This window comes from Lonchura striata, chromosome 6, assembly GCF_046129695.1.
Source record: "Lonchura striata isolate bLonStr1 chromosome 6, bLonStr1.mat, whole genome shotgun sequence".
In the NCBI taxonomy this organism is placed as follows: domain Eukaryota; kingdom Metazoa; phylum Chordata; class Aves; order Passeriformes; family Estrildidae; genus Lonchura; species Lonchura striata.
The window spans coordinates 23120902-23224324 of record NC_134608.1 but is presented as its reverse complement, the minus strand read 5'-3'; the positions used below and the strand labels follow the sequence as shown (position 1 = coordinate 23224324).

Sequence of the window (103423 nt, the reverse complement as noted above, 5' to 3'; positions counted from 1 at the left end):
TACCACTGAGTGTGTGACAAAGCTGCTGGAGCAAGGCCTGGCAAATTAGCATGGAGATCCTGCAGAGATAAGCACACAGAAATCCCAGCCCCACCACGGGGAGGGTGTGCTGCAGTTCATCACTCAGCAGCACTGCACCAACTCAGCAGCTGCCGGGGCTGCTGTGGCAGCGTTCAGTGTCTGTTCATACTTCTTGTCTTGGCTGGGCAGCAAAGAGCAGGTAACATCCTTAACGTGTTGACTGGAGCATGCCTGTAGCCTCCCTTGGCTACCCTATGGACCCTCCTGGGCCAAGGGGACCCCGTTCCCACTTCCCCAGGGTTGGTTGTGGGATGGGGTGAAGAGAGCATTTCCTCCCACCCGAGAGCAGAGGCTGCCCTGAGCAGCAGCTGCTGCCAACTCACTGGACAGACAGAATCCTGTTATTGCAAAGACCGTGACCACATGGGGCCTCATGCCTGTCCTTGCAGGAAGGTCCCTCGGGGCCACCTCTCAGACACAAGGCCAGCCTCTGGCACTAGTGCAAAGGGCTCTCCCCCAGGAGCTGTGTGGCTGGGGAGACCAGCCCTTAATTGCTGAGTGCAGTCCTGTTCCTGGTCTGAAACTATTTCCTCAGAGGCCTTGGGCAGAGTTTACATTCCTGGGATGAGCATCCACTTTCTAGGCAGTGTGGAACACAGAGAGAAGAGGAATAATATTTGGACACCGGTAACCTGTGATCAGCGATATCCTCCTGCATATGGAAGAAACATCAATCTGGCTGGGGTCACAGTTGCTTGCTTTCCCCTCTGCCATGCTCCTCCCCAGGGGGCCAAATCTGCCCTTCCCCAGCTGCAGGACAGGGCTGGAGGTCGGTGCTATAAATGCACCAGCATGTCCCTCGCGCCGCCTCCCACTCGGCTCTGGGGAGCAGAGTTACGCACTTTGGGAGCAAGGGACAGAGGAAGCTCAAGGAACCAGCCAGGGACATAAGGCAAATAGAGACATTTCCTTAAAGAGCAAATGCCTCCCCTGAAGTGAGCCCCACGCAGTGGCTGCTGCCTGAGAGCATCACCCCAGATATGCCACTGCCTGCCTGTGCCACCTCCCTGCCCTGCTCACAGAGCTGAGGAAGGAGGTGGGTGGGGAATGATGGTGTGTTCTTGCTGTGAGTGAGCCCTGGCCATCAAGTGGGGAAGGCCAGCCCTGGCATCAAGCTGCAAGCATGCCATGGCACAGCCCTGACAGGGAGCAGGGTCACCTCCATGCTTCCTGCACCTTCAGGGTGAGGGGCAAGAGCAGGGCTCTGACTGCCCATAACACTGAAAGAGCCCCAAGCAAGCAGCTGCTCTTCCCTGCAGAACCCCACCCTGTTCATTGCAGGCAAGGCTGCTCTAAAGTAATCTTTTCCATAAAACAGCCCCATTTCAGCATCAGAGCTCTCTTACGGGCATCTTATACCCTGCAAAATCCCACCTTTGGCATTTCACATGGAAAGAACCCAACCGAAACTTGTCCCTGCATCATTCTTAAACTGACTGCAGCCAGGACCTCCAGCATCACCCCCGAAGCCCTCAGAGAACACCTCTGAAATCCTCAGGGCATTATTTTTGTTCTGCTGCTATTTAGGACACAGGACTCAGTCTCACCAAAGCCATAGGCTTCTACCAAGGGAAGGGCCAGTCCATCCATGATCCAGTGCCCAGCACAGCCACCCTCTTGTGTTTGACCCCAGTAGGCAAGAACCCCACCAGCGGCTTCCTATGTCCTGCATTGTGACGGGACTCCTGAGGTCAAAGCAGAATGAGGATGTAGGTCACTGGGCTCCTCACACCTGCCTGTCATCCCAGAGCCCCCAGGTTTCCCTCTCACTGTTTCATTTGATTGCTTTCTCTGCTTCTGGGATCTCTTCTTAGAGAGTCTCCCAAGCTCCACTACCAGAGAGCCAGTCCATAGCTAGGCTAGCAGTGAGATAAACCAGGTCAGTCGCCTGCAGTTTGTATCTCCACTGTGAGAATGAGGATGGGAATGGTCAGGCTGGGGCATCCCCAGCTCCAGCCTCTTGGCACAGGTAACCCAGGCCTCTCTCTCAGGAGACTGCTGCTGACTTCTGAGAAATGCAGGGATCTCCAATGCCCTTGCAGGCAAGCAGAGCTGCACCAATGACCCCTGAACAGTTAGTGCTGCTCCTCAAGGAAACAGCTTGCAAACAACCTGTCTGGGCACTGGGCCCTGAAGGACTCCTCAGAGCTCTGCTGCAGCAGCTCCAACTCTGAGATGCCCTGGGCAGCACATCCCCTGTCCCTGGTGGCTCACTGTGGTGGCGTCAGTGCCTCTCCCAGCCCAGGTGTGCAGGGGGATGTGTTTGCTGAGGGGGAGGCTGACAATAGGGGGAAATGGGCCAGGCTGTGCACCCCAATGGTGGTGGCTCACAGCCCCGGCCACTGCTGCTCACGGCAGGCGGAAGCGTCCGGCCTTAGTCAGCCCCGGCTGCACGTGGCAGGAACTCTGCTGTTTGTTTTGGTTCCTGGGGAGGGGAGCTCAGCCTCCCTGGGGACCCACAACCGAACCTGCAGGCACCTGACAGTCCAGCCCCATGCCTGGAGACATCAGGGTCTGGTCCCCACGGGCCACGGGCACTGCAGGCTGGCCTAGGTCAGACATGAGTTTTGGAAGGGCAGGGGATGAGCACCAGGACTGCCGGAGAGCACTCCAGGCAGAGAACCCAGGCAAGGGGAATCCTTGGCAAGCCTGGATACTGCTTTCAGACATTAATCCCTCGTGGGGGCAGGGACGGTGCTACCAAGGAGGATGTCCCTGAGACTGCCAGACCCAAGCCCTGGGAAGCCGCGGCCCTCATCCAGCCAGCGTTCCAGGAGTAGATCAACATTGGCAGACCTAGTACCACTCAGCTTAGTGCTCAGTGGCCAGAGGCTGGGCAGCTCTATGCTGCAGGGACTGGTCAGGCCATGGGTGTTTGCAGAAAAGCACAGCCCTGGAGCAGGGTGAGGCACTGGAGAGCCACACCACAGCCCCGAGCATACGTGGGCACTTACAGGTAAGCATTCTGTCAGCAGCCCCGACAGCAAGCACAATTACCATGCCAAAACAGCAGCCCCATGCACACCAAGCACCTGAGAGACCAGAGCAGGCAGCAGAGACACAGTAATCACAGCACAGCTCACCCTGCTCTGTCCAAGTTCCTCTACTGAAGCCCTGGGTGGGAGCTGCAGCTTCAAGTCCCAGAAAGCCTGCAGGAATTTCTCTCCAGCAGCTGTAGAGTGCTGTGCTTGGGAAAAACAAGGCTGAGAGCAGGACAGACTGGTGCAGCAGTGTGCATGACCTTCTGCCATCGGCAGACAGAACAGCCTGGGCCCGCACAGGCTGGAGGCACAGGGCATGGAAACTGTGGGAGGGGTGAGATTCTCCCTGCAGGAGCAGAGCAGCCCTCTCCTCAGGAAAGAGACGGGTTACTTTTCCACCAGAGAACCAAGCATATTCTGCACATTTATCACGTTTCATCTACCCTGGGGAAAGGGCAGTGAGCACTGAACAGAGAAGAGGCACACAGGCACAAACCGGCTGCTGCTCTGCTGCTGCTGCCCCTGCTCTCCAGCTTTCCCAGCCCAGCCGCTCGGTGGGCAGGGGCTGCCAGGCACTTTTCTCCCCTGCCAAACTGGAACCCGATCCACACCCAGCCCAGAGCTTCTGGCTGCTTATCGTGTGGATGCAGTTCTCCTGCTTTTAGCTGTCATAATATTGACACAAAGCAAAATAATAGTGATGGCGAGACTATGCCTGGCTCTGGAAGGCAAACAGGCAAGGAGATGGGGAGTAGCAGACTCTGCTATTGTGTGGGACAGGGCAGCAGCCGGGGCTGCTTCCAAGTTCTGCTCCTCAGCATCACTCCTGCTGATAAGAGGGGGATGTGGGATGCGGGCGGAGGGGGAATACAAGCTCCACAGCACACTCTCCCTGCTGGGAGAGTGAACGTGTGTATCGGCAGGGCTTCATCCCAGAGGCTTTCCTAGAATGTGGGTGGAGGAGTGGCTCATCTCTCCCTTTCCCTGAGACCTGGCAGCCGCTGAATAGCTGCCATCACCCGCAGCAGACAATGAGCAAAGATGAGCAAAGCGAGCCCGGGGCCAGCTGCAGCGCCGGGAGCGCTTGAGCAGAGGAACTGCGGGGAGCTGGCTGGTGACCAGGAAGCAGCCCAGACTGCTGGTGTCACAGACCCCTTGGTGACCACAAAGCGTCCGGGCCGCACTTTGTCTCACTGCAAGAGCCTGGCTTCCTGCAGCCACACCAGGCTTGCTCCGGGGCTTCTCTGAAGCCGGCTGGAGGGATGAGACCCCAGCAGCACCTCCTCTGCAGCCCTGTCAGCGTCCCATGCACCCTCGAGTGGTGGCAGGGCCACAGCCAACACCTGCATGGTGCCACTGAGCTTTCTGAGCACTTGTGCCTTTGGTGGCAGCAAAAAAAGCCAATGCCTTCTCAGGGTTTGAAGGTCCAGGACACTAATAGCAATGCAGAGGACAATCGCTCCCACCCAGCTCTGCAGCATGCTCCCTCATCCCTTGCTAGAACTTGTTTTCCTACATGACATGCAGTGACTTCCCACACTTCCCTCACCTCTTCCTGACCAGCCTGGCCTTTGAACCAGCTGCCTCCAGCTGCCTGTATCACGAGGGAGACCTGGGCTACTGCCATAGATGAATGAGCCGACGAGTGAGGCTCCACATCCAGGGCAGGCATTTAGACGCCAGCTTCCCATGCCTCTCCCAGGGGCTGGGAAGAGCAAGAGGCAGCCCAGCCCAGGCTGATTCCACAACAAGCCCTAGAAAAACCTTCATGCTTCCCAGCCTTGGTCTCTATTTTTAAGGCACCTAAAAGGAGGGGGGCACAAATTACAAACTTGCTGGCAGGAGAGACGGTCCCTGGGCCTGATTCAGAACCGCCTACTCATTTTCCATAGGGATTGTGGACTCCATTGGTACCGCAAGGGTCTGGCTATGGGCTTGGCCTGCCTGTGTGTGCTGTGCTGACGTGAGGATGAGACAGCAGCCATTTTCCAGGCAGAGACAAGCGCACGTACACACAGGAGGCCAAGCCAGGAGCTGCACCAAATGCTTTGCTAACCTGAGGTACTGAATCCATCCTGTTATTCCCCTTAGCAATGCCTGCCTGTTTCCCCTTGGCCACCCAGGCAGTTATGGCAGCCAGGCTTTCCTGAGGATGACCGGTTTAGGAGACAGCTGTTACCAGAGTCATCAGCGAAGATGAGCAGAACACATGCCCTGGTACCTGCAGCGTCAGACGTGAATTTCAAGCATGCCAAAACTGCCGATGACTCAGGCAATGTGTTCGTGTGCCTGAAAAGCCACAGAGCTCAGCTGTCCAGCTATTCATGTACCTGCATTTGATCAGCAGCTGTTTGTTTGGGCTTTTTGTCTTCTTTCCCTGGAAGCTTGAGTTTTAAACATGCATTCCACACTCAATTCAGCTCATCATTTCCATCCTCTTCGCTTACTAAATGACCTACTTTCTCCCCCGTAGCACACAGAAAGCGCTGGTTTGGGCTCCCTTCAGCAGATTCATTCCTGCCTCTACATCTGTGACTGCAAAAGCTTTGTTCTTGATTGTTTTGTCTCAGGCCTTTGAGCACAGGTTTTCTAAAGAGCAACCTGTCACACCAATGATACCTTAGTCCATCCTTCCCCTTAGACTGTGCTCAGTTCTCCCCACACCCATGCACTGTGACCTCCTTAATTCAGTCACTTGTGCTCAGCAAGTGGTTTAGGCACCCAGCAGTAATGCTGCTTCTGCCATGTCACCCACCCAGGCTTCACAGCCCACACCGAGCTGACAGCCTGCTCTGCTGCTCCTGCTGGGCCCTGGCTCATCTGTCTCTCCTCTGCTGGCTCCTTTCTTTGCCTGTGCTGAGCCTGAGCAGCTCGCTTTGCTTACCCAACTCTTGCAGATGAGTCCAATTACTAGAGTTCAGCAAACTGATTCCCCTCCCTGGCATTTTATCCAGCCCACTTATCCACTGAGAGTTTCTAATCCAAACAGCCCTCCCAGCACACGATGTTCCAGTGCTCCCAGGCTCTACCCAGCCTCTGTCCTGCCTTGTCCTCCCTCACATGAGCACTTGGGGGATGACATTCAGCCCCCAGGGATGCAGAATTCCCTGGGCAGAGGGAAGCAGCGTCTCCAGCAGTCAGCCCTGATGGTACAGAGCAGGATGCCATCCTGGCTAGGCTGGCAGCTCTCCAAGGAGGTGAGACAGTTTCAGCCCCTCTGCAGGTCCATAAAACGTGCTGCCATGCTCGGCTGGCCAGCTCATTCCCTGCTCAGCTCTTCTGTGCACATAACCAGCACTGTGTGCAGCTGTGTCAACCTCCTTGCTTGCTTGTGCACCAGCTGGGAAGCTGCAGCCACCACCTCTGCCCAGGGTACAGGGGGAAAGAAGGAGGGTGGGCTGTGCAGGAGGCAGTTCCTTGTGGCTGTGGGGTGCTGATCCATAACACCCAGCAGCTGTGGACCAGCAGCTGAGACTCCTTCCAGCTGCACAGGGCTGCACCTCACCACCCCCCATCGCTTCTGCCACAGTGCCACAGCCTGCAAGGCAGTGGGAATTTAGAAGAGTGCACCAGGGCACCAACATGCATCTTCCCTTCCCCACTTGCCCTACACTCCCTGTGCTGTTTTTGCTGCCTGTCCTCGCTGCCCATCCTCCTCCTCAATGCCTTCTTTTCAGTCCTGCTGGGCAGTTCCTGTCTAACTCATTGGGTCCTGACAGCAGCAGCTGGCTACTGACGTTGGCTGTCTCGTAGGCATGGTCCCTCTGAGCAGCCTGGGGTTTGCCTCGCAGCTCTCCAGAGAGCCCCAGGTTTTGGCTCAGCTCAGCTCTGCAGAGCTAACGGCTCCCGAAATCCCCATTCAGAAGCTTTCATTCATGAAACACAGGGCACCAGACCAAGTGCAGGACTCTGTCCCTCAAGGGACACCAGACTGCCAGCTGCCTGAACTAGCTGTGGCAGCAGTGCCCGGCAGAAAGTGCTGCAGGGAAAAGAACAGAAACAGCACAAACGGGAAAAGCTCTGCTGGCTGGCCAAGCGCTGGGAAAAACCGGCCCTGCAATAGTTACTGGGACCAAAGCAGGGAATGTAAACAGCCAAGCATCCACAAGGAGGTCATAACCTCAGAGCCTGGTTTCCCTTCCTCTTCTCCATCCTGTCTAATCTCCAAGAGCTGCTCTGTTTACTAGCAAGATAAGTAAACAAACAAAGGAAAGCTACAATGCAGTGATTTTTATTTTTCTGGCCAATCCACAGGTCCCAGTTCCTGGGTGCACATATGGGAGCTGTTTCTGCACACCAAGGCAGCTGGCACATGGCACTGCAGGACCAGCAGCAGGCAGCTGATGGGCACAGGCAGCCTCCCCAGCCCTGCCTGTAAGTTTGCAGAGGGGCAAAGGGGGAATGGGGTTTCCATGCACAAATGCAGAGCTGTGCAGAACTTGCCCCACGGAGCCTCTGATTTACACACTCTGGAAGAAAACATACACCTAAATCTGGGGAGAAGGAGGAGACAAGGCAGCAGGGAACCAGGACATGCCCAGTTGGCACAGTGGGGACCAACACAATGGGGCCAATAGCTGGGCAAACCCTGTCACCTTCTACAGATTTTCTCCAGGGGCAAAGGAGGGGATAAACTCATCATGGAATGAAACTCTGACTTTTGTCCAGGGCTGCAACACCCCCCGAGCACATCCAGCCAAACTCAGATGTGTGACCTTTTGCCAGGCGTTGGAGGGATAGGGCAAGCTTCCTTCCCAGGCTGCTGGGCTCTCCGGCTTCCAGGCACACAGGGGCACTTGAGGAAGCAGGAGGAGAAGAGGCATGGAAGGACTCTCAGTCCCCTGCACGCTTTGGGTGACAAATCACCTGCATTAATCACCCCATCAGAGCCAGCACAGCAGCTGTTGGTATTTTGCTGGCGACCCAGCAGTCCCGGGACAGAGAGCTCGCTGTAGGGCGAGTCCTAAGCTAACCAGACGAACGCAAAGATGTCATGAACATCCAAGGCTCTACAGGCCTCGGCATGAAGCAATCACTGAAAGCTTCCAGCATACGCCTGTTTGCTTTTATTTCCTGATCTCAAACAACAGGACACAGACCAGAGCGATAGAGTAGCACGGCAATGAGAATTATTCCATGGCTCCTGCCTGTTCCCTGGACACACTGCTCCAGGAACTAGACACAAAGGAGCTACATTCCTGCCTTATCCAGGGCCGGCTCTGGCTCTGCCAGCAAGAACAATGGGACTGCCAGGAACTGCGCCTTTCCCAGCCCGTTTGATTTGGCTCCTCGCAGGCGGCCACGGCCGCTCCAAAGCAAACGCGGCCATGGCGCCCGGCCCCGCCCGGCCGAGGCTCCGCCCACCACCGGGCGCGCCCCCATTGGCTGAGCGCCGCCGAGGGGCGGGCGCAGCTCGGCAGGCTCCGCCAATGGGACGGCGGGGGGGCGGAAGCGGAAGCGCGGCCGCCATGCCGGGCGCGGAGCGCGGCTCGGAGCTCTCGGAGCAGATCGAGGCCTTCGCGGCGCGGCTGCGGCGCGGCGGGGAGCGGCCGCGCTCCGAGGACACGGCGCGGCAGACGCTGTCGCTGCTGCGGAAGATCGTCGGGCACGGGCGATGGAGCCGGGCCGGTGAGAGCCGGGCGGCGGCGGGCGGACGCAGCGCTTTCCCCGGGCGGGCGCAGCTCCCCCAGCGCCGGGAGCGAGGCGGCGGCGGGGCCGCGGGAGGGCAGTTCCCCCCGGTGGCGGCTGTCGGGTGCAGAGGGATCCGGCGCAGGCCCCAGGCGGGGCTGGCGGGAGCTGGGGCCTCGCTGGCAGCGACCGGCGGATTCGCAGTGCCTGTCCTGCCGCGGCGGGGCCCTTCCCTGCCTGCTGTGCTCCTCACCTGAGGAGCTCCCCTGCTCCAGCCTTCCTCTCCCCTGAGCGGCGTCAGTCCGAGCACTGACCTCTCCAGCAGCACGTGGTTTCCTCTTTCAAAGGAAAGTCCAGATGCGCTGCTGATGGGCTTCCCTTGGGTCTGTGTTGTGTCCAAGCGTTTCCGACTGCAAAACCCACCAGTGGAACCGGCTGCTTTGTGAGAGGCTCTCTGCTCGCCCCTTCCTGGTGTTTCTTGGTGCTGTGGTCCTTGTGCTGGAGCAGCTGCTGGCCCTGGGATATTGAGAGGGGTGCTGGTTTGATGCTCACGTGGACTTGCTCTGGGCAGTGGTAACCAAGGCCCTCCCCTCTTCTAGGGGAGCTCATGGATCTGATCCGGACAGAGGGCCAGAGGATGACAGCAGCCCAGCCATCAGAGACAACAGTGGGCAACATGGTGCGACGGGTGCTGAAGGTCATTCGTGAGGAATATGGCCGGTAAGGTGCCCCTCTTTTTCCCTGTATCTCTCTGAAAACCCAGAACTGCCCTTTTAAGTTGCTTCTGTAATACTCCTTTAGTTTCCTTCACCTCCTTTCCCCACCTCTTCCAGAGAGGTATTCAGGGAGTTTAACACCAAAGGAAGCCCCGTTGATTCCACTGTGGGTGATGACATTTCCTCTTTAGAAACCACTTGGTGTATGTGCTGTGAGTGCATGAGAACAGTCTGTGCCCTGGCCTTGGGTTGTTCTCTCTGTCTGTGCTTAGGGGCGTGCATCCCACTGGAGCAGTAGCCTCGAGCCTGCTCCTTGTCTATGGACAGCAGTATTTGCACGTGTCTTAAGAAGGCATTTTCTGGTAGAGATTTGGGTGTTTTTCTGCCAAGACACCTATGGAAACTTTTTGGTGTGGCATGGTGTGCCTCCTGTGGGTGGCTTTCCTTCCTGTCTCTTCACATCCAGGTGTGCCACACTGTGGGGACAGTGCTCAGCCTGGCTGCAGCCCTGTGCTCCTTCCTGAGGCTGAAGTGGCCACTTCTCTCCACAGGCTTCACGGGCGCAGTGAGGAAAGTGACCAGCAAGAATCCCTGCACAAGCTCCTGACTTCTGGAGGACTGAGTGAAGATTTCAGAACCCCTTACCCCTCCCTCAGAGCTAATGTTATTGAAGCTATTAATGAAATGCTAATTGAGCTAGGTACGGATGGGTCTGAATTGCTCCTGAGTGATGATTCTTATGGAATGGGACTGATGCTTCCCTGTTCTCTAGGTGAAATAATAAGGATCTGGGAGGCTTAATCTGAAGGAACTAAGGGACCAAAGCCCTGCTGCTCCCAGGACTTAGTTTTAAGTCTCTCTGGCTTATGGGGAGAGGGGTAGATTGTGGAAGGAGCAATATGTAGGCCTGCACTCTTGGTCTTCTGGGAAGTCTTGAGTCCTGTGAAGAAGAGTGTAAAATCCCTGTGCACATATAACCTAACTCTTGTCACAAAGATACAATTTTCTTTCTCTGCAATTCTTGTGACAAATCAGGCATCTTTCTGAGGCCAAATTTGCCCCGCTATTGAACTACAAAACTGTTGAAGTTTTGTGGGTCTTGTGATTATCTGGAGTAGTGCTGACACAATCCACTCCCCTCACAATGGAGTTTTCAGTACAGCTATTTTTATATATAGTGAGAGTATAGCTAGGGAGCATGGAGCATTCAAGGGCAAGCTTCTTGGTTCCACTCCAGTGGCAAAAAGAATGGGGAGAAAAGCTGCGCCTGCTCTTCCAGTGCTAATAACTTTGTCTTAGTGAAAAATGATCTTGTTGGAGGACAGTCCTAGCAGCACAAGTGTTGCTGTTGCTGGCTGCTTTTACACCCACATCTTCCTTCTGTTACAGAGGGCACCACTGATAACATTGCTATGCAGGCACTGGAGCACATCCACTCCAATGAGGTGATCATGACCATTGGCTACTCACGCACTGTTGAAGCCTTCCTGAAGGAAGCAGCTCGCAAGCGGAAGTTCCAGGTCATCGTGGCAGAGTGTGCACCATTCTGCCAGGTAAGGCCTAGGCTGGCTGCAGCATATTGTTCTACGCATTCTTACTGAAATCTTGTGTCTGGAATCAAGATGAACATTATGGAAATTCCTCTGCAGTTGAGAAATTGGAGATTCAAGTGCCTCACTCAATATTATCCTACCCCAGCATCCTTGAGTTGAAGGGCTGTGTTCAGGTGTCATTATTTGGTATTTTTGCAGTTCAGACAAGAATTGAGTGCTGATACCTTTACAATTACACTGCAGGAGCTATGTTACAGGGAACCAATTGGATTCTCCCTCTTTTTAGGGTCATGAAATGGCTGTCCGACTGTCTAAAGAGAATATTGAAACTACTGTCATGAGTGATGCAGCTATTTTTGCTGTCATGTCTCGAGTCAATAAGGTAAGGAGGGCTCCACTGGAGGAGGGATTTCATAGCAGACGGAGTGCTTAGGCCTCTCAAATCAGCTGCAAGTCCCAGCAGTGATGGATGTGTCTCTTCACTGAAGACTCAAAATTGTAATAGTCCCTGTTCACTTCTAGGGTGGAGATTCAGTGTGAGCTCCAAGTCAGGATGATGACTGACTGAGTGGTAACAGGTTTTTCTGGCTTTGTGGCTACAGTTACATGAGAGCCTCAAAGGATTAACCTCCATTTTCAAAGGAGATGGAACAAAAAGCAGCGTTTCTAAAGGCAAGAAACACCCCTTTGCCTGAAATAGATGATTGATGAAGGGAATCATTAAGGTTTGTCTTGTAAAACAGACCTGTTCTGTACTTTTAGAGATGAAAACTTGGCACCCTAAAGTGGGGGGAAAAAAGTACTTGTAACATATTAAAATGCAGCTGTATCAATTCTTACCTATATATTTTGAGCTGCTTTTTATTACTCCCTCAACCATAATTTTTGGTTTTTGATAATTCCCCTCAACCAAGGGAATTTTTGCAGCGAGTAGTCAAGTTACTTGTACAAAGCTTACTTTGTAGGTTTGTAGAAAAGGAACCAGAGCTCAGTTTCTGCTTGGTGTTCCCTGCAGTAGAACATACATTTGTCTTCTCAAATTCTCTGTGCTGGAATCATGCTCTTGTTAGAAGGAACATCTTAATGCAGAGCCAGTGCCAGATGAAACAGATCAGGCATTTAGCTGCCCTCTAACTCCAGCCACTGGCTGGCTGGCTGTACTGACACAGTCTTCCTCCAGCTCATCTGTCAGGGTCTGAGCCAGGAAGTGTTCCTTCCTCAGCTTGCTGTGGAACATGCTATCCAATTCTGATTTGCCCTTTTAAGGTCATCATTGGTACAAAGACAATCCTGGCCAATGGCGCCCTGATTGCTGTGAGTGGGACTCACACTCTGGCACTGGCAGCTAAACACCACTCCACTCCACTCATCGTGTGTGCCCCCATGTTCAAGCTTTCACCACAGGTAAGTACAGCAGCTCTTCAGGACTGCACCTGCAGGGCTTTTACTTGTAGGAGCTTTGGGTGAAGAGCACCATCTGTCCCAAGGTAAGATCACTAAATGAGCCATCTCCCTCATCTAGCACTGTTGCTCCAGATAGAATATCCTCACCCAAATCTGGCACACCTCAGGATCAACTTGAAGCACCTCTGCCACAGGTGCAAAGCAGTACATTGGATATCAGGATGTAGACCACTGCCTAGATTGATGAGACTGGCATTGCTATACTTACTTTTCCTCAACCATAACAGATTTCAGTTTATACCATTAGTGTTGAAAGGCAGAGAATGTAGAATGAGATTCTTTCTTACATTCAGTACTTTTTCAATATTGTCAATATGAAATTGCAGACTGAGGAAGTCATTCTTCCAGTTCATAAGGCTTTGGTAAGGGCAACCACGTCATAGAAGGCTCTGAAAGCTTAAGAACCTTTCACCTGTAAAAGTTAGAGAGGTTCTAGATGCAAGCACTATGTAATTATTGTAAACAGAGTTAATAGCACCTGGCAAGTCATCTTCCTCTGCATTAGTTCCTTCCAGAGCCAGGATCTCTTTTCACAATGATAATCGGGTAGGGCTTTTTTCCTGATCTTCCTGTCCTCTTTCTCATTTAGTTCCCTAATGAAGAAGATTCATTCCACAAGTTTGTGTCACCACAGGAAGTGCTGCCATTCACAGAAGGTACTGGTTATTCTTTATACATCTGGTCAGGTTGGTTCAGACTATATATACAATTTTTTTTGTAACTCAGAGAAAAAATTAAATATCAGACTATGTTATAACCCAAGACAGAAAATCCTTTTTTACTGTCTTTGTCAGAAGAGAGTGCTGTGAACTATCCAGTTTTATAACTATCTATTACTTAAAGTAGAGTAAAAGGATTTACTTTGAACATTGTCTTTGCAGTTTTATTTCTGCTCTGAAACAGTGTTTTATTATAGGATGGTGATAATGATGCCAGGCAGGTCACAGTTTCCTGTGGGCTGGGGCAGGTGCCCAACACCAAGGGCAGCTTCCGTTCTTTCTGTAACTTCTTGAAACTTTGTTACTTGATACAGCCATTGAAACAACAGAGTCTCTACCATGGGCTTCCCAGGCCAGCAACATCTTTAGAAAGTGCCTAAGCCCATTTTCAGTTAGTAAAGTCTCTTTCAAAGCCCCATTTCTATGACAAAGGGTTTTGAAATTAAGGCTTGGCAGTGGATTATAGTTTTGTTCTTCTAAGCATTTCTTTAAATAATAACTTTGGCAGTATCATGATTCTTGTATTTTATATTGGTAGGGTTTTTTTGGCAATTAGTCAGTCTACATCAGAGTGGATCTGGGCTTTCTACCAGCAAAAGTTACCAGAAACAGAGTTTTGCCATTCATTGAAGATTGCTGTATACCTGTAATTCATTGACATCAGTGAAGAAGTCAGAAAGTATTCAGGATGTTCACATACTGACTTCAGGGTGGTATGTGCATGGCCAGTTTGTTTAGGAACTCCGGAAGGTGTGCAAAAGACTTAACTGCTTTAAGTTGCTTTGACTGATATTGCTGCTATTCACTTCACAGGGGAGATCCTGGCAAAAATCAATGTCCACTGCCCAGTGTTTGACTACGTCCCTCCGGAGCTCATTACTCTCTTCATTTCTAACATTGGGGGCAATGCGCCTTCCTATATCTACCGCCTCATGAGCGAGCTCTACCATCCAGATGACTATGAACTCTAATACTGGGAAGCACATCATTGTTCAGACTCTTGTCTTTCTAAAGAGAAAGATACAACAGCTAATTAAAGTGTATGTTGCAAAGACAAGTTGCTGTGGGGAGCCAGTGGGGAATATGCCCAGCAATGTCTTTCCTACCCAAAAGCAAGAGAAAGTAGATCTCTTGCACAGGTTTACATCACATGCTGTGTCAGAAACCATGTGGAGCTGCTAACCCACTTTGATTTTGAAATAGCAAGGCATATGTGTAACTCTGGGGCAGCTAAGCTGTAATTCAAAGTACGTTGCAATAAAGGCTGTTTACAGTGATCTCACTGTTAAGCACATTTTCCATATGCAGTTATTTTGTTTATTTAACTAACAGGAGTTTTACCAGTGTAGTCAGTTGCCAGCACTCATTACATGATGCAGTAGCAGGCTTTACAGTGTGTTTTCACATGTAAATGTGACAGGAGTAGGAATCCATCAGCAGTTGTCTTCAAAATGGATATTTAGTTATTTCTGTAGGGCTAGGTGGGGATTTAGAAATCTCTCACTCAAGAACACAAACTGCAAGGAGCTGGAGAAAGCAGCTCTTTGTGTTATTCATTGCCAAGTGTTTCTTGATTCTAAATTGGCCTATATATACTATGAAGCTGGTCGATCCTCATTCCAACCACTGCCATGAGCCCAAGAGGTGAGTTTAGTATAAACTTTATTAAGAAATACTTGCCAAATTTCAAAGTATTGTAAAATACACTAATTAAAATTCCCCTCTCTATGATGCAGAATTATGCAGTCCTTGCAGAAAATAAGTACTTTAGTAACTGCAAATGGCTCCAACTCCTTGCACCCAACAGTCCAGCACTGACATAGGGCCCAGACTTACAGTGCAATTCCTTAATGTTGAAGATACTTCTCCAGGCTCCAAGGGTGGACTCCTCCTGCTCTGTTCTCCTAGCTGGTCTCTGCTTCTTTGGTCAGTAGTCGGAGGAGGGCTTTGGTGACTGCGCTGGCTCAGAATTTGGCTCCACACAGGGTAGTGTAGTCTAACAACAGGAGCATGGCTCATACCAATGCTTCTAGCAGTTGCAGTTTACAGTTTTAACTTTTTTTAAATAGGTTCTTTTTTTTTTCCAAATAGCTGCCATGCTCGTGCCATCTTCCTCAGTCTAGTCAAATTTGGTTTAGGCTGGAGGGAGAAAAATGAAGAAGCACAAGTCATAATTGAGTAAATAAGTTTCAGTGTTTCCATACTCTTTACCCTAATACAGTCATTCCTATGTTAATACCTAATTCAAAATCCCACCTGATTTTCAACAGAATCCAATTCAATAAAGCACAGTAATAGCAAAAGGGAGGAGTAATGATTTTGTTTTAAATTTAAATGTAACCTGATTTAATATAATTTAAATGTGACCTTGTCTAGTGGAAGGTGTTCATAGTCATGGCAACTAGATGATCTTCAAGGTCCCTTTCAACCCAAACCATTTTATCATTTTATAATAAATGCTGCTATTCCTTTGCTTTATCCCCATTTTACAGCATCTTAAACTTCGGGAAAGTAAGCATTTGTTTAATTAGCATCTTTGCCACTAGCAGAATTTTAGAATTTCCATGTTTTCCGAATTTTACACTTCAAAACTGCAAGCATTTTAACTGTATGCTTAACCTTAAGGACACTATTCAAGTCAGTGTGACTATTCAAGTAATATATGGTAAGATCTTTGCTAAAGTGTTTACAGGACAGATGGCTTTTGTCCTGAAGTTTTATTTTATTGATAACAATACATAATAAGTCAAGTAAATAAAGCCAGTGGTGATGGTTTCAAACTAGACAATCTTAGTTCTAACACGCATACACGATGCACCTCTGATAACCCAGAACATGGATTACCAGAGGTGTGGCCCACACAGTACCTGTTTTTCCTGCTGTAGATGGTCTATGTCTGCAAGAGGCAGCATTGAAGGTCTTCCATGAGCACACTGGAAGGGTAGCTTGCAAGATGACAAAGCTTCAATAAGCCTGCAGCTCTCCTCCAAAGTCAAATGCTCATTAAACTTAATAGCTCCTGAAAAAGAGAGACACATTCTTGCCCCTGCTGCCAAAGAGGACTTCACTTCCTTCTACAGCTGTGGTTTTTAGTGAAAACTTTGGGGGCATCTCCCAAAGATTAACTGAGAGGCTGCAAAGACAACCCAAAAGCTGCAGTGTGGCAGACCTGGGGCTCAGCTCAGTTAAAGAGTCTGCTGTATAAGGAGATCAGCTTTCCATGGCTTAAACTTTAACGTAGTCCAAGTCTGATGGATGGTAAGACTATTACATTTTGGCATGTCAGGTAACGTTGCAAGAGGCAAATGGGCTTTTTTGTGTGTGTGTTACAGCTGAAGTTGGAAACAGTTCACAAATCAAGAAGTATTAAACCAAGACAACAGTTAATAACAGTTTCAAAGGCTTTAGTGGCTCTCTGTGACTGCCACGGACAGGTATCACTTCTGAAACCAAGTTCTAACCCTGCCACCAAGTCCAGTCTCACAAATGACCACTTAAAGGCATCCAGAAGAAATTCAAGCAGAACATTAGGGAGTTATTCCAGAGGTGTTTGCAAACTTCAGCCTTTACAGATGCACAAGACCATCTGCAATATGCTTTCATCTTTGATCCTTTTTTAGACACAAAAACCCAAAACCTATTGACTGCCAATTGAAAATTGAGACATTGTTGAGAAAACAGATACTTCTGCTTCACATTTGCCCTTTCAGTGTGATCTTGTTGATACTGTATATGGCAAAGGAATTGCAACAAGAGGCTGGACCTACTGCAGTCAACACCAAGAAGGCCTGCTCACTGCTGGGTGCTAGAAAGCAACAGTTCCCTGAAAAGATGTAAATTTTTACCACATTCCTTCCAAAAGTACCTGATATATTGGAGGCACATTTAAACTACCACTTGGGATACTTAAAGGAAATTTAAAATTTTGAAAGAGTGCCTAAGTGTTCTTTACTGCATGCTTTCAAGCAGATTCTAGCACCTTTCCCCTTGGCCCATCACAGAGCTGTTATCTGAATGGTTTAGAGTGCACACAGATGAATACACCTGTGAACTGTATGTTTCACATGAAGGTTGGGAAGTATCTTAGGCCTATACATGACTAAATTGGGGGAGTATCGCTTATCCCTTAGTGCTGTCCATGAGCATTACCTCCTCATCCCTAAAAATAGTCTTTAACCCTACAATAGCTGCAAACACATCCAAACACTGCCCCAGGGAGGACGATGTGTAGAGAGTAAGGTTTGGGGGAAAAAAAAAAAAAAAGACAAAAGGAGAAAGAATGAAAGAAAAGTACAGTTTCCCCACCATGACAGGCCTGGGAAGCTAACACCTTCAGAAATGTCAGAGGCAGTGTCCCTCGTGCTCCTCTTCTTGTGGTCTGCAATAGCTAAAAGCAGTAAAGGGAACATCATATTACTTTCCATTTAATATGAAAAAAAAAGAACTGTAACACAAAGAAAACTAAAAATGAGGAAAAGCTAGGGGATTATTTAGTCCACTCTCTCATTTGAAGCTCAACACACTCCCTTTGATTCACGTAGTAAGCTTCGCATGTTATAGTCAACTCTAGAAGTAGACAGCAACTCACCTCAACTTGTTCTTGAATAAGCTCCTAGAAAGAGAAAAGGTAATGTCATCAGTTGCTATTTTTCCCTTCCATCCCCCTACCCTACATTTTGTTCACATCTGCATATAATTTACTGTGTGACTGCCAGAATAAGAAAAAGTGATACTGTTCATAATACAGTGACCACAGTCTGGAAGATCTAGGTGGAAGTCCTGACCTCCCACTGCAAGTATCACTTCAGAAATTTCTCCCTCAAACTACAGAACATCTGAAACAGTGGTATTTAGAAAGCCCCACTGACCATGTAGAGATTTGATGGAAGCAACTTTAATATTGCTGATAAATAAATATTATTTGTTAGGACTTATTAATTTTACTGTTCTTTCATTTAATAATTTTTTTGTTCCTTCAAGCATTTACTTTCCAATTAATAATCCATGTGCAGTAAACTATCTTTACAGTTAAAGTATCTTTGCTATATACAGTTTTTCTTAGCTTCTCCACTAGTCCAAGTCTGAAACAGTCTTCTATCATTTCAGTTAGAAGACTGAAATGATAGTGATTTCATTCAGTGATTTCAGTCTGGGTACTATTTAGCTACTAAAAGGGATGGCATTCACATTTGCCAGGGGACTTCATTGTCTCTTTCATAACCAAGATCCTGTAAATACTCTGGGCCAAGAACACAGAACAAGACCTACTATCATAACTTCACCCATTTCCACAGCTGACCTCCACAATACTTTTAGTGATAGGTTGTCTTTTCCGTCGTAATTCATTGGCTTCTCTTTCTATAAAACACATTGGCACTTTCCTCACAAGAATCAAGGAGTTGTTTGTCTCAGGAAATGACAATTCAAGACCCAAGTCCTCCAAATTTTTGTAGCAGCATCTGAGGAAAAAAAAAAACCAACAGAAATAAGACATCAACCACTGTATCTATGACTCCACAGCACATGTAAATATTTCTGTAGTCTACATATATAGTTTCCTCATACCACTTCCTCTAAGAGTTTCCCATCTCAAAATCCATGCCTCATGAGATTCCAAGTAATTTTGCCCTTTCAGCTTACATTCAGACATGTTTTTTCACTCCAATCAACCGTGCATTTTTTATGTTCCACAACTACAAGATCTAAGAGTTCCTGTACTATGTGAAGAGAGGCTTTATTTCTCAATCTAAAAATCTGCCTTTTCTGAAGATGCACAAGATATCTTGTTTAACATACAAACATTCCAAATATTGAAATTACACAGCATTAAGACTACTTGAAGTCTAATCTAAAGGAACTGTGATTTCAATTAACATATATTAACAAATACTTAAAATGGAAAAAATATTTTAAGAAATTTATGATGGTGTAATGAAATTTATATCCTGTTAAGCAAAGAGAACACAGGAAAGAACAACCTCTAGTTAATTATGACATATGTCAGCCAGTGGATGGAAAAACACACACAAAAATGAGACTTCACAGATAGATGAGAGCTTATCTTCAAAATGAAAACAACTGCAACAATATATACTTTATTAATTCAGGGAGTATTCACTTAAAACAAATGTGGTAAAGGTTAGTTCTAGAAAAGAAATTCTTTGAACAAAAAATAGAAAGAAGCAAATATAAACTTACCTAAATCAATAATGAGAATAGTACAATTATTAGTCTCCATATGAACATGGCTTGTGAAATTCTACTCAAAAAAAAAAAAAAAAGAAGACATGTATAGCCTTCAGCAGGCTATACAGAAAGAAAGACAAAAAGCCCATTGTGAATGAAATGACAAAATCCAAGCAGCTATTGAAGTCAACTGGGCTTTTCTATTTTTTTATTATTATTAAAAGAAAAAAATAAAGAAGGAAGTTCAAGAGTCAACAGAACAATGCATTACTACAATGCTTAGTAGATAAATAACAGAACCAAAGCTGCAGGTGAACCAGAGGCCCAGCTGAACAATTAAATTGCAAGCATAGCTGAAGTGAAAGGTCTTTTAGACAAGTTATTTTATTACACCAAATTTTACCACAGAATACAGTCACAGTCTGACAGTAACAATAACCATAGAATTTAGATTTTCACATAATACTTTTCATTCATAACTTTTTAGTAATGATAGTCTCACAGAGCAATTGCAAAGGGATAAACTGCTAATACAGATTTAAAAATTATTAAGTCACACAATAAAAGTACTAGCATGCCAACACCAGTAAGCTTTGCTGAAAATCACAAGTGGCATCCCTCTGTGCTGACTATTCAACCAGTGTCCTTGGAAGAAACACATGCCTTTTTGATTTACTTCCTTACTCAGTTTTGTAGAATGCTTGTGATTTACTTGATGAAAAAAGTAGCTCTCAGAATGCATTAGCTCTTTCTAAAAGCCTTTAATGCCACCACTTAGAAGTAGATAAAAAAGGAAGTGCAAAAGGTTGTCATGGCTGGAGAAGCAACATCTATTATGATCTAGAGACTACGGAAGCAAGGTATGCTGGCAACAGATGGTCAGCATTCAACATGAGTCCTGATCTGTATCCTTATGACTGTTTATTAATGATGTGGAAAAAAAGAGGCATGGACAAGCAAGCAAAATTGTAGAAAGCACAAAATTATTCTGGTCAGCTGAGACTAAGTTGAACTAAACCAGAATTTAAAACAAGTAGAAAAATGAATAATGAAATCAATAGGATGAGTGAAAAATGGGCATAAAAATTGAATTTACTCACTGATAATTTACAAATTATCAGAAGCAATTTGACATTTGGCTGGCTTCTACATAAACAACAAGAAGTCAAAAAATAACCCCACTACTCTGTTTCTTTGCCTTGACTATCCACAGACAAGCAGCTCATGCAAATAGCAGTAGCCAAAAAAGCAAACCAAATATCAGGTGTGGATATAATAAACAGAAAATATGGGCACAGCTGCAAAGCTACGGTACAAATCAATGGGATTTTCTCACTTGGTATATTGTATTCAATTTTAGCCATCCATTCTCTAAAGTAAATCTATTAGAAATGAAAGATATTCACAGATGAGTGCAAAAATAAAGCTGAACAATATTGTAACGTTAGTAACATCATTGAGAAGTGGGACCAACAGAGACATCCAAATATTACTGAAAAATGAACAACAAGTGTACCCCTGTAACGGGCAACAGTCTTAATAAGGACTAAATCAGCTGCTGTTGAGCTTGCCACAGGAACCACAAAAAGAAAAAAAAAGAACAGTAATGAGGTAATACTGACAGAACTTCATCTGAAAATTCAGAACAATGCACTGAAAAAAACTCATGAATGCATGTGGCAAGTGACAGAGATCTTGGGGAAAAGAAAGTTTCATGAGTCTTCAGTAGGTCTGCAATAGTACAACAATAAATCTGTATCTAAACTCTAAAAGTACAAAAGTTAAACATCTTAATTGTAGCTAGGTCACCATTCTGAAACATTTGGGAAACAGTGTTCATTAGTTACTCTTGGCAGTCACCTAGGAAAAAGGAATGTGTTTTTGAAGGATTCACAATAGAGACTTTCCATACCCCATCCTCCTCTTCTCAAAAAGTGCCTGTGAAGTCAGTACCTAGGTCGACAGTCTGGGCACTGCACTCCTTTGTGCACTCCCAGGTCCTGAGCCCCAGACAGGAGGAACTGTTGGAAGCTGCTTTGGCAGTCTTCTGGCCCACACATGAAGGTTTACTTTCCCAGGAAAATCAGAGCACACTGCAAAGGCACAGAAATGGCACACCCCAGGGTTTTGTCTTGAGATGTTGTAACAACAAGCCTAAGAAGCGTATCTGTTTCCCTCAGTACAGACAGAGCCAACTGGGCTCTGCTCAGGAAGGAATCAACAATTTTTCTCCTGAGTTTCATAGTAACCTGGCAATATATAGAGATCTTCCTGGTCAGCAGAGACATCCCCCAAAATTGAGTTATTTGTCACTACTAACCGTAGAAATCTTCTTTGCTCTTCAGTAACTTCAATCTCCAAAGGGGGAGAGATGGAGGAAGACAGTATTTTCTTATTTCCACATGCTGCAGCTTCCTTCTCATAGGAATCTGTGAATGAAACATTTAGAAGCATCCCTCTTAAAATATTTACGGAGGCATTACCCTTAATGACCCTCTGGTTTGGCACATAATCCCCTGCTTGGATTAAAAAAATGACCACAGAATGCCTTGTCTTGAAACTTGTGGAGGACTGGGAATGTCACAAACCAGACATCCAGTCTCTGGGGAAGGGTTGGTTAATGCCACTTTGTTTTTTCCCACCAGTTCCAAAAAAAAGTCACCCTAAATAGCAAAACAACCTACTGATATATTTGGTTCAACTCAGAGAGAACAATTTTTCCACAGAAAAGTCAGATATAAATGGAGTTAAAATACTATTCATTAAGCATTTCCCCCTTCAGTCTTCACCTTTTTTCAGTACCTGCCCAAAAGGAGCAGAGTTCCTGGAACACTCGGCAGGAACTGCACAGTGTTTGTTGATGTAAGAGAAGGTCAATGATTTTTAAGTACTTGATGGATGACTATTGTGCTTTTTAACGCTGAAACCAATGGCTAATGAGCTTACATAGGAGACTATTATCCCTTTGCAAACAGTCAGACTGTGGAAATTTTAGGCTTTAAGCACAGTATTCAGCTAAAAAGGAACCAAATGAACTAGGCTCTTTACTCGGCATCCTATGTCTTATTATTCACAGTATAACCCCACAAATGTATTGATGTTGCTTTATTTCCTCTTCATTGTTCTTCCTATCAGTCTTCCTGCTCTTTCATTATGTCAGCACTATTTTAGTTCAATAGTTCTGTGGGTAGGGAGTATATCTTTTATATTTGGAAAGGCTGTAAGAATTTTCAGCTGCCAATATTATGACTGCTACAGATACTGAATGTCTGCACTCTTCTATGAATCAGGATAAAGATGTCAAATGGATATCCTATCAGTTCTGTACATCCCAGAGAGCTCATTTGTACTTTTCTGTGCACTGATCATCTTTGTTTCTTAGACCACCTGAATCCTCACCTGCAATCAGCTGCTCCAAGCGGATCCGTTCATGAGCTGCATGTTGGTCCACCAAAATCAAGAGGTTTCCATCTAAAAATGTACCACAACAGATGAGAAATAGGCAACTTTGTACCAGACAACTGCAGGAGTCAGGAAGAACAACCACTTCCCAGAGGCCACATTTAGAAGATAAGTATCAGCTTGATTCACAGAAACAAAGTGAGGAGGAGGCTGTGTTGGCAGAACATAAAGTTACTACAGAACAGAAATTCAGTGGTCTGAAATGGTGCTTAAATTTGGTAATTAAATTGAGTCACAAACACTTGTCTATTGACATCTTCATCTAACTTCAGAATGAGAGCAGAGATCACTTATAAACTGTTCTGTTTGACACAGTCCTTTAAAATGATACAAAAACTACTGATTTTAAATGCCTTTTTTGTACAGCTTCAGAAAACTTCAACAATGAATATGTCCAGACACTGTGAACAGAGCCTGAAAGGTATTAGCAATTTGAGTACAATCTATTTTTATAAAATTAATCTGAAGGCGGTAGGAACACTCAGCAACGTCCAAAATAAAGACAAAGAAGATCCAAGAAATTTCAAGCAAAGACTAAGGTTTTCCTCTACTAACAATATCATCCCAAGGCAAGAAGAGATTACAAATAGGACAGTGCTCCCTCTGCAGTCTACTTGACAGCCACCTCAACTTCATGCTATTAACCAGTCTTACCTGCCTTTTTTTCCACTCCATTCCTAGTGTTAATTAAACAAGCAATAAATTTATTGTCCACTTGCTGAAGAACCTGTAAGATACTCATAAAACTCATTATAGAGCAGTACAATTATTTTTAAAATGAAGGCAAACAAACAAACAAACAAAAAAAAAATCAAAATGGATCAAGACCATCAAATAGCTAGTATGACGACTAGAGGACTGGAAGCCACATCTTTCCAAACCCAAAAGGCCTAGCAAAACTATACTGAGAAGCTATATAGTTATTTATCAATTGTAAATATGGGAACTAAATATGGAAAACGCAGGCATTATTTAAGGTAAAAGATAATACTGGTAGAAGGTCAAATGACTATTAAATGGTCGTGAAACAGTTTAGTCTGGATCTAAGAGAAAGTTTCAAAATTAAAAAAAAAATCTGGATAAACTTTTCTAAAGATAGTAATAAGGGCAGGAGTACTAACTGTTCTAAGGTGAATTAAATAGTCATGTAGAGACCTCCTTAAGTTGGAAATGAAAGCTGTGCACTGTGGCTCTGAGTAATTGATCTGTTGATATCACCAAAAGATAACATAAACAGCTTATTTTAACCTGCTAATCATCTGCAAAAGAAATGAAGCAATTTTTCCCTTCATTTTTTGATTTATAATTTGCCTTTATGACTTGATTTCACTTTCCCCTCAAGCATCAGAAATCAACCAGAGCAATAGACAATACTGAGATGAGGTGCACAATGCTTTCAGTATCTTATAGTTAGATTTCTAATATATAGATATGGTGTTATGGAGGAATTTCTCACAATGTCACATAGACAGCTCACCCTGAATTCTCTGTTTCACAACATGTGCATTGTTTACCTGATAGGTGAAAATTAATGGATGACTATTTCTTTGCAGGGATAAACAACTAATTTTTTTTATTCTTTTCCTATTGCATGATGAAATATTTTCTGCTTTTAATCTTTTGTAGAGAGAGTCTCAAAATTGCTATAGGGTACTGAAGGCAGTATTTAGGTTTTTCAGAGATAAGAAGTAGTAATTTCCTCTAGTTCTGCCTTCTTAAAAACATAGAAAGGAAAAGATGACACAGGTAATCACAGAAACATTCAGTGAGTTTTAAAGAACAGTTCTTATCATGAGAAAACAGATAAATGCTACTTTCCATTCTCCATCTTTCCTCTCTTGTCTTTGTGAAACATAACCTGTTCACTGAAACATAACCTGTTCACTGCAGTAACTTTTTTTTACTCCTATTACTCATGCACTCACAATGTAAGTAAGGGAATTATTTGAATCTTTGTCCACCCTGGAGATGAACATTACCATGTCTCCCACAGTCAGAACCTGCACTAAGTCAGCAACCTGACTGCATTAGAGTAGTGCCAGCTGGACCTGCAAGCCTTTTGTCAGTGGGATGCAAGAGAGGGAGAAAATCCACCCTGGCATTTCTACCCAAGCCAACCATCACACATGTAAGTTGAAGACTTATATTTACATTAGCTTTTAAGCTAACAATCAAAACATTTGAATAAAAAACCACTGAAATAGTAAAATTTGATGTTATAATGCCACTTTTAAAAATCACTTTTAATTGCAGACATAAATATTAGGGTGAAATTTCAAGTTTTTCCATTAAATCTTGGATTTGATTTGATCACTCTGCTAAGGAATTAAATTTCTAAGGTAAATAAAAAAGGAAGATACGGGACACATTTAAGAGAAATATGAAAAACGAAAATGCTAAACAACAAATATAAAAATTGTATATTGAACTATAATTTAGTTAATGTTTCTAAGCAGCAGTAACAGGGCTATCTCTTGATTTTGATGTAATCATACTAGTCAAGTAGTTTTAGAGTCACTTGAAGATAGCTGATTAACCACGAGATGATACTAAGATATGGCATGACACACATCTTCTTTATCACACATGACCTATAAATGTGTTAGTGCTCATGAAAATTAGGAATATGACCTGTTTTCCTGGATATTTCTTTCCTACCAGGTAGAAACATCAGCAAATCCCATCTGCTGAGTAGGATTTTGGGGATGAAAGCTAGTAATAGATTATATTGTACCTGCATCGAACGAACCATGTCTTTGGTGAAACGATAAGGATACAAGATATTGTGAATTTTCACAGCCAAACTGTCAGCCTGACCACTGGTCACATCAACTGCAATCTGTAAAAACAGGATTCCACATCAAGGAAAGGCTCAATGATATGGCAAAAAACCTCCAAACACACAGAGCAAATACTTTAAATGGACTAGTTTTAACAAAAACTGGAAATAACTCTGCATTTCACAAACCAAGCTTTCTACACAAGAATAACACCAATTTAAAAAATCATCTGGCAATTCCTCTGCTTCTGTCCCCATGTATCTTTCCCATCTGGCTATTACCTGGTAATTTCAATGAGTCCAGCTGATTCCAAGTACCTATCAAAAGCTGAAGTTAATTATCAGCCTAAGTGAGCTCTCAGGGGATGGCATTACAAAGAATGCATTACCCCGGAATGAGTCAGAGCACACGTCACTGCAAGGACTGAACAGAAGTGTTCCCTTCCAGAAACTCACCAGCAGGTGGTTTGCAGCTCTGTGCCTATTGTTTGCAGGTGGAAATGGTTACATACATATGTTTACACACACACAACATGAGGATTAAAGATAATGCTACCTCATGACAGCAAAGGAAGTTTTTCTAAAAGCTCCAACATTGTTTCCCTCTCACATGCTGTAATCCTGCCACGCTTTTAAAACAGTTATGGTAAAATACACTTTTAAGACCTGTTCAAACCTGGGTTATTTTATCTCTATAGATAGACACAATTTTGTCATTCAATAACTTTTAATTTTGAGATTACTACCTCTGTAGAGGGAAAGATGGTTTACAATGCTTTGGTTTTGGAATTATGTAAAATTAAAGATTAGCCTGATACCTGCCTCTCTTTGAATAAATCCACAAAAATTACTTGCATCTAAACAGCCTATAAAAACCAATCCAGGTCCATAGTGTAATACATCCTTGGATAACCTATATGCAACAATCATTATATTTGAAATTTTGGCCCCAATATTAGAAAATAACAAAAATCTAAAATTATTCCTATTTCAACATGAGATGCAAGGTAATACCTACTTACCTCTGGGCAGGGAACAAAAACAGGATTATCCCATTCCAAAAGCAATGACTGGAGAGACTCCCCTTCAGCATCTAGGAATGAAAACACAGATTATACAGGAACTACCACCATCTGTCAATAGAATGTTCACTGGGGACCTCAACCTCACACAAGTATTATTTCTTTTTTTCCTTCATAAAAAGGGGAGAGTGTAAATAATGGAACATGGCACTAGGCTTCTTTACTGTCTGCTTTAACTAGGAAGGGCAATGTGCATCTTTCTGACTTCTGAAAATGCTGCAGCACAATTCAATAGGCCTGGAAAAGGTGTGAAGAGATGGTAAGGAAAGAAAGACCTGTTTAGCTACCCACTCCCTCTGGACAAAGTTACATACCAAAAAGATTATTTCATCCTTTCCACTGCAAAAAAAAATAGTGTGAGGATTGAAATGATTTTTCACATTCCCAGGCTGGAATGAGTACAAAGAAGGGAGTAGGTAATTATTCTTTAAACTCATGACATAATTCAACAAAGAACTGGGAATTTCATCCTGTAAATAAGTATTATTTAACCTGTCTTCAACCCAAATTTTTTTTTTCCAGTTTTAGATTTGAGATGACTCACACAGTCCCATTGTTAACAGACCTTGAGTAATTCTGGGTTCCTGTTGGGACATCTGGGAGAATTCTTTGATTTGTTTTTACCACAGAACACTGTGTCCTGGAAAGCTGGCCCTACCTCTCAGATTCTGGCTTGCCTGAGTCTTCTCTTTTTGAGGTCTAGGAAGGAAGGGAAGCACAATCTCACTTCTAAAGGGATGGCATCTGAACTGAAACCCTAAACAAAAATAAATTAACTGCTGCATAATAAGAAGTATGCAAAATTACTAAAAGCTATACATTTATTATATTCTTACAAAGGAGCATGTGCTTAGCCCTGTAAAATTTTGCGTATCACACAGATTTTGCAACCTAATATTGAGAAATGACAACACATATGTAAAAAACTGAGAATTATCAGACATACATGCCTTGGGAAATGTCAAAATATTACCATGGTTTCTGCAGGACTGTATTTAAAAATTGGCTGCTGCCTTAAACTAGTAATAATTATTTCCAGAATTAGTGCAACCAGAAGTGTTTCCCCAAAGAGAAAGAACTCATATAGTAATCTATCAGAGATCAAAACATTGTTGAATTCCCTATTAAGGAGCAGCAAATCTGTTATCTATCACCATTCCTATCAATACTTAATACAGTTATCAGGAATTTGTAAAACTGAAAACTACACATCAGTGAGCCCACACAAGGCAACAAGAGTTAGTCCAACAATATGTTCCCACCCACCCAGAAATGATTTAATATTACAAACTTGTGTTGTTATCAAGAGCATTAAGAAAAGTGGCTCAGATTTCCACCACACTGGTAAACATTTCACCCTTCCTTTGGTACAATTCAGTCTTTCATTCTTTGTGAAATAATAATGAATTAATAAAGTTCCTTTCTACCAAGAAATTAAGGGTGTGCATTCAGGAAAAGAGGCAGAGTGATAATGCCAAAGAAAACCAGCTGTGTGCTGATAAGCTCAGTGTGAAAACGCTCTATGAAATCTTAGGCCAGTCCACAGACTCCTGACTGTTGGCTCCATTCTAATGAGGACCAGTGACCCTGGCGACTGAGAATCCTTTCAAGAATCCAAACTGACAGCCCAGCACTGGAGAGTAACTCAGCATTCCACTGTCACAAAACCCTGAGGAAAGGACAAAATGGCCTAATGTAGTTCCTGCTAAACTGTGGGAAATTGAAGAATGCTGCCTACTTCAGACTCTGGCAGAACTTTTATAGCTATTGTAATGAAAAGACAAAATCTCTCAAGTTCACTGAAGAATCTATCATATGTAACAATACATGTCCAGTATTTTATATATGTAATAGACAAAAAGTCACCTCCCTGTTTTTTCTTGAAGGAAAAATCCTTGTTCGAGATATATATTGTTCAGAAAGTTAGGATTTACTTGCTCCAAGGCTGGTGAGACTTCAGACTTGGCAGAGATACTAGTAATATAATTCTTCAGACAAATAACATTATCATAGGATAATAATGTGTATAATTCATGCAGGCAACCCCCATACAATTACCATACTTGAGCGTTCATTTTCACTTGCCTCAGATCATGAAGATATACCAGTGTAATGACATAACATAAAGAAAAAAATTTGCCAATATAGCTGGCATAACAAGAAGGATCAGGTTGAGCTAGGATAGTTTCCTACTACAAATGCATTGTTCTAAAAGGCATCCAATGGTGGAATTAAGTTTGATGAATTTTCCTGTAGCAATCAGTTTAATCAGGATGAAGATGCCTGGGTCTGGCCTACAAAATCTAACATCTCTTAAGCACATGGCTTGTGGCTGGAAAAGATGACAGACAGCCACTGCTGTCATGAAAAAGAGGATATGGATTATTCTTACCTACTTCCACCTATTGCTAAGCAGTGTAACTTCCCTAGAATTGTGTATGAGATGCTATTCTTAGGGACTACAAAATTCTAAGTCAATACCATGGGGTTACTGACACTACTCTAAAAAGCAAAATGAAAGCATACAAATGAGAAAATTATTCTGCTCCTGGGTATTAGCAGCAGTCCAAAACAGTGCTCAACATTAAGAGATGTGAATGCTGTGTTAGGACACAATTATGCTTATTCCTATGGCTGAAAGGAACAAACATCCTTTGCTTCAAAAACATATGAAACAACGTGTTTGTTGAACTTTGAAAGCCTAAGACCTATAAGATCTAGCCACAGTTCAAACACCTTGTGAAGATTTGGGAGGTCCAGCTCTTAATCTAAGAAAATAATAAAATCAGACATCTCCCCAAAGAACTGACAGAGTTTAGAAAGACTGGCACCACTGATAAATGGAGAGTAACACCAATGCTGAGGCTAAGAACAGTGCCATGGGATGTAAAAAGATGCAATACAATATATGTCTTCAAAACCTACTGACTCTACATCATCTGAAAGCATAAGGGTACATGAGGTATTAACTCTATAAACATGAATTCACTATCCAACATTTTGGATAGAAGGTCAAGGTCTGCATCTTAGGACTTTGGTTGGTTACTAAAGAATACTGTGGGCAACAAAACTGGCATACCACAGAAACTAAAATGCAAGTCAAGGAGTGTATATTTGCACTTGCAAGTAGTTTTGATTAATAAAAACTTGCATCAAATTTTCTGCAATGGAACAAAATAGATATTAAAAGCTTTTGACATCAATTATTATACATAAGAAGAGCTCAGCAACTGAAACAGCTACTGCACCAGTGTTTCTGTGACTGGTGACAAACAAGGAAGTAACAGACAAAACTGGAACAAACCAAATGCCCTGACAATTGATTAGACAATTATTTTACATGATAACTAGAAAGAAGTCCAAACTACTTTTTCAAAACAAATTATACAGTAGAAAATAAAGTCTACACCAAGAATGGCTGCATCTTCACTCATAAAATCTGCCTATAGACAGAATGAACAACAACAAGAACACAGATATATCCCTTGAACAGAAAATTATCGAAGACAGTACTAGGCAGACAAACTAGATTAGGAAGATACAGAAAGTCAAAACCCAATAGACAGATCAGTGAAGACTCATGAACACCATGCCCCTGAAAGAATAATACAATGCAGGGTTCTTTCACTAGTAGAGAAGTTCCACCATCAAAACAGCAACAATGCTGTACATCATCTGCTAAAAAGTGTGAAAGAATAGCCTGCCTTCTAAAACCCATGGACAGGAGACTACACATTCTCAGTGAAGTTAGATTTTTTATTCATCTTTCAAGGGTTGCTTTAAATTTTGTATGCAGTTTGAAAAAAGGTCATAAAGCTCTCTTTAACAACACATTCTTAGAAACATAACTGTTTAGGACAAAATGGTAAAAAACACAGTACTTTTCTGGTACACTTACTTTGAAGTATGTTTCTCATTTTATATGTGACAACAATTACATATAACTGTTATCACAGAGAATGTCATGATGCCGAGTGAAAAACTAGGCAGCTGTTAATTGTCATGATGCTGAAAACTTTCTTTTTACCATTTCATTTAAAATGATCTTTTAATATCTTTACTGTTAATGTTTTACTGTCTCCATAGTTCCCAACACTTTCTTGTTTTCCATGCAGCTATTACCTATAAGGTAGTGAAGAATTCAGTAAAAGGTCTCAGGTGCAGCCAGCAAGATTATTTCATGCACCTAGAACAGTTTTCCTCCCATTTTTACAACCACCACCCCTCTTACCATTCTCTGAAACAACATTCACAGCCATTGTTGTAATATCTTGAATGCAGGCAGTTTGACATCCTTCACTAGGAGGAGTGCCATAGGTGCTGAGTCCCGTTGCTTTATTGATGTATACAGTCTTACCCGACAAAGCATCAAAATCTTGCAGCCAGACAGAACACAACTCATTCCTGGGATTGTCTGTTCTTGTGTTGTCAGCAGAGAACTCCAAGTTCCTTTGAAAGGTCACATGTGGAACCTCAGTATCTTTCATATTTTGTTCTGAGGATTCACCTAACATACTTTTATCTTTACAGATGATGTTAGTACAATCATTTTTAGCAGGTAATGATAAAACTGAAGAGACTGTGTACTCTCCTTCTATACTGCTGAGAGATGATGAGCTGATAGGACTCTTCACAGACTCTGCTATCACACCATCTGATTGCGAGCACACAGCCTCCTTAGAAATGCTGGACTTACACTCCCTCATTTTTTCCACTGAGGATTTATATGTTTGACAAACATTATACAAAAAATCATTATTTGAGGATTCACAATCAAAAGAATGGTCGTCTTTTCTATTTGAGTCTGTTTGGAACGGTTCACCAAGTTGTCCTACTTCTTTGTGATCAGTTTTCATTTTGGACAGTTTGGATGATAATGATCCTGGAGATCTTTTACAACTTGTATCTTTGTTACTAACCAGAGAGTAATCAGACAATGTCAAAGGACTCTGACAAAGGGCCTGTTTGTCCTGTGACATTTTTTCACTGCAAAATAAAGTATTTTCTAAGGAACCAAAACCTTGGCTAATACTATTAGAATCTGTATCTTCTGCAGGTAGAGTTTTACAACTGCCAAAGTTATCATGATTGCCATTCCCATTCTTTGAAAAATCACAGTTAGTTTCTGAATTAAGAACTGGGAGACCACATTCATTTCGCTCTGACATGGGTGTTGGTAGCATAGCCTTAACTCTCCCATAATACCTCCTGAACTTTTCTAATGATCCCAGCTGTGTGGACAAGCTCAGTTTCTTAGAGGGCTGTGATCTTGGCACAGCTATCTGTTTTCTTGTGGTTTTGATAACAATTTTCTTACGAGGAATACCTGAAGAAGATGCCAGCGGCAATTCCGTATTGTTCAACATTTCATAAGGTCTTTTATGGGCAGCAGTAGGCACAGCTATCTCCTCCCTCCGCCGATGTGACAAAGGTTTGTTCTCATTACCATCAGTCATGCCCACCTGTCTGGTAAGAGAAGCTGTATATTCTTTATTAGTATTACTGGAAATACCCTTAGCATTTGAAGACTGAATCACAACATTCACTTTGTGGTCAAAAATATCCTTGGCACTGACAGGGCCAGGCCTACATGGTGTGTTTAATGCAGGATTTGTTTCTGTTTGTTCACAGTCATGTGGGGACTCATTTTGAATAACACTTTTTATGAGGTCTGTAAGGCACAACTTTAATGGCATTGAACTAACAGCCCCTCTTCTGGCATCATCTATCACTTCAGCTATCCCCCTGTTTCTTCTTGCATTACACAGTCTCATTAATGAACTTCCAGAGACAGTTTCAGGTGCCACTGCTGTTTCAGTGGGGTCTTCTCTCTCAAGCAGTGATTGAATAACATCCTTATTTAAGACAAGAACCTTACTGCTTTCCTGTGTTACTTGACCTTGCTGGCTGCCCACATCTTTTATACTATTCTCTGCACAATCCCCTAGGTCACCACAACCATCTATTTCTCTTATTTCTGATCTGGGCCCTCCACTGAAAGAGGAACAAAGATGTTCTGAAGGTTTCAGATGAGTATCAGATACTTTTTGGGAACTCTTAGTGTATTTTGGCTCCTGTTCGGATGTATTTGATTTAATTAAATCAGAAATTGTGTCATCTTTGCTTGGCAATGGAATCTCTGCTTTATTGTTTTTACATGGATCAGATGATTCAGCAGTGTTCTGAACTGGGGCATTTTTAGTTTCCTGTATATTTTTACTTGACTCTGTCAGATTTGAACTTTTTTTCCCAGTAATGGATTTCCTCTTGACATCTTTTGATTGCAAGCTATATATTTCATAAGAATCCACAATTTCATTACATGCTTTCTTAAAACTTTCTTGGATGCTCTTCTCATCAAGAATTGAAGGCTTCAGAACTGGAGCATTATGCAAACAAAAGTCATTACGTTCATTAAATTCTCTGATGTCCTCACTACAAGGTTCAATAAATAAATGCTCTCGCTTCAAAAATATTTTCACTCCTTCCTCTATGCAAGTTAGAAGAACATCCCAGTTCTGGAATTCAATCAGAGTCTTTGCAGGTTCCAGGCACACATCATAGTCACTGTATGCACAGGTTACATTGAGAATAAAGATCCCATACAACTCTGGCCCAGAGCGATGGTGACCAGGACTTGAACTAGCCTGTCGGTTTGCAGGGACACTCTTTGCCTTGCAAATTACACTTTCTTTTCTTAATAAAAAATCAATTAGTTTATGTAGTCTTGTCTTTAAAACAAGCCTCCTATTCACATACAAGAACTGCATATTCTTATTGTAATGTCCCTCGGTACTGATAAAACCACTTATCTCAAATCCCCCAGATTTGTGATTTATTTCTCGCAGCTTCTGAGATCTGCCCAGTCCATAAATTTGACAAAACCGAGAGTATACATCTCTTGTCTTAGGGAGCTGAAGTACCATAGAACAAGAAACATCATTTCTTAAAGAAAGGGAAACAGAAGGATGCATTAGCGAAACAGCCTCGACCTTCTGTCTCGCTCTCTCAATTTCCAGCACAGGATCCATACACTTTCTCCTCACTGGTAACTGATGGAACAGATTGCACACGGTCACCGTAGTTCCGCCACTTGGTCTGTCCAATTCAGCTTCACATACTTCCAGTGCCTGTCCATTGTGAAACAGCTTCATAAACGTTTTTGCTGTCCTGCTGGTCTTAGATGAAATTTCCACTACACTGGCCATGTTGGCTATACTTGCCAAAGCCTCTCCTCTGAAGCCATAGAAAGTCAGGTTCTCCAAGTCTCTCACTGAGCTGCACTTGCTGGTGAAGTAGCGCTTTCCAACAGCTTTTAGGTCCTCCTTCCCCATCCCAGAGCCATTGTCCACCACCTGGATCTTAAAAGCTTCCAAATCCACCCTGATAGCTACACATGTTGCTTTGGCATCGATGCTATTGAGGACAAGCTCCTCAACACAGTGTCCGAGCGAGTTGACAGTGACTTCAGAACGCAACCTGGCTCGCACATCTTCCACCAAACGTTTGATCATGTCAGAATCTAGTAGATGAGAAACACAAGAAACTGCAGGGAGCTCACTGCTCCATGTTCCTTAAAACACTGAAAGACAAGGGGAAAAAAATTAAATAAATACAAATTAAAGACCTGAAAAGACTTTGATTTGTTTTTATTTCATTCACCCTCATAAATACATTTTCCTAAGGTTTGGGTTTTTTTGGTTTTTTTTTTTTTTTGCATTCAGAGGCATTTTGCTGTGATTACTTTCATGCTCACGTTCTGACTATACATTGTCAGGGCCTTCAGGGTAGATGGCCAGAGCCTGAGCCTAAGCTCCTTACTAACAAAATGCTGTGTTCTCAAACTTAGCATATCCAAATCACACTCCTACCATATGAGGCAAAACTCAAAGGATCTGCAAGCAAAAGGCTTCTACTGCAACTTTCATCAGAATTATAAATATCACCAAGAACTGGGCAGAAAGCTGCTCTTCTCCTAATTTCACCTCTACGTCCCCACAAAAATTGACAGTCCTGGTCAAATAGCATCGGCTGCTACTTATCCAGGAAAGGAGTAAAGCAAGCTTGGCAATGGGTGTCAGGCACAAAGAGCAAGCTGTTTATACGAAAGAGAACCCACTGTTTTCAAGTCCTTGGCGCCTACTGGTTTCCTAGTGGCTTCAAGGGGCCTGCTAGCCGTGCCTGGGGATCCGGTGCCGCCGCTGCGACAGGTCTCCGGAGCTGCCCGGCCCCGGGGGCTGACGAGGGCAGCGCGGACCCGCGGCTCAGCTCGCCGCCACACGCCGTCCGTGCGCTCCCCTCACAGCCGGAGCGCCCTCCGCTCCCCCTTCCCCGCGGCCGCGTCCCGGCCCTCGGCGCGCACCGCAACGGCCGCGCCGCCGCGCGCCCCGGCAGCGCGTGCGCAGCCGCGCGAGGACGGGGCCCGGCCAAGAGCACGCCGGGAGTTGTAGTTCCCACCCGACCGGGCCCAGAGAGGCCGGGAGCACGGCTTCCCCCGGCCATTCCCGCACAGCGGCAGCTTTGGCCGTCATCCGCTTAGCCCCTCCATCCGACATCCATGCCACACAGCAGGCGAAATCCAAGCAATTTTATTCTACGTGAAATATGAAGTTCTGGGATAAAATAATTTTTTCCCGAGAAATTTAGTACACAGAAATAATGTTTTTAGCGATGTTTTCTAGTGGCATTGAGCCTGTGATTTCCTTCATATGAGTACCACACGCTAAAAATATCATATTTATCTTATGTACAACTCCCGAAACCACATACATGTGTAAGCAGAGGTTCTGGCCCTGAATAGCCCCTTTAACAGAGACAACATAGCTCTACCCACTGGAATTCTGTGAAAAGCTGAGCATCAAACAAACAAAACAATAAATTAGAAATGTAATAAAATAAAGTTCTCTAGAGCTGAACATTGGCTGACTGAATGAGCGAGGAAGAGAGGCAATGTTCCGTGAGGGCAGCTCACGCTCCCAGACTGCTTCTTCCTGGACAAAGTCACTTCAAAATCTGGAATTCCTTGTGCTCCAGTGCCTCAATCTTCTTTTCATTGCTGAACTCTGCTCGGCTGATACGGGACTGGGGACTTCCTATCTTCCTGAGCCATTCTTGCAGCTCCTGCACCCTGGCAGTTGGACCCTGGATCTGCCCTTGCACAGTGCCATGGCTGGTATTTCGGACCCAGCCAACAAGCCCCAGCCTCTTAGCCTCTCCCTGAGAAGACAATGCAGAGCAAAATGAGGTTAATCCAAACTGTAAGAGAGCAATAGAACAACATTCACATACAGGAGCCAATTTTGCTGGCAAGACACAGACCTCCAAGGAAGTTCCTGTGGCTCAGGCAACAGGAAAGCCGCGGAGGATCTACTCGACTACTCAATATATTCTTTCACGCGTAAAACTGGGGCTGAATCTCACTCTTTAGCCATGCTTACATAACCCGGCCGGGCAGCCAGCAACACCGCGATGCCGGGCTGCCCCCTGCAGCAGCAGCCGGAGCTCAGCCTCGGCCGCGGCCGGGACGCCGCCCGCCCGCCCACGGCGCCTCAAGGCGCCCGCAGCGCGCTGACAGCGGGTGCGCGGGCAGGCGGGGCAGCCGCCCGGGGACCGCGGCACGCACCTGCGTGTGCTTGCGGAAGAACACGCCTTGCACCTTGCCGTACACCTCGTAGTCCACGGACAGCAAGCCCTCGCCGTCCGCCATGGCGGCACCGACACCGCCGCCCGCCGCTCCTGCTGCGGCAGCCGCCGCGCCCCCGCTGCGCCTGCGCCACGGGGCGGCGCCGGGGCCGCGGCCGCCCTCTCGCGGCCAATGAAGGGCGTAGCGGGATCGGGCCGGTCCCTCATTGGCCGCCTCATGAATAATGAACGCGCCTCGGACCGCCTCATGAATAATGAATGCGCCTCGGACCGCCTCATGAATAATGCAGCTCGGACCGCCTCATGAATAATGAATGCAGCTCGGACCGCCTCATGAATAATGCAGCTCGGACCGCCTCATGAATAATGCAGCTCGGGCCGCCTCTCGAATAACGCGTCGGGCCGCCCGCGGCCGCCGCGCTCGTGCCGCGGTGGGACGGCCGCGCGGCCGGGAGCGATCCAGGGGCGCGCGCGGCCGGAGCGGCGCCGGTGTCCCGGCAACAGCCGGCGGCAGCGCGGGGACGCAGCCTGGCGGCGGCCGCAGCTCCGCGCCGGGGCCCGGCAGCCACGGCAGCAGGACGGGTCGGGTCTCTCGGGCCACTAGCGCCGCGTGTGGCGGCCGCAGCTCGCCGAGGAGGAAGGGCGGCGGAGCGCCGCGCGCAGCCCCGCAGGTAACCCCGCTCGCCCCGCGGCCTGAGCACCCCACACACCTCGGGGCATGGGGCGGAACCAGCCACAGGAAGATTGGGCCGAGCTTGGTCGCACTCCTGCATGTGTGACAGAGCGGTGAATCACATTGTCAGAACTGAAGGGACACGTTATGGGAAACCGTGTGGGGACTATAACAAATCCTCTGTCATTGCAGTATATTTCTGCTGCTACCATGGTAAGGCAGGGCTCAGACAGAAAGAGAAATAAAAGTGTGTCTTATTACTGGCTGCATAAACGGTTGGGACTACAAGAGGCAGCATAGAAACTCCCTAGATGGAAGGAATGTAAAGATTTATAGAAAGCAGAAAAATTACAAAACCTTTACTAATACTTATTATAACTTCTGTATGCAGTGTCCACGAATAAACCGTTAGGAGAAGATTTGTCCAGTTTTGGATAAAATTGCTTTGCTTCTAACCTCAGGCTCTTTCTCAGGCACTGAATGGATTTTTTTCCACCGTCGGCTCCTGTGGTGGCAGCTACTAAGTTTTCTCCTGGTTCCCAGCTGAAATACCAGAAGGACAACTTTCAGCATTTATTCATACTTGACAAAGAGGAAAGTTTAAAAGATCTCTATGCAGAAAAGAACCAAAGATATTCCTATTCTAAATCTGCAGAAAGCACTCAGGACAGGCCCAAGCATGCAGGCTTCTGGTCAAGTGGACTAGAGAGCAAGCATCTCATCAGCCAGGCCTGTACTCTGTCAGCTAAATCATTAGGCAGACATAAAGACGGAGTGGACCGTGCATATCCCCTGCAACCAATTTCTCACCACAAGAGTGCAAGAGCTCCACTGCTCAACGCTAGAAGTTCCACACATGTGCAGGAATCTCCAAATAGTAGATCAAGCTCAATAAGCAAAGAGATGGTTCCAGGAGGGAGATCTCAGTTAGCTGCAGAGCTCTGCCCTTGGACAGGAGAGCCTGAACCATCAGCTCCCCATCTATACAGGAGAGAGCTGGCCTACATCCTAAAGCTAGAGGCAGATAGAAGGGACCTAGAAGAGGCAATTAAAAAGAAAAAGGCTCTTCTTGGAGAGAAACTGAAGAGGACAGAGGAGACACTTAGGAGGATTCAAAGAGAGAAGGAGCTTATCAAGGTAGAGGAGAGAAAAGAAAGTGAAGTGGAGAGGACCCATGGGCAAAAGGCCACAAGGCACCCTGAAGAGAAAATTTTCCGAGTTGCAGACACACCAGGTGTTGGGATCTTCAGTGGGGCACAGTCTGCAGAAGACACTATCCCCAAGTCTGGCACCACTCTCCAACCCCAAGAGCTGGCTGTGGGGGAACTCAAGGACTGGCTGGTGGCTGCAAAATACAACAAAACAAACAACAGTGAAATACAAGACAGCAAACCCATGGAGCATTTAGCTTCTTGTTCAAAACTGGCCACAAAACAGAGCCTTTCTCTCTCTGCCCTCTCAGACCGAGATTCTGATGACCACCCATCTTCAGAGATGCTACACAGGCAGGCCACCAGTGCTGTGGAGCAAGAGGGGTTTGGACAGTGCAGCTTCTGCAAACGTAAGTTTCTCTGCACAAGGCTTGAGAAACACATGAGTATCTGTGGCAAGAACCAAGACTCTAAGAGGAAAGTGTTTGACTCTAGCAAGGCCAGAGCTAGGGGAACAGAACTGGAAAAGTATCAGCAGCAGAAGAGCTCAAGGAGTCCTCAGGTAATGTGCAGTCCCTTTGCCTCCCTGGATCCACATCTACTGTTCACATTCCTTCCACTTCAGCCTCTGACTGAGATGCAAAGTACCTTCCCATGTACATGGGGCTAAGGGATACAATACAGCTATTGCCTCTGAAAGGTTCTTGCCAAATGAATATATAGATCAATTTAAAATCTCATAGATGGAGGCAGAAGTCCTGACTCGGCTTTATAATGTGTCAAAGGTGTACTACTGGAGAAAGCTCACTTCCTTGCTGTAGTTAGGATGCAGACTGGTTCTGCTTCAGTAAAGCTCTGTGACATCAGGGGCTGCAGGGAGCTGACTGAAAATCCAAATAGCACAGTCTGTTAAAATGAAGGCAGTGGAAACACGTAGCTCTGCTCCTGCAAAGCTGATGTAGCAACCCTCTTTCGTTCCTTGGCGCTACTCCTTGCTTTTCTGGTTATCCTCAAGCTCTTTCTAAATACTAATGTTTCCATCAGTATTTCCTTTACATCCTCTTTTGTGCTGGTCTTTCTGATTCCCTTTGTGGGACTCAGCTTCTCAGGCTGGGTTTTACATTAGCAGGGAATCCCCAGGGACAGGTGACATGGGTTGGGCTCTGAGTGTAAGTTTGAGAATGGAGGTTGATGGTGGTCCCAGTTTCCCTGACTGACTTTCCCTTCCGCAGAGTAAATCGCCACCCAGAAAGAACAACTGGAAACAGAAGCACGAGGCTCTCATCCACATCATGTCACAGGCCCGGCAGGTGGAGCAAATCCTCGCTAAGGGGAGGAAGGTGTCTGGCCTGCCCCCATTGCCTCCCATCGAAAATGAAGACTATGTTGCCTGCACCTACTGTGGACGCAAGTTTGCTCCCCGAGTAGCTGAGAGGCATATTCCCAAATGCAAAAACATAAGGAATAGGCCCCCACCTCCACCACAGAGGAGGCGCTGATGAGGCAGAGCCCAACTGTATCGGCTGCTGTGATTTTGCAGATTTATCGGCTGCCTGTTTTTTGCCAGATTCCCAGGTTTTGGAAACACAGTTTCCATTTGCATTTTCTGTAGTCTCAACACTGGCTGCAAGCTTCTATGTACAGCAAGTGAACAACTCAGGATGAATAAGCTGAAAAACAGAACTCGTATCCTTTGACCTACACCCACCCTAGATTGCCCCACAAAAGATGCCCCTTTCCTCAGCACATGAAGTTGAGGATCAGAAATTCCAGGAGTTAGAAAAGCTAGCAATAGGAGGCACTTACTGTTTGAATCCTTATGTCAATTCATGTACATAGAACAAGGCAATTCTGAATCAGCCAGGCCCTTGAGGCAACAGAACAACCATCAGAATCAGATTTAATGTTTTAAAAAATGGAGTTTTCCTGCAGGCCAAGTTGCTAGGAACCTCTAAAAGCAAAGCTTTCACCCTTTCTTAAGTCATCTGCTTATTTCATCTTGGCTGCTGCAATGGGAGGGCATTATGACAAAAACATATCCCTTCTTTTGTTTTCTTCTCAATATGTTATTTTTCTAGATTCTGATTATTAAATATATTAAACTAGTTCTCTTGTGTAAAAGCTATTTTAAATGGTCACAGAGTGGTCTGTGACCACAGTAAGAATGACTACTTTGTGTGAAAAAGTTGCAACAAGCAAACAAGGAATAAAAAAGCTCCAGAAGCTCCTTTTGCAAGTCCTCCAGTAGCAATAGGAGCAGCTCATGGCAACCTAGGGAAAGATCTAGAACAACTAGATTAAGCTGGAATAGTCAGAAGCTGAATACAAATAAATACTCCAGCCTTCAATGAACGAACCTGACTCCTGAAAGAGGTTGGAGACCTTCTGTCCTATAGATACGTGAGCAGAAATCTCAGTCCCTTGGCACACCCTGGAAAAGTATTAAGGTCCCAGAAAGGATCATTGCTGCACTGTGCCAGTGGGAAAATAATTTACCGTATCCAAACTGATCAGAGAAACAAGACCAATGCTTTAGCTTCAGGGTTTTAAAAAACAGGATAGCAAGAGGTAAGAAAGGGGTAAATTGAAACCTGGAACCATGGAAGGTACAAGTGATTTGAACACACTAGTTAAAAAACTCAGTACCACTGCCTGTCTTCTAATATTAACTGTGTTTTCCTTGCACTACGTTTTATTTATTTATCCACTATATTTAGTGGACCCTAAAGGTCAGCAGTGTAAGTGGTGACACGTGGATACACATAAAAAAGCATTTGATGCTGTAAAATAAACCCATGTGCTGGGGACTTCTCATAACTGACAGGGAAATGTCTGAGATTGAAAAGATTGAAATGGTAGCTTAAGTAAAGTTACTAAAATAAAATCACCAGGCTTCATTGTTACCTGTTTTGCAGCTAAGGTAGGCAGTTCACCCCTCCTTGCTATTGTTTCAGTATCCAGGAAGTCTCTGATAACTGGTTTAAAACTTAGTAACATGTTAGTATCAGGGTCAGCACAGAGATTTAGGGTGCTGCTTTGCTATCATGGTTAGTTACCCTAATGCTACTCAAGCTGTGTTACTCACAACAGCTCAGCTTCCACTTTTGCTCTTGCAGTACAATCCCCCTCTCAGAGACATGCTGCATTTTCAGCATCCAAATCTCTAGTGGATTTTAAATCTTTAACTCTGCTCTGCCTGTCAAGATATTTCACAATTTAATACAATTTCTGATAAAAGTGACAGACTTTAAGTACAGTGTGCAGGAACAGTTGGCTGAGCAGGTGTCAGGAAGGTTCTACATTCTGTAGGCCTTAATGATCAGTGAAGATCTTCTGAGAAAAATAGGTACTTCTTCCCTTTAAGGCTCTTTTCCTGTTACTCATTTCCCCACTTGGCATTCAAACTGTGGAAATAAACACACACACACAAGCTCCTGACGTCACTAGGAGGAGATGTAGCAGTATGAGAAAAGAATGGGTGTTTTGTTTGGTTGTTGTTGGTTTCTTTTAATGAAGGGACATAGAAACTGACTTCTTTTTTAACCAGAGCAAAGAATCTAAAAGCCCTTTCACCCTCTTTCTATAAGCAAAATAAAATAATCAAAACCACAATGCCAATAAAACAGATTACTTTATGCATATTTCCCTTTCCTCTCTTGGAAAAAAAAGACAAGAAAAGGAGTTCAAACACAGGAGTATGAGTTTAAACATTTATTTAAACAGAAATTCCAAACCACTCCACCCTTTAACCTTTCAAAGAAAGACGACAAACTAGTTTTCAGCCAGAGTGTCAGAGCAGGCATACGTTGTGTTCCACTACAACAACTCAGTAGCAATACTAGCAGGAGACCAACACATATGGAGCTAGCACTGCAAAAAGGGGAGAAGTAAAAAGGGTTTGAAACTGCTCAAAGGCACTTCTGCCTGCCTGCCTTTCTGTTTTCAGCCCAAGACAAAGGTGCTACCTTTAAACTGCTTTTTTTGTTGCATAGCTGGCTGGTGTGAAATCTGTGGTCTGTAACAGGCACAACCTGGATAGCGTGAATCCTCTAAGGCACATATGAGATTGTGGAGCACAGGGCATCCTCTGTCAGGAGCCCTAATCCTCCACTAGATCCAAGGGGAATCCAGTCTGTGCACCTAGCTTCCCAACTGCAGAGCATTGAGAAATGAGGATAGCAGTGCACTGCAGGAGAGCGACTCTCATCAGCTTGGTGCTTGCTTATTGGACATGGCTCAGGCTCAACTTTTCAGTCCTCAAAGGCACTGTTGCATGTGACCAACGACCCTCAAGCTGGGACCCTGACCTGAGAACTGGCTCCAACGCACGGGGGGGAAAGGAGAGCATAGTCACAAGGGCAGACAAGCCTGGCTGTACCAGGGCACCTGATTCTCACCACCTCCCAGGAGGCCTCTCCTCCTGCCCTGCTTCTGGTAGCAATGGACAGGCACACTGGAACGATTCTTGCCCTGGACACTGCATTGGGAAGACAGCAATTGATTCAGCTCACAGATACTAGCAATAGGCACCAAAGAAGTATTTAAGGAGCATTACGTTACAAGCAAATGGTTTGGCATCCACCTCTAGAGACAAATGGGGAGTGCTGGATTCCCCGGAATAGTCTCTCAAAAGAAGTCTGTCAGAGGTGGTATGATACTCACCTCCAGTAGACCTAAGGCAATTCTAGTAATTTGTCATTGATTGGGATCATTTAAGCCTGATGAAACCACAGCCCCATTCTCACAGCAAAGGTGAGAGGAACTTAGGACTCCTTAGAGGTGCCAAGTAAGGCGCGGGAGGCTAGCTGCTCCCAGGGATCCTACCAATCCCATAGGCTTTACTTCAAAGTCAGTTTGCTAATAAATTTAAGGGGAATAATATTAACCTCATTCTCTAACAGAAAATGAATAAATCTTGAGCATCAGACCACGCCTCTTCCCATCTCCAATTTTCTTGGGAAAGCTTCTCACTTCTTGAAAGAAGATGAATTCCGGACTGAGATTTGATCATTCAAGGTCTTTGGGGAAGGCTACATCCTGAGACCACAGCAGTTGTGACCTATTCTGGGTAGGAAATGGCATTCCAGCTTCATCAGAACACTGAGTGGAAAACCATGGATTTTTCCCACACCCACACAGTGTAGGCACAGGGACTGAGCAGAAAAGAAGCCAAACAGGGAGCAGCTACAGGCTTGTGCCAAGAAACCAGAAACTCTGGCACCCAAACCAAGTTGAACAGCTGGAGTAAGAAATGCCTAACTTGGTCTGAGGCCCAATGTTTGGCATCTGGTTGGGAGACAGGTGGTCTGAAACCAAGAACTACAGATCCAATCTTAGATAGTCCCCACTACTGCTACGGGAAACACCTGATTCACTCATCTTGGTGCATTGCCTGGAAGTTGGAAGACCCTCAGCACCCAGAATAAAGCCTTCAAACTCTGTTTATACAGACCAGTGGATGCAGCCATATGGCCAGAAGCTATGCCTCGAGGCCAGGGACATGCTGTCTACTATGATCTCCCTAAGAGGAACATCTCCGCTGCCTCCAGAATGATACATTTGCTGGCCCCTCTGCGCCTGAGCAGAGGGAAGCAGCCTCACCAGCAGGGCCTCACCACATGGTAAGGAGAGGATCCTAGTCCTTCACCCCTCTGAAGTGAAGGCGGCGAGTCTTAGGGTTCAGCCAGCTTCCGTACAGAACATGTTTCCTCCTCTTGTCTAGAAATGCAGTGATGAATACTGGGGCCCCAAAGGCAGCTCCCAGGAAACAGTGAAACAATGAAAGGGCCACAAGCTGCTACTGGAGCCATCGCCATAATGGGGCCATTCTGCCTCATGTGCAGAATTGACAGATAAGGTACAAAGAGGAGCTGCTGCTGCTTCAATCACTGAGCTGGCCTACAGCTCAGGGGCCCTCCCCCTCTCAAACTCACTCCTAGTTCATATCAAACATACATGGGTGCTGCTCTGGAGCCTCCGGCCTCGCTCCTTGTCTGCGAGTGACCTGACGCCAGAAAAGCCGCTCTCTGCATTCGGTTAGTGTGCTGTGAAGTTAGATGGATCCCAGTGGGCTCAGGAGACTAGAGGTTGGAGCGGCACGAGTCCGTTCCCAGGAGACACCAGGAATCTGAATCCACATCAGGTTTCGGATCCACTTCCATCTCCTCTTTGGTTGTCTGTGTTCCTTTGGAATGAACCTGTACCTGTCAAAATACACAGCAGTGACCCAAACAGTGCTAGGACTAGCTGCAGAAAAGCTAGAAGCTGCACAAGGCCCAGTTTGTGTTCTCCACAGCCATTTGTTACTCTTTGCAACATATGACTGCCCATCCCTTCTCATCAGGAGAAATAAAGGGAAATCCTAGGGCCCTCAAAGAGTGGGCCATCCTCAGAGGAAACTCCTCTTGGCTTCATTCCTGTTTTGCTACTATCAGAGCCTGCATCAGCACCTAACACAAGAAACAGGCATCTTTCTTAGTCCACCAAATTCTGCTCTGATAAGAGATAGCTGTTAAAAGCTGCTTTTTTCTGCACAGCCTCCACAATCTGCAGGAGCATGGTGAGCCCTGAGCATATATACAATCAGGTGATGGATTCTCACCTGCTGCATTTCCTCCATCCTCCTGCAGAACCGCTGGAGCTGGGCACTCAGACGAATGGTTTCCTGCTGCAGCTTCTTCTGATCATCCAGACACTGTAAAACCAGGCCTCGGAGGTGTGTCACCTCCACTTGCAGAGCACCGCACATGCAGCCTGCACCAGGAGATGCATCCTTCCCTTCACCACATGGTAAGGCTGGACTCAGGCAAGTAGGCTGCAGAGACATGGAAGGAAGTCAGGCCAGGTTTAAGTGCAAGGCCAGGAGTTGTGTATGCCACAAGAAAAAAAAAAATCACGCCCAGAGTGTTATCCCAGCTTGTTCTCTGACTTGACAAACTTCTAGCCGTCAGGATTACAAGCTACTTCTCCTTCTGTATTCTGTACAAAGCCACTAGCTTCCTCCTTTTCCTGGGAAGGTTGTTCCTATCCTCCCAGCACCAAAATCCATACAGTTTACCCCCATTTCCCTAAGCACGAGATCCGTCCCTAAGCATGCTGTCCCTCCTTTGGGACAGCAAATTCCTAGAGTTAGGTAGTTTCACAGATTGTAATTTCTCATTAATTTTCTACATCAATTCTTCTTCCTACCTCACAAAAAATTATACTTTCTAAAGTTTTGTTTTCCTCTAGGCTTCTGAGCCCTCGGCTTCTCTTTTTTTTCCAACTGCATTATATACATTTTCCCACAGAACTGATCTCATTACTTTAAATCTGACTAAGAATCAGCTTGTTGTTCCCAAAAAATCCTTGAGAATTTTTTTCTTTGCAGCAACATCTCTACCACCAGCTCTCTCTTCCTCACCCAGATGAACTAGGCCAATCCAACAGTCTCTTCTCAGTTCTCCCAATAATTCAAACATTGCCATTTATGGTCCCCAAAAGCTTTCAGCCAAACATTCACTTTGATAACATTACCCAGGGCTCTGTTTTGGGCTTGTTTAATCCAACAGGCTCTTCAGAGGCCACTTTGAGTCCTTGAAGTTTCTGGTAAGGAAGAGTCTCCTTCTCAGGCTCTGAAGATGCCATGCTCAGAGGAAAAGGGCTATCAGGCATGGGGATGAATTCAGCATTCTCCAGCTCCTGGATACACAAAAGAAGCTCTCTCAGGCCTGCTAGCTTCCTGCAGGTCATTTCATCTTCTCAGTTGATGCACCAAAACCCTCTTGTGGTTAAACAGGCAGCAAGGCCTTAAGGGCTCTGTGCAACAGGCCTCTAAGAACCTATCAGAGTACCCCACAAAGGTGGAAGGGGCCACCCAGCTCTCCCAGCCTAGATCCTCATTTAAGGCATTTCTGAGAAACCACATTACCTTCCGCAGCCAGCCAGGGCAGGAGCTGCTGTCAGCACTGTTGCCTCCTTTAGCTTCTGTAGTGCTGATCCAGCCCCCCAACTCACGATCTGCTTCCATGGTTCCCCGAAAGCCTCCACTGGGATTGGGGGTTTCTGCTTCCTGTTCATTATCCTCTTCCTCTCCTCCCCCAGTTGTGCAGCTCTGAGGCACTAGCAAACAAAAGTGAAAACTTTATACTTTGCCCACCTCTGCTATTCCTGTTGCCAAAGCCCAGATGGAGCAGAGAAGATGCATAAATTTGTTCTGTATGGCCATAGTGACAGCACATGCTAGCATTACCTCCCTCAGCACTTTAGCTCCTAACACCCTCTACAGGCCTCTCCACAAGGGCCTGTGTGCAGCAGTCTTTTGCAGCTTCTTGGCCCCAGCCAACCCACAGGTGCAAGAAAGTGGACTCCATCTCTCCAGCAACTAGAGCCCCTTCTCATATCAGTTCCCTTCAGTGAATTCCTCTCAGCTTTTCCTTGTCAAATTGAAATTCCTCAACTACAAAGACCTTTCTGCACCCATTTTGTTTCTCCTGTTTCAGTTGTTGCTTCCTCAGATTTGGGCCATCCCTTCCTATGCACAGCACCAACTAGATTTCCTCCATTTGAGCTCTTCTGTGAGGCCTTTCAAACACAGAGAAACTGTGCTTCAGGACCAAACTTCATCCACTCAAGCTAACCACTGAGTGGACTTAAACCAGAGCTCCTCAGGGCATGTTACTTACCAGTACCAATGGACAGACCACTGCTGTTGGATCGTATAGTTTTGGAGTTCAACACCTTTTCTGCAAGGAGAGAAGCATGCTTTCAGTTAGAGTGCCACACAGAAGCAAGATAACACCTACAAAGCCAGTGTTGCAGGCCTATGGCTCAGAGAAGCTTGCCACATTTCCCCCAGAAATTTGGCCTGTTCTCAGGCAAGATTTATACTCTTCTGGCAATAGAGTATATCATCATAAACAAGATCTCAAAACTAAATCCTAAATTTACACTTACCAACAATGATGATGGTGTGCCAGCCACGGCATGACAGGTCTGGAACATGATGCAATGATCCAAATATTGGCCGAGGCCAGGAGGTACAAATATCTGAGCCATGAGTTCTCTCAGTTGATGTCATTGCCAGACGCCCGTTCCCGCCATTACCCCAAGCAAAGATATGGTTGTCTGAGGAGAGAGAAATTCAGGGGCTCAATTCCCTCCCTCCTTCTCAACCTGTAATTGCTGTAAGGATCAGTCTTTCTGCTGTAACTGCTATCCCAAAGTAGCTAATCCACCAGCTCCATTTTGACAGTCAGAGAACAAACCAGTAACACACCTAACAGGCAGCCACCAAAGTCAGTACTCGGCAGCCTTAGGGACAGCAAATACTTGGGGGTGCATGGGGGCAATTAACAGAGCAAGATAGCCCCAGTCTAGGAGGATTTACTTATGTCAGTGCTTTGCTGCAGGGCTGGTAAAAGAAACGATCAGTGGGAGCCAATTAACCACTCTGCAAATTAATTTTAAAGTAACCCGCTGCAAAGACCCACTCACCGTCAGTAGCAGCTATGGTGAATTCATCTCCACATGAAACCCTGATCACCTGCTTACCCCCCAAGGGGCCTCCCAGCAGGTTTATTCCCAGGTGCTTCTTATAGTCCCCAACACCAAGCTGTCCACACTTGTTGGAGCCGAAGGTCAGCAGGCGGCCTCGCTCTGCGGGGAGGAAGGAAGAGACAGTCACAGTGAGGGCCCAGCTCTGCAAGCAGACATGCAGACAGAGCACAGGCAGCAACAGCCCATGAACAGGAATGGCTCTGCTGAGCAGCCAGCCAGGCTAGAAGGGGACAGTGCCAACCAAAAGGAATGGGTTTAGTCTGGAGACACCGCCTCAGTTCCTTTTCCCACTGCTTCCCTTTTCTGATGCTGGGGGCTTGGGACTCTTCGCATTTCTCTGACTGATGTGGCTTAGGCAAAGCCTAAGTTGATCACAAATGATTCCTCTGCCAGCCCAGAGCACAATTCTTCCCAAAACTTTTTTTTCTCTCCTTTAAACAAACAGGAAGGCTGACATTGCAGCTTCAGCTGGCCAGGAAACAAGACTGTTGAGAAACAGGAATCCTGAGTTCCTGGAGCAGGCATGAACCTTGCTACCAAGAGCAAAACCCCCAGTGTCAAGAGCCAGGCTGAAAGGGCAAAGTTGCTGTAATGTAATTCAGCAACCAGCACTCAGTTCTTACTGCACAAGGCGCTCACCATCAATAGAAGCAGTGTGTGTCTTCCCTGGAGAAATGGTACGGATCTTGTAGAAGGACAGCTGCTTGGCCAAAGTAAGGGAAGTGGCATATGGCACCTCACAGTATGTCTGACAAAAGATACAGGTAAGCACAAAGTGAAAAAATCACACATTCATCAGCTAAGACCTACTCAAGCAAGCTCATGTCTGACCACAATATTAAACCTGAAGTTTAGGTTTAATGGACCTAAAATCTACATTTTAGGACCTAAAGATAGTCCTAAAACAAATATGGTAAAAAACTGCCAGAATCCATATCACTGGATAAGTCACCAGAGCAGCTCACTCTGTTTCACTACCTCAGATCTGACATAAGCCCACAGGGCAGACAGAAAACTGAGGAACAAATTGCCCCTTCTACCAATCCCAGTATCCATTGTCTTAACTGGAATTAAAGCACTGGCACAAAGGTAATGAATGCTTTGTCACAGGACTTCCATTTCCCCATATAATACAGATTGCTGGGAGCTGGAGCCAGGGATCCAAACACACTTACATCATGATTGATTATCCCTGATGTGCACTGATTCAGGCCCAGCTTGTTGAACTCATTGAGTCCACATGCCAAGACTTTGCCTGTCTGGGTAAGCAGGAAAGTTCCATCACAGCCACAGTGAACAGACACAATGTTTAAGGTCTTCGGAACATCCACCTAGGTGGAAGAAATACATCCTAAGAAAATAAAAATCCCAACACCTATTACATGGAAGCTGTCACATGAAAAACATATGAGGGTAGAGCAGTGGCACAGCTAGTCTGGACATTATCAATAGCCAACACAGTAATTTTGAATGAAGGTGTAAGAATACTATAAAGTCTGTAGCATATGAAAACTCTGGTCACAATGGAGATATTCAAGGCAGACACCAGTGACCAGCACAGGAACCTGAAATACGATGCATAGGCAACCTGGCCAGATGGGCTCTACAAACACCAAACCCAGACAGGTGAGTAGGACTGGGTTTGTGTCTGTGCCGTGTGGGTGTGAAACTGTGTGATCACAGATCTTCGGATTCCAGGCACATCCTTATTTGTTTCTAACTCCCAGTGGGTTGTAATACTCCAGTTACCTCAGCACTGTATTTCGAGAAGGTTTTTTACTTTCAATTAATCTTTAACTCATTACATTACATTCAAAGACTCGCAGTAGTTGCACTGCTGTGAGTTTCCTCTACAGGAAAGGTAAGCCATTTGGTATTTCTCACTTTTATTTCTACGACATTAAGCTGGCATTTCCAATTCCATCATGGAAATCAGAACAATGAAGCTCTAAGCTATGATGCTGTCTGGTTTGTGAGTGGTATGACTCTGCCATGATCACTAGGAGAGAAATGAAGCAAAATGAAGTGAGGAAACAAAGTTAAAATCCTTGAAAATTCTATAATGTCTCAGAAAAAAAACCTGATCCTCAGAGAGATAGTATTTCCAAACAGCAACTAATTTGAATTTATGCCCTTGCAGATTTTGAGAAGTAGTCACAGCCCTACCTTCTGAGGGGTGTAGTGATCTTCTTCTGAATCCAAGCCCAAGCGTCCTGTATCAATGAAAATACTGAAGTTAAAATGGCCTCACAAGGTGCCCATATCTAAGAACTCATATTGTCTCTCCATAGTCCCAGAATAATCTCCCTACAGAACTAGAATCTCCCTGCTCATCATCCATCATAACCTGCCAACTCTCAAGGGAATCCAACCCCACTCACAGAACCATTGGGAAGCCAAGTAGCACCCTAGAGCTTTCCAGAGTAAAGTCCTAAGACTTCAGTCTCCAGTTCCCCATTTTTACAAGAAAAGAAAGTCCCAGAGAAACAGTATTCTTTTGCCTCCAGGTTATATATACCAGGCAGTCCTCACCCAGGCCCTGCATTAAACACCTGCATGAAGCCACTTTCCAGCAGGCATGTCCCAGTGCCTTTAGGGTTCAGGGAGACTCTACCTACCATACTCTCCACAGCCCCATGTGTAGACTTCTCTGTTCCTGGTCAGCACTGCCACATGGTTATCTCCACATGAGACCTGCTCCACAGCATTGGTAAGAAAGAAATCCAGCTGCAGGGGCTCAAGCACTTCAGAGCCATAAGCCTTGTCAACGCCAATGCATCCATAATAGTCTGAGCCAAAGGCATACACCTGGCCCTCATCTACAGGACATAAGGAAAGCTTGGTCAGCACACAGGGCTCATGTTAGGCTGCATATTAACCTCTTAGGACATGATCAGAGCAACCTCTTTTCTGCAATCATCCTCTTTGGTTCAGAAGAATATAATCAGGAAACTATGGAGTCCTTTCTTGTTCATGCTAAGATGGATCTCACATGACAACCTGTAGCTACCTCAGTGCCAAAAAAACTTTGTTTGAACCTGCCAATTTCTTTAACAGTAACCCACAAATTCATTCTGTGGCCACCTGAGTTACTCCATCCTCAAAATGACCACCTGAGCTGATCTCTGTCTAATTTCTGCCTTTTCAGCACTGGCAAAATAAGCTTGAAACTACCTTTTTGAGAATAATTTCCATGGGTAAAGCAGGGTCAGATTCTTCTATAACAGACAACACCACACTTAACACATCCTTTAAAGTATGAGCAAGGTTAGAACTAAAGACACTCTAACCAGATGTCAAACATTCTGAATTAAACAGCAAATCCTAGATACACATTCTTTTTCATCACTGGATGATTCTTTCCCCACACAGTCCAAAGAGAGTTTCAAACATATCTACATTCTGGACTTCAGGCTTCACTATCTTTAGTGTGAGCATGAATGGAGGTAATACATGCACTGGTAAAAGCAGAAACTCTGCAGAGGCATGTGGATTTGTGATCAACACCCAGCTTTATCACCAAAAAGGAGCACATCCTTAGCAAAATCCCATCCTTCCTGGGAGTCAGTATCTTCCTCTGTAATAATGTTGACCTATCTCAAATGTTGAGATACAATCTATCCCAAATGTAATAATGTAGGTACTACCCTCAAAATTGAGGGAAGAGTAACATAAGGGGCTTTGTCCTTTGTGAATAAAGCTGCTTTGCTAATCTCATGGCGAAAGCAAACACCTCCAACAGCTCAGCAAAGTGACAGGACTTGTCAATGCCTACACATCCATAATAGTCCGAGCCAAAGGACTGCCAGCTCTCACCCGTGATGCACACTGTGAAATCATCCCCACAGGACACCTGGCGAATGGCCTTTCCCTGAAGCTTCTCAACATGCTTTGGCTGCCGGTAGGAAGCTCTGTCTCCATGTCCCAGCTGCCCGTGCAACTTGGTGCCCCCCTGCATATTCTGCAAGACAGAAACACCTGGTGAGGTTACACTTCCAGAATCCCAGAAACGGTGTCAATAGTTAACAGTAAAAACCAGAAGCAAACAAGAGAAGACTGCAAGGAGCAAGAGAAAATGTTCTGTCTGCTCTCAGGAAGAGACTGCCATCTCTGTTCATATACCAGGCAACAATCTCAGTGGCAGCACAGACTTTCTGGCAGTGATGCACTAACAAGGAGTGATCCAGTCTCAGGTCAGCACCTGGTGAAGAATCCCTACTCCTTGTTCATCTGCCAGGTTACAGAACCCCACTGCAGGACTGAAATTCAACCTTCTGCTTTTTTTTGAACTACTTTTCTAAATCCTAATGGCTGCAAAGAAATGCACAATGTGAAACAAATGTCATTGACGTGGCCTGACATAGCAATTATACAGGAAAATTATACAAAACAAGTAGTGTTGATGCTAAAACTATTAACAGCCAGCTGAAAGTTTTCAGTGGTTGCTCTTGCAGGAACATCCAGCAAAATACTCCAAGTTGGTCTCCTCATATTTGGATCTCTTTCCTTTCTTACTGACTTATCTTCTAACTTGTTTTAACAGATCCTGTATATCAGCATAAAAACCCCATTGAAGCTCGGAAATGGAGAACACATCCATGTCACAGACCATCTAAACCTCAGAAGACTGAATTCAATTGTTTAAAATTCATTATATGGTGACATTTTTTATTCACTTTAAACTATTCCACAATTTCCACTCATCATAAAAACCAGATCTATTTAGTATGAGATCCCTCTGCTTTCACATGGGAGTTGCCTTGCAGATGACAACTGTATTACAAAAAGGTCACTCATCCCACCCATTCTGATCTTGAAGAACCTTCTCGAAAGTCCAAAAACAGAGAATCACTAAGTCTCCATTGCATGTCTAGTAGTCAGGAATGGAATGAAGAGACATTTGACTCAGTGTTTGGGCCTACAAGACCACCATCTACAAACCTCAACTGCACAGCAAGTTTCCAAGACACTTCCTGTCACAATGGAAAATGTGACCCAGAAACACACTTGCCTTGGTAGACTTGGGTCAGCCCCAAATCAGATGGCCTCAGTGTCCACTGCAGTCAGAATTCTCCCTTTCCAAACTTCCTGCCCATCTGATTCAAACAGGCTCATGAATGGTCAGCAGTAGATGTGAACCCTCCTCTCCCACTCTTACCCCCTTCCTGCAGCTTGTCTCACTTACCACCCAGGTGTAGAGCTCCTTCTCCACCGTCACCACAGCAAAGTGAGTGTTACCAGCACACACCTGGCGGGCACTGCAGCCACTTTTGATGGCATCCAGCTTCTGGGGGGTGGACTTACCACCACCCCAAACATACACCTCACTAGTGCGTGAAGTCACCACAGCAATGGGAGCCTCGTTCATGGTACTTGACCTGCACAAGAAACCCCCCACAAAACATATGCTTTTATGAGTTTGCATTCCCTGTCATCACCCATTTTTCTGCTGTTGTCTAGCAGTTTCCTCTTCACAACCATTCATGGTTTTTATTTTCAAAAACTGTTTTTCCAGCAAACTGTGAACAGCCCATGAACTGGGACAACTTCACCTAAGGTGCTCAGATAGTGTTAATACTTCCAAATTTATGAGGAAAAACGGTCAAATTCTATCTGATAAATAATAGAACACCTATACAGCTATAACCAGCTATACATGTCACAGAAGCTAACTGCTTCACAGAGCAACCCTGCTTACGGGCTTGCTGGGAACTGTGCTGAAGCTCTGCTATGTCAGGTTTTACATAAGATATTTATATTAATGTAATATTCATCATTCAGTCATATTCCTCCTGCTGAAGGGAATCTGTGTGAAAGAAGAGATCTACATTACAACTCAGATATGTAGGCTGTAAAGATACTCAGGAGAACAGATTAGAGGCTGATGGGACTTGCTGAGGTACAGCTCCAGCCATACAAATAAGTAGGATATAAAAGGCAGAGTAAAACACAGGACAGTAAGCATGCAACTGCTGTGTCAAACTTCTAGCATTCAGGGATCTTCTAAACGACACAATTCCATTAAGGTTGTCACAGGCTAACACTCAGTTCCCCTCTGGGGAACTGTTCACTCCATACTTCCTTTCAAACACATGTCTAAATAATTACCTTGGTCGCTTATTTGGCCCATTAAGCAGCGTGACTTTCTCTTCCATCTCCCTGCCAAGGGAGAAAAAGGATTTTAGGAAACAGCAACATTGCTCTATGCAATTTACTGACAAGCAGCACACACTGACTATTTTTCCAATAAAATGCTGCTGCCTCTTGGAGGAAACCTGGCAGCTGTTTACCAGCTTGCAGCAATACACAGTAAGTAGGGCAGAAGTAATGTAGCACACAGCTAACAACATTCTAGAACAGCTGAGGACAACAAACTATGTCTGTATTAAAATGCAGCAGCCAACCAATACCCATATTGCACAAGAATAACCTTAAAAGGCTAAATATTATCAGGATTTGGGCTTTTACCAATGCCTATAGTGAGACAAAACTCAAACTCGGCTGATCACCAAATAAAAGAGTAAAGGACTAAGGACTAAAGTCTGCTGCTCTCTGTAGCAGCCAGAGGCCCTGCAAGGCCTCCCTGGCAGTCACTTGCTGAAGATAAGAAATGCCTAGCCATGATGGCTGGACCAAAGAAGGTCCCCTTCCGCATTCAGACCCTTGTTATCTCTCTCTAAGACCATAGGTCATATTCACCTTGACCCTGGCTATTGGACAATTTCCAGCACCTCTGTACCCTATATAAACCCCATTTCTGCCCAGTTCGGCAGAAGAGCTGTCACTGAACCCCTTCACAGGAGCTGCCAATAAAGGCACTGCTGTGGAACCGCATACAGCCTTCTCCTCTCTCTTCCTATGTGTCTGCCCGTGGCACTTAGCAAGCTAAGAGCTGAAATCACTAAAGAGCTGAAATCACCAAAGTGCTGATCTCTCTAAAGAGCTGAGCTGCTTGCTAAGATTGCTCACGGCTGGGAGCTAGCCTGAGTGACCTGGACAGGTTGTGCTTATCAGCCCAGCACTATCCAGGACACCTATGACTGCCCGGGATCGGACGGACCCTGGGAGCCCCAGGCCAAAAGAGTTCCCAAATAAACCAGACTGGAATGAAAACAGCCCAGAATTACTGTCCACTGTTCATGACAAGATAGTGTGTGCAGGCTGATGGTCAAACTAAGCTAAAATGGGCAACTTTCAATGCAAGTCTCTCCTGAAGAGGGAGGCAACAAAAGGAAAAAGAGTCTCTATACTGAATGATCCATGTATTTTGAATATATATATTCAAAATGGCTTTTTCCAATGACTGCACGAGGATTTCTGCAACTCTTCATTCTTAAAAATTTAAAGAGTAAAAAGAAGCATTCCTCAAAGAGTCTCAGAATGGAGTACCTCAAGGTTCTCAACACAACAGCTTCTAAGGATGCAGAGACCTTTCCCATGCACCAACAGAACATCAGATCAGAAGACAAGACTGTAAAAATGCACATTTCCCCTAAAGAAAATGAAGTACTCAAATATCTGCCTCACATCAGCCTAAATTCACTTAAAGATGTTGCTATGAAAGCATAAGCACCACCAGTCTGCACAAACCCTCCTGTTTTCCCTGTCAGCCATCTAGTTTTTCAGGCAAGGCCATCTGATTACCTCCTGCGTTTGCTGAGAAGGGGGTGTTCAAGCAATTCATCTGCAGTGGGTCTCTTTTCTGGGTCCTGAAAGAAGGAAACAGCAAGTAGTTCTCTGGGAAATACTCATTATCTACAACAAAATCTTGGGCCAGAAGTTCTCACTCAAGCCTGCATGGACTTCTTTTATTGACTCCCTTCAGACGGGAAAGGAATTAATTGAGACATTTAGAATAAACAGGGACAAATACTACGGATGTGCAGAAGGGACTTGCATGCTCCAAAGGTATAAATACTATGTTTGCTTTCAATAAATTAATTCCCTACAGAAAGATAGAGCCCTAAGAGACTGTACTGAGATGATGCTCCTACCTTCACAGCACTGCATTAAGAAATAATTCCTTCTGCCAGCCCATTAAATAGTTGTGATCAGAGTAAACCCAGCACACCTCCAGAGCCTGCAGAACTGAGACAAAGCTTTCAGAGGACTGCAGAAAGCCCAACCTTAGTGATGCCTCAGGTCTCACAAAAATTACCCTGCATCAAACAGCTCACATACTGAAACAGGCATGTCATTCCCTTTCAGCCCTGAATTCTGTGGCTGAGACAGCTGGGAATGGGTATCTGAAAGTTAGAAAGTATTTCACCAACCTGATCAAGGCAGGAGTTCACCATCTGGATCAGCTCCCAGGAGTAGACAGTGGAATCAACCTCCATGGCACGATTTCCCTGTACAATCTTCACACAAAGGTTCAAGGGATTCTAGGCAGAAACCAGAAACCAGTCATAATGGAACCAAACTGGACAATGTGTCCAATGGAGAGAGATGCTATAGCCTCCCATTATTTTCTTCCTCCATCTCTGATCAGGAATCACCCCTCTTCTTCCCTGCCTAGCAGGTTCTCCAGAACTCTAATAACAATTCCTACAGAAATAGTACCTCTAATAGCTAGGCCTTAGTGGCAACATCCAGCTTTTCACCAAATTCTCTAACAGTGCAGGGAGACCAGGCTTCTCTTTGCATGAAATCTCCTATGTGGCATATTGCCATTGAACACAGCACAGCAGCAAAGTTGCTGGGACTTGAGAGCCATCACTGGAGAAAGTCAGGAAAGGATGGTATTTTCACACCTTCTCCTTCAGGGTTACAAAAAACAACTAGCAGCTTTTCCCATCATATGGCACAAGCTACCAAATCAGCCAGCAATGCTCCTTTCACCCTCCCCTATGCCAGCTTGACCAAAGTTCTATTGCAATCAGGTTTTGAAAAAGAGTAACAGGATTAGATCCTGTGAAATGTGGATACCGGAACCTTTTGCTACAGAATGCTACACAGAAAATTCACAGCTAGTAATGCTAAAAGAGCAAAAAGACTACATAGTCACAAACTTCCTCCTTGTAGTGAAAAGGATACTTCGTTCAGGACCATGATACAAATCAGCACTGTTATTATTCTGCATCTAGTAAACATGGATTGCAGACAAGGGTGGGTTTGGCAGAAGCCAGGGAGGCTGCTGCATGAAGGCAGAAAGGGAAACCTGCACAAAGGGTAAGGGGAATCCTGCAGACATTTTCTCTGGCTATAGCTGTCACTCTCAGGCCACTGTTTTTTTGATTAGTGGATTTAAACAACAACGAAAGAAAAACATGACTGAAGAAAGCTATGAGCTGAGTGTGAATCTTAGGACAATAAAAAATAAGGTTATTCAGTCCATTCTGGTTGGCAGACTTACAGTAGCATCAAAGGTCCTCTTCAGAGTAAGCAGCTCAAAGATGACACAGCCCACAGCCCAAATATCTGATTTGAAGTTGTATTTCACACCCTGGCAGAGTTCTGGGGACATGTAATATGGAGTTCCCACCAGCTAGGAAAAAAAAAAAAAGCATTTAAAAATCAGAAATTATCCAGCAGCTTTCAATTCAGGAACTCTGTTCACACAGGACAGAGCTAGACACAGCACTGAAGTGATACACCTCCCTAATATGCTGGAGGGATGGGAACAATAAGCATACTTTTCCTCCGGTCATTCACAAACCTGTCTGGCCCTGAGCTTCCTAAAAGATCCTAGACACCTCTCTTCTCATGTACCTGACGTGGTACAGACTTCTCACTAAAATAATAGTCAAAAAAATCACAGCAAGGACTTTCCCCTCTCTTAAATATACAGCATTTAGGGGTAATCAGGGCCTTATGTACTGACCAGGAATATGGAAACCATCACATGAGGCTGAAGAAAAAAAGGATCTAGCAAAGCTTCCAAATACAGATGCCAGACTTTAGCTATGGAGCCACTCTGATCACAAGATAGTGCCAGGACAAAAGCTGCTCTGTCTCAAACAAAAATAAGGGTTCCTTTTGGGTCCAGTATGTAGAAAGCTGGCTTGAGCCCCACCCAAAAGACTTTCACTTCAGAAGTGGACTTTCCTGAGCAATTGTTTTGTTTAGAATGAACACCCCCACCACACAAAAAATCCAACCCCCTGTACATAAATACAAAGGTCTCCCAGGTACTGCAGAAGTAGTGGCTTAGCTCAAAGTCACAACAAGGAGACACGGAACAAATGTGATAAAAGATGTAAGAATTAAGCTTCCAGATGAATTGAGTTCACTCCTTAGAAAGAAACTTGACAGCAAAACAAAATAAGAGAGAATTTAGAAAAAGGAGAAATATTTATAGATGACCTCTTTTCAACTCTCTCAGCAAAGCTCCAAGGAGCTTTACAAAGCCTGCCCTTCATGAGACTGCAAGTACACCGGTACCTAATGGGCACATTCAGAGTCTGCCATCCCCCTCCCATTTCCTGTCACAGAGCGTGACCGCCACAGAGGTATGCGAGTCCCAGCCACGGGAAGGTTTAGAAGCCCTGAGATTCTGAGTATCATGCAGAGAACTACGACACTGCACCTAAACCTTTTTTAAGCAAAGATTAATGTGATTAATGTAAGCTTTCTGTAAGACAGATGTATTTTCTGTATCTTCTTTGGTAAATGCTAAATTAAGAAATCGGTGTTAAGTAAGATGTGAACATTCTACAAAATCACAATTTGACTGCTACAATTACAAATACTGATAACAACGTTTTACACTCATTTCCCAAAAAATTATTTCCAGTCTGTCACTGGTCATTAGGTTACAAACTGAGCAACTAGACCAGAGCATAGAAAACATATACAAATCAAAATATGGTTGAAGGTGTGTAGTTCAAAATTTTTCATATGTGAAAAAGGAAAAAACAATGCTTGCAGGTGTAGTAGGTATAGATTAATACAGACAACACAAGCAAACACAAACCTGGAAATTCACAGCACAAACTGAACTGCCTCTGAAATTCAGAAGGCCATGAGAAGTGTGAGAAAACAGAAGTGGTCCTACTGCAGCCCAGCCTAATGAAAGCTTTATGCAGTAGCCTTGAGTTCCCTCTTACAGTGGAACTGCACAATAGTGCTCATGTTCTGGAAGGGGACTGGCAAGTATCCTAACAGAACACATCCTAACAGAACACTAGCATCTGGCATTAAATTGAATGATACAGGCTGGTAATAGGAAGTGTGAGCTGGCTTGTATCCCAAACTATAATAAAGGCTTTAGCAGACAGGAACCTCAGAAAATGTCTCCCTTTCCAAGCCTAACACTCACCACAGAAATTAATGGAGCTCAGAAATCCAAGCTGAACCTTTTAGGTGCCTGCAATACAGCTTACCCTGTGCCATAACTGGCAGCAAAAATGCTTTCTGGTAGGGTCTGGAACAATGCCAAGCTTGACAGCCTTCTGGTAGAATTAATCTCTCCTACAAAGCTTTGTCCCCTTCAGGAACATTACCAATAAACCATACATCTGGTTACCAAAAGAAATACAAGTGCCTTTCTTGCTTCTTCACAATCCAGTTCAGAGCCTGAATATTAACGAGATTTGAGACACACCTATGGCACAATGCAATGTCAGGTATGCACATCCAAGCTATCTCAGATCCACCTGAGGCAAAATTTACCTGTTAGTATAGCAGCATGACAGAATTAATGGAATTTGTTAAGCTGGCCTTAACTAGCCCAGAGGCAGAGCGTTGCTCTGATGTGACTATAATGCTGTCTCTGACCTTCAGCCTGCACTGCCTTCATGTTACACAGATTCACCTTTAGAAGTGTACCATGCCTTGGGGAAAGAAGAGAAGTGCTCTCTAGCACAGCTACACTAGCTCGGGTACAATTCTATTCCCATAGTGGCACCTATCTTTAGTCTACTGCTGCTTTCCAGAGAGACAGAACTCCAAAAGGTAACCCGGGAGCAAGGATAACTGTAGGCTCTAACACACTCAGCAAATATGGCAAAGTTAGTGAGACAAAGTTAGGAAGTAAAGTTGTAGCAAGGTGGGTGCCAGTCTCCCTGTAACAAGTGACAGAATAAGAAAGAATGGCACCAAGTTGTGCCAGAGGATGTCTACATAAAATACTAGGAAAAATTTCTTCACTGAAAGGGCCAGGCATGATGCCTGAAAAAGTAGCTGAGTCGCCATCTCTGTAAGTGTTAAAAAAGAAAACAAACTGTGGATGCAGCACTTGGGGACATGGTTTAGTGATGAACACAGTGGTGCTGGGTTAACAATTGGACTCAATGATTTTAGAGGTCTTTTCCAACCTTAATTCTATGATACCATAGCACTGAGGGAAATTGAGAGGTGAGGGAAAGGAAAGTAACAGAAAACAAGCAGCAAGAATGTACAGCATCCCTGGTCTTCTGCAAGGCATGCAGAAAGGAAAGAATGACACAACTCAGTTTGCCCACAAAGATGGCAGATACTCACAGTCTCAGCCATAGAGTACTCAGAGTTCAGCTTCTTTGCCAACCCATAGTCTCCCAATTTAATCAGGTTTGCCTTGGTTAGAAAGATATTTAATGTCTTTATGTCTCTGAAACGATAAAAATAAATTCAAACACTCAAATACGCTTCAGATTTCACAGTTTTCCACAGATTACTATATTTTCCCCCCAAAATGAGCCACTTGCTACTCCGCCTGCACTCCATCACACACATGTACACAGAGTTTTCCAAAGGCAATTTTGCTCCAAGTAACTGCAGTTATCCATGTTTTATCACATTCCCCATCAAACACAACACAGTTTGAAAAGCTCAGGCTCAGACACCTATGTAAAGGCCACTGATCAAAGATAGTTCTTTCCCCCTCTCAGTTTCTTCTAATATGAAGGTCATTGAGCAAGTCTTATTTTTTCTAGTTTTATAAATAGACCCAAGCCAGGAGACGCTGAGCTCACTAAAAACATAAGTGTAAGTATGAATATGTATGTATGCAAATATAAACACATACACGAAGGGTGTGAAACAGATGCCACTCAAGAACTCAAGCATAATGTCCTTATCCCTCAAGAAGAACTCTTTATAACATGACATAGAATTCTAGCCCATGAGTTGGCTGGGCTAATTGAGAAGGTTTTAGTCCAGGTTTGAAGGGGGAAGGAGATACGACCAGGCTGGTTAGACAGGAGCCTGTGGGCTGCATGCCAGTGCTGGGGATGACATCAATAGCCCAGGTGAAGTGCATCTGCTCTGATGCACACAGTGTGGGTAACAAACAGGAGGACCTGGAAGCCACCGTGCAGCAGGAAAGCTGTGACATAGCTGCCATCACGGAAATGTGGTGGGGGGGACTCACATCACTGGAGTGCTGCAGTGCAGCTCTTCATAAGGGACAGGCGAGCCAGGGAGAGGCAGTGGGGTGGCTCTGTACATTAGGGAGTGTTTCATTAGGGACCGCACAGAGCCCAGGGTCAGGGACAATGTGGCTCAGTGCCTGTGGGTGAGAATCAGGGAGGATCACCCAGCCAGGATGAAGAGCCAGATGGGATACCACAAGCAGCTGGCTGATGTTTCATGATCACCAGTTTTTGAGGGAGATTTTAACCTGCTGCTTGTCTGCTGGAAACTCAACACAGCAGAGAGGAGGCATGTTCCTGGAGGGTGTGGAGATAAATTCCTGACACATCTTGTTAGAAAGCCAAATGGGGCAGTGCCTGCAGTTTCTGAACAGAGAAGGGCTGGTGGGAGATGTGGTGCTTGGAGGTCGTCTTTGGTAGTGACCACAAAATGACAGTTTTCAATTCTTGGTGAAGTAAGGAAGAGGGTCAACAAAACCTCTACACCTTGGAGTTCTGGAGGGCAGACTTTGGTCTTTTCAGGACACTGGTTCAGACAGTGAAACTGCTTGGGAAACTGCTCTTAAAAACAAAGGGGTCTAGGAAGACTGAACATACTTTAAGAAGGAAATTTTAGAGATGCAGGAGCAGGCTGTTGGAGAAGCTGGCAGCCCATGCCTTGTGTAAGTGCGTTCTTTCCTGGGTTAAAAACTGTCTGGGTGGCTGGGCACAGAGCGTGGTGGTGATGGGTGACACATCCAGTTGTCAGTAAGTAACCAATGGGGTTCCCCAGAGCTCAGTGTTGGGGCTGGTCCTGTTTAATATCTTTATCAATATTTTGAATGAGGGGATTGAGTGCACCCTCAGTCAGTTTGCAGACAGCACCAAGCTGGACAGGAGTGCAGATGGGCTGAATGGTAGGGTAAGCTCTACAGTGGGATCTAGGCAGGCTAGATTGATGGGCTGAGGCCAATTGTGGAAGTTCAGTAAGGTGAAATGTTGGGTCCTGCACTTGGCCACAACAGCCTGCACAGTGCTACAGGCTGGGGGCAGAATGGCTGGAAAGCTGCGCAGCAGAAAAGGACCCGGGGAAGCTGGGCAACAGCAGCTGAACATGAGCCAGCGTGTACCCAGGTCACCAAGAAAGTCAGTGGTATCCTGGCCAGTATCAGAAGCATCTCCAGCAGGACCAGGACAGGGATTGTTCCCCTCAGCACTGGTAAGGCCATACTTCTAGACCAGTTCTGGGCCCCTCACTGCATGAAAGACATTGAGGGGCTGCAGCATGTCCAGAGAAGGGCAACACAGCTGTGATGGCTCTGGAGCACACGTCTGATGAGAAGCAGCTGAGGGAGCTGGGGGTGTTTAGCCTGGAGAAAAGAAGGTTCAGGGGAGACCTTATCACTCTCTACCACTGCCTGAAAGGAGGTTGCAGCAAGATGGGGATCAGTCTCTTTTCCAAGGTAACTGGTGACAGCTGTCACAAGAGGAAATTGCCTCAGGACACACCGGGGGAGGTTTAGGTTGGATATCAGAAGAATTTCTTCACAGAAAGGGTTGTTAAGCATTGGAATGGGTTGTCCAAGGAAGTGGTAGAACCACCATCTCTGGAAGTGTTCAAGAAACAACTAGACATGGCACTTAGTCCTATGGTTTAGTTGACATGGTGGTGTTCAGTTGGACTCCTGAGATCTTGGAGGTCTTTTACAACCTTATGATGCCATGATTCTATGACATATTATGCCCAAGAGATCAAAAAGCTGATGGCTGCAAAAACTCTGAACCCCAAAACTGATAGAAAACACTCTCTTTCAGACAGAGTAATCTGTGTGTAGTTTCACAGATCAACAAAAGAGGCTGGAAATAGAGAGGAAGCCCCCGCAGCATGATATGCTTTTCACAGCCAACACTTCATAACACCCACTTTTCCTAACGTACCATCAACAACTTCCCAGTGTAGATCAGGAAAACATCAAGTAAAGCAGCACTTTGCATTCATCCACTTGGGGCATCGCAAAGTCCTGGGTCACTCTGACAATGTCTGCAGCAGAAGGAAATCACTGCAAACATTTAAATAATTGTTCAATTCATTATTATGGAAGGATCTGGGGCCACATATGTTTAGAGGTGGTAAGCAGGAAATCACTGCAAAGCAGGACAGACATGGCATCTGCTTCAGGCCAAAAACTTAGGCACTACTTTGCTGAGTGTAGGCTACCAACCCCTCATTAGCAAGGCTCAACAACTACTAAAGATTCAGAATGGCAGCAGCCAGGATGCTAAACTACAGAAAACATCCTCACACAGCTATGCCCGTAAGTTAGTGCAGCACATGATCCAGCTGTGCTGGAAGTGGTTGTCTACATGTGCAATACTCCCCAGAACATCACAGCCTCCTTGAAACACATATATAACACAATTTATTGATTGCAACAGAAAAAGGTAATTAGCTACACATTAAAACCTCAGAATAACTGTCAAAATTACCACCACGAGATAACAGACTGTACTAGCTCCTTAAGTAACAGGCCAAAGAAATAAGATTCAGACAGGACAAATCATCACATGGGTTACATTAGAGCAATGGACAAATGCAGTCTTCATTAGCCTCCAGGAATTACAGAATGATGAACACATGGGCTTGCAGCTATTAACTGTGGAACAGGTTGGAAGTACCTTTGGCCTGTGGTAAATGCTCCTCCTACCCACTTTAACAAACATCATTTATGTGTTATCACAATAAAGGGCAAATTTACTTCCTTCCTATGTGGATAAACTCTTTGTTCACACAGCTGCAGTTCCAATTTCAAATACGAGACTTCCTGCACATTTATCACAAGATGGTTTCTAGCCCAATAAAAAAGGGATTCTTAACATCTAGGAGATCCTATTACACTGTGGAGAGAAGCTTGGTGCTTGCTTTAAACAAAGAAGCAAAGAAGTTCTTCACTCACCCCCATGAACTGCACTGGTTACCTCAGCTTTCTGCATGCCACACTTACCTGTGAAGAATTCCAGCTCGATGAATGCAGCTCACGGCTGATGCAATTTGAAAGAGATACCAAACCACCATCTGCATAGGTAGGAATATAAGCATAATGTGAGGCTCAAAAAAAATTTAAAAACCACAAAACCCTACAGTCCCTGTCACACTGAGGCACAGCAAGAGGGCCTGGCCATACCATTCAGATGCCCTTTCAGGAGTATGAAAATTTTAGAATTTCCTGGTTTGGAAAGCTCTAAAAAAGATATTTCAATGGTAGATTGTTCTACTTCCATTCATAGTGTCTGTCCTGACAAGCATTATAGATCCAATAAGTGAAGACTTGAGAATGACAACTAATGACCACTGGGGAAACATCTATAGTTGTGCTCTTCAAAATATTAATTGGGACCATTAAATACTCAACATGAGCCAGGAAGCCTTAGAAGTCACTATATAAGACAAGTATGTGGAATCATTAATCAGCTCACTAGGCAGTGAAAGCAGACAGCAAAACATAAGTTTAAATAAAATAAAGACAGAAAAAGAGAAGAGTAAGATAGATTCAAGGAAATTATTTGGAAAAAAACCCCTACAAAATTATTAAGAAGGGAGAGAAATAGAGAGCCCACTAGGAAGAAACATAGAAAGAAGTTTAAAAGTTAAATGTTTGTCAAGATGATAAGGTGAAGAAAGCCAGCTCTTTTTCATTATTCCTCCCTTGGAATTATACATTGCTTATAGAGAGTTTAAAAGGAAAAGAAGATGTCTCAGATAGTCAATAAATGCTCGCAATATTGAATGAGAAGCAGCCCCCAGATAAACCCAGAAATTCCCCACCATCACAATGAAAAATAATTGAAGAAATACTCAAACCTACAGATTGACAGAACATTAGGCCAGCCCCACTGCTCCCTCAAACCACTCCAAATTACCTCTTCTTCAAATAACTTGTCTTTCTGTCGCAGAATCTTATCGTAGAGGTTCCCTCCTGTAATTATAAGTGAGTGAGAAAGACAGGTTCATCTTAGTTAATGGCAGCAGTTACTCTGTTCAAGTGCTGCTGGGAATACTCTAACCCCCTAAGAGATCTGATTGATCACAACTCTCTCACAGCATTCTTCACTTAAAACTGGTCAGGTACTCACAAAATTAAGTTTTTCTTCCATCGAAGAACTTCAGTATTTAAGCCTAAGCAGAGATGACTCTTTAACACCACCCTTTAATACTCTCTGAAAAGCAAATCAGTAAGCTCAGCCAGCAGACCCTACTTTTTTACTTATTTTTTGTAAGTGCTTCTTGAGGTGTGTAAACATGTATTAGCTGTACACCAAATCATGTGAGATTGTCCTGCTCAGCATTATATATACAAATTATACATTAAATAAGAGAAAGAAAACAATTTTTTAAAGTCAGAGTAGTCCCTGAAAGAACAATTTACTGTCTTTCCCTACCTCCTTCTCTGGCTCTGATTGGCCTCCCCTTTATCTGCCCTGCCAAATACATTGCTGCAGAATTCACAAAGCACTGACAAGAGCAGTACCACTAACAGAAGCCTGAAATCAGCAGAAATCTTTGGTGCAGCCCATGACTTCAAGAGAGCAGACTGAAAATCAAAGAGAGCTAAAACAAATTATGCTGAGGGTTGCAGGTAGAGAAACTAACTCCCTGTCAGATCAGTACCCAAACAGTAAATCCCAAAACTCTGACCACCTCCTGTTTCTATTCCAATTCCCAATTATCATATATTATGTCCTAATTGTAATGGATCACCAGGACCATTGCCATGGTGCAAGACAGCTTTAGGATGCATAATTTCTATGGACATGTCAAGTGGCAAAATCCTTTGTCTACTTGAGGACTTAATTCAGACCTCCGTGTTAGGAATATTTTCTAATTAAGATTCCTGTCACTTAATTTCTTTTCATTCAGCCTTGCTGTAACTTCTCAACATTTCTTTATTCTGTTTTATGTTCGTGTTTACAAAGTAACTACAAACCACTCTTCACATGCACAATTTAAGCAAAGTATTCACTTCTGCCTCTTCTTCTGAATGTCTTTTCTAACCATTCAAACTTTGCAGGGTTTTAGTCAATTGTGTTCTTCATCTCTCTTTTTTTCCCATCTTTTTTGTAGCTTTTCTGAACCAAAGAGCAGCATGATAGGTACTACATTGCCAAAATCCTACCCAAGGAGACAAGTTAGCTCTTGACTCAAATAACCAATACCTCTCTGCACACATACAAAAACAATATTAATTTTGTATTTGTTTCATCTAATCACATCTAACCTTCCAACATAGGTTATTCTCTTTTCAATTACTATACTTTATAGGATATTTCGTCCCCAGTGTATTTCATTTGTATTCACTGATGTTATCCCTTGGTAAATCCAAGTCTTACAGTACCATGATATACACATGGAACTGAAGGCAAATAAATCCATAACTTGGCTTCGTCCTCTGTAAAATAGGGACAACATTTGCTGAAATTTGAAATTATTTTCTAGATCTTCAGAACAGATAAGCCAACTAAACAGTAAAACCTTTGGATTCTGAGGAGTGCCTGACAGTGACTAGTCCAGGTTTACTTTAAAAATTACTCACAAATTATCTTGGGCTTGTACATTGTAAAAAAAAAAAAAAAAAGCCAAATAAACAACTATTTATGCACTGGCAAAACCACCATATGAAAGTTCAAACAAGATTTCCTCTTTCTTATGTCCCTTGTTTTCTACCATTCAGACACATTCAGGCAATACCAGCTATACACTCATCTCCTGGTTATTATCCCAAAGCCAACAGAGGCATTCACAAATGTGCACAGACATCAATACTATGCAGCTTCCCTCTATGCCCTCCAACAAATTTATCATGGCCTCAGGCATGTAGTCTTTTCAGGGCAAGTAAGTAACTGACACAGAGAGAACCCCTAAAATAAAAGGTGCCTCAAAGAGCTAACATTCCCCTATGTTTGCACTGGACTCCACCCTCCATAAGAACAAAAAGCAGAGAAGAAAAACCAGCTTTGGCCAAGCTGCCAACCAGGGTGTCTGACACCCTTCTAAAGGGCCTTGCACAACTCTGTTGTGCACTCCAACCTGCTCCAGTGAAAGCCATCTCTTGTATAAGGTGATCACAATACAATTATACTCTTACCAGCAAGAAAAGTTTCTACCAATGAGCCAAGGCACCAGATACTTTGCCTGGGGAGCTGTCCCACTCACACCCCACACTGCAGCTCCAGGCACATTCCTGTTCCAGCAGTGTCAGCTGTGTATGGGCTCCTCTTCCTGCCATCTAAGAACAGCTGCTAGTCACAACCTCATTGCAAATCCTTCTATCACTCCATCCAAGCTAGGACTGCTTTCCCTGCCAACTCCAAACACCACCACCTGAGCTACTCTTGGACAGAATTTTAAAACTTTCTCCACCACCAAAAGGACCAGGTTGTTGTTTGGGTTTTTTTAATAGTAAATGCAAAAGCTGAAAGCAGAAAGCGGGAAAAAGTCCTGACTGCAGTGTACCATTACATTTTTAAGCTCTGATTTATAATTGCCAAATTCTAAACCTATTTAAGTGACAGTACTGAAAAACAGCCCCGCTCAGTACTGGTAGAGATGCCCAGATAGTGTCCTGGTCTTTTCCCACTGCCCTCCTAAAAGAACACAGCAAAGTGCACTGGAAGTGTTTATCACCAATAATCCACTCCTTTCAATGCACCAGCCATTCAGAAAACTCAAGAAATCATCAACTGCATAGACTGCCTCCACTAACTACTGGGCTCCTTTTTTTAGCACCTGAGACACAAATGAGAGGCGTTCTCAATCTCTTCTTCAGGAGCTATGCAGCAGAATTCACTGCCACTCCTTTGCTCTCCAGATGACACCCCAGAAATACTTGCTGCAGGCTCTGCAGGAGGTGACCCAGACACATGGCAGCTGCCTGTTCATGAATGGGAGTAGGGATCTCACCATTACAATACTCCAGCTCAATCAGGAGTGTGGTGTTATCCATGAAGTGATTGTAGTATGCGATGATGTTCTCATGCTGCAACAAAGCCAGGATAACGATTTCGTTCAAAGCATCACGACGCTCCTTTTCTGACAGCCGGGTCAGGTCCACCTCTTTCCACACTACAAGTGAGTCATCCTGAAACATAAAAACATCCTTCAATTAAAACACACTGTTATGAAGAAAACAGTATGTGTGCCTTTATAGAAGGAAATTAGAATAGCAGGAAAAGTAAAAGACTTTCCTGTCTCTTACAGATTTCAGACAAATATTCTTCACAACTTAAGTTCTGAGGTTTTAGTTTGTCATTAGAAATAGTGATGGCTGAAGCCATCTTGCTTGCTGGCCAACACTCACTCTGGGGGTAAGGGTGGGGGAAAAACCAAAACGAAAACACCAAACCAAGGGAAAGACACAGGATTTGTTTTATTTCAATAAATACTAAACTTACTCCACAAAACAAACCCAAAACAAGCCAATAAGGAAACCAGAATGTATTTAGATTTAGCTTGCCCTTGTTAGGCCCACACACGTTGTCAGCCATGCTATGAGTGACCTCTCAAGTGAACAGTGTACACTTACACCCGTGCAAGCCATGGCATCTCAAGGTGGCCAGAAAAAAACTGAAGAACTTTCCTTTGGAACTAAATCAAGCATTTTTCCTTGACAGCCACTGAAACCACAACTACAACTGAACTGAATGGTATTAAACGAATCGGGGGCAATAGGAGAACTGGCTTTTCATCCAGTCTCCCCTGATTACACTGAAATGCTGAGCATGTGAGAGAGTTACCTGTATGAGATGACCCCATGTCCCCTGTAACTGGAACAAAACACAGAAAAATGAGTTGTCTGTTACTAGTGTGAGAGGAACCTCTGCATCTCCCTGCCAAACTTCAGGGGAGCCAGGGACTGGCAGTGCCCAAACGCCAGAAAACCCAGACCCTGCAGCCTCGGACATGAGGGCTGAAGTTGTCACTTCGTACCCGGGCTGTTCCCAGAGCGGTGCAGGGGGTGTCACCCTGGGGCTGTGGGTCACCCGGGGCCGAGCCCTGCTGCGGCTATCGGGCAGCGGCCCGGCAGCGGCACGGAGCCCTCCTCCCGCCGCCCGGGCCGCCCACCCACCTCGGTGCGGCGGTACAGGGTGGCCTCGCCGAAGGCGCCGCGGCCCAGCGTGCGGATGGGGATGTAGTGCAGCTCCTCCTGCTCGCCGGGCACGCCGCCGCCGCCGCGGGAGCCGCCCCTGCCCGAGGACTCGTTGCCGAAGTCGGAGCTGATGGAGTCGCAGTGCCGCTCGTACTCGCCCAGCGACATGGCGACGGCGGCCCCGCTCGGCCCGGCGCTCCCTCAGCGCGGCCCCGCGGGCTCCATGTCGGCTCCCACGGCGACCCGGAACCGCTTCCCGCCGCCGCCGCGACCTCCGCGCTCCCGCCCGCCGGCCCCGCCCCGCCCCGGCGCGAACGCGCTTCCCCAGAAGAGAAGCGTCCAACGTTAGCTTCTCAGAAAGCTTCCAGGAGTAAAAATCTGTCTGACGGAACTGATTCATATTTAAAAAGTAATTACAGCCTCTTATTGTACACGTTAATGTTTGTTTTTGCTTAGCCGTGCTACACATAATATACATTATTGAGAAATAATTGACACGAGGGAGAACACACACATGGATAAACCACGATTGTACCCCAAGCACAAAGATCTGCTGGAGCAGTGAGAGCACTTGCAGCTGAGACACATTTCACACTGTTAATAAAGCATAGCCATCTCTGCGCCACTCACAGTTCATTGATTCTCTCTCGGATTAAGAAATAAACCTTCATAAATCTTAGAGCTGAAGTTGCAATTTCTCTGTCATGAAGAAGTATTTGCAACCGTAATCTTAGCTTTGTGATTCATTTTCTTCACAAACGATGCACACTATCATAATTTCAGTGTTTTATTTTCAAGGTTTTGCAGTCATAACTACAGGTGGGAGAGCGGAGTTGAATGATGGAGAACGTTCACTTCAAGATAGGTGATCCAATGCTTACAGGAGACCTTAGGAGCTGAAGCACGACAAAGCCCAGTCAGCTCTTATTTCACTGCCTTGGGAAGATGCTTGAAAAAATGAGCAGTGCTCCTTGCAAGGTCCTGAAAGCTAAAGAGTTGTTTGGCAATATACACACCTATTTGTAAGTTATACATCAACATCTATTTGTCCTGCACTGACACAATTTCCATACAAAGATGATGTCCTTAGAAGCAGCAAAGAGAGCATGTCAGTTTTAAGATCAAGAAGCTTGCAGTAATGAATGGAAAAGCTCAGATGTGTCTTGCTAAAGATCATTTGCTCCCTCCCTTGGAAGGAGAGTACTTGGGCAAATGTCACCTGGCAAATACTAATACTTTTTTTTAAATCCCCATGACAAAAGTCTCATGAAAATGGGATTAAGGAATTTAGAACAGTTGTAAAAAATCAGAAGACTAATTGAAAAAATCAATCTTCATTTTTCCTGATTGAAAAGTAGAGCCATCTTGACCATTGTTATCTATAGTATCTTACAAATTCTTCCACAAAATGCTTACAACTGTAGCTACCATCAGGTTTAGCCACCCCACAGCATTGCCTTTACTACCCTTTAAGAAGCAGGCAGTAGTTCTCACAGCAAGATGCCCCTAAGGTACTGCGGTACTTAAGTTCATTGGAATACAACTGAAGAATGCATACCTGACCTTACACTGTATTTTTCACTCAAGTATTTAAAGAAATCAGACCATCAAGCCCCCATCAAGGGGCAATGTGTCATTTTCTCTCTTGCAAAATGAGTATTGAAGGATGTATTTGGGTAAGGGTAGGAAAACTGTAATTTAAACAAATCATAGCAAACATCTGCCTTACTTCAAAGATCTCATTCATGGTTTTCAGAGTCAAGGCAGTACATTGGTTATATTACTAAGGAAATAACAGCCCACATATTACAAGGAAAATCAGCCCATGCTGAGAGAGAAGTGACAAGGCATCTATGTGGTTAATTATACTTAAGAAGACAACACCATGAAAATCCTCTTGAATATGTATAGCAAATACTTTATGTGTGAAGGAAGATTATCCAATCAAAGTACACTGTGGGAAATAAAAGCCCAGGCAGCTCACCCAAGGGTATGGGTGAGAAAATGCTAGAGAGTAAAACTCTGCAGCAGGTCAGACCAGAGCTGCCATGGGACATAGCAGGAAAACACAAGCACCTCATCTCCTCTGCTTGCTTCATCTATTGGTAGCTGTAGGAAGAGTATCCACCAAATAACCAAGGAAAAACAAGTTCTTATCATTACAGTTCCAACAGAACATCTTGGTGCAGTTTATGCAAAGATCACATAATGCAGTCAATTCAAAAGCTCAGGGGAAAGCTACCTCAGGAATATTAGTCGTGAAAGGAATTTAAGTGACAGGAAATCACAGAAGTGAGAGAAAGCAATGTGAGCATGGTCCTCTCATTGCTTTTTTGGGGGTTATGTGCCCCCAAAGGAAGTTATTCAACATGTACCTTTTATTGCAGAAATTGAAGTGCAAGACAAATTAGTCCTTTAGGAGATAGCAGCTTTCTCCAAACATGAGCTAAACCAATGATCCTCATAGCAAAGATCACTGGGATGGACACCAAGAGATCACAGGTCCTCTGGCAGGCTATGTCAGCGAGCTGGAAATGCAGATAGTAATGCATAGAGTTGGAGGTGATGGACCTCTGGCAATAGAAGAATAGAAGAGGAATCTGTTACTACAGTTTTGCAGAAAGTTTAAATCACTTCAGCCGCAGCTGAATGGAGACATTTCTAGTTCCTGACAGTCCTTCTAGTGCAAAGCAAAATAGGATTCCTACAAACACTACTGAGCAAATACAAATGTTTTAGTGAAGTGGCAAAGGCTTGGGGTCACTTGTTTCAGGCTAACAAAAAGGTCCAAGAAAAGCCAAGTCAGAATTTTTCTAAACCCTCTGCTCTTTCCAACTTCCTCAGAGAAAGGTTACCTGCCTCTGGTCTGCCAAGCTACCATACCACCACATGCAGTGATTTGGGGGAAGAAAAAACAAGCTCAAGTCTGACAAATTTTCCAGGTGGATAAGGGGCAGCAGAAAAAAACAACACTGAACTCCTGTAGTCTTCACCAGACCCAACCTTTTTCTTTGAAAGATTTATCCATTTCAGGTTTGCCATCTCTCCCAATAAGCCACCTTCAACTTAAGAGTTCATTTCCCAAAGATTTTGCTCACTAAAATCATGGCCGTCTCACACACCTGAAGGAAAAGTACAGCACAGGGACACAATTAAAAATATGAGAGACAGAAATATACCACATAAATTGACAGAGGTAAAAGAGAGGCCACACTACTTTCACAAACCTCTGCCTCAGGACCCATCAAAATGTATGGGCAGGAATCCCCTCATGATCTTGACAATCAATTGCCAAACTAGTTTGAGTCAAATGTCTCTCATCTGCTAGTCAGAAGATAACATAGATATACACTTGGGTTACTCTCACATACCTGAGCAGCTTCTAGAAAATGAGCAAATGTGTAAAATGTTCATCTCCTCCCACATGTGCGCAAACAGCAGCTGCAGTGGGCACCCTGTACAGGGTGCAGCCCACGCTGGCAGAGCAGGAGGCTGAATACACAAAGATAAACCTTACTTAGGCATGCTCACGTGCTGAGTTAAGTGCTGTGATAATTAAATCGTTAGTCACATTGACAAGTGGGTGGAAGAGGCTGGAAATATCTGATGCAGTTTGCTACAGGCAATCATAGATTTACCAGTGATGTATCTGTCACACACAAAGATGGGCTCAAACCCAACCATCTGCAACAGCTCAACTTTAGGCTATGCCCAGAAATGAAATGGAATGAAGACACCAGCCCTGCATCCCCCAGTGCTGTAATACAACCAAGACCAATTACCAACCTACCGCATGCAAGCAGCTGTATGATTTCACATACTCAAAATATTCATCCGGGGAAAGAATTTGCAGCGGCTAATCCTTATCCAGAGATTTGGGAATTTCCCTTCCTGAAATTTTCCCTGATATTACTAACTAGTTGTCTAGCATTTATCTGTCCCCAGTCTTGTTATGCAGCATATCTCACTTGGCTACTGCGTAACAAAAGGCTTGCAAGGTCAGCAGAGATCTGAAACATTTCAGTAAATACCTAGCCACCCTCATCAGTATCTGCCACTCACATAGTACCAACTCATCTTTGCAACAGTTTTCAATCTCCTCTCAAGTACAAAACTGATGCTTTTCAACAAACTAAATTTTACATGAGAGCTGATGGTGAAAAATTTGATCTTGTACCCCAGAGCACCAGCCCTTGTATCACTACCTGCCTCAAAATTCCTCCGCATAGACCAATATAATCAGGAAGCGGGGAGGGAAAAAGGCAAAAAATGGTAACCTGTATTAGGACACCTCACTTGCTGTGCTGGTCCCACTCCACAGAGAAGCATGTGCACCCTTCACAAGTCTAGAATTAATTGATACTAGAGAAGCCTAAGGCTTGTGAGGACTCTGTTTACTTGCTACTTCCTGTGACAGGTGAACTTTCAGGAAACAGCAGCCCACAGGAACATGCACAAAGAGGACAAGACTCACAGCAAGAGGTTGAGGTGGGTTGTTTTTCCCCAAAAAAAATTTTATTTGAGAAAGCTGACAAAAGTCTCCCAACCAAGTCATTACAGGTAATCCACACCAGTCCCCCACACCTGCTCCCCAGTAACTACACCAGTACAGTGAAGATCAAAACATAACACCAGAACAATGAGAGTGTAACAGTCACCTGGGGAACTTAAGGCCTCACCATCTTTTTTAAGATAACTTTGTACTCAGATAAGGATGGGGCGAGAATATCAAAACAGACAAGACTGGAAAAAGACCCTTTCTTGTACTGTCTTTTCAAGTTATATAAAACCAAAAGCAAAACCTTAACAGATCTACAGGCTTCAAACTGTAGGACCTAAAACTACTTTCAAATTACTTCTGTAATTCAGTCCTGTGGCACTGCTGCTGTTCTGCACTGTAACAGCTTTCAAAAACATACAAGGATAAAAATGGATGCAAGGGCAGAGGAGTGGACTTAGGATCCTAACATGTCTTTATCAAAAACCAAACAAATTAAAAGCAATCAAAGTACCTGCAGTGGAACTAACAACTCCAGGAACTGGGGAAATGCGAAGGACTAATGTATTTAGATGACAGGAGATCATCTTTTACATCCTCTTTTCCACTGCTTCACCCTGGACAACTGTTTCCTTCCTAGTAATAGATCAGACTAAAGTGAGAAATTATAAAACTATGCTTTTTTGAAACTGCTAGGCTGGGCCCAGGGCCATGACAACCCTGTTCCTATCCAGAAGTATCAAGACACAAGACACCAGAATGCTGTGCTGCTGAACCACTTGCTCTGAAGGAATGCACAGACGAGGAAAGAATTGTAATCACAGCCGAAAACCAGCAACAAGTCCAGAAAGTTAACCTGCTTTTTCCCAGCCTGGCTTTTTAAATATAGTGCCATCTGGACAGCTGAGAAATGGCAAGAAGCTGCTGTCTCTTGCTCTCTAGTACTGCACAGGAAAATAACAGGTCTGTTGAGGGCACAGTACAGACTGCCCCCTCAGTTGTAGAATTAGCCTATTCCCACCCTCTACTGCGTTTTTGCAGTTCACCCACATTCTTCCAACTCCTCTGCTACCCTGCACAGAACTATTGTACCCTCAGACCTCAATGCAGGGTACAGGCCAATGCCTCATTTGAACATCACCCTGCTTTGAGGTCTCATAAAGTGACATTCAGCCAGCTGCCTGGATAGATGAGAAGTCTCCTGCTCAATGTAAGACCAAGTTTCCTAGCATGACCTGCTCCCATCTGCTCTGTGACTGTATCTGACCGAGGCCTCCTGCACAAAAGGCTGTTCCTGACCTAGGTTTTCAGGAAAGCTGCTGCACCATTTTAAAACAAGAGAGGCAAATCCAAGACAAACATGTAGGGGAAGGGTGGGACCAAGGCTGGGTAGTTTATTTGAGCAAAGCAGGCTTCTTTCCAAGCTCAAACACACTTCTAAGCCTGCCATAGAAAGTTCCCCTTCCTCCAGGCTGAATCACTATATGCTCTGACCTCTCAGCACAAAGACACCAGCTCCCACAGGGAGAAACACAGAGGTCCACGACAGGGACCAAACCTTGGAAGACCCTCTATTCTCAGTCCCTGCTGGAATGATGAATCCTATTGCTTTGCACTCATCTCCATTTGCTCGAGGCTTAGATTCCAGCTAGTGAGGACAGGGAATCCCCCTGCTCTGCCCCAGTGTGACCTGCATGCCACCTAAAGAGCGCAGCAGGGTCAGGTGGTTCTGAGTAACACTGCAGTCACAGACAGATGGGAGACATCATCAAGCCATGATTATAGAAGGAGAATAGACAGTGCAAAAAATTTGCTGCAGCTGTCATGGAAACGTCTTTTTTTATTTAATTGCTGCCCCAGGAACACCCAAACCCATCATGACCTCCCCCACCCTCAACATCCAACAGGATTTCACAAGTCCCCCATTGCCTCCGATGTTCAGGCTCCCCTCCTGCTTTAGGGTCCAAGTTCCTCCAGAGAAGCTCCAGTCAGTGGGTATCATCTGTGAGATGGCTCCAGGAGGCCATGGCTAGGTCCCAGCGGTGTCCAGCTGGGTCTGACAGGAGGGGGAAGAAGATTTGCTCCTTTACTCAATCAGCTTCTTGGCCTTGAAGAAGCGACGCAGGTAGAAAACCTGCCAGGTGGCCAGTCCGATGAGACAGCACATGGAGAAGATGCTGAAGTACAGAACCCGTGTGTTTGTCGACTCTGAAACAGACAACAAACCATTGCACCTGAGTCTGGCATCACAGGATGCACCCTGAGATGGCAAAATTCCCAGGACTTCTTCTCCTCCCTCATGCAAAAGCAAGACAGCATGAAGGCGAGGGCACCTGAGAACCAGCAGCACTTGAGAATAAAAGCAGAGAGAACAACAAGGATAAAAAGAAGGAACAAGGTGAAGCTGTGGTTAATGGGCAACATTGAATGGAGTAATTCCCATTAGGAATGGAGACAGAAAGAAATGATTTCTAGAGACAGAACAACAAGACTCAGTGACTGCTTCAGGTTTCCCTTACTAGGAACAGAGCAGGCAGAGAACACTATAATTGCTTCATCTCCAAATGCTGCCCTAATAACACATTTAACAGAAATGAGGGGTTTTAGAGTTCCAGCCCTCTAAAGGGGCACACAGTCTCTCACCATTTGTGTCCCTCATCTCCTCTTCTCGTTTCTTCATATAGGCAAAGTCATTAACGATGGACTCTGAAAGATCTTCCAAACGCCTCAATTCTACTTCCAGTGGTTTCAACTTCTCCACTTTAGCAATCTAGAAAACAGGAGACTCGAGTCACTGAAACAAAACCAAAAGCTCCCACATGGGTTTTTACTGCCAGTTTGAACCACTCCTCCCCACACACTACAGATCTGGGGCATCCTTCCCCTCGGGAAATACCTCTGCAAGCCAGAAACTACCATTGCATAAAACACTATCACTTCTCCCACCTGTTTTCTGAAACACACTTTCCTACTACTCCTCCTACACAATGGAGGAGCACAGCATGCATGCAAGCACACTTCTTCCTTATTCGGCTTAATGTTAGCTTATTCACAGTTGGCTTCTGAGGAGTGGGTAGAAGATCTTGCCACATAACTAAACCTCCAGTGAGTATAAGTCACAGACTGAGATACAGTTGACTAACTTAAATATGTATACGATGCAGTTCCACAGGCACACAGGCTATTAGCACCGAGACTCCCTTCACTAATGCCCCAGAGCCCCAGCAGCAGCAGCTTGATTATCCCGCAGGAGCTCGGGGCTTTCATCCGTCAGACACAGGCACCGGGTGGCGCTGCGGGGCCGCTGCCGGCCCAGCTCCCGACGGGAACAACCCGCTTCCCTCGGGAGCGCTGGGTCATCAGGGACATCGCCTCTGCCCCATCGCCCAGCCCAGGGCCCCATGGCTCACACGCTTGGTACCCAAAGCAAAAATCCGCTGCAAAATTCAATTAGAAAGCACAGCACACAACAGCAGCTATTTAAGTTGAATGTGTAGACGTGTCGCTGCCCCAGCTGTGGCGATAACCTGACGCAAGCATTACATAAAACCTTTGACACAGGGACACTCGAAGCTAACTGCAATTCCTGACACTTCTCCAGGGCTTGGGTAACTGCGGTTTTGAATAGAACTTTGCCACAACGGCCAGATGCTGAGTCCCCAGGTAATGCAGCAGAGGAAAAATGAGTTACAGAAAACACACCAAGCATCTGCAGTTCACTACCAGCCTCAGCCTCACAGGATTATTAGATATAAGCTACATGGTGACCATCTCTCAGTGATCCATGCTGACAGGCAGGCAAGAGGGTACCCAGCACGAAGGTATCCCCAAACTGCCACTTCCAAATGCAGCTGCCTGGGCATCAGAGCCAGAGCTGAAGAGATGCTCGTGACCAAGGCCGTGCTAGCTAATCAGCCCTTCCACTGAAGGGTCTCCACATGACACACATATCCTGGCAAGCAGCAAGCCATCAAACAGTCATCTGAGGGGTTTTATGCTGAGGCAAGCTGTATATTATAGCTGTGCCACCACAGCAGTGTCACTTTGGAGTGTGTTTGAGAGGAGAGGTAGGAAGGAGTAGGTTAACCCCCTCCTGCTTTCTAGTCAATAGGCTGTAATAACAAAACCCTGTGGCCTGGCCTCATATCTACCAGCAGAGAGCTTTGCTGAAAAACTGGCACAAGTCTGCATGTCAACAACCCAGACTCTACTGACACTGCTAGGGCAGCAGGTCTGTAACACACACAGTGTCTTGGGCAGCTGTACTGACAACCTAGCCTTGCACTGACCAACTCCATTATCTTCCTTGAGGATTCACTTCCTCATCCACAGAAGGCTACAAGGATTCCACTGGGAAAAAAAACAAGGTTTATCTGCTTCATCTGCATCCCTTCAGCTGCTCTTAACAGATGTAGCTACAATCTAATAGCTACTTTTAGTTATGCATGTAGTCCAAGATGTGTATCCTGAATAACGGAATCAATCAGAGTGGAAAGGACGTCTGAGATCGAGTCCAAACTAAGACCTACCACCACGACAACTAGACCATGGCACTAAGTATAATTTCCACTCTTTCCTTAAACACCACAATGTCTTTGGGCAGTCCTGGAACCTTTTACTCCTAATGAACCCAATATGCACAGCTGCTCCAAGAGATTTTGTAAAAAAGCCCACCAAGCATCTGTGGTGGAATATCATCATCCTAGAAAGAACACCTGGACCATCAGCACCAGGATAACAACTCCAATGGGCTTCCCAGGGGTCACCCAAAGATTTGTCAAAGCCTAACTCTCTTCTAGCATAGAAAGAGATACACTATAGCCAAGAACTGATAAGGGGTAGTTGATGTGGGAAAAAAACTAGATCATCAAGCATTCTTAGTGCCATCAGAAATCTTTTCACTTTCATGTATCTTCATTTCTACTTCTTGAATGGATAAAGTTATTCCTCCCAAACACAGATAATTAAGAGATGAGATTGCAGTCAGATTTTCTAATCCGGCTCACTATTCCAGCCGCTTTGCTCCAAGAACGTCTGGATCTATGAAAGTCTATGCAGCCAGACTTGGACAGTATCAGTGACCCTCATTAAACTCCCTGAATCAAGTCTCCTTGCAGCAATTCAGCAAGAACTAGGACTGTACAACAGGTCACTGGTACCCAACAACACATGAACATCACAAGCAAAAGGCTCAAAAAGGCTCAATTCCATTGAGAAACCCGAGCAACATTCCTGCCCTCTGAGACCTTACAGCAACTTGTCAAGTCAAAACTCACAACTACTACTGCAAACTGAGGAGATGGTGAAAAAAAAACGCACACTCCAAAGCAGTGTGGTTAAACATCTATAGCAGCTGTATAAATAATAAATCAGTTTGAGTCCTTTGTAGACATCTGTTCAACAAGGCTCAATACAGTCTACAACTCTGAGAGGCTCGTAAGTCCAGGATACTTTCCAGGGCTGCAAAGATCTGCATTTGGTATCAAGTGGGACTGCAAGTCTAAATTCTTCTTTTCGTGTATTTGTCCATGGATCTTTTCCCTCAATGAGCATAAGAGATGCATTTATTCCAAGACAGTTGCATCAGTACAGCCAGTGAGTATGTAGATACACAGGCATACAAGAACCTTCCTGCACAGCACTGGTGCTTCTACAGTAAAGTAACTCAGTAAAGTGCACTACAGTACAGTAACTCTATAGAGTATGCTGTGGGGTGGTATTTAAAGGGATTTTTAAATATAACAAACATAATCCTCCCAGTTACGCTCTCAGGGATTCACCCCATAAAATTTCAACATCTTGAAATGCCTCAGTAGCAGGTTAACAAACAGATGGTCCTATGAGTGCTCCACTCTTCCCTGACCCCAAGCACAGTTTTACTCTCCATGTAGGATGTGCTCCAGACTGACTTAAGCTATGATTGCTCTGCTCTTCCTTGACCCCAAGCACCTCCTTACATCCACATAGGAAGTGCTCCCAGCCAACTTAAACCACGCAAGACCAGACAGCCCAAAGTTTGAAAGGATATAAAAATACCAGCATGACCACCTCAGATTTTTGTTAATTTTCTATCTGAAACCATGCATAGCCTCCTCTGCTACCCACTCTCCTCTCTTTGGATCTCCAATGCTCTTATGCACAGAGGACACAGCCACAGCAATCATTTGTGGAACTCTTTCTCCACCAATAATTCTCAATTTCTCAAGCACAGGCTCTATACTGGGGGATGACATATCCCAAATTCTAGTGAGCCAAAAGCATGATAGCTGCCATAAAAATTCAGCATTCAAACCAGTCAGGATTGTCTCAGCCACAACATAACTGCTGCTCTACACAGCTGGCTCTTCGGTCTAAGCAAGGTATGTCCTCCTAAGATGGAAATGTTTAGGCTTTTATGCCTGTTTCCAATGTCACGCCTTCAAACCAAATACCCATTCCACAGCAGCCACTACTCTGCCAAACACCTTTACATTGATACACTGCCAGTTCTTAGAAACACACAAGAGCCATTTCAGGCCTGCTGAGCCAGTATATCTTATAGGCAGGAAGGTAAGAACAGCAACATGGAAACTTGACCTTTAAGACAGGCTCTGATATTAACTTAAGATGACCTCTGCTGCAGGACCTAGGGGAACTTCACCTCTCAGTGTCTTGTTGCCTCTAAATGCCAATGCCCAGAAGCTGGGTCATGCTGTTGTAGCAAAGAAATTCACACATTAGGCTCCAGTTCCCAGAGTACAAAATCAATTCTAGTTGATGTTTGTATTTTTTTTTCCCCTCCCATAACACACAAAGCTTCACTGCAATTGTAGTTCGCAGACAGGCTTTCATCACCACTGGGAAAACAGCTTCCCATCAGGAGCCCAGATCTACAAAAGCATCACGTGAGTGCTGGGAAAGGGAAGCAGTGCAGGCAGCCAGGGGACATACCTCCTCGTAGTTCTTTGCTTCAACACCATGCTTCATATCCAGAGTCACGAGCTGGTCCGGCATCCTCCCTGTTCCTGGAAGCATAATGAAAGGATTCCTTGTGTGAAGCGTTCAGCCTGCCAGGAAATCACCAGCTCTTCCCACCAGAGAGGAAGAACTCAAATCCCTCCCCTCCCCTCCCTCCATGTCTGCAGCTAACTGCGGAGGCAGCACAGTCCAGCCTAAAAATACAGAGACTTCACAATAAATCCTGGCTGAAGGACAGCCTCCCAAATATAATCAGAACAAGCTGTAACTAAAAGCACTGAGTGTCTACAAGATGCAAATCACTGTAAAAACTGCAGAGGATTAGAACATGAACACCAGCTGCTATGAGACAGCCTAGTGAAAGACAAGTCACCGGAGGTACAAATATTCAACTGGGAGGCCCACGTTCACAGGAAGTGAACAAGCAACTTGTCAAGGTTACTGGGGCTGTAAATGGCTTTACACTCAAAGGAGCAATTGATAAACTGCTGCAACTGAGGAACGCAGCCTACGAGGACCAATGACCCTGACATACTGGAACATCTGCAGAAGCCAAGGCAATCCCTTTACCAACCATCTCAGATACCCAAGAACCACACTGCTAATGCAGCAAGAGGCTTCTGAAGCTGGGAAAACACTGCCTCAGAGCTGCCAGCTGGATCCACATAAACAGTGCATAAGGCTGCAATCACCAGCAAAATAGGCATCTTTCAAGGCTGATACCCCCAGGCTAGGGAAACCTGTGGCTTGTAGCTTCTTTCTACTGCTACAAACTGTCACATCTGAGAACATTCACAAGAAGGAAAGAAATATATAAGACTGTGATATCAGATACCCTAAAAAATACTGCATAACAGCTTATCTGAGTATCATTCTCTACTATGCCACCCACCAAGAAAATGTCTGTATGTAACACATTTCCAAATCCCAGCACATTGGGACATACAGCTGTCCTCAGCCAGCTGCCAGCAAAACACAAGGTCTGAATTTACTTAAACTATGAATTTCAGAGTCTCTATCCAGGAGCATGTCCAATACTCACATTTTGTCTCAGAAGGCTGCCAGGTGGGCATTCCCTCACTCCACAAACAAATTCAATGTACAGGTTATGCTGGGTCCAACTTCAGTTGGGGCTAGGAAAATATTCCAAATCTTCAATGCAACATCCCCTAATTTTTCCTCTACCCACTCACTGAACAGCTCTTCAATACCAGAGCAGAATCAGCTTTTACTGCTAGCAGGACAATAAATAATACTGATAAGATGGTGCACATCAGTTACCAATTGCTTCTTAAATTTCTTTATGGGAATGCACTATATAAGAGCCCAACAGATAAATTACGATCAGGATGAAATTTTTTTGTTTTCTTAGAAAAGACCGGTTACTGTAAGAAACCCCTGAAGTCCCAGCACTGTTATTTAACAGACCGGCTGTATACAACCCCCAGTACTCCCTTCTCCTACCACAAGTTTTGACTGCTTATGCCACACATGTTACTGGCATGCATGGAGACAGGGAGGTAGGACAGACAACAGTAGCTGTAGGAAAAAAAAAAATCACAGCACACAGTTCAGTGAGAGTTTTTTTTAATGGTGCTTAAGTTATAGCAACTTGAGTTGAGAGGTGAATTTTGTAAGAAGAGATGAGAAAGATGAAAAGACCAGTGAACAGAACAGAACTAGAAGAATAAATCTGCTAGACTGGAAAGGAGAGCTGCCAAGAGACAGTAAGAAACTAGAAACCATAAAGCTGCCAGATGCAACGGGATGGAGAGCAGACATTTTGCAAGAGGTTAACATTATCAGGAACTGGCAGGGGAAACCTCAAGCCGCTCTCCTATAAGTTTACTAAGGCCAAGGCAGCTCCCTTCACACTCATCATCAGATCCTCAGAAACCCCTTGCTTCTCCTGCAGCCAAGGCTCACCAGAGCAAGCTGGATCAGCAGCAAAGAGAAAAACAATTGAGATTTAGAGATCAGTAACTAAACTGACACCTACATTCCTCAGGTCTTCAAGGGTCATCTCACATGAGCTGTTTCCTGGGAAACTAGGAGAGCTTTTAATTTGCAAAGTCAGTGGAAAAGCAGGATGGTTGAACTGAATATCAAAAGGTTTTCCCACAGGAATTCCTGAAAAAATGAGTCCTAACACTCTTAAGAAAGTTTGGGAAGAGAAGGATTACAGAAGGAGCATACAGTTAAAGATTAGCACACAAAAGAGCCCTAAAGGGAAAATGCAGTGAGACCAGGCTGTTCACCTGAGATCAGCATATTGTGGGAGAGTAAATGTGCCAGGAAGTAGAGCACTGGTCAGGAAGCCAGGACCATACTGCTCAGAAGAGGGCAAAAAGCCCATCAGGCAAATATCCACAGCTCCAAGAAGCACCCTAAGAACTCCTCCACTCTGATAAGGTGAACCTTCAACATAGGATCTCTTTCTCACTTCCTCTTCTTCATTTCTGTGGTTATGGATTGAGAAATCCCGGTTGCTTGGACCCCTCAGATCCAACTGCTCTAGGTTTCCTCTACCAACAGTCTATGTCTTTCAATACTCCACAAACATCCTCCTTGGCTGCTGCCGTAAGTCCTGATTACTTACTTGGACTGGGAAAAAGACCCTAATCTTTAAAGAGAAACATGGAAATTAAACAGACTTGGTAAGTTCCCCCACTCCCATGCTGACCTTACAGAGGAAACAAGGTACTTCCTTGTGACGTGGTTACTTCTTTCCAAGTACCTTAACCAAGTCCTGCAGATGATCAAACCTCACAGTGTCATGTCCCTTACTTTAATACCTCCTTGACTTCCAGCACAGACATGGGAGGTCTGGAGATACTCCAGGTGGAAACTGGGCACCTGGGTCCAAAAAGAAAACCTCCAGAAGAGGATCCAGTTGCTCTGTTGATTAACTCTGTATTTCGGCAGCTCAGTGCCCCCCAGGTCATTAAGGTAGAAACTGCATTTAGAACTACTTCTCAACTTTAAAACAAACTTCCAACAAGGGAGTCAGGGAAAAAACATTTTGTACAATCAAAACAGCTGTAAGGGGCTCAGTCTAGGCAAGAAACCTCTGCTCAAAAGCACCGAACTAAGAGTCTAGACACAACTAAAGAAAGAAACCTTTCCCACTTCAGTGTGTGATCACATGGAAGCTCTGAAAAGGTCTACAGGACTGTCTGGAGACTTCTCAAATACCCAGGTGTTGGAAAGTAAATAGCAGGAGTGACTCCCAGATGAGTCACTCGTGTCTGCATGTCTCAATGTGTTAGGGATCATTTGGAAGTCCTACTTTTGGAGTAAAATAAAAACATAATCCTGAGCATTTGGTGTTACAGAGGTGTTACAAGGCAGATCCCCCCAATCCCAGCAAATACAGCCTTCTCTTTCTGTAAAGTTCTCTTCAACTTGCAAACTGTTTACATCTTATATATGGAGCAGAAATAGCAAAACAGCAGCTGCCTTTCAACTGATTTGAGGAATGCTGCTAGTGAATGCTCTGTGAAACCCTCTGGGATCTTTTAGGGTAAGACCTAAGAAAAACTGGGCTCAAGGAGCAGAACTCTGACAGTAACCATGAAAAGATGTAGCATCTACAAACTTGCATGCACTTACACCACCACTGATGAGACTAGAGCCCATACGTTGGCCACTTTCAGCACGTCTGTCCTGAAGCTGAGCTTGGGCAGTACACGCGTCACACTCACAGGAAACAAGCCTCAGCACTCATTAGGCAACCATCCTTGTAGCACAACTGAGAAGCTGACGTCCTGCTCATTTCCCCTTCCCTCTATTGACCACTTCAAGAGCAGTTGTGGGTGCAAATCAAGGACATATTCCCTATACACACACAATCCAGCCTCATTAAATAGCTGCCAACCTATTGCAGGATAGCTGCCAAGAACACATTGTGCATAGATCACATTCTAACACATTGGGAAGAAATGGCCCGCTGGGGTGAAGGGAGAGGTCCTGGAGATTAAAGCACCCAGCTCTGTCCTGGCTCAACTCCAAGATGGGGAAAAGCATGAAAGTGACAAAAGAAGTGTGATTTGCTCATTGGTACTACTACCACTCATTGCAACTGTGGTGACCTCTGCAGGAGAAATGCCCAATCCCCCTTTCAGAGGAAACCCAAGTGCTCTACACAACAACCACAGACAATTACTTCAAATGCAACAGAGCAGATGTTCTGCAGTGAGACTGGGCACAACTTCGTGAAGATCAGCTTTAAAAGTCAAAAAGTGGTCTGTGGATCACACTCAGGATCACTTTGCTCATATTTCTAAACCACATAGATACACAAACGTGATCAGAAGCTAGAAACAGCCAGCACACCTTTCATTTCACTTACCCACAGGAAGCTTGCTCTCAAAGCAGGCCTCGAACATATCATAGTCTTCAGTGGTGAAGGCAAACTTGCCCTTGGTGGCATCCTCCTTGGCATACAGGATATGCCCAGCCGAGTCAGTTATCTGTAAGAGGGACAATGAAGGTAAGAAACATAGTACTTCGCTGCCGTGAGCTCATGCTGCCTCATTGCTCTTGCTCTCAGCAAGAGTAATCCTAGCCTCCCCTTTGGATCTGCTGCTTTCAACAGTTTCCCTCCTTCTTTGTGACTACATCAATTCCTCCCCTCCTCATCCACACACCAGGAGCTGACAAAGTCAGTGACTAAAAAGTAAATACTGACTCTTAAATCCAAAAACCACCCATCAACCAAAAAACAGCACCCTAGCCCCCCACAAAAAACAAAAAAACAAAAAACAAAACCACAAAACAAAACAAAAAAACCCACCAAAAAAAAAACCAAACCTACTGACCAAAGAATAATAATAAAAAAAAAATCCCAAACTGAAACCCACTAATTTCTCTTCCTCCTATGAATCCCCAATACAGATTACATGTAAGGACTATAGCTGAACCAAACTGTTATTAATTGCCTTTATTTTGCAAGCAAAATTCATGAATTCCCATAGCAACAGAAATAGGGAGAAGACTTATGGGACAAGAGTCACATTCCCCAGAAGATGAAATGGAGAAGGGTACATCTATTCCTCTAGAAACGAACCATGAGTGTGGCCCTGAGTTACACAAGGTTTGGGTGCCAAGATCCATAAAAGTGGCCACTTCAGAGGACAATTCAGACTACACAGACAGAATAATGACTGCTTTGCACTAAGTCTATAAAACTACTAAAAATAGGCAAAAACTGTGGAAGGTCTACAAAAATGCTTCAACAAAGAGTATAAAAAGAAAGGACACGCATTTTGTGACGCAAACTTGAAAATAATTGTGCTCAATTAAAGGCTCCATCCAGCTGAAACACTCTGACCAGGGAGAGGGGTGAAAAAAATGGAAGGTGTTACAACACTGCATGAAAATGAACAGCGTGTATTCCATTGGAATGCTTCCCATTTTCCCTCAACGCTAATTTTTAAGAGGTATGTCTGAAACAGCATGCATATTGAAGTTGCTAGGGGTCTTTGAAAGACTTAAGAGACAAAGAAAGTAAAGAGTTTGGGAATAATTTTAATTGTAAGACAAAAAACCACAAAATAATTTGTGGCATGGAAATGGTAAGTCAGGCATTCTATTTTATTCCAGCCTTTTTCTCTGTACAAAAGCCATGCAAAAGGGCTATGTACCCGGAACTACTCTACAGAAACACTCTTTATTCTTATTAGAGCATCTAATTAACTCTCTGGCATTGGATTTAAAACGTGTGGACCTACTCATGGGTGAGAGTTGCTGCATTAGGCAGGAAAAACGATCAACTATATAAACTCTCACACTTTATGGTATAAACCATAGCAGGCAAGGCTTTAGGAACAAGCTTCCTCTATAAATACATTATCCCACAATGGCCTGTTAGGGGATTTGCTGTAGCTGCCCTTGCATCATATGCTGTCAAGTGTCTGAGAACAATGAGGAACACTCTTCCCCACGCAGCAGCTCAGAGCTGTACCTGTTTTCAAGTGGCAAGCAGATGAAAGCACACCTGCACAGTCAGGTGCAGGCAGCTGTGCTGCCATTCCCTTGTCACAAGCCACCAGGCACTGGGAAGCACTGGGCCCAAGTGAGCAGGCCCATCTGCAGTAGAGGATTGTGTATGTTTGACCATGCCAACACAATGTAAAAGCCTGTGATTTGGCCACAACATGGCATGTGCTGTTTTAGAGGAGGGGTCATGATTAACCAAGATGCCTCATCAGCATGACATACATTCTGCACACCAGGCTCTCCATCACAAAAAGTAGTCAGAACAACATAGCTCTCAGATACCCCTAGTATTTTCCTATGCCTTTGTAGGCACCAGAGCTAATCTTTATGCAGCTTGATCCATTTTTGCCCTTTGCAGCTCACAAACGGCATTCTGGACAGTAAAAGCTTTGCTATCCACTTTCATCAAAACTGAATAGCATTACCCAAATCAGCCAAATACACTGCCCATTCAGCCGGGTGTGCGGGGGCGGGACAGGCTGCTAATAGCCCAGCCAGAACGCTTGTGGGGGAGTCGACCTGAAAGGAATTTTTCATGCTATTCTAACGTTATTTACGGTAAGGCAATCCCCTACAGACAGGGCATTGTTTGCCCTTGACAAACAGCCCGATACCGTCGGGCTCGACAATGGGGCAGAGGCACGTGGCTGCCAAACGGAGCTCAGGCGCCCCCTCGCAGCAGCCAGCTGGCCGAGCCCGCGGATTCCTGCAGAACAGAGGGTGCCACTGTTAGCGCCGGGCTGTCACACACAGCTCAGCTCACCGGCAGCAGCCCAACTGAGCCTGGACAGAACTGACTACCAACCTCCTCCCTCTTCTGTTCGCTGGCCCAATCCAGGGGGCCAAAGCAGACCATCCAGTGCAGAACAGAGTACCTGCAGACATCATGTCCTGAACTGACCTTTCCTACACAGACCACAGAGAAAGCAGGCACCTGTCAGAGGTTTCAGCACTTATAACAAGCCCAGCACATTGGGAGGACACAGCATACCTGAACAATAAGAAGGAAAGCAAGAATTTGCATACATTACTTTTTCACCTTTGTAGCTTTTCAAACTACACATGACTTTTAAAAATTAATTCATTTTATGGCGTGAACAAAAAAGAACTTCTGTAAGCAGTACCACCCAATACCAGCTTCATAAGCAAAGCCAACCGAGACTTAAACATGGGAATCACAGGTTCACCATCATCTCCCTAAATAAGTTCTGTGTCATAAAAGTGAGTTTTGAAAGAGACCCTGGGGCCAACTGACCTAAGAGTGGGCAACCTGAGAACCAGGAGGCTTGGTTACCAAGCAGTAAGAGACATGGGAACATAGCACTCCATCTGAAATACATGTGCCTTACCAGGCAAATACTACATCCACATTTTAAAGCCTTATTGCTGCTTGGCTCTACGTATACGCAGACAAGTTTCCTCTAACAAATGAAGCAAGAACAGAACCACATGATTTTTAAACAGTATGACTCCAGAAGAAGCCTTCCTTAGCCATAACCAGCTACAACTGTCAAGAGTGCCAGGGCCTTCAGGCATTGGTAGGCAGATGCTGGAAAAGCAATCTGATTTCAGGATGCCTAAAATATTCAAGAACACCAAGTTCAGAAGCTCCTGAGCAGACCATTCTATCTCTGTTTGCGTGCTTAGTATTGAAACCTTTGGGAATGTAGACAGAAATAAAAAAGTTGCCAGAAGGCTTGTTATGAACTGACTATGTAGCAACAGACCTTATTCAGCTAGGATGGAATTTTGAAGAAAGCCTAGGAAATGCAGATTGTGGGCAGAATTTAAGTGAAGCTGTTGAAGTTTTACAACTGTGTGTCACACAGGTGTATTAGTCATGAGTATTCTGCAAATCCTGTACTTCCTGAAGATTCTTCAGGATCATTTTCTTCCCTGCAGCAAATATCTGCCTACCTAAAACCCATGCAAGCCACGACACAGCAAGATGAGAATAGCCAATTTGGGTACCAGAACCTGGTACAGCAAAATTTTCTCAGCCCCCATTCCACTGTGCCAGGATCCGGTTGTGCCAGGCCCTAAGCATGGAGGGAGCCCTCGGAAAGCCACGTCACCATAACTCTTTCCTGCTCACACGGTGTCAGCAGCATTGGTACAGCTTTATCGGGGCGGCCCATCTCGCCAGGCGCCGGATAATCCGCATCGTGTGCGGATTAAATGGCAGACTGCGGGACGGGCGGCTGCAACTCGATCTTTGGGGAGAAAAAGCTCCTATGTGGCTCAAGCTGAAGCTGGGCTCCCTGGCTGCCCAGCACCCGGAGCTCCTGGGCGGGCTGGTGGCCGCTCGCACAGGGCGAGTCCCGCGGCGCGGCGCAGGCCGGGCCCGGCGGCTGTCGGCTCACGCGTGGGCCGGTGCCACGCGTGGAACACGTCACCCCTGCCTTCCTTCCTTCCTCTCCCGCCCCGCACAGCCGGCGAGGGGAGGCGGGGCCGCGCCGCCCGCCCCGGCCACCCCCGCCCCCGGCCGGCCGGGGCCGCACCTTGAGGTTGGCGGAGGGTCCGGCGGAGGAGCCCGGCGGGGCGCTGATCTCGTACTCGCCCGTGACCAGCGTGTCGCGGTGGATCTCCTCCCGCAGGCACTTCCGCGCCTTGCCCGGCAGCTGGAAGGAGATGGGCCGCGCCGGGCCCACCAGCAGGAGCAGCAGGAGCAGCGGCGGGAGCGGGGCCCGCCCGAGGCGGGGGCGGCCGGGCAGCGGCGGCAGCGGCATGGCGGCGGCTGCGAGCGCGGCGGGCCGGGCCGGGCCTGCCTCCGCCGCACGTGACCGCCGCCGCCGTGCGTCACGGGGCGGGGCGGGCGGGGCGGGGCACCGGGCCCCGACCCCTCCGCGGGGTGTTTCCTTAGGAAACGCAGGACTTATGAAGGTTGTCCAGCAATGGCTGACGGCAGCGAGTAATGGTGGCTTCGCTCGTTAAAGAATTGGAAAATTAGAGCAAAACCGAGCCGTGCTCCGAGGCACGGCAGCACTCTGAATGTCCGTGAGACTGCCTCGCGGCTGGGGATCTTCACTGGGAGAGACACTTGCTGTTTATTGTATGGGGTTTTTCAGTTTTGAGGAGTGACTTCTCTCTTCTTCACACAAGAAAATTCAGTTTTATCAGATGTCTTGCTTCTTTGCATCAATGCCTTGCATTTAATAGGAGTACCCAAGTGTTTTTAACAGCAAATAAAATTATAATGATTTTTGAAGACATTACTTTTTTCTCTCTTCCAGCATATACTCAGATCTACTTTTTCTTCTCTTTTTTTTTTTTCTTTTTTTTTTTTTTCTCTCTTGATATATTTTATTCTTCAGGAAGATTGCATTGGGTAACCACTGATGAGCTTTGGGCTGCTGCTTCCCCTGGCACCGCATCACCTCCATCCCCAGCCTCCTGGCCTGGCAGTGGAGCTGCCGGGAAGGGCACACACGGCTGGGAGCAGTGACCTGTTCTGCGGCATAACCTGCGAGCAGGGAGGAGGAAAATTGCACAGGTGTGTGGCTATGGTCACCATGGTTGCAGTCAGCTCCTGGGATCAGCTGCAAACATTTGGGTGTGCTAAGATGTAAGGAAAAGCAGGAAGAAAGAAATGGATAGTAACATTGCTAGAGAGCAAAATATCTTTTTTATTTCTGTTAGCTTGAGTAAAATAAATTACACCATTGTTCCACTTTTATTCCTTTAAACATCACCAGCTGTGTTCTCTGGTCAAAGCATGTCTTTAATGGCAAGCAATAACAAGGAGTTGGTACAAACTACAAGAGGCTTTAAGTGGCAAATTTCATGCTTGGATGTTCACCTGTGGAGCATTTTAAAGAACAATTCAGTGCTTTTGCCCGCTTGTGCTCATACCTACTGAGAAAATATGATGAAGCTCTCCTTCAGGAACAGACACTAAGCCCAAATGTGCAGGGATAAAGTGACCTCATACTTGGAGGGAAATAAAAAACTTTTACCAAAAAAATCACAAAAAACCCCCAAAACAACAAAAACCTCCCAGCACCAAACATTTGCCCTTACTTTAAGCTCCAGTTTATTGTTTGAAGTGGGATTTACAGTCACTTGATGGAATTTCAATACATTTTTAACTCTCTTATTAGTTCAAAAACTGTCCCTTACTTGGACAATTAACTTATTTGAAATGTAACCATAATAAATAGTTTGCTCTTTTTGCAATATGTCGAAGTATATTTGCAAATTAAAACATTCTTTCCATTGCAGTGCTTAAGGCAGAAAGAGATATTTCACAAACTTTAAGAAACACTGATTGCTAGAATATGAAGATATGAAATGTTGTACCACAAAATTTCTGATAAAACTGGCACAGCATGACAAATTTCTTCATGCAGAACATTCCTCAAAACAGTAATATGGATCCAGCCTTTTAACATGCTTAAAACTTTAAATATAGCCTTATTTTCCAGAGGAAATGGCTCATTCATGTTAAAGTTAAAGCCTTGTTTTCTAAAATCAAAGTGTGAACTCAACCATCAAAAAGCAAATATACGACTGACTACAATCCCTTTCTACTGTGGCCGTTTTGTCATGGTACATTATTAGATGAGTTACATTTATGACCAACAAATCTATCCCCTGCTTTCTGTTGTAGTCTCCTCCTGTGGACGTATTATTCTAGAAACTGCCACACAGGCAAGTTCAGATCTAATTATAAAACCCCCTCAGATATCCTTTAGTGCTTCAGTGTGTTATGAAATAAAATGGTACAGAGCTGCTATGAGTCTCTTCACAATCCCCGGCTTTTTTTAAAAGCATTTAAACATGCAATGGGGCAATTTCCCTTGAGTGTGCCAAGTAACTTAGAGCAGAGGGAAAGCATTTGAAGATCCTTTCAGCTCCAGGTTAGGAAATAACAGTCTTGCAGGGACATGCCTTAATATTTCCACATAGTGGAGGCTAACAAAATGAAATGCTTCCTGTAATTCAAAAACCCTGAACAGAGGTGAAGGAGAGATTGATAACTTGTTACACAACTTTCCAGATGAAGCGATGACCTATTTTAGCTTAATCTGCTGTGTTAAGCATTGTGGGAGCTCAGCACTCAGCTGGAGGCAGATATTTGTTCTCACTACCACTAACCCATAGACAAATGGGTGTATCCCCAATGTAAGCATTAATATCAGCTGCCAATCACGACACACTGACAAAATTCAAACCATTTTGTTCGTGTGATAAAAGATAGCTTTTATCTTTCCAAATATCCCTAATGCAGTTTTATTGCTGTCTTAAAAATGATGAAGAGAACAATGAATTATTCAGCTTTCAATTCTATTTTAGCAAAAGAGCAATAGAAACTTTTGGATGTCTCAGTAGTCTGAGACAGCAAAGGCCATTGAAGAAAATATGCCTTTTCCCACCAAATTTCTAATTTTTTCCAAACTGACAAAGTTCACAGAGTGTTAGCAGTAGTCAATTCCTGCCGCACCAAAATGTATCTTTTATCTATGCTAAATGGCAGAAAGCAACACTAATTTGCTTTCTCCAGGAAACAATGTGTATGAATGTGTATGAATTACATAATTAGACCTTTTTTTTACAGCTTCTGCGTCAGCTGCTGTGGCATTTTTGCATTTTCTTGTTTTGGACAATAAAAAGTTGAAACAATGTTCCTCTTAAAAACTATTCTAGACTTACTTTTATGTTCTAATACTTTTGCATTGTGCCCTGCACCTGGCAATCCACTACAAGCTACTGAGAAATTGTATAAAAATTACATATTCTTTACAATGCTAATCAGTGCTTTTACTAACCATGCAAAATTATCCATCTACCACTTCTAGAAAGTGCAAGGCCACTCCTTTAAGGGGCTATATTTGAACTCATTGCTGGGACATAACTCCCCCAGTCACCATTGTGATCACAATCTAGATAGAGATGTTATTCAACCAACTAAAAATAAATCAGTGGCTAAACAGCCATAAAACAGCATTGCACTGCTTTGTCTCTCTTGTCCCAGAGATGACATGTACTGTGTGCTGGCCACATAACTAAAATATATAGCATTTGGGTAACAGGCATAGTACAAAACAACTTTAGATATCACTTTGAGGAGACAAACTATTGTTACATTATATTTATGTGTATCTTCTTCCATTTCACCAAGTGACTAAAGTTATTTCTACAAAGTGCTTCAAAATCCTGCACAGATGTTAATTGCTTGAAATCAAGAGTATAGGGCTCAATCCAAATTGAGTTCATTTAGGGAAACAAAACATCCTTCATCAAAGACAGCCCAGATTCAATCACAAACAAACCATTTTGAGGAAGTGAGCATTCATTATTCTCTCATCTCTCCCCAGAGCTTTTCCTGCTCCCAGGCAGGTTTTCAGCTTTTAAGTAGTAGCCTGACAGCTCTCCCATCTTTTTGAGGAAACCTCGCGCTTCACTTCCCAGCAACTTTCACCTACTGTCCCCCTGGAGTTCAGGGGAAGCCCATATCCCTTTCCATTCCCAATGGATGGCTCCAGGCAAAGCCCTGCTTCTCCCACTGCCCCAGTAGCATGAGCTATGTCCAGCAGAGGCCTGCTGGCCTTTCCTGCTCACCAGCAACAGTGCTGGGATTAATTTTTCCAGCAAACACCAATACAGAGTTCACCTAAATACCCCCAACCTCTGCAAGAAGCAGCTGGCTTGTTACCTCCTCTCAAGCCCCTGCCCTGTCCTCCTCTGACCTTTATGATAAACATGCCTCTGCTCAGGGAGGGTAATAAAGTACTGTTTGCACAGGCTTTCAAGAACCTCTACAAAAGAGGTTTTGTTACCTAAGCCACAACTCTAAAAAAATAGAAGCTTGGGGTATTGTCTTGTCTCAATAGGCAAATTCTCCAGTGTTAAGTCATAGCATTATTTTTCTTTCAATTGTGAATCACAGTGCAGGCTCAAAACAACACACATGAGAGTACATTTGATGTTTGGGGCATAACTTTATAGCTACTTTTTCTTAAAAGACTGTAGCTGAGATCCATCTGATTAAATGCATATCTCTGCATATCATGGGCCATGGTGGCTGCATTCCCTTTCCAAGTAATGGGGAGAAATAAGTTATTCTATAGACGTCTCCTCATCCTGAACCAGACATCTAAATCTGCCTAGATAAATCTCACTCCAGGTTTCTTCAAACTGAATTTATGCTGAGATCAAGGTCTAATCAGCAGTTACTTTGTGTATTGGTGCTCTGCATGAGTCTGACTGCACTGTCAGTCAGACAGCTGTCCTTACCCAGTGTACAGCATTTTAAATAAGAGGTGGTTGGCCAGGTCCACCTCTGTTTAGCTCAGCTTGAGTCCTCACTCACCTCGTCTCTACCAACTGACAGGGACCCCAGGCCAGCTTCCAGACCACTCAGACCAGCTCCTCCACCATCCTCTCTCTGACAAAGGCTAGACATGACTATGGCACAGGACAATGGAGAAGTCCACAGCAGAAAGACAGGATATATTTACTGCAGCATCAAACAACTATGAGTTAGACCTAACTGGAGGCTCTCAGAAGAAGACTCACTATCGTTTTTGAAACATATGCTCCTTTTTAAAAATCTAGATCTTTCTGCCAGCCATATATATTTCAATGCTTTTAAATATTGCTGAACTCTTTAATCAGATGCTTTCCAGAGCTGCTGGCCAATGTCTATAAAGGTATTTCCTTAGAATCAGTTTCAGATTTTGGCAACTGCAGGTCTGTCACAGAACCTATCCTACAGTTGTACCTGATGGGAACACAGTTGATTTCACTCTCAAGAAAGGTGTCTGCCTAATCTGTGAGGAGACAGCAACTGTGGGAAATAGATGAGGAGAAGTACCAGGTTAGGTACCAGGAACGGCTTGAGTATCAGTGTGTGTAAAGGCAACTCTTCCAAATGATTCCCAGTTAAGACAAGCTGTGACTTTAGTGGTATTTTAAAAGAAAAATTCTGAATTGAATTCTTAATGTAACCATCCAGAGAGACTTTCACAGGTCAAAAATAATGTGAAAAATATTCAGGAATTAAAAAAATAAACACTCTTGTGTAGGCTTTGCATGTGATAGCAAGAAGCTTTTATTGTGTAGGAAGCCTGAAGTATTTTTATTATTCTATGACAGTGATGATTAAATGTTGAAACATTTTGTTATTAGAGGCTGCATTTCTTTGAGGCCTAATACTAATTATTTTTTTACTTTTCAGATATTTAGCAACTTTATCTGTCTATTCTTAGATCTTTCCTTATACATAGAAAGTGCAAGAATATTGGGGAGAAAATACTAAGACAATAGAGAGCTTGAATTTCTAATTTGAAACACAAAACTAATCTCAGCTGTAGCAATGGAGCCATGATGCTGAATTACATTATCCTCATGTCACCTGGTAAGAATAAAAAGAGGACATCTACACACAACAACGCTATCTATTTCAAAGATATCTTCATGCTAGATTTAATGGAGAGTATCAAGCCAGGTTCCCCACTGAAGAGAACGCTTAATGAATTCTTCCAGACTGACTTTTTTTTTTTCAACTCAGACCAACCTTGCTGATTATTTGAAGATTAACATGAAGAACATTCCTTCCTGCAACTCATCAAAATGGCCAGCATCTAGCAAACGGCAGAATGAATATTAGCTCTTGTATATCATCAACAGCACAGCTGAATGCTGCTCAAGTCACCAGTTCTTGGGAGGAGGCTTGGCAGCAAAGGCAGCAGTTAGATGGGATGTTTATTGGATGTCTTCCACCAGCTGCACTGCGTGGTGGCTTGACTGTTAGATTATAAATATTTCCCCTTGTGAAAAAGGGAAGTTGGCTGGATGAACACTGATTCAGCAGGACATATTCATAGCCTCGACAGAGATTGGTGTGTAAGAAAACAGGAATGGGAAGCATTGAATTAGGCCTGGGAAGTCCCTTCTCTCCACAGGCACATGAGCAGGGCACTTATCTCTGGAAGCTAGTCAGCATGGCACGTGGGCAATAGGAATATTAATAACTCCTCTACAGAGAGATTTCTGGGGGCAGGATGGCTCACCCAAACCACAGCCTCCGTGGCCACTTGGTGCAGATGGGCAACTTCTGCATTGATGAGTTCCTTCTGCAAAGGCAAAGTGAACTGCTGGGCTGGGTGGGGGTGCAGGAGGCACCCCAAAACCCAGGGAAGAGGTACTTTGGAGATACTGCTTTGCTCACTGCTGGCCATAGGCAACAAGCCACTAAGTCACTCCTAAGCATTGTACCCAAGGCTGGTGGGCCATGGGGCCAGTGTGCCTGTCTCAGTGAGCATCAAAGGCTTGGCTGGCCATTACAATGTCTGATATAGAGAGTATCAGTTGGCAGGCCTTTTGGAGAGCTGCACAAAGAGTGCATTCTAGCTGGAGGAAATGGGAAAACACACAGTGAAGATGGATAGGATGTGTATTCACAGGCTCTCATCCATCCTGCAGCATGGCTATGAAGATTGATGAGGATCAATTGGTAAGAGCAAAGTGGAAATTTCCTTTGCCCAGCAGAAGCCTTCCCCAGAGGTGTCAGAGTGGTGGGATAGCTCTGGAGTTTGTCTCAGTGCTGGCTTGTGTAACTGGCTCTGACTCATTAGGGCAATTCTGGACCAGGGGGTTTTCCAGGAGGCAGGGGCTGAAATCCCCAGGGATGTTGGTCTAGACAGGGTGCTCTTCCCTTTGACCTCATTGGGGGCTTCAGCTTCCTCTTTATGCAAGTAACACCAGCTGCCAGGACAGGTTATTTTGAGCTACAGAAGAGTTATGAAAGAGGAATATGCTGAGGGTTTGAGGAAAAAGATGCTCCTGTTATAAGTATCCTTTTCAGACCACAGTTGTGCCAGGACACTCATTGCTGCTGCTCACAGGAAACAATTTTTATTCCTGACATCTAAAGAGACTCAGCCTGAGAATGGCTCTTTGCCTGACACTGGGCAAGAGCTCTCTAGTAAAGTGATCTCTATTTCCCCCAGGATAACCAGAGGGAAATCCCAGTCATTAAGTCTTCTGTCAAGCGTTGACGTAAGAGGGATTGCAAATTAATCCTGCTTCCCATTCATCTCATCCCAGCAGAGATCCCGCTAGTAAAACCAGTCCTGACAATCTCAGGGAAATCCCAGACCATATCACAATGTTCTCCTGCCTTTTCTTGCAACAAATATACCCTGATATTTTATGTGCATATGTTATATCTTCCAATCCTCAAGAGCTGATTTGTAAGAGAAGGCACAGGCAAGGTGTGAGTGCAGTGGAAGCACTAAAGGCTTACAATATTCTGGGCCATGGAGATGTGTAACCCTCTCTCCACTTTCCCAGCGGCTGGTCCCTGGCTGCCTCAGTTGCCTTTGGTGTCACATAACTCTTCAGCAACAGCCAGCCTGGCCTGAGCAGGGCTGACTTGTGGCTTGTGGGGAAAGGACAGGTTTTGTGGCCCCTCCTCACCTGCCCTATCCTTGCTGGCCCTTTCCACTTCTGTCTATTCTGCTCTCTCTGAGGCTTTCTGATACAAATATGCAATTTCAGTGGAATCAAAGAACCTGGCAACCTGGGCAGCCAGAAGATGAATGCCCCCTGCCTAGGGGCAGGAAGCCCCAGGAGCTCTGCCTGCACGTGGGATGACTGTCATGGGCAGCACTGAGCAGGACCCACTGAGATTAACATCACAGGGGCATGAGGCTGCACTGAGTTGTGCACTGAGGAGTTTGTGGCTGTGGGAGTCACACAGACCTTGGTACCAACCCAGTGAAGCTAGATTTTGCTGCAGAGTCCTTTGATTCCCAAACACACTTTCTGAACTGCCTCACTGAATACACAACACCAGTCTGTGCCACTCCAGGCACTCCATATCCCATTGCATTGTCATGGGCCAAAGGAGAAAAAGATAACAGAAGACACAGGGGACACACAAGGTGTTCTGCACCATATGGTTGACATTTGGATTGCAGCAAGGCAATTCCTCTGAAACCAGTGAGATAACAGTCATCAATGGATACTCAGCAAACAATGTCCCCAGGGACTCAAGCAAATTCCAGCCGGCCTTGCCAGGCTGAGGGCAGGACTGTGTGAGGAGGGACCTCACCATGTGACACAGATATTCCTCGTTTTATGCAGCCACTTCATTCCTGTTGAGCTTTCACCTCCAGGAACTCGTGGGGAAGAAGATGAACAGACTTCATTTGTTCTGAGTGGTTTGGAGTTTGGGAATTTTTGAGCCCAGCATGAGGAATTGCTACTGTGGCTGCCCCACTCACCTCTTGCCATGCTGCTATATATATATCAGTGATTCCTGTCTCCAGGATCTCTCTGGAATCTGAGCCACCTCTCCAAAGGGAGATGTATTCAGCACTGTCATATGACAGAGGTGGAGGGAAAAGGTGGCGAGGCCCAGAGGATGCAGCATATATTACCTTCACAAGCAGGCATATGCCTCTCAGGGTAGGAAAAACAGTTTTTGTTTTTTTTTTTTTGTTTTTTTTTTTTTTTTGGGGGGGGGGGCTGGTTTGTTTTTTTTTTTTTTTGTTTTTCCATAAATAAGGAAAAACACAGCAATTTTCTCTAGGGTTCTTGTCATCTTTAGTGTACGACATTATATTAACTTGCTCTCCATCTCAAGTCTTACATGTCAGCTGAATGAGGATGGAGAATATTAGCCAGAGAATTGAGGATGGGACACCAAAGCCCTCATACAGACATACAGACATCAGGTAAAGTTGTGCCCAAAGTCACAGAGAAGAGCAATGTCACAGAATAACAGATTACCACATTCCTGGCTCCTCTCCTCCGTTCAGACTAGTAAACCAGGCAAAAAATATCAAAGCCAACACATCCAAAAGAAAAGTTAGACACTTTCATCTGTGTGTGCCTTGGACAATGACACTATTAGTTTTACCTAGTAATCAGGAGCTTTGAGCAATTGAGATTTCTCATGTCAGCAGGGAAAGTCTCAGACCTAATTTATGTGTCTATACAGGAGTGTGAGTGACTGTTTTCCAGCTTCTTTCTAGGCTTTTCTCCTGGTTTTATTTTCCTGTTCTTTCTTCTTCCTTAAAAGCATCTGAGTCTCCACACACTATTTTCAGAGCCAGCTTTTCACCTCCTTTCCATACTACATAGCCTATGGCTCAACAGGTTGCAAAGTCAGCAGACAAGGGAAGCTGGCCAGCTCTGCAGGTCACCTCCCAGGGGACAGCAGCAGCTCCATGTTCCAGCCAACAGAAGCAAGTTGGCTAGAAAGCTCTGGGAGAAGTATTCCTATTCCAGTACTCCCCTGCTCAGGAGTTTGGCCTCAGACACGGTGAATCCAGAGCCTTGAGAGAAGCCCTACTCCGCCCAGGGTGGTGTCCATGCTGGAAAAGCGAGGGTCAGCACAGTGCTAAAGCCCAGCTTGCGTGTGAGCGCTCAGCCTGCATTCCCAAAAGGCAGCGATGAGGCATGGAGCCGTCCCCGTGAGCCTTCGGCAGCCGTGCTCCCCCCTGCCGCCTCCTCTTCCACACATCTATCCCCTGCGGCCACACACCAGCCTCGCTGACAGATCTTACTTGAAAGCTCTGGCAGACTGTGCCACTAATGGCAGAGCCCTGAGCCGGCTCCCTCCGTCTCCCTGGAGTCCCTGCGCAGACGTAGGTGCACGTCACGGCCTGCTCTAATTTTATCCGTGTTTGATGGAAGAGACGAACTAAGCAGCAGGGAGGCAGCTATTTTGGTTTTCTCTGTGGCGGTGTGTTATATAAAGCATCTTGCCATGACCCACGTCGCTTGGGAGCTGCTTTGCTTTCAGCCGCTACAAACCAGAGGCTCGGACGCTCGCTGCCGGCAGCCGAGACCTGCAGGCGGCTGCGTGGGCCAGGTGTGCCGCGTGTGCGTGCCGTGTGTGCCGCGTGTGCCGCGTGTGCGTGCGTACCGAGACGGAGAGTGTGCCAGCGAGCTCCAGGGACCACCAATTATAGGGAGAGCCTGGCTCCCCTCCTTGCCGTGCGGTGTGACATACACCCAGGGGTTTCACCCGTTCCATACGTGCTCCCCCAGCAGCACAGCGGCTGTGGGCACAAGAAGGCAGCGGGCTGCCCGGGGTGGGCAAGCTTTGGCCGACAGCCGCAGAGCACTGCCGCTCTCATCTCACCCGGGCAAGAGGAGCGGCTCCATTAGGTGGCAGCAGCAGCAGCCACAGCAGGAGGAGGCTGCTCTCCCGGTGGAACCTGTGCGGGTGTGCAGGAGGCCCACGGGGCCACAGAGGTGCCTGCAGAGCCAGACAAGCACTGGCACTGGGTGCTGGGCAGCTTGCTGCCATCGGATGCAGGAGATGTGGGGGGCCCTTGCCCTGGCTACCTGTGGTTCCTGGTACTCTGGGATACCTCTGTCTGACGCTGGCCGAGCTGCCGCGACACCCCAGTGGCTGCTCCCCGGGCTGCCCTCCCGCCCGTAAGGCGCTGCATATAAGCAGCCACTGGGGACCCGTCCCGTGGTAGCTGACCGCAGCGCCCAGCCTCGGCGCAATGGCCATTTCCCAACTACAGGGAGCGGAGGCATTACGCAGGGCTTCTCGCCCGTGTGGGCTGTGGCTCCTCCACGCCTGGCCCTCACGGGTAGTGTATTCGTCAGCGATGCTCCGGTGCTTGGTCCCAGGCTAGCGAGGCAGGGCAGCAAGCTTTGGGTTTGCCGGCTTGGGAAGTTTTGGCAAGAGGCGGCATGACCAGGACTTCTTTCTGTGTCTGACATAGGAAGAGTCTGCCAACACCTCGGTAAGGTGCTAGAGCCCACTGCCTGGAGGGAGTTTTGGGGAATGTCTCTTGTTTCTTGTACAAGCAAGCAAATTTAATAGCACAAGCTAAAGTAATTAGGACATGTCACGATGTTGATTGGCACCTCCCTGCTTCTCCAGTCTCTGGGTGCTGCTTACCCTGTACTCAGCTCTCCTGCTGACTCATGTCAAAGCCACCTTCTCCCTAATAACCAGGGGTCAGGCTAGGACCCAGCCTGCTCCGTGGCTCTCCTCGCTCCCACGCAGTTCCCGCTGGGCCTCCCGCCGCGGCACCGGCAGGACGCACCCACTTCCTAAAGAGTCACCTCCTGGGAACACCGCCGAGCATCTGCGGTGGCCACGGCATCCGACTCCCTCCCCCTCCGGGCATGTGCCTGCCTGAATGTCCATACCTTCTGTCTGGCTGCTCCTGAGGAGGCACTGCTGGGTGAGGGATAACGCGCAGGACAAGGGGCTGTGGTCCATGTGCAACCACCACCCGTCCACCCTATCTGCAACTGGCTGGGGTGGAAGAACTATATCCTTGGATGTTCCCAACAGGACCCATACCTGTCTTCCTCATGCATCCCGCAGTGGCGCCAGGAGCCCCAGCCCACTCAGCACACCACCGCATCCCCTTTGCTGGCACGATCCCCGGGGAAAGCGGCGGGCGCAAAAGGCATGCTGGAGGAGGGCCGGGTGTGCGTGCAGGAGCGTGCATATGTGCACGTCAGGGAGAAGGAAGCGGGGTTGTGAGTGCTGGAGGCGTTGTGAGCGCCAGGCACAGGCTGACAAGCGAGGGCTGCCGCTCCCGTAGGAAGATAAACTGTTTCACAACAGTCACGATCGCAGTGAGTAGTTCACTCCAGAGTGCTCCTTCTTGCTAGGGAGGGAGAGGATAATCAGAGCCGAGAGGAGGAGTGTAGGATACGGGGGAGTATCCCAAAGATTATGAGAGTGTGTGTGGAGGGAGAGTATTTGTGTGTAGGGTGCAGCAGCTCTGTAAACCCCTACACACGGGGTGCGGACACAGGTGAGGAGTAATGCTATTGCAGAGTAATGCAGTAACGCAGCCCCCTCCAATACTGATGTGGAATGCTGCCCGGGGGCAGAGGTCATTAAACCTGTCAGAACTGGCACCAGAGCAAACAAGAAATGCACGAAGAAACTAAAATACTTCAGGGAGCGAAAATATTATAGACTTGGAAGATACTGAAATGGGAGAGCAGCCAACTAGCCTCCTCTCAGTTCTATAGAGAAGTGCAAATATATTCAAATATTGTGTGAAAGGACAAGTCCTCCCACAGGAGCTCAGCTCCAGCTCTCCTTTCCTAGTACAGCAATTCAGTAAAGATGTGTCCCAGGCTTGGACTCAGAGACTCTGCTGATAACTGGAGCCCTGTTAGATTGAATTTGCCTCTGTGGCCATGCTTACACTTTTTTGGTACTGAGGCTGTTTGAAGTGGTGTAAGCAATACCAACTCCACAGAGCTCACTCAGATCCTCCCTGTTGTGCCAGCGCAATCCTATACACAACTGCCTGGCAAACCAGATCCAGGAGCTGTTCTGGCAGAGGAGCCATCATCTTTTGTCTTTGCAGGGTTAGTTGTCTTCCAGCACAGCTCATTGTGAGGCTCCTGAGTAGCACAGCGCACCCCGGCTTGGCTTGGAAGGTGCTGGCTGTGCTTCCCAGATTTGAATCAGCTGATATAGAGGGAGTGGGGTAGCTGCCAGCACCACACCCTGTGCCATGCCAGCACAGGCGAGTGCCCATCCACCCAAGTTGCAGCTCTGAAGCAATGCACACTGAGCTGCCGTAGGCTGGCTTTTCCCACTCCTCCTGGCATGGGACCATGGGAGCCTTCTCCATGCACTGGCTGACTCCTGATTCTGCTCTCAATCAGTTCACCATGATAAAATGGCGGAGGACAGATTGACAAAAGATAGCAAAGAGTTTTCTCTTGGGCTAGCACAAGAGGGCAACTTCCCACCCCACAGCTGAGAACTGGACCTGGCAAGGAGTGGGAATGGGGTCCCCAAGTGGTGAGGGTACCCTGACAGTTCAGCCCATGGCAAGCATGCCCCTGAGCTGATCTTGCCCCTGAACAGCAAGCTGCCCGAGCTGATCTTCAACCTGCTGAAATAAAGTGTTCTCTTTCCATTCAGGTCAGCTCTCTGAACTGGCTTGCTACACATATCTACATGCTCCTATGTCTAATGCAAAGAAACTATATATGTAACTTGAGCAGGAGGGGACTAGGAGCACCACAGGGCTACATTGCCCTCCCCCCTCCAATCTCTGGTGTCCAGCTGCTTGCTCTTGTCCCACAGCATCACTCAGCTGGGCGTGTGTGACACAGGGCAGGACACATTTGGGATGGAGCAGCAGGGGCAGGGTTGGACAGACACACTTTTGGATGTTGAACTCTGTCTTCTGCTCTGCTGGTCCTTCCCTGTCCTCTGCCTCACTGCTCCCTCCCTTCATGCAGGTGAGGTCCCATAGTAGACAGGGTGGCAACCCAGTAGCAGCCCTGGCTGGCAGGATAGGGCACTGAAAATAGCCAGACGATTGAGATGAGGCATGAGCAAATGAGGAGGACACTGGGCTAATTTGTCTCTGTGACTCCCTGCAGCCCAGGAGCTGTGAGTGCCTGTGATAGCGGCACTGTTGCCTGTGCCCTGGGATGGGATGGGGCGTGACAGCCTGTTTTGGGACAACGGGAGCAGCAAGAATATTTGGAGTAATTAGTGACATTTTCCCTTTCTCACGTCAACATGAAGCTTGGAGGAGAAGCGTTCATAGCATAGGCACCAGCTGCCGGGATGTATCAGAAGCATCCCCTCTGTGCAGATGTCAGTAGCAGGCACTGCCCAGGGCAAAGGCTGTGGGAGGGTACCTGTCCTAGTGGGACATCCCTCCATCCCTGGCGGGTGACTTTGGACATGCCTTTGACCAGACTTTCCCACACGGCCAGCGGTCTCCGGGAGCAGGTGACCGGGTACCCCCGGAACGCGGAATGCTGCCGTGCCGTGAGGAAAGCCTTTTCTCACGCCCGCTGATTACCTTCCCAGGCCCGCTGATTACCTTCCCAAACACCGGCACTTCAGGCTTGCCCTTGAGAAGCAAACACTAATTTCAGCCGCACCCTTTCCTGCCCTGGGGCTGCAGGGCGAGGGTATCCTCA

The 103423-nt window shown here is 45.3% G+C and overlaps 6 protein-coding genes across 10 annotated transcripts; 2 read left to right on the top strand and 4 right to left on the bottom strand.

Annotated features, from left to right (window-relative positions):
- The first annotated feature begins 8510 nt into the window (after positions 1–8510).
- On the top strand, positions 8511–14436 carry EIF2B2 (eukaryotic translation initiation factor 2B subunit beta). The gene is made up of 8 exons (XM_021542776.2): positions 8511–8690; positions 9290–9410; positions 9958–10106; positions 10796–10959; positions 11246–11341; positions 12226–12363; positions 13013–13079; positions 13956–14436. Exons 1-8 carry the CDS (start codon positions 8531–8533, stop codon positions 14111–14113), a joined length of 1053 nt encoding a protein of 350 aa, XP_021398451.1. The 5' UTR covers positions 8511–8530; the 3' UTR covers positions 14114–14436.
- Positions 14437–14787: 351 nt separating this feature from the next.
- On the bottom strand, positions 14788–35020 carry MLH3 (mutL homolog 3). 3 transcript variants are annotated; one of them, XM_031504972.2, is made up of 12 exons: positions 34771–35020; positions 30883–34233; positions 26592–26662; positions 25525–25629; positions 23445–23517; positions 22728–22799; positions 21649–21757; positions 18442–18601; positions 17731–17754; positions 17448–17529; positions 16010–16161; positions 14788–15281 (listed from the first exon to the last, which is right to left on the bottom strand). In XM_031504972.2, exons 2-12 carry the CDS (start codon positions 34163–34165, stop codon positions 15204–15206), a joined length of 4209 nt encoding a protein of 1402 aa, XP_031360832.2. In that variant the 5' UTR covers positions 34166–34233; positions 34771–35020; the 3' UTR covers positions 14788–15203. The 3 variants fall into 3 exon arrangements, with proteins under 3 accessions (XP_031360832.2, XP_077640150.1, XP_031360834.2); XM_077784024.1 differs by lacking the exon at positions 14788–15281 and having other exon boundaries at positions 16030–16161; positions 17437–17529; XM_031504974.2 differs by lacking the exons at positions 14788–15281; positions 16010–16161; positions 17448–17529; positions 17731–17754 and having other exon boundaries at positions 18492–19401.
- A 203-nt stretch (positions 35021–35223) lies between these two features.
- On the bottom strand, positions 35224–36428 carry ACYP1 (acylphosphatase 1). The gene is made up of 2 exons (XM_021542650.2): positions 36274–36428; positions 35224–35867 (listed from the first exon to the last, which is right to left on the bottom strand). The coding sequence occupies exons 1-2, from the start codon at positions 36355–36357 to the stop codon at positions 35652–35654; spliced, it is 300 nt and encodes a 99-aa protein (XP_021398325.1). The 5' UTR covers positions 36358–36428; the 3' UTR covers positions 35224–35651.
- A 516-nt stretch (positions 36429–36944) lies between these two features.
- ZC2HC1C (zinc finger C2HC-type containing 1C) lies at positions 36945–40224 on the top strand. Its single transcript, XM_021542651.2, has 3 exons — positions 36945–36964; positions 37440–38679; positions 39350–40224. Exons 2-3 carry the CDS (start codon positions 37447–37449, stop codon positions 39614–39616), a joined length of 1500 nt encoding a protein of 499 aa, XP_021398326.2. The 5' UTR covers positions 36945–36964; positions 37440–37446; the 3' UTR covers positions 39617–40224.
- A 1589-nt stretch (positions 40225–41813) lies between these two features.
- Positions 41814–69305, bottom strand: NEK9 (NIMA related kinase 9). Of its 3 annotated transcripts, XM_077784023.1 has the most exons (23): positions 69046–69305; positions 68714–68743; positions 67881–68058; positions 64844–64899; positions 63928–63998; positions 60078–60183; positions 57010–57141; positions 55928–56038; positions 55299–55363; positions 53763–53813; positions 52840–53032; positions 51471–51615; positions 50273–50473; positions 49821–49867; positions 48830–48985; positions 48294–48402; positions 47592–47753; positions 47052–47222; positions 46781–46840; positions 46027–46217; positions 45633–45797; positions 44719–44931; positions 41814–44320 (listed from the first exon to the last, which is right to left on the bottom strand). In XM_077784023.1, the coding sequence occupies exons 1-23, from the start codon at positions 69232–69234 to the stop codon at positions 44198–44200; spliced, it is 2925 nt and encodes a 974-aa protein (XP_077640149.1). In that variant the 5' UTR covers positions 69235–69305; the 3' UTR covers positions 41814–44197. The 3 variants fall into 3 exon arrangements, with proteins under 3 accessions (XP_077640149.1, XP_021398452.1, XP_021398453.1); XM_021542777.2 differs by lacking the exon at positions 68714–68743; XM_021542778.2 differs by lacking the exon at positions 68714–68743 and having other exon boundaries at positions 41814–44314.
- A 6068-nt stretch (positions 69306–75373) lies between these two features.
- TMED10 (transmembrane p24 trafficking protein 10) lies at positions 75374–89264 on the bottom strand. Its single transcript, XM_021542781.3, has 5 exons — positions 89023–89264; positions 84873–84993; positions 80495–80568; positions 76208–76334; positions 75374–75772 (listed from the first exon to the last, which is right to left on the bottom strand). Exons 1-5 carry the CDS (start codon positions 89248–89250, stop codon positions 75651–75653), a joined length of 672 nt encoding a protein of 223 aa, XP_021398456.1. The 5' UTR covers positions 89251–89264; the 3' UTR covers positions 75374–75650.
- Positions 89265–103423: the final 14159 nt, after the last annotated feature.

Coding starts and splice junctions, on each gene's coding strand:
- MLH3 (XM_031504972.2), bottom strand. CDS start 34,165: ATGATCAAACGTTTGGTGGAAGATGTGCGAGCCAGGTTGCGTTCTGAA. Junction 22,800..23,444: donor TGGAGTGGAAAAAAAGGCAG/GTAAGACTGGTT, acceptor GTACATTTTTAG/ATGGAAACCTCTTGATTTTG. Junction 17,755..18,441: donor TCACTAAAAGTATTGTGGAG/GTCAGCTGTGGA, acceptor TTCTCTTTCTAG/GAGCTTATTCAAGAACAAGT.
- NEK9 (XM_077784023.1), bottom strand. CDS start 69,234: ATGTCGCTGGGCGAGTACGAGCGGCACTGCGACTCCATCAGCTCCGAC. Junction 60,184..63,927: donor CGAGCTGGAATTCTTCACAG/GTAAGTGTGGCA, acceptor TTATCGTTTCAG/AGACATAAAGACATTAAATA. Junction 55,364..55,927: donor TGAACTCCTGCCTTGATCAG/GTTGGTGAAATA, acceptor TCCTTCTTTCAG/GACCCAGAAAAGAGACCCAC.
- ZC2HC1C (XM_021542651.2), top strand. CDS start 37,447: ATGGATTTTTTTCCACCGTCGGCTCCTGTGGTGGCAGCTACTAAGTTT. Junction 38,680..39,349: donor AGAGCTCAAGGAGTCCTCAG/GTAATGTGCAGT, acceptor TCCCTTCCGCAG/AGTAAATCGCCACCCAGAAA.
- TMED10 (XM_021542781.3), bottom strand. CDS start 89,250: ATGCCGCTGCCGCCGCTGCCCGGCCGCCCCCGCCTCGGGCGGGCCCCG. Junction 84,994..89,022: donor GACCCTCCGCCAACCTCAAG/GTGCGGCCCCGG, acceptor TCCCTCTTACAG/ATAACTGACTCGGCTGGGCA. Junction 80,569..84,872: donor TGAGAGCAAGCTTCCTGTGG/GTAAGTGAAATG, acceptor TTATGCTTCCAG/GAACAGGGAGGATGCCGGAC.
- ACYP1 (XM_021542650.2), bottom strand. CDS start 36,357: ATGGCGGACGGCGAGGGCTTGCTGTCCGTGGACTACGAGGTGTACGGC. Junction 35,868..36,273: donor TCTTCCGCAAGCACACGCAG/GTGCGTGCCGCG, acceptor TTGTCTTCTCAG/GGAGAGGCTAAGAGGCTGGG.
- EIF2B2 (XM_021542776.2), top strand. CDS start 8,531: ATGCCGGGCGCGGAGCGCGGCTCGGAGCTCTCGGAGCAGATCGAGGCC. Junction 9,411..9,957: donor ATTCGTGAGGAATATGGCCG/GTAAGGTGCCCC, acceptor TTCTCTCCACAG/GCTTCACGGGCGCAGTGAGG. Junction 10,960..11,245: donor AGTGTGCACCATTCTGCCAG/GTAAGGCCTAGG, acceptor CCCTCTTTTTAG/GGTCATGAAATGGCTGTCCG.